Source organism: Lates calcarifer, linkage group LG19, assembly GCF_001640805.2.
Source record: "Lates calcarifer isolate ASB-BC8 linkage group LG19, TLL_Latcal_v3, whole genome shotgun sequence".
Lineage (NCBI taxonomy): Eukaryota > Metazoa > Chordata > Actinopteri > Centropomidae > Lates > Lates calcarifer.
In genome coordinates, this window is record NC_066851.1 from 15,263,846 (window position 1) to 15,408,024 (window position 144,179).

The 144,179-nt window shown below is 43.7% G+C and overlaps 2 protein-coding genes and 1 long non-coding RNA gene across 8 annotated transcripts in view; 1 reads left to right on the top strand and 2 right to left on the bottom strand.

The window, feature by feature from the left end:
• The first annotated feature begins 4,657 nt into the window (after nucleotides 1-4,657).
• Nucleotides 4,658-85,414, top strand: meis2a (Meis homeobox 2a). 6 transcript variants are annotated; one of them, XM_051078015.1, is made up of 13 exons: nucleotides 4,665-5,614; nucleotides 6,146-6,372; nucleotides 7,960-8,101; nucleotides 8,394-8,444; nucleotides 8,925-8,975; nucleotides 9,529-9,678; nucleotides 18,057-18,171; nucleotides 38,799-38,941; nucleotides 60,100-60,176; nucleotides 77,712-77,770; nucleotides 79,503-79,613; nucleotides 80,142-80,240; nucleotides 83,524-83,672. In XM_051078015.1, exons 1-12 carry the CDS (start codon nucleotides 5,603-5,605, stop codon nucleotides 80,198-80,200), a joined length of 1,197 nt encoding a protein of 398 aa, XP_050933972.1. In that variant the 5' UTR covers nucleotides 4,665-5,602; the 3' UTR covers nucleotides 80,201-80,240; nucleotides 83,524-83,672. The 6 variants fall into 6 exon arrangements, with proteins under 6 accessions (XP_018518955.1, XP_018518954.1, XP_018518958.1 ...); XM_018663443.2 differs by having other exon boundaries at nucleotides 4,666-5,614; nucleotides 38,796-38,941; XM_018663445.2 differs by having other exon boundaries at nucleotides 4,667-5,614; nucleotides 38,796-38,941; nucleotides 79,524-79,613.
• A 6,810-nt stretch (nucleotides 85,415-92,224) lies between these two features.
• LOC127143584 (uncharacterized) lies at nucleotides 92,225-98,283 on the bottom strand. The gene is made up of 3 exons (XR_007815145.1): nucleotides 98,167-98,283; nucleotides 97,738-97,810; nucleotides 92,225-96,945 (listed from the first exon to the last, which is right to left on the bottom strand). It is a non-coding gene; the product is annotated as an uncharacterized LOC127143584 (long non-coding RNA).
• A 9-nt stretch (nucleotides 98,284-98,292) lies between these two features.
• cdin1 (CDAN1 interacting nuclease 1) overlaps nucleotides 98,293-144,179 on the bottom strand; it is a 53,703-nt gene continuing 7,816 nt past the window's right edge. The window contains exons 3-12 of the mRNA XM_018663629.2: nucleotides 141,739-141,784; nucleotides 140,668-140,732; nucleotides 139,758-139,818; nucleotides 136,567-136,639; nucleotides 129,126-129,205; nucleotides 128,700-128,749; nucleotides 127,063-127,130; nucleotides 125,506-125,571; nucleotides 125,198-125,303; nucleotides 98,293-99,915 (exon numbers count right to left, since the gene is read on the bottom strand). Coding sequence (XP_018519145.1) covers nucleotides 99,759-99,915; nucleotides 125,198-125,303; nucleotides 125,506-125,571; nucleotides 127,063-127,130; nucleotides 128,700-128,749; nucleotides 129,126-129,205; nucleotides 136,567-136,639; nucleotides 139,758-139,818; nucleotides 140,668-140,732; nucleotides 141,739-141,784 — 772 coding nt within the window. The 3' untranslated portion in view covers nucleotides 98,293-99,758. The remainder of the gene's footprint in view (nucleotides 99,916-125,197; nucleotides 125,304-125,505; nucleotides 125,572-127,062; nucleotides 127,131-128,699; nucleotides 128,750-129,125; nucleotides 129,206-136,566; nucleotides 136,640-139,757; nucleotides 139,819-140,667; nucleotides 140,733-141,738; nucleotides 141,785-144,179) is intronic.

Genomic DNA, 144,179 nt, shown 5'->3' on the forward strand with positions numbered 1-144,179 from the left:
TTCTCTCAATTACATCTGGTAATATGGCTGGATACGGGGCCTTATAGGCTTCGACCTGTTCCCTAACTCTCTTAACTGGAATGAAAAGGGAAGAAATCATACTCACAAGAAAAAAATAAAATAAAAAATCTGCGCAGCGTCTTTTGCGGAAGCAGGTATAGGCTGTCCCTATAAAGCCACGTGTTAAGGGGGGAAACATGGGGATTACAGTCTGTGGCGTTCCTAACACATGCACACCAGGTATTCTGGGACAAACACCCAATGCAAGCTCATTAAATCAGCATTTGGTGTATCCGAGCAGGCGTTAACGACGGGCTCTAATCTCGGCGGTGACCTGCTCGAACTGTGTCACAGCCGAGCAGAGCTGAGGCTCTGCACAGAGGCTGCAGACGGCGGGGATACGGGTCATATTACCAGTGTAAGAGTTTGGGAAGATAATATTTATTTTTTAGACGATAGAAAAACACGCTCAGCTCAGAGATTCGTTTAGGAAAAAAAAAAGATTTAGAATTGAATAAAGAAATTTATCCCATTTAGAAGAAGTTATTTTACCATGGTTAATACTTCATTTATAGAATCATTATTTCGACGCGCTTTTTTTCAAACCCAAAATAAATTAATCAATTTTTATTTTCTTAAAAAAACAAAAAAATAAAACAAAACAGAAAACCCCGCTTCATTTACAGTTTAACTCTTAATGGTTTGATTTTTTTTAAACACGCAATAACTGCAGATTGTAAAAGCCTTTCAGATTATACCAATAATAAAAACTCTTGCCAATCAATAGACATCAGTGAATTGGTTAGATATAAACTTGCAGATTTAACACTTTTAAAATCTTAACCGTTTAAATGAATTCTAGGCTCATCCAAATAAATGTTAAAAAATTCCATACATTCAAAATGAAACTTAATTGTTCGCGTAAATTAAAAACAAACTGCGACTAATAAAGGCCACATTTTTCTAGTTTGTGTGACACGGTGACAGACTTGTAACAACTGTGAAGGGTGTAAACAGTTAAACTGAATTTATGGTCGAAGCATCGCCAGCGAATGAATTCAAAAAACCTGCAAGTCCTTTTACTCTTAATTTTAAAACACGATTTTCTTATCATCGGCGTATATTTTTTTCGTGTAAATTTAGTTTCGGTGGCATTTTGTGGGGCCTTCTCTCATTTGTTGCAGTGCTCTCCGACAGCTCGGCTTCTCCTGCGGCCGCCAGGTGTCGCTAGAGGGCCGCACATTTCCCTGTGAGTGTAAGAAGAGGGGGGGAAAGCCACAGTTACATTTTGTGTTGGCCTCCTCTCTCCCTCTCTCTCTCCCTCCTCCCTTTACTAACCCTCTGACACCAGACTCTGAGAATCGGTGGAGGGGAAAATGAGGCTTTGGAGCTGAAGAATTTACAGTTAGTCGCGAAACTTTTACAAGTATTTGAGTTGCTCACTCCACTTTCTGAAACCCTATAGTCACATTTCACTCTGGGGGTCAACAAGAGTTCAGATGCAGTGGAACTGAGTTAATGCTTTCTGCGAGAGGAAAACACTGAGGCTCCAAATAATTATAAACAAATCATAAATAAAATCATCTGAAAATGTGTAGACGCATGAGGAAGATTAAATGCAGCGCATGGAGATGATTAATAGGATTTAATTAGTTGCCTTCTTCACAGTTGGAAACCATGGGACAACGCGAAACTGCATTACTTTTATTACTGAGCACAGAAATTAAACTCTTGCATTAAAATATGCAGCAGCAGATGCATTTGTTGTCAAACTGGGGTGGGGGTGGGGGGTGGACAGGCTGTAAGGTTTCTTACTTTCCGAGCCTCAGCAGCAGCCAGTCTATGATCCAGTCTTATCTCAGCGCCTCTATACATTAGCTCAGCTAATTTACATAATCTCAAACACTGAAGAGGGCCAAAGAAGAACAAAGTTACAAACAAGATTAGGGCGATTTTATTTGTTCCTGCGGTTGAGCGCCGATTGTTTCTCCAGGAGTGTTTAAGGTCACTAAGAGGATTTGAAGCTCGTTTCATATCAGTGATCTTTTTGAGGGAATTAAATCAACAATGCATTTCTCTCCATATTTAGCAACAGGCTTGTGTGTGTGTATGTGAACAACTGAGCCCTGCAGAGGCAATAGAAGAGAGAAGGGGTGAGAGAGAGCGAGGGGGTGGGGGGGTGTAAGTCTTGCAAAGAGTAAACAGAGGGGAGTGGAAGTTCAGTTGCTGGTGCTCGAGTCGCATGCAGACGCGGGTCCTGGTGCACCTTTAGGATGTGACATGCAAGTGGATCTTTAGCCTGGTGATTGTCCCAGTAGTGTTTTCCTTGAAATGGATCCTCTAAACCCCCACCACCACCACCCACCCACCTCCACACACACACACACACACACACATGCACAAATGAATCCAAACGCAGCTGGCCATGTCCCACACGGACACCGAGCGCTTTAACCCTAAACTGACCTCAATTTGACACCACCAGATGAAATGTTACCGCCTGTTAATGCCATCCACTGATTTCTTCTTTATTTCATACTCTTAAAGGTTCGTGTGTTTGTGTATGTACCTGAAAAGGGCCCCCGTAATCTGAAGAAATATAAAACTACTTTAAGAAGTGTAATCGTCTATGATAGGTGTCCTCCTGGAATCATCTGGCTTGTAAACGCGGTCAGGTTGGAAGCAGGGGAGTTGAAGTTGGCACAGGTCTTGTTTATGGGGGGAAAATTAATTTTAATTAACTATTGAGTGAATGATGATTAAAAAGAAATTAGAAAATTAAACACCGACTCGTGCGACGCCGAATCAAAAGCTCTTTTATAAGCGAAACGGACCTATTCCACAAGCTAAAATACGCTTAATTATGACGTCTCGCGTTTATGGCTTCCCCATTAATTGCTCAAATAAATAGTTGACAAAAAGAAAAGCGTTTAAAATTTCACGTCGCTGGGAGTCGTTGCTGGAAGTTTTATAGGGGAAGGATGTGTTTCTGTGGAGCCGTACATTGGACACGCGTAATTAGCCTCTGCTATTTTCACACGCTCTTCGGGTGTTTACATCACTCTCCTCGGGGGCAAATCACATATTTCCACAATAAATGCGCAAAAAATTGACGGTTAAATCGCAAACCTCTAGAAGAATGAAAAATTCACTCGAGCGTCTGGATTTTTTTAGGATCCACAACTGCACGCTTTAACAGGAGATTAAACATGCATTTGAAAGTCTATTCATTTTTCTTGCCTTTTTTTTTTTTTACAGTCCAGCCTCAAAACTTTCCCCTTTACTGCGCCTTGAAAGGACGCGCGTTCACAACAAAGCGGTAGATACAGTATAAGGTTTCTGCTACTTACCATGCTTGTCCAAAAGGAGGAGGATGTGAGAAAAAAGTCAAGCGTTACTGCACAAATCAGTGTGAACGATAGTATTTAGCTTATTGGAAAAAAAAACAAAACAGTCTTCAATAGCAGAGTCTGCCCGGTGCCCTGGTTGTGTTTACAGAGTGTAAGAGAGACTTGGAGACGGTGAAATGCCTTGGCTCTCTGCGCACCGCGCTCTGCAGCTCCTTCCCGGGGTATTGCACGTTGAAATGTCCACACAGCCGTTTGTCAAACCCTGCAGTGCTACACTTCCCACCCCCCTTTATGCCAACAAACATAACTGTTGTCACGGTTTCATTTATTAACTCTTTTTTCCTTTTTTAAAAGAAGAAAAAAAATCAACAACTGCTATTTCTGTAATCGACCCCGAGCAAAACTCTTGCTTGGTATTTTGTTTGTTGGGGAGAGTTTATTGACCCTCCAACGGTAGCCACAGCCCATCTCCCTGAGCGTGTGTCTACTTTAATCCCTAACCTGTGAATAATTAATTTCCACCATCAAAAAATGTCACGGAGCCATAAATGGAGCTTTATGTGTGAGAACCTATCAATACAGCCATGATGCCATATTAGCAACTGATGGAGCTAAATATTAAAGGGGATAGATGGCCTGCTTCTGTTTTGTGCGTAGAAAGTGCTCAGGGTTCCCCAAAAAAAAAAAAAAAAAAAAAAGCTTCAGTGCAATCGATGTGGCCGGAGCGTTGCTCCTCCTCTAAACTTCAATCTCCTCACATGATTGATGATCTTGGGGAGCTTTGATAATTGACTACTCTGAGGTAAAGGCACGGATTTCTATCAAGAGAGGGGATTGGAGGCAAAGAAACATACAAAATTACTTTCTCCACAAAAGCTTTTTTCTTCTTCTTCTTCTTCTCCCCCTCTTGGAAAAGTTCATTCTGGGCTTAAGAGGGGTGCAGCGTGTCGTTTAATTTGCTAAAAAAGACCAGAGCAATAATTAGCTGTAAGATTAGGAGGTATTACTGAGATATTACGTAGGCACACCGGCTTATAACCACAAAACAGATAACAAGTAAGCGTCATGCGCATATATTAAAGTCAGCATTCATAAGACGTCCTTGTAATTTGAACTGAAGATGCTTTATAATCTTTTGTTTTACTTCTATCACTCACTTTAAGGGTGGAAAACAGTTAAAATATTCATGAATGTTTATGTTTTGTTAATGTTACGGTTTTTGCCGTGCGTAAAAGTTTGGATGCGCCATGCGTTATTCTACTTCAAAATGAACTTTTTTTTTTTTTTTTTAACTCTAAATCATTCTTCATGCAGTTTAGTTCAGTCAGTGTTATGTTAATTTAACTCAGAGCAGTTGGAGCCTAAGACTCCGCGTTGGTTAAAAAAAAACCTTCCTCATTCAGCCCTTCTCTGCTTTTTCTTTAGGACTCTTCTCGGCGAAAAGGAATTGGGTGGGAGTTGGAGCTGCGTTGGTTTGGCTTTTACCCCCAGTGTGGAGTTGAAGCCGTCCCTGCGCCTCGCATATACTCTGCATATCACAAGATTTGGTCTCTCCTCTCTCTTTTCTGGAGCTGCTGTAGGACTGGCTATGGCCACCGCTACTTCCGGGATCCGTCATTTCATTCGCCCACCGCTCAGCGCTGCGAACTGACTCTGTTTCTATAAGCAAGCTAGCAGCCAACCTGCCAACACTCGCTGACACTCACTCATCTCAGTCTCGCCAGATAGACGAAATACCTACGGGGGGAAAAGAAAGGAAAGATCTGAGTCGCAATCTCTTAATTTCTACTGCTTTTTTTCCCTTTTTTACAGTGATAATAAAACAAGATAGCGATCTGGAGGCATTAAAGGAGACGCGGACTTGCGGGATGAAAACGGACTAAAAAGATTCGTCCTTCTCTTGAACATCATCACCGACCGTCATTCATTCATTACCTTGACAACCTCTGGCTTTGATTGACAGCTGGAGTGGCAAAAAGCCATGAGACACGACAGTTTAGTTACATGCAGGTTGTTGATGGGCCGATTGTAACCTTCACTTTGGCGCATTTTTTCTTTTTTTTCCGAGGAAAGAGGGAAAACAAGAAAAATTGCAAAACTCCCTGATGCTACGGTTTCAACTGAACCACACTGGCGAATAGGAGAATTCGCAAAGTTGGTTGAAAAGGGAATCCTGCCACTAAATCACTTTCTAACCGGGACTGGGATATTAAATATACGACAGATTCAGGAGTTTATTGGAGCGCAGCCTGATGGCGCAAAGGGTAGGTTTTAAATCTCCTACACTTACCTGTTCAAATCCACTGTAGGGAGAGGCCCCTCGTATCGCTAACCTCTTGTCTGGTGGTGGCAAATTTACAAAGTATTCATATCAAAGCCGCTATATTTGACATTTTTGCAGCGCCCTTACTCTTCAAGCGAAGTGACAGCCTCTGCCTTTACCGACAGCCTCCACGACAGTCGTGGAGCAGTTTCACAGGAGACTCCAAACTAATTCGCTCTCTCCACTCACCAAACTCTCTTTCGGGGAGCATCTAACTTATTATGTTTTTGGTAATGACAAACCGTTTCGCAGATATAATATATGACACTTTTTCTGCCCCTTGCATGGTTGCAGCGCGTTTTTTCCACAGCAACAGCTTATTAGTTTCCCCTTTGCGTATATTCAGGATGAGACGGCATGCCTTTTCTGTAGTCCTACTTTTCCTCCTAACCCCTTACATTTGTTCTAAAAACAAAACCAGAAAAAGTAACCGCGCAGCCCCGCTGACTTCTGCTCTGATTTTATCCCCCAGTACGATGAGCTGGCCCATTACGGTGGGATGGACGGAGTCCCGGCGTCGATGTACGGGGACCCGCATGCTCCCCGGCCGCTTCCCCAGGTCCACCACCTGAACCACGGACCGCCGCTGCACGCCAGCCAGCACTACGGAGCCCACGCTCCTCATCCGAACGTTATGCCCACCAGCATGGGCTCTGCTGTCAACGACGTTTTAAAGAGGGATAAAGATCAAATTTATGGGTAAGGTTTGCATGAACCAAATACGCCTTCATATTATTTTCCCCTAAGTTTTCACCTTTTCTGTAAGTTGCTTTTGTTAGAGTTTCTCTCCCACCACTAAATTTAAATGGTGTTTTGTGCAGGATTGACCGCAATTTTGGAGCTCTATTGTTGGTCAGGGGAGTTTTGTTGATGTGTAATTTTATACGCATTGTAGAAGGCATCGTCAAGCCTGCAGTAAGTAAGGAGTAAGCCTCGAGCTTTGAAATACAAGCTATAAAATAATGTGGAAGCTCTCTGTGCATAGTTCAAGCTTCAAAGTCACAGGCTGCATGGAAGTATAATTTTAAAAAGTATTTTTAACATCATAACAAATGCTCCATGTTATAAAGTTAGCTTTAATATTACAGAGCACGGTTATTTGTCCAACCTTAAATAGTCTTGACTCGTTTAAACGCTCTCGTTGATACATGCTGAAACTTGTCAGTATTTTTTTCAGATATAGTTTGCAGTAACACACACACACAGCGCGTTACAACGCAGCGTGTGTCTTTATAATTCTATAGATGTGAGATTATTCTCGAATAATGAAGGAAGCCGTATTTACATGTTGTGGCTGGTGACTGCAAAACTTTAAAAATGTTTTCATACACTGCTCACTAACACAGCCACACACAAAGTGTTATAATCCACAGTGTATCATTATAGTATAATCTGGGATGTAGCAGAGTAAATCCACTTCATGTCTCTTACTCACATTGTCATATGTGGAATAGAGTTTACCTCCATTTTTACACTGACACAAATCTAAATGACACAAATTAAACTCCTGCCAGTTTCGTGAAGTTATGTTGCTGTAGAAATGGTGTGTTTTCTTCCTAGGATTATAATTTAGTTTTTTAATTTTATTTTGGTGACTGTTTGTCTCATGTCGTTACTCGACTGGAAGTTATAGTTTACCCATTTTTTATTCACCTCTGCAGCACTGTTAAAGCTATGGGCCTATTAATGGAGAAATATTAAAGTGTTCGGTGCCTCAGTGCGTGTGTAGCGTAACTCTGCAAAATTATTATTTCATTTCAACTGGTTTTGCAGACAGTATAATTTCCCTAAAATCCCTGTGACCACCGTTGTGTGTGTCATTCCTGTTTATTTTTTGCAGAGTTTTGTTGACTTCTCTGCCGTTTTTAGTTTGCACTGCAAGAAATGTCAGTCACTTAATGTCACATTGAGTCTGAAATGCTTCATTTTCTCAAAAATCGAGGTGTTGAAATATTCCAGATGCGTGTTTATCCTCGCTTCCAACTCAAAACAGCCTCTTAAAAGAATTTCCCTCAGTCCAGACGTATTGTTTTAGTTGTCGTCTGTCTCATTTTAACATGCGGTCACTTACATTAAGACAAGTGCGTAAAAACTACACAGCGGGGGGAATAAGTAAAATCATCTCATCCCAAACTGTCTTGATATTTTTTTACTTGCTTTAGGAAAAGTCTGATTTTTAGAGCCAGGGGAGGCGACACATATGCAGGTTGATTGGACATTTTTTGCAGTGGGCTTTGTGGAGCCGGTGTTGCTGCTTTTGCTCAGGCTGTGTTTCCCTTCTTGCAGTCACCCTTTATTCCCACTGCTCGCACTGGTTTTTGAGAAGTGCGAGTTGGCGACGTGTACTCCGAGGGAGCCCGGCGTAGCAGGCGGAGATGTCTGCTCCTCAGACTCCTTCAATGAGGACATTGCAGTCTTTGCCAAACAGGTCAATTTTAAAAATATTAAAAAACATATATATATTTCTGGATGTTGTGGCTGCGTTATGGCACACACAGTTTTCTGCCTGCTTCATATTTTTTTTTGCAACAAAAACTTTCTTTTGATAAGATTGAATAATAGTGTGTGTTCTCAGCAAAAATTCACCCTTAACCCAAACGTTGTGTCATTTCTGAAATTTGAAGTTGCATTATCAGGTTACACTCCAGTTTTGAAAAATAGACGAACATTCCGCACATTTCATCCCAAACTAACTTTGACATTTGGTGTGTTATTTTTAGGTCCGAGCAGAAAAACCTTTATTTTCATCAAATCCAGAGTTGGACAATTTGGTAAGCTCATACTTTGACCTTTCTTGTCTCTCGATGAATAAACCGCTCCGGTGCGGTTGTATATACTTTACCTTGTTTTTGTTTTGTTTTTTTGTTTTTTTTTTTCTTTTTTTTGTGTGTGTGTGTGTGTTTTGAGGGGGTATACTTAGGAGTGTCCGCAGCATCACACAGCAAATAAGTGAACATATGATTTAAACTTCCGCACAGATGTCAGATCAGTTTTGAAGTGGAGCTCTGTGACCACATTTGCCGCTGTCATTGTTGAGTCTTCCCGTTTAAACTGACTCAGCTGACCAGTGACTACACTGCGAGATGCAGCTTTCTTCTATAGTTAAAAATATTTCCCTCTCTGCCTGGTTGTAGTGCACTCCATAGTGTTATGACGGCTGGATTACCATATAATAACCTTAGATATGCGTAAAAATATTAATCTTGTAATTTTTTTGATATGAATTGTGCTTGTTTCCTTTACACTTTCAGATGATACAAGCCATACAAGTATTACGGTTTCACCTCTTGGAATTAGAAAAGGTAAATATTCCACATCTTTTATGTTCTTCTGACCTGTGGCTTTACGCATGACGCCACCTGCACAAACAGCCTGTATTTTAATGTAACTGATATTATTAAAGGCGCTTGAGTATCAGTGCAGTGCTGTGTTTATGATATTAGCAGATATTTGAAAATACAACCGACGTGCACTGGGAGAAAGTTTCAGGTTTTTCCATTTTCATAAAATATGCTATTATATTTAGCCAACTATTTGTGCAGCTGAAGTGAATATTGATAAAATATGCTGGAGCCTCTTTGCTCACCGTTGCACATTGTTATTGATCCGCAGATTTAGTTTCAGCTGCTCATTATTTCGCCAGCTTTACGGCATGCTCTTCATTTATTTATTTATTATTTTTTGTCCTTCAACTTGTTGCTCCAAGTCTCCTGAGAATAATAAGCACTGCAACAATTTCACTATTGTTTCCTCGCCGCCGATAATGCCCCTTAATTGGAGTTATTCTTGGACTGGGCTGAAGCATTTCCCCATCCTGAAAAAAAGGTGTTTTCTTCCTTTTTCCTCCTCCTATAGGTGCACGAGCTCTGCGACAATTTTTGCCACCGGTACATCAGTTGTTTGAAAGGAAAAATGCCAATTGATCTAGTAATTGACGAACGGGATGGCAGCTCGAAATCAGATCACGAAGAACTCTCGGGATCATCGACTAACCTTGCAGATCACGTAAGTAACACAACCTTTGTTATATTCATAATATGTGGTGTGCTGCTTTTTTCCCTCTCGTCCGTGTCTGCATGCTGTTAGAGAATACCTGAGCAGATAGGAATTTTTAAGAGCCAATGCAAGTGAATAATCGACTCTTTTAAAATTAAGCAGATTTGTTTGATGTATCTCATAATGCAAACTTTTTTGGGAGGGAGGGAGGGGGGGCTGCTTATAGCCCCCGCTCGGTGTGTGTATGTGTGTGTGTGTGTGACCCTGCTGTGCCATCAGTAAACAGAGCATGCCCTGTTCTGCAAGGAAAATCTGTCGATCGATGTTCTAAGGTCAAAAGCTAGATGTGATACAATAGACCCGAGTTATTGTTTTAGTCTTTTGATTAGGGGCAGTCATGTGTGCATAATGCGTCCCTACTTGCTTGTGTGCTCGAGGTTTGAGTGGGTGTGTATGCGTGCGTGTGTGTATTAAGAGGGTGCGCGTGCGCGTGTGCAAATCGCTGTCGTGCGTTATGGAGAAATTGCACGCTGAAATGAAAAAAAAAACGTGAGGCAATTATCTGTTACGCAGGTTTAACGTTAAAGCAGGGTATCAGCGGTAAGCTTTAGCTTTAGGCCAATATTTAAAAAGAAAGGGGCTTTATATTTGGGGGCTGTGGGAGCTGGATATGGCCTGTGCGTAAAGCTGTGGATTTTTTTTTTTTTTTTTTTTTTTTTTGCTGCAGAGGTGGAGAAAGTGGTAGCCTATTGAAATAGATCTCAGAGCTGAAGGCTTACCATCAATGTCAAGTTCACAAGGCATATGATGGCTCGTCTGGAGGCCTTCCATTGCTGTTGATGTTAATGTGTTTAATTGTTTAGTATTGATTCGCCGTGTGGTTTGCTCTGCAGTGGCTTTTTTTTTCCCTCCTCTGCTCCCCATTTTATGGCTGAAGGCTCCATAATGCTGAATTCAATTATATGCACCTGAAGTACAGTAGCTTTAAATTTGAAGATCGATGCCTTGGTTTAAATCGTGCATTTTCGGTGTAATAAACACAGGCTCTCCTCGCTGTATGGATTGAACTGACAGTGTATTATTGAGTTGATATCTGTGAATTATTGCGTGTACGTGCACGTGATAAAGCTAATGTTTGGGTGGCAAAAAAATTAAACGAGCAGCTATTGCAACAAAGTGGCTAGTTAATATCTATGCAGCACAAGGCCAAGCCTATTAGGAATTAAAGCAGATTTAAGTGTTATGCAGAGTCACTGCGCTACATCTGTTGGGTCTGGCTGTAGGCCTAATAGCAGTGGATTCCCTTTGAAAGCCCGTCGCGTTTACATGGCCACGCAGCGCACCGCACACGAGGTGAATGAAATACAGAATTCGAACCGAAGACGCCGACGTCGGTTTGAGAAAACGGTCAGAAACGGCAATATTGTGGTCCTCCAGCACAAGTGTAGAAATGAGGCATGCTGTTGTTTATATTGTAGAGATTAGATAAACTAGCCTGTTTAGTTTCATGGCAGATGGTTGATACTCAAGCCAATTTCCACTGGTGTCTCCAGTGCTCAGACACCAGCTTTGTCATCAGTCCACTTGTGAGAAATATTTTGATAATTAGAAAATTAGATATGCCAATAAAGCAAATCAGGAGCAGCAATAAACAAAGAAGGCTGCGTGACAAGCTATTTATCCTGGAGTCATTTGGACTGACCACCTCATTAGGTATTTAAGTTTTGAGGGATTTATTTCACTTTTGTGGCACCAATGAACTTTTTATTATACCTAACTGCTGAGCTGGATCTGACAAAAGCAGAAGAGAGTTTTTTTTTTCTTCCTTGTTTGCTTTTGGAGCTGTGTCTGAGCTGAGAGATGATGTTAGTACTGTGCGGAGTGTTACACATTATAAAAACATACACACTCCAGCTTATAGTTATTTTTTATACATAGAATACAGTGTCTTATTTTTGTACAGTGTGTGTGAGCATGTCATGGTGCTTAAACAGAGATGATATTTGCAGAAAGTGAAAGTACAGAGGTTAAAATATATACAGTGTAGTCATGATCTAAAAGCTTTGTAGTAAATAGTTAACTTCCTCAGCTGTGATTTCCATGTCTAATTAAAAAAGAGTCGAGCTTCTCATGCCCCAAAATGTGTTTTGAATAATGGAAACAATGCACAAAAATGTATTTGGCTACAAAACTGTACCGCTGGGTGGAAAGCAATTTCTGTCCTACTTGTCTTGATTTATTTATTTTATTTATTCATTTGTATTTGGCTCCATTTTATTATTCATTTCTGTCCTTGCTTCTCATTGCGGAGAGGAAGGCGGTTTGATAGTTAGATATGCTAATTTATTTAGTTAGAATCTCTCACGTCCATATTTTCTTTGCTTTGATATGCATTTTTAATATATAGCCCTGGGCTACATCTCATTTGGTGAAAGTTGGTTTTTCTGGAGATGATGAGGCTCTTCACTGTGAAGGAGGTGGCCCATTGAGCTTGTTTTTATGTGTGTGTATGAGTGTGTGTGTGTGTGTGTGTGTCCTTTCTCTACCTCTGTCTGTTTTCCTCCTCTTCCCCTCTTCATACCTGACAGCGGAGCATAATAAGCGCAGTTTTATTTACACTTGAATACAGCATTGTCTTAGAGATGATTGGATTATGGTATAGTGAGAGCGAGATGAGGTCTTGCTGACACTGTTGATTTCCCATCTTCGCTTTCGGTGACTACCTCAACCATGTAGCCCACCCAAGGCTTCTTACTAACTCATTGCCCCTCCTCAGATCAACCCCATCCCATTTAAAAGAAAGAAAAAAAGATGTTGTATTACACATGAAGGGTGATGGGGAGAAAAAAAAACACAGAGCGGCGCAGATTTGTAAACGGTTGGTACTGTCTGTGTGTGTGTGCGAGCTTGTCAATGGTTTGCTCTCTTGTCTTTTAATTAATGAATAAAATTTCTGTCTTTTCTGTGCTACATCCAATTAGGGAGGCAAATAGAATTAACGGTGTCTGAATATTATCTGTTCTAATGAATTAGCCTTTGTGTCTTCTCCTGCTATTGTGCTGCTTCTTCAGTCAAGCTTACATATTAACAGAAGGCTTTTCATTCCCTCTATGCATATGCATTATATGCTTTTGAAACTGTCTTTGGATTTCTGCATAGTTCTGGGTTTGTTATACAGAATTTCTGTAGGTTTTGCAGGACTCTGCGCTTTGTTTTGGAGAGCTTTCCTCAGGGAGTGATAGTAGTTCCCATAGAGGTTATGGTGTCGCTTATCTTGACTCTGCATGGCTGGAAAGGGAAAAAGGGAAGAAAAAAGACCTTTCTGTTTACATTTGACTCTCTGGTACAGGCTCTGGGCGCAGTAGACCATTGGTCAGATATGGCGGTGATGTCACAGGTTTAGTCAAGTAATGCAATAGTTCATCTTGTGCCCATGCTGTGTGGGGATGGGTGCTCAATAATGTCCGGTTTCTGTATGTCACTGTGCATGGTGCAACGCATGCACAGCCCTCCTGCCTCCTCCTCCTCCGCTCCCTGCCTGTGGACAGCGAGCCCTCGGGCCGAGCCGGGCCTGCTAAACTGTGGAATTTCTTAGTTTTGGAGGTGTTCTAATTCAACTAGCTTTGTTCTCCTCAGGGAACCAACTATGTTTGGACCCCCCCCCCACCCCCACCCCCTCGTGAAAACAGTGCATCGTTGACTTGGACCGCTCTGTCTGTTCCACACAATTGTTTTGTGATGGTGGGCTGTCTGGCCTTACATTTCCTATTTGATTAGTGTTCAGAGGCAGGCCCCTGTTGGCAGGCATATCTAATCATCGCTACCGTGGCTGGAGAGAGGCTAGGCTCACTTGTTGCGTGTCTCACGCTCCCCTTCCTTTAACTGCACGAATGCTGTAAATGACTGCAATGAAAAATAGTTGCTCAGCAGTCACTTTAAGATCATGTTATATATGTATGTTGACCTGCATTGAACTACAACATATATATAGTTCATGACAGTACAGACACATATTTACATACTCTTCTGAAAGCCCGTATTTTAGTTATTTGTTATAAGGTATAAATGAAAGCAGAACTATCTGTAATAACTTGTCTGTTTTATATTTATGCCATCGCATATTTTGCATGTGTCATTTTGATTTGTGCCAAACCCATGAATCACAATAGTAGTCACATTTTTTTATTTAATGTCTTCTTTCTGAAGACACATTTGCACATGTAATGTGCTATTCACTACAGTGAAAAGGGTTGTTTTTGCCTCAGAGAAAGTTTTTAAGCATCTGCGCAATCAGTCAATCCCTCATATGTGTTATAACATGCTGCGGTGAATTATTAGCTGCTAAATTAAGGACTCTTTATATTCAGGATAATTGAGGGTGTTGTAAATACTCAGCTGTTCAATAGAGGTGCACCTACACTTTTCTAAAGCGGCTGTATATAATTACGCGCTCAACCCAACAAAAAATGTGTGAGGAGTTTTTTCGCTGTTTATGCCATGTGGCAAGATGTGTCTTGAAATGTCAGCTCGCTTTATGATTTACGGTCTTGTGTGTTTCTGGTGTGTCAGCGTTTCTGTACATGTTCAGCATGGGATCCCTGTAGCTGTTCCTTGCAGTGGCGGTACAACATACACATACATATATACACACACACACACACACAAGGCTAGTCGTTCTCAGCCTACCCACACCAACATATTTCTTCCCTCCCCTCCAGGTTCCAGGGGAATTTGAGGGAAATTCAATGATGCCGCTAAATCAATTTTATTTGAAATTCCTAGGGATGTAGGCAGAGCGCAGTGAGGGAAGTGAGATTGTGCCAGGCAGGTGTTTGTAAATGAGAAACAGGGGACAGGAGCAGAGGAGACGGCAGCATTCTCCTGCTCTCCTGTGGCCTGGCTGCACTACAAGCCTTCCTCCCCATATTGTCTCCTGCTTTTATATTAATTACAACTTGTATTATCAGCCGCCAGTTGCTAACCCCAGCAAACAGAAAAGGCTGCCCCTAGAGACCACGCTTCTTTTGTATCTTATTCTCTATCTAGTCCTATTGTGTTTGTGTGTGTGTATGTGTGTGCGCGCGTGCATTCCCGCCTGCACATGTATGTGTGTGTTTGCTTGCTGGTGTTCTCCTCCTCCTCCTGGTAACACTGCTCTTTAACACAATTAGTGAAGAGCATGGAGTGAACCATGTTTGACTCCTAATTATGCCCAGCTTTAGGGAATAGTCACATGGGCTAGAGGTCTTTTTTTTCCTCTTTTGCTTCTTTTTCTGTGTTTTTTCGAGGACTTCTTGTGTAGGTTGAAGAAGACTGTTAGGGTGACATGATTTTTTTTATTTTACAACTTGTTTGAACTTTATCAGACCCACGGGGGTTGTGACAAAATGGTTGTGTGTGTGTTTGTGTTGCACGGTGCGGTGTCTGATGATGCACCCTCCGTAGCTCAGAGAGGCCCACTAAATTATTCATGGGGAGGAAAGGCTGTTGCTTTTGTCGCCTTGTTGAGCGTGGAAAGTTAACGCTGTTGTTTTGATATTTGTCGTCTTGTTTTGCAGACAGGGCTTATGAATGAGAGATGACTTACAGGTACTAAAAGAGAAGTGTGTGCTTCATTAAAAATATCAGTGGTCCTACTATCTGCTGCATTATTATTATTATTTCATGTAAAGTGCTATGGTCTCCTTTTTGCCTTATAAGAACCAAACTAACAAAGCTTTATCTATATCCCTGCATACAGGCCCATTAAAACCACAGGGTAGCAAATCACAGCAAAATATCATTCCCTTTAACACCATTAGCTGAGGTGTCTTTGAATTTAATTTAGTGCCAGCACCATTAAAAATGACACATTACTCTGCAATGATAGCTAAATTAAGTCCTATCGATTCAGCTGTTGCATTAAAACCATGCTGTGGCCATAGCTGGCAAGTGTTAGAGAGAGAGAGAACAAGAGAGGGAGAGTGTACGAGAGCAGCAAGCATAGTTTTTCAGGTCTGTCTCGCGTCTTGCCGGCAGTGGGTGTCTCATTGTGAGGAAGTAGAACCCAGTCATTTTCTTCTCTTGGAACAACAACAGCCCGCTCGGAGTGCACAGAGCCCAGCTTGGCTTAAATACATTATGCACTCTGGGAGTCTGGGATTTTTACCTCTCTTTCTTTCCTTCCCTCCATGTTCCAAATGACAAAGACAAAATTAGAGTGTGTGAGAGGTTTGATGGCCTTTTCCCACATTATTGATTTTACTCAGACAAGGCTGTGTTGAGAATAACAGAAAATGACTATAACAACAGACCTTATTCCCGTTAAGTATGCCATGAGTTGATCAATGTCCCAGAGAGTGAACACATCACAATCACCCATCCCTCTCAGAACAGGGACACTTTTCCCTCCGCTCACTGTGGAGGGCTAAAACCCACGCACGGCCTATTGTTCACCCTGTCTTCTTACCCCTCTTCTGAGTAATTCTCCAAGCTCTTTATCTGATTGCCATTCGGTGAACAGCTGACGCTGAGAGGGCCTTGAGTGGAGCGGACGGTCTGAAGGGCCTTGTGTGTTTCTGTCTGCTGTTTTCAGCTCCAAGCTGTTTAAGAAAACAGCCCTCCTTCCCCAAAAAACTTAGCAGATAAAAGGGCCTCGCTCACAGGCATAGCAGCAGCCTCGCCTCCGCAGCAGAACAAGCAGCAGCACATCAGGACTGCGCACCCAGGGGAGCTTCAGCAGCCGCTTGTCTTATAGCCTCTGTATCTCTGGAAACCTCCACTAGTCTCCAGGCCCTATCCTGTCTGTCCTCCTCCAGTACAACTCACTCTGACTGGGGCACCAAAGCAGGCAGGCAGGCTCCTCTCTGGCAGGGGCTGAGGGAAAAGAAGTTCATCAGGAACACTACTGAAGTTAGACAAAATGGTAAAAACGGTCTTTTTCTTGGAATATTCTGTGGCGTGTTCATTTTCCTTCTGCTTTCGTATGTATACATGTGTGTTTGTGTGTGTTTGAGGAAAGGAAAAAAAAAACCATAGCGGGAACCGAGAAGTGGGTTGAGGTTTGTGGGGAGCCTTGGTGCAGGCCTGTGTTTGTTTGGCTTGGGCTCCGCTCAAGGGGCTGCTTCTCTCGGGCCCCAGACGACGTTGGGGCTTGTGTTCGCCAACATTTTGTCATCATGCTCAGGTGACATGTTGAATTGGGAAAGACTAGCTAGCCGTGAGGCCATATCAACTGTGTGCGAGGGGCTGTTTTGGAACGCGTGTTTGATTGAGCCTGTGTGTTTGCGGGGCGCGGGCGTAGTAAATGACGTGATCAGTCTGTCCTTCTATTGCCTGAGTGGCAGAGGAAATTCCACCTCCAGCCTGCCTTCATGTGGCACTGATAAAGCCTTTCCTGTACAGTAGAAAATCCTGTTTCCCTGTGTGCACCGACAGGGCAGTGGGAATGACCAGGAAAGAAGGGAGAATGAGAGAAAATGAACCGTAGAAGGAGTGAAAGGAGAAAAGAAAGTTGCCTTAAAAGCTATGAATTTGTTTATGGACATTTCTTTGAAGTTAGCTAGCTGAGATTTAACACTCTTTTCAGCATGTGTTTGTATATATAAAAGTGAGTGTGTGTGCATGTGTGTTTATACTTCTTGCTCTATTATGTCATTAGCATGTGTGCGTAAGTGTATTTCTGCAAGGCTCTGTGGGCGTGTGCGTATGACAGGGTGGGCGTGTACACATTTTTGGCAGATTAGCAGGAGAATCACTGTCATATCTTATTTTCATTTCTGACAGTGGTAATGATTAATGGTGGCTGTGGTGTGTTTGGACTTTTTACCTCTATATTTCTCACTTGACACGGAAGTCTCAATTGGTTATGGTATAAACGAACTCCACTGGGCTCTGCCATATGTGTTTAGACAATCACTCACAAGTGCCCTACTTGCAACGTTCAAAATCAAACGCCACATTAACAGTGCTGCGTTTTGCTCTCATGCATTAATGAAACACTTTGATTACAGCGTTTTGACTTATTGCCAGCTGCTTTAGTGCATTAGTTTCTTTCTGTTCATCTATTATTATAGTAGCATCGTTGATTGTCTGCTAGCTGGAAATAGGCAGCGGGGCTCTTCGCCTTGCCAGGAGAATGTAAGCAGGCCAAGGACCCTCACAGTGCCTGTAGACTCTTACAGATGTCACTCTCACGTTTCCAGCATACTCATATGGTCTCTCTCTCTCTTTCTTTCCCTCTCTCTCCCTCTCTCTCTGTCTCTGTCTCTCCCTCACTACCTTCCCCTCCTCCCCCCTTCCTGCTCTCCCCTCTCTGCTCCTGGTTTGCGGTTTGGACGGGGAATGTGGATGGATGCACGGATGGATGGATGGATCCCACGCTCGCTTTCTCTCTTTTCAAACCTCAGAACCCAGCTTCCTGGAGAGACCACGATGACGCCACCTCCACACACTCAGCCGGCACACCGGGGCCCTCCAGCGGGGGACACGCTTCACAGAGCGGTGACAACAGCAGCGAACAAGGTGAGCCAGCACAGAAACGGGCACGCACGTGCACACACATATACATGCGTGCACTTGTGCGCTCATGCCCAGACACATAAACATACATAGATAAAGGCGCAGATCCATGCAGGACATATTAATCATCATGCATGAGCGGAGTTGCCAACACTTCACTTTAACCCTGTCTAATGTGAGATCTGGTGTGAATGGATGGCACATCTCTCTATACACAAACACCCCAGTCCTTCCTTCTCTGCATTGGATTATCCCATTTTTTGACTGGCGTCCATGTAAACACGTAGTCACACCTAAAAATGAACATGCTTATCCACTCTTACACTCACGTGCAAATACAAGCAACAGCCACTGTAATACACCAACCTAGTAAAGAGCTTTCCAAAACGTTGCTATTTAGAGAGCTTAACAAAAGCCGGTGATTAATAGTATATTTCTGCCAGTTCTTGCTTGCATTTAAACCATATTAACTTTGCTCTTGCACAACAGCCCCTAATTATGTCTCAGTGAGCCTTGTGTTATCTAGTACACGACCTGCCAAACAGTAATAATGCATTTCAAAACAAATGCATTAGAATTTGTTACAGATAGTGTGTGTAAGTCACAGCTATCTGCCTTGTGTTTTTGTCACGGTCTGTATCAATTTTGACATGCACATCATCAAAAGCATATGCTGTTAGTTGAATTTAGAGGTGAGGCCAAACATCAATCCACTATGAGGTTAAAATTGTTTATTAAATGCAATTGCTGCCTGAACTAAGAGAACATATGATGGCCCTTTCCTTTCTTGTTTTGAGATCTCCTTTCACTGGCGGCAGAGTGTGTGTCTGTTTTTGTGGGTTTCTTTCTGTATCTGCGCTTGCCCTCTGGCAGCGTCCAGGGTTTTGCATGAAATTTCATCACACCCTCTACACACACAAACACACTTGAGCACTCTCGATACACGCTCTCTTACAGAGTGGAGGCGCTCGCTGCATCCGTTCAAGGGCTATCGTTTTGCCAATAGGCGATCAAATGTATCGATGGGATGTGTGTCTGTGGTGGGGCTGTTTAAATCATCTTCTCCTCTTCAGACAGAAGCAGCAGTCGCAGCTTCTGCAGGCATTACTGACCACAGAGCGGGGGCCGCAGCAGACCTCTGTGGTCGGCTGTGTCAGGACTGGTTGGATCACAGGCTGTTGTCAGGCTAGTCAGAGAGGGCGAAATGATGATCGCTAAGTCTCGGCAAGGCAACAGGATGTGAGCATAATGAAGGAATGGTTAATAATAATGATGTGAGACTTTATCGATCCTGATAGGGATAATTCTCCTTTTGCTTTCCCTCTTCCGGGTAGAGTGTGACAGATCCAGAACAGTCACTTGCTCAGGGACACTTCAGCAGTGCAGATGACACACAGTCTGTATACAGATATTCTCTTTAAATGCAAGGGATTAATAGCAAATTAGGTCTTGGATTTTTTGGTATGCAAGTAATGATATTAGTTAAAAACACTGTATGATTGCAGGTTAGAAGACAGAGCATAGGTAGAGCATAGGTTTTTGCACTCCTCTTTGCAATTGCAAGTAGCATGGGAGATGCAGACTGCTGGAACAACAGAGAGGAGGGAGGAGGGGGGAGATGAGAGAAAGAAATGCACTGCCTATTGATTATCTTACACACATAAGTACAAGTGACCTGTAATCCACAGAGCACTTATCGACTCCTCTCCCCACCGTATCCAGTAACAGCGGATCAATACGGGCCAAAGACAGTTACGGTACAGCACCGTGCACTGGGCCAAGATAGACTTGGTACTAGATCAGGGCCAAACCAGAGCCTGACCTACACTGAGAAGCGCAAAATGTGAGAGCCACCAGCTTAAAGTAAAAACAAAGTAAGCAGCGTAGAAGAGCATCAGAGATTTGAAAGAAGGCAAAAGAAGAGCCATTGAAGTACAGAGGTGAAAGAGTGGAGAAGGTGAAAAAGTAGGCAGAGCGAGAAAAAGGAGAAAGAGAGAAAAGAGAAAGAGAGAGAGAGAGAGGGCAGCTGATTTAATGGTCTAATGAGGCCGTCCTCCAGCCAGTTGTTTTGTGTGAGGCATGCTCTGACCTTTCGCTCCGCTCGGGAGCCCCGCCGCCTCATTTTTCACATTCTTGCAATTACGTTAACGCTTGAAGCGCTCGCTGACTCCCGACTCTGGCCCTTCCATTCTGACAGAGCCTTCCCTCCCCAACCTCTGTCCACCTTTCCCTCCTCTCCTCCACTCCAGTCTACTTCCACGCATGAACTCGCCTCCTATCTCAATACATTTCCACATAAAATTTGTAGTCCACACTCTCAAGTCCACAGAGAAAATGTGAAATGTGTGCTTCACTTCAGTAATGGGGTCTTTAACAGCTTGGCCCCTGTTAAAAGGGGTGACGATGTGGATCAGTTGAGGACGACAGAATAGATGGGAGAGAGTGAGAGTGGGGCGAGAGAGAGAGAGAGAAAAATGTGCGTGAAACCCAACAGTGCTTTTTGGTTTCAGCTGCCAAGAACAACATCAACTTTCTTCCGCCATTTTCCATCTTGAAAGGTGTGTTGTGTGTGTGCCTGTGGCTTGAAAAACATTTACCTCAAAAATTGATCCAGAAGCATCAATGTGTTGAATATGTGACTCCAGTCCATTTCTCCCAGAAATGGTGAAGCATTTATGACAGTGACCAAGTCAAAGAGTAAAAAGTTTTAACTTGTTTCTTCCTCCTCCTTTGCCTTTGGCTGATGTTAGGGGATGTACAGTAGAATAAAGTTCAATAACACGCACATACCTTTTTTCAAAAAGTACTGTATGTGCAGTCAGAATTCACTTCCCCAATCTCCGGCTTGTATTTCAGCACTGAGCATTGTTCTGAACCTGTGCCAAAAAACAATTTAACAAGTGCGCAAATATGTATTGCCCCTCTTGTGGAATTATTTATTGTCGAGCAGTAAACCAAGGTGAAGCATGCTCATAGCTGTCAGTAAAGATTGCCAGTTAAGGTTCTGACACATACGAAAAAGGTTTCAGTACAATACTCAGATCTGCAACCTCTACCCTCCCGCAGTTCTTTACACTTTTTTTCCTCCCTTTTTCTCAGAATTTCCCTCCAAAAAAGAAAATATTAATTATCACCCTCAGGGCAAATTCTGCACTCTCACTTACTGACTCTTAGAGAGTGACTCCCTATGTTCTGGCTGGATAAACAAATATCAGCCGTTAAAGGGAGATGGTTCAGAAGGTAACACAAGAACTTCATTGGCTCTGCTTGCACATCATTTTGATTAACAGTGCTTTGGAAGTCCTCCAAGCTTATCTAGAAACATCAAAAACATCAGTTGCAGGGAGTTAAACTTGATGAATGTGCGTGCCTTAAGATAGCACTCGTTTCCAAGCAGGTGTCCGTAATATGTTAAACACCCCAAGTGTGATGCAGCAGTGTGTTGAAATACCCTGCACATTTGCTCACACCAAACACAGTAGACTCAAATGCACTCAGTCATGAACTGTAAATCCCCAACACTGATTCAGCACGGTAGGTAACATTTTTCCCCTCTTGCTGTATGTGCACAAGTGTGTGTGAGTGTGTGTGTGTGTGTGTGTGTGTGTGTGTGTGTGTGTGCGTGTGCGTGTGCGTGTGCATGTGCATGCTTCAGCTCCAGTCCACACTTGTAATTATTAGCTATGCATGAAGACCAAATTCACATTGACATCTTGAGTGGGTGAGCAAAGGGGCTTTCTGTGCAATTCCCTGATTCTACTGTAGATGGAAAAGGCTCAACAGAAGAGAGGAGAAAGCATTTTGTACATTTTCTCAGCAATTGAACAATCCCCACGCTCTGCGGATAGACAGACTCCCCAGAGAGACTGAGAGAGGCAGAGATGGAGAGAGAGGGAGGAAGAGAGGGAGAGGTTGAGTGTTCGGCTCCAAGGGAGCATGCTGTGCTTGATGGAGTTGTGGTACATTTGTGCGCGTGTGTGTATGTGTGTGTATGCGTGGGGAGTGTGGTGTGCTCCCTTGGCCCTGGCCGGGGGCCCCACTCAGCAGGGTCTTTGTGGTTGAGCTCACTAGAGGGGGGTCATTCCTGGTGGGGACACGACTCCATGTGTCCGCCCAGAGAGTCCCAAGCGTTTGCATGGCCTGTTGAATCTGGCGTTTGCCACACCTTTGCTTTTTTTTTTTCCTCTTAACAGCTACACTTAGGGCTCGAGAAGACCCATTAATGAAGGAAGAGAAAGAAAGAAAAGGAAAAAAAAACCACATGCGACCACAATAGAGAAAACTCCACAATCTCTGCTAAACGCAAGATGGAAGCCTTGTTGCGTTTTAGTAGCTTATACTGCTCTGCAGTGATCAGCGAGGTGTGTCTGTGTATATAAAATATACGGTGTGTGTGTGTGTTGTGTGAGTGTGTGGGGGCACGCATGTGCGTGTGTTAGCTGGTTCCCTCTAAGTGCCTGTTAGAGTTTAATTTAGTGTAGTAATTAAAGCTGAACACTGGCCCATAAACAACAGATAAACAATAAAGCAGACCCAAGCCCTGCTGTTTCATGGCTCTCACTCCCAGCTGTTGGAGCACTGATAATTTTTACACAGTGCCCCCACCTCACCACAACACAATGCTGAAGCAACAAGGGTGTGTTATGTGTTGTAAATGGGCATGGGTATATTTCAGTGTGCGATGGCAGAGGCTGAACAAAAAAGGGCGAAGAAACACATAAACACACAGGATATGTCCACTTCCCCTCACAAAAAGAAAACACAGAGAACCAGAGTGAAGCAATCAGAAAGTTTAAGAGGAGTAGTCTGCTACTTACAAAACTAGCTCAATGGCAGCAGCGATCACATCAACATTAAACCAAGTGCAGCCGTAATGCGCGTTTAACTTATATCTTGCTAGCAAGTGGAAGCAAGTTGCACTTAAATGGAAAATAAGCTAAAGATATACCTGTTTAATGAGGATAACAATGCTTCAGTGTTTCTGAGAAAAGCTACTGTGTGCAATTTTAGCCTTGTCACTACATGTCAGCCCCATGTTAGTCAGGTGCCTGTTGTGAAAACAGTGCAGTATGTCTGTCTGATGGTTTGTTGGGAAGGGGTAGGGCCATTGTTGAAAGCTGAGAAGAGTTGCTGTGGAGGGGGAGAAAACACGGTACGGAGGGGATACTTTCATGATCCCATTAGCATAAAAGAGGCTAAATTATTCATGTGGAGTGCTTAATCTATGGGGAAAAGTATAGTTAATGCACATAGTTTTAAAATGGATCCCTCCCTGCCTCTGCTCTAACACCAGATTCTTGCTGGATTCAGCATTCGCGGGCATTTACGGGAACGGCTGTCACTCTCCCTTGCATACACTCGCATAGACATCGCATGTGTGGGCATACGTGCACACTTGCTTAAGCGCTGCTGCACTTCAGGCTGTTTCAAGGGGCTCTGCTCTCAGGCTCATCCCCTCTCTCCATAAGTCCCTTTCTCATCCTCTCTCTCCCTCTCTTTCCATTTATTCCTCCATCTCTCCTTCTCCCACCCCCTTCCCCTCTCTCTCTCCGCCGTCTCCCTTCACACTCCTCTCCTCACTCACCCCTCTCTGTCTCGCTCTCAGTACCGCAGACTACCTGGCCCTCATCCAAAATGTGATTAAAGAGAATGATCAGCTCCCTCAGCTCCCTCCTTCCTTCCTCCCCTTCCGCTCTCTCTCTTCCTTTTTTCTGTCTCGGCTGTCTTTCTTCTGACCCTGTGTTACGTTCTTAGAGTCTATAGATCATGAGAGAAAAAAACACATGAAAACAGCGAGAGAAAAGGAACTGTAAAAGGACAAGGACAGCCAGTAGAGTCAGCTCCACTTCCAGTAACAGTCCTATACCCACAACATCACCACCACTCTGCCCCTCCATCCACTCTGCAGCTCATGCTTTCCCACTCCTCCTCTTATCGTTCTCTCTTCCACTCCTCCTTTCTTTCTCCCTCAGCTCTGACTGGGGCCTGGTCCCTCTGGTCCATAATCATGAACAGGCCCCCGGCATGACCCGGCCCAACCCAGCCTGGCCTAGCTTGGCCAGGAACTGGGTCCTACGCAGCAGGAAAGGCGCATTAACTGGGTCAGCCTAATGTGCAAACTAATGTTTGGAGAACATAGGGAAAAAATTACCCAGATTATTCTGACAGCAGCTGAGGAGAATGTCTGTTTTGCGCCATTAAGGGAAAAGCTTGAGGGAAAGGTTTTTTTTTCTTCTTTTCTTTTTTTCTCCTTCTGTCTTTCTCTGAGAAGTAGATGAAGACCAGCTTATCTGGGAGTGACTTGAGCATAATTAAAAAACTGAAAGGAAACCGTTGCAGGGAAGTAATCATGAATGAACTATAGTAAAAGGAGGGGAGTGACTTTTTCTCTCTTCTACCCAAAGGCTCAGGTCAAAAACAAAGACAGAGTGCAGTGCTGTTGTATCAGTACATTATACAGTGGGTTTACACACCCATGTTCCTTTGCTGATTACTCCAGTGTATATAGTGATGATGTGGAGTGCACAGGGGTCTGATGTAATATGGCTAAAAGGGATTTGAGCATGTGCCCCAAAGGGCATTTCCATGTCCATTAATGCTGCCGCCGCTGTATTTTCACAGGGACAACATTGCTCTGTTTCTTTAAAGGGAGAGTGTTTTCCCAGGAAATTTTCTGTCTTGTTTCAGCAGGCTAGCCTGAAGGGGGTCAGCCTAGAAGTCAGCCTTAAGAGGTGATAATCCAATTGTGCTAGTCCTCACCAGATTTGTTTTCCCCCCTGTCTGGCAGTGTGTTTGTGTGTGTGAGTGTTTACAGAGAGTGTAAGCATGCGTGTGCGAATGTAATAGACATAGAATGGGAGGCAGAGGCAGCAAGATGCCACCGGTCTCTTCTGTGTCCAACCCCGGGCCCCAGTCTAGATCAGAGAGAGGTTATGGAGGCCAAGTCTGTCAAAGGCACACCTGCAGGGAAACTCCAAAAACCCTGACTGCCAGCTTACACAGACCCGTTTAAGGTGTGCTTATTTGGAGTTTAACCCTGACTTCAAATGTCCTTTCCCTCTCTCCCCCTTTGTGTTTGACCAATGGGCCTTGTGCTCTTTTACTTTCTTTCCTTTCTTCTGCCTCCCCTGGCTCTTTAATCTCTTCCACCACCCCCACCCTCCCAATTCTCCTCCCCCTAATGTCCGAACCCCACATCACAGCAAAGGTCCCTCCCGTAAAGACAGCACGTGGTTGAGCGGAGTGGCTAAGCAAGGCCAGCTCTAGCTTGTTCACTTGCTGTGTGGTTTTCATTTGTGTGTAAACCAGGGCTTACACACACTGAAGCATATTTGGAGCTGAGCAGAGCAGCAATACCCTACAGGTAGTGCTTTAACCATGCTGCCACCGTCCAAGAGAGTGGGAGGATGATAAAGGAAGTGTGTTACAATCCGAGTTCTTCCTCTCTGCCGCTGATTTTCACGCGCACATCTTTCACGTTTATGCAAAGCTTTTGAGGGCATTATGCAAGATAAGCTCATTTTCTAGTCTGATTCCCACTCTAGTACATGCTTTAATGACTCTTAAAGCCAAGGGCTGCTTTTTTAGGCATAATAGCAGTCCCGCGGTCTCACAGTTTCCACATAGCCAGAGTGCTTTTTCCACACCTGATCACTTTTGTTCACCCATTTTATGGCTATTGGGGAGCAGGCGGAGGTGAGCGATTTGACAGTGGTTAGTGCCATGAGCCCTAATGTTTATTGGTAGCAAGCGTCTAATAATTTTTGATTACCCCAGAGGAGGTATTAGCCATGTTAGTCAGCAAGGATAATTTCTTATTTACATGCCCCAAGCAGTGAACACTCTGAAGGAACACTGGGGCTAAATGCGCAACAAAACGAATCAAACATGCCAAACGAGATGCTGCATCCTGGCTGGCTGCAGGGCTGAAGCAGAGAAAACCTTCATTATGCATTTACCATAATTCATTTAGAGGGTTATCAATTTGCAGAATACAGAGGAGATGTTTGGAGGGGGAAGCGAGAGCACCATATCAAACGAAGGAAGAGAAAAAGGAACAAGGGAAAGCGAGATGAAAAGGAGCGAGATATTCAAGGATAGCTCAGTGCCTGGATTTTTAAAATGTTGTTCCAATTACACACTTTTCCATGTTCTGAGGCAGAACTTGCATGTTAAATGCTGCAATCTCCTCTCTTTTACCAGTGTTACGCTCCGCCCCCTAAGAAAGCAGAAGCTGATTTCCCTTTAATGAAAGCCGTTTGGCTCAGGAATTCTCTCCTCTACAATTTTTGTTGAGATTGAGGCTACACAGAGATGTTCTAGTTCAAATATTGTCTTTCTGTTCATTTAGGGCCGCTCTTTGTTTGGCTTCTGCCCTGCTTACTCAAGGGTTTCTTGTATCTGTCTCTCAGTGTGTATTTCAGGACAGTTACTACATGTTTTCATTTTTCTCTCCTGGCAACACATACTGAGCAGAGAAAAAGACCTTTAAAAGCATCTTTCCCTCCGCCATCAGGCAAGGATGACTAAGGCCCCATTAGAACAATTGGAGGAAACTTAGGGAGACGGGGAGTGTTTAAAAGAATGAAAGCAGGCAAAAAACACCACTATCTTGTGATAACCAGTGCTTGCTTTCATTATCTAAACACAAAACCCTCCACCTTGGAAAAATTGCACTCATTCTATAGCTTCATTGAAAAATAAAACAATGAAAACAGAGAGGTAGAAAAAAAGAGACAAAAAAGAAAAAACATTTAACATTTTCCAAAGTGAGGGGGGAAAAAGCTGCATTGTTTAGTACAAATGCTTACTCCCAGGGATGCAGTCCTTAGACAACTGAGTGTCTGCAGGAGACATCTGTGAAGCCTGACCTTGTGACCCCGGAAAGAATGCTCTTAAGGTGGGGGGAAAACTGCCTTTACCACTGCATCATGGCCTACAGGACAGCCCAGCAGCAGCACAACAAACACAACCACTCCAGAAAATAACAACACAACAGACAAACAGTCGATGGAAAAAACCGAGAATGAGGTGGGGAAAAAAAAACCAAAAAAAAAAAACGTGGAGTTAAGAGTGAGGCAAGCAAAAGAGAGAGAGGAAGAGATACTGCGAATGTAATGAGAGGGAATTAGAAGGAGAGAAAAGAGTGATAAGAAAAAGGAATAGAGACCGAATGGAGGGGGAGAAGGAAATAGGAGGTTGATAATATGTACAGAAAACACAGATGGACTTTGGTGTGAATTGTGCCTCACAGGCCTGGCTGTCTCTTACTCCTTTGGCTCCCCCCATGAGATCATTTTCATCCTTTATGAGTCAAAAGGAAGCCCGGCCGAAAATGAGAGGTTACACAAGCCAGAGCCCGAGCCCTCGGAGTGAGAGAGGAGAAGATCCCTGCTGCAAGGGCCCTGCTGCTATTCAAAGCACCTGCCATTGTGTGGGCGCCCATCCAGGCCTATTGTTGTGCAGAAATTAGTCGTGCTCCCCTTGGCTCCCTTCGGCTTCCTTCAGCTCCAGAGGCATGCGGCAGACCCCCTTGTTGTTTTGGGTTCAGATACATGGTTGGATAGATGCGTGGCCCCGGCTACCATCACCACTGGCTGTGGCCCTTTTGGCCTCCCTCCCACAGCACAGTATCGTTGTGTTTTGTTTCTCATCCACTCTCTGTTGTTCACTTCTCAAGAACACTTTCAGGCCAGCATTCCTATAGTTTTCTCTCTCTTTCTTTTGTACTCCTACTCTCCTCTCTCCTTTGGTGTATATGCTTATTGTTCTTTGGAGCACCCTCATTATACCCATGGTTATATTTTAAGGGCCTCTCTCTTTGATTTTGGTCTCGTGGGGAGAGAGTGGTGGGCTGGTGGGAGCTGTAGGGCTGGCCCAGCTTTCAGGGCTCCCCAGCCAGCGTCTCGGAGAGTGGGCTTGGGGGTATTGTCGGGCTGGGCACTGCCGCAGAAGCACTGGTGCTACTGCTAGTGCAGGGGGTGGATGTGAGGGGAAAATTGAAAAGTCAATAACGAAGGCCGCACAAAAAAAAGAAGAAGAAAAGAGAGGGTGAAACAAAAGGAGATGGAGAGCTTCAAAAAGCTGAGAGCTATAGAGCACTGCTAATTAATAGCATCAGAGGAAGAGCTTTTTTTTTTCTTTCTTCTGGAACTTAAAGGCTGCATATTAACTTGCAAGGCAAGGCGATTAAGAGCTCACATTGTGAGTCAGGTCCATCACACTGCTAGACCAACCAACAGTAACTATGATTATGAGGGAGGATTGAAAATGTCTCATTTAGAAAATTAAAAACAAACAAAAAATGCATGAGGGGCCAAAACAGAAACCACTGTATGTTGTAATTCAACTTTTGGGATATTAATGAATCAACAGTGTGGGAGAGGTGTTAATTCTAGTCTATATTTCTGAAGCTGTAGGTGAGGGGTCTTGACAAGACGTGAGCGGCTGACTCTCTTGTAAAGCTGTATCTGATTTCTTAGTGTTGCTAATTGAGTTGCATTATATTGTAAAGTGTTCCTAATGAACATATGTCAATGAGAAAATATTTGCATCTATGGATGCAATACAGACCAATACAACACCAGCAGCTTCAAAACACCACATAACTGAAATAGAAAAAGTATTCTAGTAGTAAAAAAAAAAAAACAAAAAAGCCTAAGTTTTTCATTGTAGTAGAATTTATTGCAAGGCATTTCATTATATTATAAAGGTGTTCATATTTTTATGCCACTCAGTGTACTATACATTATTGTAAATAGGTATGTGTATGTTCACATGATTTTTTTTCTCTGCATTTCGTCAAATTTGATCCTTATTCCAAAATAGATTGCTGTGTGTTTTTACTCCCCCTTTTCATGCAGCTAATCAAAAGGTAAGGTCCAGGAGTGTGATGAAATACGAATTTTTGGTGGGGCAGCGAGGCAGAGTGGCAGTAATTTGAACCAAGGCTTTGCAATTTGTATTTTTCACAGCGGTAATAGGCTCCTCTCTCACTGATCCTGCCATAGCAATTTTCACTGCCAACAGCTGTCAAGCCCCTAAAATCAAAATTAGTGCCATGGAATTGGGCCTTAATGAAATGACCTGCTGGATTTACCTTAAGGAGCAGGGCGCGCCGTCAATACTAGCCTCGTCAAAACCCCCCCTCTGCATGCTGCAGTCCCATTAACGAAAGGAAATAGTCTCGAGTAAATGTATTAAGCACTACTTCCACCTTCTAATTATATTTTTCCCCTCTACCTTCATAATTCATTCACTCTTTCATTAGTTTTTAATATTGAAAAAGGCTTTTAACTGGCTCTTCTGTCTTCATGGCGTCACCAATTATTTGTCACTATGCATTACAGAAATGTCAGAGGACTCCGTGTTGTGTATTGGGGATAAATGTAGTGATGTAGCGTCCCAAAACGGCTAGGACTGTGGAAATATATTCCCGTATGTGTTAGGAGCTTAGGAGGAGTTAGCAATGCAACATTATTTCCATGATATCATACAGAATAATGTAGCATTAAGCGTTACACCATGGAATCCAAAACTGTGCCCCCGCTCCCCTTCTTCCTCCACCTCTGCTTCCTATAGAAAGAGGTGAATGTGTGCCAAGGCCCAGTGGAGGACACTGGGCCCTGGTTATTGACTTGTAAAGGAGCCAGTAGGTGAGGGGTCTTGACAAGACATGAGCAGCTGACTCTCTTGTAAAGCTGTATCTGATTTCTCTGCTAGTTGGCTCCCCTGGAGAGACCTGCTCTACCCTCTGTTGATCAGACTTCTCACTCACAGCTGTATGGAAAAACGCAGCGATTAAAAAGAATGAAAGAGTAGTTTTGTGAAAGGAGATGCTCTCGTTCTGTTCTGTATGCTATGACTCCCCGTTAGGATGAGGAGGAGAGCAAGGGAGGAGGGAGAAGGAAGCGAAGGAATTGGCAGCTAGGTGAAAGAGCTGTATCCATGAGTACATGTATCATCTCAGTATGCAAGGAAAAAAAAAACTCTACAAATTAATGTTTTGGTGAGTTGTGTAACATTGTCAATAAGGGCATCTGCATTTGCGTAGGTGTGAAGGTATAAAAATAACAGGGAAGTGTTTCAGCAAGAGGGCAGACAAGGCAAGTATCAACTAAGCAAGATCCACACTCCTCACAGATCTGACTAATTTATGAGGGTAAACTGCGACTGACAGAGAGATGCAGGTGGAGGGAGGAAGTTTTCATTGACTCTCCAGAGCAGGCCAAGCCAAAACCCTGGAGGGATCTCTCTCAGTTTGAACTTTATCAGGGGCTACGCTTAATCAATAAACTATCGGAAAAAGAATTAATTACTAAAGCAGAATAAAACAGCTGCATTTTAAACCAAGGATTCATCAATTCTGTAATCTCTTGGTTACAGCTCAGGTGTCAGGAGACTCATTTCAACTCTATGTAATGAGGAACTGTGGGAGTTTACCCGAACCCTGTGCTATCCTCCTCCACCTCTCCATTTCTGAACCCTCCCCCCACCTTTTCCAGCCAACACCCTGCTCCCATCCTATACCTAATCATCAAGATATATATTTTTATTCCTTTTCTTTTTCATCCCATTTCCTACCTTCTCAGGTAGTCATCTACCTACCATATTCTCTCTCCTTTCTTTTTTTTAAAAACTCTTTCCCATCCTTAATAGACCAACTGTATTCCACTCTCCCACCCCCCCATTCTGCTACATTCCCTTCCCACCAAATTCCTGTCTTTGCGGGGATGGGACGAAGGGGTATTAAACTTGAAATCTCTGGTGCGAAAGCTGACTGGAACGGGACATTCCCGCTGCTGCAGCCATCAAGCCGGACATTCCTGCGCTCAGTCTGGGACACCGCTGGTGTTGCGAAAGAGGTTGGAGGGGGCACAAGGGATGGGGGGAGGTTGGTGTTGGGTGTAAAAAAAAAAAAACATGCTCAAATAGTAAAAACAAATATATTTTCTGGTGTATAAATCCAATAATGTGTGACAATCAAAGGAAAAGATTGGTTTGAGGGAAATCAGTGGCATATGGTGAACATGTTTAGATACTTGGGAGGGGGCAGATAAGCCACATAGGAAGTATCCCTTATGTCAAAATAACCTTGGCCGCACTGTTGCCACGGCCACTGCCATCCACCTATCGCAGCCCTTGACCCTAGCCCAAAGCCTGTAAACGGACTGTCCTTGACTCCCAATAATGGGGGATTTCAAGGCAGGTTGAGAAGAGGTTATGGGTGATGAATTGGGTTTTTAGTGAGCTCATTAGGAAGCCAAACAGAGTTTAGACTGGCGGAGCGGGGCAACAGCGCAGTAATCAGTTCTGCTCGCTTTGTTCCCTGCCTCCAGGACATTTGTGTGAAAAAAAAAAAAAAAAAAACGAGAGCGAGGAGAAAAAAAAAACTTCATGGCATTTGGCTGATGAGAGGGCTGCTGAGCAGAGGCTACAATCTGATGGTTGACTTGTTGATTTATAAACCTTTTAATCCATTTACTCTACCAAACCCTTCCTTCCAGCTCTACGTTGAAACCCCCCCTCGTCTCTGTTAAACTCTGCTTTGATGCCACTGTCCATCAGGTGTGGCAAAGATGTCTGTAATAAATCCAGGTCTTCATCCTGTCTCAGTATAAAAACAGTGAGTTTGTTTGTTTGGTTTCAAACTGTAATTGAGGGTAGAGAATCTCTGCTGATGCTGTTATAATACATTGCCTCAAACAGTGTAAGCTGTTCTGAATCACAAAACCACCTGGCAACCTGCATTCAGCTGCTCTTTCTGGTGGTTTAGTTAGAAGGCTTTGATATACAATAGTTCCTAACGGGGATTATAAAGCCATTTCTTCACTAGCAGATGGATCCATATGATGCATCTGCGTGATTCACATCTCTTTGTTTTCTTTGGCTCTCTCTCGTCTTTTATTTCTTGTCTTCACTACATTATCATTCCAAAGTAGAGCAAAGTAGCAATTTTTAGGAAACAAATAGTGTGGAAGAAGCTTGTTTTACTAATGATCCAGCTTGTTTCACTTCACCATAGCCTCAGTTGCTTTTGGGAAATACCTATTCTTTAATATTTAATGCAGCATCAAACCTTAGGATTTAGGTATGCTTCTCTGTGGGCATCCAGCCCTGTTTTTTTTATTAACAATTATAAATTATAGAGGGAGTAGTATCAATATACACAGTTTTAACCACTAAGAATAGCTCAAGTGTACTATATATGGTGATGGGGGAAAGAAGGACGAAGTCTGGGTAGACACTGACACATTGGCAGGTTTGTAAATTTGTTTATTAAGAGACAAAAGGATGAACCAAGATTACCTGCGAGACCAATTAGCCCCATTCGATTTGGAATCTAAGGGAAGAGCAGCGGCACTTTCTTCGGCAGTGTCGGAGTTGCAGGGGGAGCGGGGTGGAGTTATCAGGGAGGCAGAGAGTGTGAAATGTCTGGTGGAGACCCAAAGCCCTTCATTAGCCACTGATCTCTGTCTGCTGAGTGAGGGGCAGTCATGGGCATCACAACTCCCTTTTAGTTCCCCCAAAAAGAGCGGGGTGAGGGGGTGGAGGGTAGCTCCCCCGTCCCCTGCAATTTAGCCCTTTGCCATTCATGCAAATTGGGTCCTGACATCTGCAAGAGCCTGCCTCCTTTCTTTTATACATCTTTATTCCATCTCTTTTCTTTGGATCTTTTTTCCTCCTCAAATAAAGCCCCCTTTAGATGGCAGAGTCTTGTCTCAGCTGACGTACATTCTTTTATACATACATCTGTGTAAAAGTTGCACTTTTCTGTGTGTTCATAACCACATAAAAATGTTCAGAACTGGAGGAAAATATTAGAATCTCTGGAGGCATAAGCAAATCATTGTGTTACTGTCAAAGTCTCAGTTTATGATACACCAAGAAAATCTTGGTTACAGGTAGCAGGTTAATCACAGGAGCAATAAGTTCTGTAGAGCATTTGATAATGTGCACCGAGTGCTACATTTTTAGGTTCTTGGCAGATGATGATCTTATGAAAAGATCAAGAGAGTTCTCGGCAGTGACTCTGGAGAAAAGGCAGTAACCAGGCAGCCTGCCCCCCTTCCTCCCTCTCCTTTCTGGACGAACTACTCTTCTTTGGCTCCAGGGGAGAAGCTGAAAGGGGAGGGTGGCTTTGCTCCAGCCCATATTTTAGGTTAAAAGGTAAAATAGCCTAACTGGCTGTTTAAAAACAAGTTTTACCTCCAACCCAACACCCTCACCCCTCCCCTCTCTTTGTCTCTGCTCCCTCCACTTCAACCTCGCCCTCAATGGTAGGGATGTACGCACTGGGGTCAGCACTGTGCCTGTGAGAGGAGAGAGGCCTTGTATCAGTGGAGAGGCGATAGTTATCTCCAGCATTCCAGGGATGACAGAGAGATATCTGCCTGATGGCAGGGTTAGGGGGCTTAGGGAAGGGGCGGAGAAGGGAGAGAGGAGAAGAGGTACAGGAGTTGTCGAGCAACTACCCCCCCCTCCTCCCTGCCTTTCTTACTGCCTGACTGCCTCGCTTCCCCACACATAGAAAAAACCCATCTAATTAGAAGCTCTTATTCCACTTCATTTAAGGGAACACTTAATGATGTGTTTTTGGGGGGAGACAACTACACATTACTTCTCATGCAAAAGGAACCACTCAGTCGTAGCACCCAGGATTCAGATACAGCTGCGTGTGAGAAGGAGGTTTGTCCTCATTTCTCTGGGGTGTCATGGCTATTGGAGGAGAGAGGGAAAAGTGGTAGTCTTTCCTCCTTCACCTTTAGCCAGTGTCCCAGTGGTAAGAAGGGTGGGGGGGCGGTGGCGAAGAGGAGGCGGGTAGTGACATCTGAGTTTGGCAGGGAGACTTGCTGAAGGAGAGAGTTTGTTGTAATTGCTCTGACAGGTTTTAGGGCTGTTAATGACTCCGGCCTGAGCGCTACCAATTTGTCAGCATGCTTGCTGTTTACTAAGCTGTTGTTTTATGGTCCAGTGCAAGGGGCTGCTGCTTGTTTAAGCACAGATCAGGAAATAATCAGCGTAAAACACTGGCTGCAGTGGTGCACACTAAAACAGTTCCGTTTAAGGCCCTCATCTACTGTATGGATCTGAATGAGCGCAGTAAACCATATGGTGTGTGGTCACACAAAGACACGCTGATGGGTTACTTACTGTTAGAAATTGGACACTCGAGTGTGTGTTTTATCATTAAAGGGATTATGTTCTGCTCGTTAGCACTCGTCTGTGTTGTATGTTATGTGAGTGCGAAGCATACTGCTAGCATGTGGTTATAGCCAGAAGACCTGTAATCCCCAGTCGGCACAGAGCAACAGAGGGTCGGCCATTCCACTAGTGTGAATAGAGCCTCAACGTGTTTGTGTACGGTGTGTATGTGAGAGAGATTGTGTGTGCGTCAAGAGCATGTGCTCCCAGAGCCAGCAAAGACCCCTTCGTAAATCCAGAGTAAATAAAAGGGGTAACCAGACGGACAAAAGAGGAGCCCCCACTGCTTCTCTCATTCGCTGCCATTTAGAAGGGGGGGGGGACTGAATGTGCTAAACGCCGCTTATGTTGGCTGAAAAGTTGAGGAGAAAAAGAGGGGAAAGGGAGGCTCTAAATCCCCCTCTTCTTTTCTCTTCATTCTCTGCGGCCAAGCCTGCAGGGCTAGAGGTGGTGTAATAGGAGGGTGTTGGAGGGAGGGTTGGAGGGCCCGGTCACTATGGTGCGCTAAGGTAGAGAAGGCCAAAGGGAGCCCCCTGCTACAACAAACCTCTTAGCTTCTGTTCACCATCTACTGCTCTTTCCCTCTAACTTGTCCTCACGAGTTTCTCTCTCCTATTGGGCGAGCTTGGATGAACAGTCTGACTAGTTTTGGGTTGACAGGGGGCGTGGGGGGTCTGTTGTAATTAGTCACTTTAACCACTGCTTCCATAAGCCACTGCCTCTACACTCTTGCTTCATTACCCTGAAACAAACGCTGGGGCCTCCCAGTGCAAAATCACTGCACGGCCTTTAGAATAACACACACAACATCTAAAGCTTGTCTTCAGGCTCTTCAGTAGGTGTATTAATAGTATAGGGACCAATAAGTCTGGAGTGTTATTTGATCACTAACCATGACTGGGTTTGAATGTGTATTCCAGCTATTGACAAGTCATTATTCATTCATGCATGGGTATATCGGAATGGTAGGGGAGGGAGCGCATTCTTGGTGTACTGATAGAGCTGCAGTTGCAACCGTGTTATTCACGGTTATATCCATAATGCTTTCAGGGCTGACTAGACCTTAGTGGTTCCCTCAGGGGCAGGGTGCCTCCCAGACATGAAGCATGATCTCTAGAGTCATTAGGACTTCCCCAAAGTCCCCCCAGCAGAGACTGTAGGACACTTTGTGGAAAACCAATTTTTTTTGTGCAAGAAATCCTGACGTGACCCTGAATGTGCCAACATTAGATAAGCAGAGTTGCAGTGTGTTTACAGTCCTTTCCCAACCCGTTAATGAGCTCAGCCCTGAGACCAATTTACTCACAAGGAGATATATCTGAATGCATTTTTAATAACCACCCACTGGTGATGAGAGAGGGAATGTATGTGAGCGTAATGTGCTCCCAGACTCATGCTTGTTTGTTTGCTAGCGTGCTCCTTCGCTCCCTCACCCTCATTGCGTGCGGTCATTGTCTTCCATCTTGCCTGATTACACCTTCTCGGGCTCTGTGAATATGAAAATATGCACAAACTTTCATTGCAAGCACTTTAAGTCAAGATATTGATAGAGTGGGTGAGGGAGAAGGAGAGAGGAAGAAAGTGAGGGGAGACAGAAAGAGAGTGGGGAGAGAGGGAGGCTGTCTTTTTTTTTTTTTTTTTTTCGTCTCCAAGGGCGCTGCTTTTCCAAAAGTGCCTGGGGCTACACTCCAGCACCTCGGCTCCCCTAGGCCTTTCGGCTGCCTCCTAATAGCCAACCCCCATCTGTGTCACATGGCCAGATGATGGGACGCTTCCCCCTGCTCTGCCCTGCACTTTTTTTTTTCCCTTTCCCCATTTTTTTCAGTGCACATCCACACAGGTTAGAATGGCAGAGTTGCCAGGGAACAGTCAGAAGCCATTAGCGTTTGGGACAATTTGCCCTGCAGCGTTCCTTCTCTCGCTCATAAGAAAGGAGTGGGGGTGGATGCAAAGCACCAGCTCTCCTTTAGATGTAATGAGGTTGTGCAAGTTGGGTCTTCTTTTTCTCCTCTTTCTTTTCGTCCTCCTGCTTCTTTTTACTGCTTTCTTTTTTTTGTTTCTTTCTTTTCACCTTCTGTCCACACTTGATTTTTCTTCATCTTCATTTTAGAATACACATATTTCTACACATATGTAGTAAGTCAAAAACAACTATTTACACTATACTCAAAGTTACTGCTTGAATGCCACATGTCTGATCTCTGCACACATGCCAGTATCCATGTACATGTGAGAGAAAGACAGAGGGAGAGAGAGGAGCTTAAAGCCTTGGAGTCTGGTTTCACCCTCGCAGGGCTAGGGCAGGAGGCAGCGAGCATGCTGGGTAATGAAGTGACAGGTCAGTCTGTAAATACGCACGGGTCGCTCTGGCCCTGGCCAGGGGGGAGGCTATCGCATTGCAGTGAAAATGGAAACGTCAATAAAATTAATCTGCCAGCCTTTTGGCCACTGTGTGGTTCCATTGGATGAGCCTGACTGCTCACAGCAGGAGAGGGATTTGGAGAGTAGCTCGAAAATCAACACAAAACCTTGCGGCACACAAACAAACAACCAAACTGTGTATCAACATTATTCAGTGAAGCTCAAAAGCAGAGAAACAAGGGGAGGGTGGTTAAGATTCACAGCTCACTAGTTGTGTTGTTCCTGAAGTTTGGAAGCAAACTAGGGGGAGTTAGACTTGACTTCCGTCTGGGTCGCATTTCTCAGGAAGCCCCTCACAGTCAGGGTAGGCTACGGCCAGACCAAAGTTTATTGTTTTAGGCTTTCCTGAACAAGGATTCGTACTTAGCCTGGGATTTACGGCATTTGCCACTAATGAATGCCCATTCTACAATTACAACACCCCTAGTCTGTGTCCCCATTCCCATATGTCCTTCAGAGGGGCTGTTGCTTCTCTTAACTTCACACAGGGAGCGCAAAGTCGGCACTTCTCTGTTTTCCTCTTTCGTGTGGCTCCGCACTAATGATGTGGAAGGAAAACACTGTGCACAGAGAGAAAAGAAAGAGAGAGGGAGAAGAAAAAAGAGAGGGAAAAACAAGGGGGAGGAAAGAGAAAAAGAGAGTGGGCAAAGTAGTTAGAAGTGAGGGCCCCTGCTGTCCTTGTATTCTTCATTTATTTTGCATTTGATTACGCCACCAGTCGGATCCTTTTTCTTTCCCCCTTTTTAATGTTATTAGTTCAAATATTTATGCAAGATTAAGGCTTGTATAGGTGGTTGTGATTGATGCCTCCCCAAAAACAGGAGGACATGCGAGTCTGAATTTTGAGAACGTCAGGGTCCTTCTCTGCCTTAGTGGAGGAGTTTTTCAGATACATAATTTAGATGCCCTCAAGGAAGGCTTTCAAGGCATTTGTGCCCGGGGGCAAGAAAAAATAACTATGACTTTTAAAAGTAAATCATTTTTGCTAATGCACAATTAATGCCGGGGAAGAAGAAAAAGGCAAGGGACAAAGATGGAAACTTCGATTTAAAGGAGGAATCGTGCCGGGGTATACGCATGTTTTCCTCTTGAAATCAAACACTGACGGACATTAATGCAGGCGAAGCCGCCGCCGGCCTGTCATGCTAATCTTGTGGCGGAATGGGGAGGGGTTGCTGCAAGGGAAGCAAAGTCGGAGAGGAGGACTGAGAGAGTCTGGGTTTTGGATGGGGTGGGGCGTTGGGAGGGGGGGGACAGACGAGTCCATTATGTGCATCGAAGTGCAACAATGAACCTACCCCCAAATCACATCCCTACTTTAATTCTCATGCGTTTGTGTTTGTATGCGAGTGTGAGTCTGCGCACGCAACATGAATTCATCAATGTCTGTGTATTACTGTACATGTCTGCATAACTCCTTCCTGTCCCCTTTGGCTTTCTTCTAAAGATGAAAAAAAATCCTCTACATTATGTCAAGCATGCAAATTTAATTGAATTAATGACATGAGTCCAAGCCTCTACTGTACTTGAAGGCTCCTTGTCCTTTTTTTTTCTTTCTTCCTCCTCCTTCTACTGTAGAACTGGAATGAGGAACCTAGTGTTTCAGTGTCCAACCATAACATTAGAGTCATTAACCCCTATTCCCCTCTCCTGTGCTCTGGGGTATAGAACAACTCTGCAAGGCCTCTGAGTAAACCCCTCACTCTCTGTACAGGCCTTCGTCTAAAGCCATTTAAATCCCCCTACCTCCATATCTCCACTACATAACGCTGGCTTTGCTGCGGCAATTCTCTCGGCCTCAGTGCAGTGTTTTTGAATTCCTTCATAGGTATCTGTGGTATTTGTCCATTTATCCATCTTTCATAAGCCTTAAACTCAGCTTTGGCTGCCTGTACTTCTGTTTCAGCTTTGAGAATTTTTAGATCCAGATTTTTTTTCATTGTATTCTGAGTCAGTAGTGTGGTCTGGGATGTTATTTAACCCTGGGTTTGGTTTCCGTCCAGGAGATGGCTTAGACAACAGCGTTGCATCGCCTGGAACAGGGGATGACGATGATCCGGACAAGGATAAGAAGAGGCAGAAAAAGCGTGGCATATTCCCCAAGGTGGCCACGAACATCATGAGGGCGTGGCTGTTCCAGCATCTCACGGTAAGCACTGCAATTACTTTTTTTTTGGGGGGGGGCGCATACAAGTGTATGAAAACAACTCAGGTAGAAACACACACACACACCCACACTCAAAGAAAGCATGCCCAGACACACACACACACACACAGCTGTCACATAGTCGTTACTGAGGGAGTGAGTGACGGCAGCGTGGTGATGCTCACCTGTCAGCCACCTGTCAGAGAGACACAGTGACCAGGTCAATCTAATCAGTTTGGACTGTTTACTCTGCTCAGCACACTCTTAGTAAGAGGGAGATGGCCCAGCAATCCATGACATTTACTCCAATATGAGATGTGCTGTTTGTTTGGCCTGAGGTTTTTCTGGGGCAGACAGAGAGAGTTAGTAACTGGAGAATGACTGTGCATGTAAAGGTGTGTAAAGATTTAGGTCGACTACACAGATTTTTGAAACTTCTATACCCGATCTACAGCTTTGCCATGTATTTAAACGCTGTTTTATCATTGGAATGAGTGAAGATTCACATTTTCACATTTCTAAATCTGCTTGACTTGGTGACATGCTAGCTCATATTTGAGGCTGAGATGGTGCATGCTAATATATTTCTCCTCTATAGCTGAGAGGAAATTGTTTGTTTGCCAAACAGTTCAGTCAGACAGCTCTTTCACTTCACTGAGCACAGCGATGCAATATGGCTTGGATTAAATATGCAGATGCCACAGTAATTCAAACTTAGCTGGTAAAATAATGAAATACTCTTTGCTTTGCTGTTTTCTGTATGTGTCAGTCTGCTTGTCTGTCTGTCTGTGTGTGTCATGTATAAGGGGGTGGACCACCCCCCCCACCCCCCCACCCCTAATGTCAGGACATTATCAGAACATCAGGCTGTATTGATTTTGCAATGCAGGTCAGATTTCAGGAGGAGGTGGCCACGCCAGGACACATAAGCTGCTCTCTGAACACGTGGCTCCCTGTCCCAGAGATGGAGGGACAATGTGGGGGGAAGGGAGAAGTAAAAGAAGAGAGAGAGAAAGTAGAGGAGACTTAGTTTAGAGCTTCAGCCTTATGGATCATCCCCACATTTAAGAGGGTCAGGTGCCCTCCGTGCACCCTGTGCTCCTCCCCACCCCACACCCAGCTAACAGTGCCCACTCCCTGCCCAAAGCCCCTGTACCCTGATTATCTAACCAAAAGCCCAAGTAATGAGTGGCCAGCAAATACGACCTAATTGAAAGGGCTGTAAATCCATTACATATTGGTCAGGGATAATCAGGAGTGCTTTAATCACTTTTATCTATTCAGGAGCAGTGAAGCTGCAACAGCAAAGCCCTGAGCCTCGCAGGCCTTAGCGGCTCCACCACACCAGTCTGCATGCTTATTATTCTCATCATTATCAAAATGACTTCACAGCTGTTCACAGCTCCATCGCTTTCCCTGACTGGAGACCTCTCACCAAAACGTACACACCAAGCTTTATTCAGAAGCTGAGGGCGGGAGGGAGGCAAAACTTTTTCCTTTTTTTTTTTTTTTTAATTTGAGAGCAATTCTTTTTCTTTTTTTTTCCTGCTTTAGGTCTTTTTCCACCCTCGAGCTTGGAGTAGAATACCTCGTTTGTGTACGAAGGGGACAAACAACAAAGGCAAAATGTTTTATTTAAGCAGAATTTACTGTATGTTCATATCCGCAAGGACATAAACACACCTTATGTGAGTTTAGACTAGAAATTTCCTCATAATTTGGCATCTTTCCTGGTAAAAGCCTCACACAGCTTCAGCGCTCTTCCTCTGCAAAAGATGCGGAAAGAAAGACAGAATGACGCATACAGAGCGTTTGGAAGAGTCGCCAGCAATTTTCTTTAGAATTGTTTTAAAATTGAATTGAAAGAGTGGAAAGGAAAAGAGGAGGGGAGAAGCCCAATGTTGGGCACAGGCGCATTTTTCAGAGAGCTGGTTAATTCAGACAGAGAGGAGCTTTCAAGGCCCTCTTTTTCTCTGACCCTCTCCTTTATCACATCCCTTGCTTGTAGATGTTCTCTCCAATCTTTATTTGTTTCTTTTGTGCAAAACCCTGGCCAGTCTTGTACAAATAATAATCCCTCCCTTTTAACCTGCCTTCATTTCTCTGCTGAGGAAGAGGACTAATTGAATTATCCCCCTTCTCTTCTCACCATCCAATTCTCCCACCCATAAACTCTCTCACTCTCCCTCTCTCTCCCTCACCCACACCCACCCACACACACACACACACACACACACACACTCACACGCCCATTAGCCATTCTCCTTTCTTTTAATTTGTTAAGCAAATGTATTTTCCATTGCTGGATGCGTTTGTGCAAGGGTGAATTCTTGGGGACTTTGGCCCCTGAATGGCCTATAGCGGCATTCTGCCATTCACGCATTCATTAACTGAGAGGTGAGGAGTGAAAGGAGTGGCCTTGTATTTTCTCAAACTGCAGGGCCAGCATGGAGCTCCTCTTCCATGAGCCACAGGGGTCTCTCTACATATGTTCTCAACATCCAGCCATTGTCACATCTTCTGAAAAGCTCAAAAGGATAGGACCCCCCTTCAGACACAGAAAAACAACACAGGCCAATAGTAACAACTGTTGGCTTTTGGATTCAGTATAACAAAATTGCCCTCACCCCTCTCCCCTCCATCCCTCCTTCCTCCTTCCCTCGCCTTACTCTGACCTCACACTCTCCTGAGAGAAATCACAGGATGGTTTTCTCCAGGTCAGTCACATAAAGAAAGTAATTTTAACTCATATTTACCATAAACCCTGCTGTGCCAACATTCCAACTGATGTGGTTTTTGGTGCTATAAACATCTCACAAAACAAGCAAAGGTTCCACAGTTACTGTATTGAGAGTCTGTGATAACCCTGACCTCTTTTATGTTAAGGCCATATGCACATGCACAACAGAGCATGTGATCTGGCAGCCTTAAATGCCCCATATGTAGTTGGCAAACGGCTGCACAGATCAGCTGGTGTTAGCTGGCAGAAGAGGGTCAGACTGTCTCTCCACTCCCTCCTCCTATCCTCCCACCCACTCCTTCTCTCTCTCTAATACCCCCCCTCCCCTCTCCATGAGTTTCTGGATGTATTCCAGCCACATTAGTGGAAGGGAAATCCCAGACTGTTGGTATAAGCTTTTCAATACTACAGGGAGATTATGTTATCAGAAAGGTAAACTTCACTGTTAGGGGTAAAATGTTCTAGTGCACTTCAAAAGCATGGGCTGCAGAATTCAGGAGAGGAAGTGAGAGTTGGATAGGTAGATAGTGGCAATATAAGATAGCAGAAAAGAAATGATGAGAGAAGGGGGAAAATAGAGAGGCAGTGATGGGAGTTCTTTTCTTATTGTTGCAAAAGGTGATGCCCTTTTGTTTGGGAAAAGCAAACTCTAAAATCTACAATTAGCCCCTCAGTGCCCCCAGCCTTCCTTCCCTCTCACCCCCTGCTAGCCCCCCGCTAGCCCTTACTCACCCCTGTAAAGACAAGGGTCGGCCTTGCAATAAAAACAGGAAGCACTCAGATACAAAGATACCACTCTGGGCTCTGGCCTTGTCTTTTGACTAGTGTAAACCCTCAAACACCTATGAAAATAAATAGGGGACCTCAGGAGCAAACGGGGCCAGTTGAGAGTTTGCACACGTGTGTATGTGTGAGCTTAAAAGGAGGGAGGGAGGGATTGAGTGAGAGTGGTCAGTCAGATGAGTAAGTAGGTAGCCCTCTCAAGCATCAAGCGTCTCAGGTTTTGTGCCGGGCCACCCTTTGGCATGGGTGTTTGGGGAAATGCTGTTAAGCTGCTAAGCCAGGTGTATTGGTCCCCTGGGCTCCTTGAAAGGGAAGTGATATATCCCTTGGTCATTTGGAAAGTCCATGGACTGTGAGCAGTAGAACTGTGTGTTCAGATGAGAAATGTTTACGTATGATCGATGGTATTTGAATATAGCTATTAGTAAAACATATCATTGTCTTTTATCCTGCAAAGCTTAACACTAATATATTGATTCATAAACAGTGTTTTTGACTGAACTGATAAAAAGAAAATATTGTGCTTTTTCTTACGCTCAAATCAGAACTCAAAAGATGCCATCATGCCCATATGAACCCTGTTAATACAGGCGTTAACCAGAGTGAGGGCACATCACACTTTGTGAGGAGATGAGTGCATTGTGCTGCAAACATCATTAGATACACTAGTGACAGTGGCTACACCCCCCCTCCACTCCACTCCCAATCCAAGCCCAACATAGCATTAGTCTCCATGACAACTGGGTGTCATCGTCAGGTCGAGCCCTCCTATGGGAGCTGCTCTCTCGACCGCCCTTTATAGACGCACATAAAAGAGCCAGCTAGGGTCATTCACAAGACATGGGCGCAGGCAAGGCCCGAACCCTGACAACGGATGTTTGTACCCATATGATAAACAAGTGTATAAGTCCATCCTTCGAAAAAGAGAGGGCATGTTGTTTGCATAGACTAAACAGTCAGCCCTGTAGTATTCCCAGTTTTGTTTAAGCTCTTCTAGTCCTTCTAATCCTTGTGCGTTGTTCCAGTACAAGCAGTATTTAACTGGTGGAGACACACATCTGCAAACAGTTTGAAATACCAAGCCTGTCCTCCTTTTACATTGAAGTGCTGAAAGCTGTTTATTCCATATTTGTTGCTGCCGACTTTATCTTTCCAGTATACACGGCACAATACTTTAAAAAATGTATTCATAATTAGTTCACTTACTTTTCATCTAGTGTGATTACATTGTTTATTTGTTTGGATTTTACATGTATTTGTGTTTGGAAAGACTGTATAACAAAAAGTCAACTTTTCAAAAGTCAGAAATAACATAAAGAAAGTTACTTTAGTCTGTGTTTCAGTGGTGCACAATCAAAATCTGTTTGCTTTTCACCTCCTTAGGTTGCTGTGTGAGTTTCGATGAAGAGACGGTAGAGACAAAGGAGAGGCTGGGAGGGGGTTTAGGGGTAAGAGCAAGGGTGAGGAGGGGGTAAAGAGGGGGCTCCTAAGGGTCACAGAGGTGGAAGCCTGGAGGAGGCCCACACACTAATCTGTCATGTGCTCGTTTGCCTCGGAGCCCAAAAGTCAGCTCTCCAGTCACCCGTAGCAACCCAAGGCGACAGTTTGGTTCACTGCCACTGCCCAAATGTGTGACTATCAGTGGGAGACTCAGGGAAAAGAGTCATCACATTACTTTTGTGACAATGCCCACTGCTTTGTGCGTGTGTTTGAAAAACACACGTTAGTGACAATATGACAGGATAGTTTGGCGATGTTAAGCACAGGAGTCATTGAAAGTCACTGATAATGACTGTGGAGGAGATCTTCGGGAGGGGGAGAGGGGTTGAGGTTTGGTGCCTAGCTATTGTCTACTCACTATGTTCTAATGTTGGCTGCTCAGCCACCCTGGTAAACAGACACAAGCCACCTCAGTCTGCCATCTGTTCTTCCACAGAGGGGCTACTACAGAGGGGCTATCACAGCATGGACAGACCTCACAGGGAAAGATACTCAGACATTAAAGAGAAATGATACTCAAGAAATAATTTATTTTACACAACTATTTCACCTTCCTTGTCAGTACTCATGAACTAATTTTACCCCCATGTGTCAACAAGATGCTTTTTTTTTTCTAGAAGGAGAGTTCAGAAAACAGAATGAAAGTCTAGAAGGGGGATCCAGTGACTTCCCATTTTCACAGGCTGTATAATTATACGACGGGCCGCATCAACTTCGCCATCTCAGCTTTGCGGTAATTTCCAAGTGTTAGTGTGTCACAGCTCTGTGACTGACTCAAGCCTTGTTTACAGTGTGCTTTGGCATAGTTGGTAGCTGTTGCAGAGGTTTAGTGCTGCATTAGAATGTAATAAGCCCTAATTCGTTTCATGCTCCGACACCAGACCTTTACACTTTGCCCCCTAATCCAGATCTGTCGTAGTTCTACTTCAAAGCCAACTTACCCCACATGGAATCCACTGACATATAAAGCATTGCATCTTAACATTGCATACACTATGAGATGTGTAGTAGGCATGTTTTCAGTTTTTTAAAATTCTTATAAGCTTGATTATCCTGAAAATGAGCGTCATTTTATTGTGCATGTGGAAATACGGTGATACCTGTATAACCCCACCACTTCTCCTCCCTCTGCCTCATGTTTTTTTTTTCTTTTTCCCTCCCCCCAGTTAATTTTCATTCCTGCTGTTTGCATCTTAATGCAGATTGTTTAATGAAGTAGCAGAAATGAGTGCTTTCGCAAAGGGACTGTTTACGACATGTTCCCACTGCATGGAGGTGATTAAGCTGTGCGAAGCTGCACAGTGTTTGCCAAAGAAAAAGAGCAGCCCACAACACATCCTCCAGTAAGACAACAACAAAATCAAAGCAAAGGAGGAGAATGTTTCCCTGAAATTTGATGCAATGCTCGTTTCTTTAAATGAGGGTTTTGCCATGGGGGTGTCCTCATGGAAGACCGGGAGCGCAGTATGAGTTTGACTGGCCCCTGCAGAGGTGACTGCACATGCCTCTGACCGCAGCAGAATACAAACAGAGCTCGGCCTGTGGAGGGCAGTGGGATTTATAAACTCACAGCTCTGAACTGTGAGAGACTCTTCCAAGAACCCACACGCAAGAAGCTGAGGAGGCTTCTTTAAGGCCCTACGCTCCACTGAGAATAGGCCCCGGCCAGGGAACATTTCCCTGCCTTCAGCACAGCAGCGCAATCCACTGCTGTAGTCATAACACTGATCTGTTGGCTAGGACCTGACTCTATGGGAAATAGGGCGGAATGACGTCATGTGTAATAAGGGACTCCGCAAGGTAGTCTGTGATAGCATACATGCCCCTGGTGAAAAACCAGGGTTATTAAGATGGTGGTAGCTGATTCTGTGCCGCTTTCCCTTTTCTACACTTTTGGGGTTATCTTACTCATAACAAAATGTATAAGAGGATTTTGGTTTCACATCTTAGCGCTAGTTTCCTTAAATTACCCCTTACCCTTCCAGGGGTACCGCCCTGCAGGCTAGCCTCATCCCCCCACGGTTGATTGCGGGGTTGTGGCAAGAGCTGCTAGAAACGGTGGCTGCTGCATGCTGGGGACCATGGAGGCCAATGAGATTCTGCTGCAGGCCTTCGAGCTGCCCCAACATTTCTTTGATATTCATATCACACCAAGAGAGGAAAATGCAAAAGGGAAAAAGGGAGGCAGCGCGAGCGGTGAAACGGCAAACCAGGCTAAAGAAGGGAGGGAGGCAAGGAAAGAGAAAAGGTTGAGGGATGGAGGCATTGAGCAGAAATCAAAAACAGACCTTGTGTTTCACTGTTTGGTTTGTCATGGGACCCTGGCTGCACCAAATCCCACTCCTGCCATTTTGTGTGATTTTTCTCCCCTCCCTTCCTACTCTTCTCAAATGCATGCTTTTGTTTTGCCCAGCGCTCAGTCCAGGGGCAGGCAGTGGGATTCCTGCACAGTGGGGTCCTTATAACTGGGAGCCATGTCTCTTGTTCTCACCTCTTCCCCCCACTTCCTCACCTTTTCATTTTTTTCTCCCATTGATATCCTCTCTTTCCCTCTCAGAACACATGGACTGTTTTTTTTTTAAGAGAGAGCCCAGTCCACATCAAAGACTGAGGCTGAGCGGGTCAATTTGTTGCTGCTTTCCCCGACTCTTCCCCCTCCACTAGCCTCGGTGGACCCTCCCTGCACCGCAGCCATTTACCCAGAATGCTCCATTGCTCAAGCAGCTCTGCCTCACATATATATCGAGCCACGTGTTTTCGGAGTCTGTCCTAGAGCAGACCTAGTTCAGTTCAGACCTCTAAATTTCTCTGCAGCCACATCCCCCAAAGATCATGTAAAGCTATACACATGAGCGTGTGTGATAGATAGCAACGCCTGTATCAAAAAATAGCTGTACCATACACTGATAAGAAAAAGCAGATGGATAGAGGAAGAAGAGAATCAAAGAAAAAAATCAAATGAAAATAAAAAAATAAATATATAAATCCAAATCTAAGCAGAGCAGGCCTTGGCTCCAGATGTGAATCTCTCTGAATATTGATCGTGGGGAAAGCCAGTCCCCCATATCCCCAGGGCTGCAGCGGCTGACACACAAAGCACCTCTCTAAAGCCCATAAACCAGCTTGTACAATTATTTAGATAAAGAGGGCGACAACAGCAGTGTATGCCTCCCAACCCAGAACCTCCTCCTTGGCTCTCATCCTCCTACTACTACTCCTGCTCCTCCTTTTCCCTCTTTTTTCTCATCCAGCATGAAGATGAAGAAATGAAGAAAAAGGGGGGCAAATGTGTAATTAGCCACACGTTCCTGAATCCTCCTTAATGTTCATTACTGAAACCAGGGGCAATTACTAGTTCAAAGGGGTTTAGGGCACCCGCAGCCCGCATAATCAGTCGCAAATTAAGCACCGCTCATTTGTCACAGCACAGCACGCATGCTTGTATGTGCACACAGACACACACATGCATGCATGCTGTCAGAGTTGAGTCATAGACAGGCTGACAGGCATCAATTTCCATACAGGCACAAATCTCAGCTACCCCAAGGCACTGGGTTAGGTCGCCCAATCCTCTTATGCTCTGATACTTTGTTTTCACTAACAACACCTTCACCTTAGCTTGCTCGACATTATACTGTATCCTACTTGTATTCATCCTCTTATAGGTGTCCTGTTTGCACTCACAATCCCTGCTACCACCTGTCCCATCCTGTCTGCATTTTGCAGCTTTCTTTTTTAAACCTCTATCTTCCTCTGTGCCTGTCTCTCCCCACCTGGCTGTGTCTCTGCAACACGTGACAGTGTGTGTTTCATGTCTGCCCCCGGAGGTGTATCTCGGTTACCTCTGGGGCCAGGTCACAATGGCTAATCCTGTCTTCAGGTGGCTCTTTAGCACACTGAGAGGAGAGCTCGCAGAACCGGAGGTGAGCTCCTGTTACAGGACTCCCTGACCAGGGGTCACCTCCGACACTGTCAGAATACACACACACACATGCACATACACACAAACACACACATGTCCTGGCAGATAAGCAAAGAATGCTTGCACATGCATGCACACAAATATACATATAATCTGGTACCAAAGTTTTCACACAGACACTCAAACAAACACTGTCACTCAAACACATTGAGCCTGCTTATCTATCCCAGGTGGCTCAGCCTTCATCTCTCTCCTCCCTTGTTCTGCTTTATCTGTCTACTGTACTACTCCTCTTCTAGTCTTTCTCTGTCCTCTCTCGTTCCCAGATCAGTCAGACTCTTGTTCACATTAGGATTCCCTGATATGATCTCCATGAAGCCTTGCTCTAGTGGCCATGCGTTGCCTGTCCTGCTTGGCACCCTCATTGTTTAAGTTCCTCTCACACGGGGGACACAGGCAGGTCTCCAGTGAATTGAATGGAGCCCTATCATGTGTGGCTCTGCCTCAGCGTAGTGGGAGAGAGAACTCATTTTTCACTAGGGGAACGACATCCATCTCAGCAGCCAAACGCTGGCTGTTTCATTAAGTAGCCCATCCAGGCAGACAGATGTGTTCACCACACAGCCATGTTTGCCTATGCAAGAGCGTGTATTAACCCACAATCCTTTGGGGGAGATTAATAGGCTACCAGCCCCTTTCCATTGATTATCTCCATGCCATTTTCCCCTCCTTTCCTTGGCTAGATATTAAAAACTAATGAAGCCTATTGAAAATGGGAACCGCGAGGCTCTTCACGGATCATTTTAGGTTATTTGGACTCAAACAGAGAGGGATCTCTTTAAGGCACAGTTTGAGTCGAATTAAGAAAATAAATGTGGAGAGCAGTGTTGAAGAAACAGAAGGAAAAAAGAGGAGAGAGTGTGACTGTAAAAAAGATGTGTGTTTAAGAAAAGACAACTCTACTCTGACACATGGAGCGGAGACACGGCAGATGTTAGCAATTCCAGAGCATAGCAAAGCATTCCTAGTGTTGGAACCACGTCCTAATTGCCATAATGGAGGTGGTAAGCGCTGACAGTAATGGAGTCGTGGGGATCCATCCCCAGCAACCTGAATTAGGGGCCACTTGGCAGATCCACTTCAAGATGGCCTGTGTTTTTTTTCAGTGTTCTGCAAAGTTTTTTTATCTTGCTTCTTCAGACAGAATTGTTCTGTAGCGTGATCAACTTTCTCACCCCCGCCACGCTCTTAGAAGTTGGGGGCTCTGTAGTGTCGGAGTGTGGCGTGGGGATGAGGGCATATGAGATCGATGAGTCGGAGAGAACTGGGCGGCGAGTGAGCAAAGAGTTAAAAGTGTCCGTGTGATGGGCTCACCTTTGCACCAGGCTTGGTGAAAGGCGGCGGGGTGCTGTCGGGGAAAATGACTTCCTGAGACATTACCATCAATCACCAGACAGGTCAGGCCCCCCAATCCCGCCATGAGGATGGAGGAGAAGAGAGGGGGATGGGGATTGAGGATTAGACTAGAGGGGACGAAAACAGGAGAGGAAGACTGGGTTAAGGCATGTAGGGGAACAGACTATTAACAATCTCTTTCTCTCACTGTCCGACTGTTTTATGTCTTTCTCTTCCTCTGCCTATCTGTCTCCCTCTGTCTTTCTCTCTCTCTATTTTCCGGTCCTCCATAAAACGGCTACCCAGGCATTCAGGAACGGCCCCTGCTGGTCAGAGTCCTCTCCTCGGCTCAATTGCATCATTAATTATTCCGAAGGCAGTGGGCTAGAAGCAAATCTAAAGAGAGAAAGAGAAATAGAGAGGGAGCAAGAGTTAGATGGAGAGATGGGGTACAGCTGTCGAACACCCCCAGTTGGTCTTGCTCTCACTCTCTTTCTCTCTCTGTCTCTTTCTCTTTCTGTAAATGAAGGATGGGAGAGGGGAGGGGCTTGGGTTACCTCAGTGAGCGGTTGTGTTACATTCCTGAGAAGGGAAGGGGTAGGGGGGTGGTTCAACGAGTTGTTGAAAAGAACACAGACGCTTGTCAACAGCTTTCGAGCTGGGGAGCCATCATGCCTTGCTTTAGGCCCGGAGGTCAATGACCTTGCATTGCACCCCAGATAGAGAGAGGTAGAGGGAAACAGCAAGAGAGGGAGGGAGAGTGAGAGAGAGAGAGGGAGAAAACCACGAAAAGCTACGGCAAATCCACCATACGGTGCGTGTCACTGCTTGTCTGTGGCAGAGGTCAGTCAAAAGCCTCAAAAATCTCCAAATCCTTCTCTTTCTCTCTTCACCCATAAAACATTGTACGTGAGCAGCAGCTGGGCGAGCGTAGATTAGCTCTCTCCAAAGCACTAGTGGAGGCGAAGGAAGAGGAGAGGCAGACAGAGAGACACAGAGAAAACGGCAAGCGCTGGCAGTCACGGCAAAATGGCCCATTAGATTTAAGGAGTAAAAGTTCATCAGCTTTATTAATGGGAAGGTATATAAATGAAGTATGAATTACCTGACTTTTATGGAGTGGCGAGAGTGAAACTGGAGTGTCTTATGATATAATGTTTTAGTGAGCTGTTCTGAGCGCTCTGATGAGCAGGCTGCAGAGAGGAGGAGGAGGAGAAAAGAGTGGAGAGAGAGACAGAAAGGGAGAGAGAGAGAGACTGAAGTGTGCTGGGGTCCCCTGAGTCCAGCGGCTGGAAGGTTGCCTGATTGTTGCTAACATGCGTAGCTGATCGGGTTAGCTTGGAGACAGGGACGTTTGTAGCTTCCAGGCTTATTCTTTGCGTGTCATTAACTAGCATAGTAAAAATTGTCGGCACAGAAGGAAAAAAAAAAAAGGTCAGCCACATTTCTGATTTTGTTGCTCTACCACACGTGCAAACACAAGTGTGCAGCTACAGCCAAACAAGCTGCAGTCGCATGCATGTACAAGCACGTTCAGAAACACGCATGTATGCCCACATACAGTATATGCGAGCACAGGGACACACACACATACACACGCCAGTGCGCAGACAGACCCACCCACCCACACACACACACACACATGCTCCCCACCATCCTGTAATAAGCGGTAAGCTGAGCTAGCTGATGGTCATCCTCCCATGGGGCTGCTGGGTGGCTGCCAACTTCCTGCCTGCTTTGTCAGTGGATAAAGCCCCTAACAAACGAGAGGGCTGTAGCTAGGCAGGCCAGCCAGGTCAAAGGTCACCTCGGCCCCCAGGCAGGATTGAGCCTAAGAGCACTACAAGGAGAGAGAGGGAGAGGATGGAAGAATGCACTTAAAGATTGGCTGCTATTAACCAGGCCTAAAAGCTATATCCTTCTCTTCTCTTCTCTTCTCTTCTCTTCTCTTCTCTTCTCTTCTCTTCTCTTCTCTTCTCTTCTTTTCTCTTCTCTTCTCTTCGGCGGCACCTCATAAAGGCATTTTAACTCCCATCACATGTCGACTCCCCTTTGAGGAACATTAAGAAAGTGAAAGATCCTGAGGGCATTTGTCAGTCCACACAGTCCCATGCAGCCAGCCGCCCCTGGGTGTTGAGCAATGACAGGAGATATCTCCTTGACTCATACACCCGTAGATGAAAGGAGAGCTCAGAAGATGTGCATTTCTGAGAGGCAAAAACGGCAGTAAAAGAGAACAGACACAACAGGTAGGGACGGGGTGGTGACTGATCAGGGCTTGGCTGGCTTTGTTCCATGGAAGTACTTGTGATCTCAGATGAATGCACCTATGGTTACCATGAGCTATGCTCCTCTGTCTCACTGACAGGGACATGATCTGAAGTGTCTGTCTGTCATGGGCCTAAGAGCAGAGAAGAAAAAGGGAGACAGCAGAGGAGAGGAGAGAAAATCTTTCTTTCCACCCCAGCTGTCCATTCAGAGGGAGTGAAAATTTGACATGGTCGACTTGAATGCATTTAGCATCATTAGCAAACAGGAAGTGTCCCCTGCAGCTGTTTTTTGGCGGGGGAGGGGGGTGTTCCTGCCCCGCACTGTAATGGACAAATGTTGCCTACCATGTTTGCCTTTGATTTTTGACCTGAAAACAAAAATTGACATTACAAATGTCCTATGATATCTTCCAAATTGGCTTGACATTCCATAGCTGGCCCCAGGGGTTTCTTGTTTGTCCTCTGTAAGTGGTTGTGCTCTTGTTGTTGTGTCCTGAGGCTTGCTATTAGAACGTACTGGCCTTTCTCTCGAGAATGTGGAGTCTTAAAGAGACAGAGGGGGAGACTAGAAAGAGAGAGAGGGAGAGCGCTAAAAGAGGTCCTGGTTGTGTATTTGAATACTTATGCTCATTAAGTTAATGCACAATGAAAGGGAGAACCGTCAAGTGGAAACTCTAAGAAGCTTCTATTTGAAGAGCGAACAAACCCCCCTTTTCTCTCGCTCAGTCTGTCCATCTCTCCACAAATTAATCTGTTACTGTTTCAATTGAAGATCAGCCCCACTTTACTTTAACTTAGGAAGTTAAACAAAGTCTACCGAACACAATAGAGAAAGAGGATAAACTTAAAGAGACCCTGTATGTTAATATTAAGTCCTTTTCCCAACAGACTTTATCAACAGGCTCTAGATTGTAAGGGCTTTACTGTAGTCTCATTGGTCCCCTGTGCTTTCTCAGCATTTCTCTAGAGTGGCTTGTAAGCTTCAGTATATATCAATGGTGTCTAATAACCTAGGCCTCTTTGATGCAGACATTTATAATTATTTCAGTATATATGACACAAAGTCACATTTGTCACAATTTAGCTATGGTAATTTGTTTTAGCCTTTTAATTTTTAATTACAGAAACAGAGATTTTCCTCTTTTGGAAATAATAGTAACTGAAAAAGGTGTAAAACATTTTGAGTGTATGCAACAATTATTTTAAAGAGCCCTTTATATCCCACTCTCAGGCCTTTATATTCACTCTTAGCCAGGTCTGTCAGCACAGAAAACAGTTGTGTTTTACAGTGTGTACATACATCATTAAACCAGTGCTGATGTTTATTCAGAGGCTTAGTTCATTCACTACACTTTAGTCGTAGCTTGTGCTCTCGATGACATTATGACTGGCAACAGTGATAAGTGGTGTGGATATGAGGTTGTCTCATGCAGGCAAAGTGGGTGGGTCCTCTGCTTTGACAAGCCCTCCAGGCCTCTAATGGTCTGCTTATAGGCCCTAAAAGTCCCTTGCAAAGGCAAAACGTCAATTACATCACACTCCCAACAAGCAAAATCATAGAGGATAAAAGAACAGGAGATTCGTTCTCCGGGAATTATGTTTTTAAAAAATCTACCAAGGACTTGAAAATTTAAACTTAATGAAATTTAGAACAAAACTCTTTGTGGGAGGATGATCCTTTGGCTCAGCTGTAGTCATTGCTACAAGATGTTTTAAAGATTTCTTGAGAGCAAGTAGTGAGTGTGGCTGTGTGTTGACATCAGGCGAGCTGGAGAGCAGAGCAGAACAGAGCCGGGTGCCCCTGAGCAGGCAGTTACCACAACAAAGCCGAAAGACTGGTCTGAAAAACCAGGCCAAATTCCTGCCCTCTAGGACCTGGCTTAAAGCTTGAGCGGAAACTTTGAAAGAGGGGGGACGAGAGGAGATGAGAAGAGAGGAGGAGAAGAGAGGAGGTGGAGTGAGGAGGATATGAGACGAGGCCAGGCGGGTTAGCGCGCAGCGAGAAAGGGATAGCTGCTGGGGCCTGTGGAGTATGGCAGGAGAAGGATAGATCGACGGAAACGAGAAAGAGAGAGAGAGAGAGAGAGAGAGAGAGGGAGAGAAGGAGAGACTGAGAGGAGACCAGGCCCCTGTAAGGATGGAGGGATCATATTCCTCTTGAAAGCAGAGGGGTAGCCGTGTGGTGGAAAAAGAAGCCATGAACTCGATCTGACGATTAAATAGGCACATCTCTATGGCTGCAGGCCACAAATGAGACCAGGTCCATAACACGGCATACACACACACATGCACAGTTTATGTATATAACTGTTGCCAAACACTAATAGATCTATGGGTTGAGCTCAGTTGATCCTTGTTGGGGAGTCTTTTGCAGATTTCTATGCAGATAATGAACACAGTTTCTCCAGTTTTATTTTCTTTATTGGGTGAAAATGATATCTTTTCACCATCATTTCATTATGCATGATATCATTTGGAAACGTTCCCCTAAAACAGCGCTCTCTTCTCGTTGGTCGATCCTCTAAGTCCGGAGGTGCATTGGGATTGTGTGGGAGTGATTGCTATTTAGCCTCATGGAGCTTGGTACAATCAGATGCCTATATCTCGCATATCCTCCAGGGCTCCTTCCTCACACCCTCTCCCTCCATTCATTCCTCTCTCCTTCTGACTCCCCTCACCCACTTTACTGTTACTGTAGCTTGGCAGGCGAGCAGGGCAGTTATGCCGTAGAGCTTCTCTACAACCTTGCACCATCTCCAATGAACATAAATTAATGGTGTAGAGCAAACAGGCTGCTGGCTGGAGTCCAGGAGCTGGCTTCAGGAGCCCAGCCAGCAATTGTTGTGGGGGGCCGTGGCAGCAACAGCAGCAGTAGTAGTACTGATGCACTGCCAACCAACCAACCAACCAGCCAGCCAGCCAGTCAGGGAGGCAGACAGACAGACTGGGGGCCCTTTTGCTCTATAATAGATGCTGCAGGCCTCGCCAGTCCGCCTTGTATTTGCAATCATCACTGTTTTACTGTCAGAGGGCAGTCTGCTGAGAGCCCTTATAGTTACTGTGGAAGCTCTGGAGTCTGGAGTGAGAGAGTAGTGGTATGTTCTGAATGCAGATCGTGTGAGGTGTAGATATGGATGTACTTTCATTTGCTGTTATCAGAGGTTGGCATGCAGTGCGTGCGGTTTGTAGGTTGGCATCATGTGAGTTCTGTTTATAAGTTGGCTGTATCTGTGCATGCATGTGTGTGTGTGCAGTAGAGAGAGAGAGAGAGAAAGGCAGAGCAGCAGGGTTGAGTCATTGAGTCATGTGGCATTCTTGCCTGTTTTCAGACTGTTCTCAGGAAGCAGTGGAGTTCCCAGTAAAATAAAACAAACACCCAAAAAACACTCTACTGCCTCCCACCTCCACCCGCCCAAAAACACACAAAGGGAGGGAGTGAGAGTGAGTGATGGAAAGAGAACAGTAGAGATAAAGGTGAGCGTAGAGATGAAAAAAAAAGGAGATTGATATGATAGTAGATTTATAAGATATGGTAATGGAAAAAGAAATTTTTTTAAAAAATCGTATGTTTACACATTTCAACGCAATCAGTTTACTCCTCAGGTCAGGTGTACATATATATAAAAAATAAAAACAACTCATCATTATTGTAATTTGATACAAATAATTCTTTTCAGTTTATAGTGAATGAATTTGAAAAATTGATTCTTTTATTGCCATAGAGAAATGAAGCTTTTCTTTTTTTTAATTGTCAATTGTTAGTCTATTTGATGTTTACAGACAGAAGTAATTAACTGTATCCATTTAAATCGCACAAATCTGTCAGAAAACCGCAGCTAAAAAGTCAGATATTGCTCTGTGCATAGAAAACACTCGTGATGGATTCAAAAACTCCAACTGGATTTATTTGTCATATCTGTTTGATCTCCCGGTAATGCCGATATGCATTCAATCTCATCGTCATTTGTCAAAGAAGCCAATTGTAACGTTAATAACAACGCCAACTTGATATTTAAAATGTGCCAATCTTACCCCAGCTCAATGCTGAATCCATATTAAAATGTCATTCCTATATTTGATTGCATTTATTTCTGACAGTGAATATTATTATCATCCTCCAGTCACTTTGATTAAAAACAAATAAGATTCCAATCAATGTGAGAAAGGCATATATGAAAGGAAATACTGGGATACAATATTGCTGTAAAACTAGACACAAACTCACAATAAAGCCCATCAAATGCTGCCAACACATGAAAACATTACTATGAAAAAATAATTATATAGAATTATGTCTGTTTAGCTACAGACACTTTCATTAAGTGCAGTACTTAAAATGAATAAACAAACACTTTTACTGTATGAAACGTATATCATAGAGAAATCTGAATCCAAGAGACAAAATAGCTGGGACTACATCACACCAATCATCATCAGCAAATCCTTTGTGTTGCCATGGCACTGGGGGTAAACAGCCAATGGCCCGTGATTTCCTGGGAGTCATTAGCATGGAATAGGTTTGCAAGCCGCTGCAACCTTGTGACCTGGCTCTATAACTCATGTCACACACTGATGATGTCATTCATCAATGGGGTCCACCAGCGGCTCAGGCAAGGGGCCGCAGGTTCGGTGGGTGGAGGGGAAGGGACAGAGCAGGAAAAAGCGGTGGGGGTTGAACGGAATGGCCCGGGATAATGATTGGACTGTGGGATTTGACGACGGCAGCAAATAGGTGTCAGGAGAGTATGAAACTGATATATAGCAAGCTGGATGTTGAAGGAGTAGATGGGAGTCAGTGTGTGGTGGGAAAGGTGCGGTGTGTGTGAAGTAAGAGTGGTCCAGCAGTAGATGTGGTTATTGTATATGGTGAAATGCCAAGCTGGGCTCAGGGGGGGTTTAAGGACCGTACACAGCAGATGATGGAGCTACCTCAGCTTGTAATGTTCAGCAACCACAGGGGCCATTACATCCAGCACTATCAGAGAGCACGGAGCACATCTCACCCTGTAATTTAGCCAGCAGTCGGTAACACACACACAGACACACACACACACACACACACACACACACACACACACACACACACACACACACACACACACACACACAGAGCTCAGTTCTCAATGACTGGCAGAATTTGATCCACCTGCGTATGTGCCTGTGTTTGTGTTTATGTGTTTGTGTTGATGTTTGGCTGTGCTTTTCCAGGTTAGAAATCGGACAACATGTGTGCATCAGGATAGTGCACACGTGTGCCATTAACAGGCTTTAGCATAATTAACAGAGCTGTTTCGATTGGTGACCCGTGCTGCCTGAACAACAAATTGAAGCTGCTCATTTCTGGCTCTAATTATTTATAGACTGGCTGTTTTACGTTTTGCGGTCAATCCTCTTTTAAGGATATTGGCCTTGGTGTTTGTAACTGAACATATTGAGCGGATCCAAAGCCAGTGGGGGGATTATCAATACCATCTTTGATCTTGCTCTGTGTTTGTGTTTCATCCATTAAATAACCATGTCGTACTGTCTCCTGAGGGTAGAGAAGGACATCTCCAGGAAGAAAAACATTAGAACAGATTTAAAGCTCTGACTCTGTGTGTTCTGTTTAATAACTATTCACCAGCTCATCTCACTTTAGACTCTTTTCATATCAGATTTTTTTGTGCTTATTAGGTTATTTACTAACTTTTTTTTTCACTGAGGCAATTAACATTAAGAGGTTACTCAGAGGTCTAAATAGCTGTTCTCCAATTTCACGGCTCTGCAGCCTTGTAACCACCAGGCCCACCATGCTGGCTCACTTCTCATGTCCGTATGTGTGTGTGTTTTGCCACTGCCACCACACACCATTTTCTGTAGCTGAGATTTCAGAGTGCAATGCTTTAAGGAAAGCTGCCACAACGTAAAGTGTGGGTGGCCTGCAGTCACAGCCATAAAAAGTATGTGTGTGTGTCAGGGAGGGGGGTCAGCAAGAAAGGCGAGAGACGGAGTTGAGGACAGATGAAGAGAGGATGAGGAAAGGTTATAAAAAAGGAGTACTGTATGTGTGTGTTTGTTAATTTCTTTGTGTGTGTGCTTGGTAGAGCATATGTGCCAATGCGTGTAAGTCTTAGGGTTGGGGGTGGGGTGGGGGGGTGTAGTTTGACACAGAGAGGCAAGGAGTGGTCGGAATGAGGGTTGAGAGGAGTATGAGCAGAACTAAATAGGATTTTTTTTTTCTAGTGTCGTGGTCTATGTGGTCAGAGTAAATCTCCTTACTCAGGGGTTTTGTGTGCGAGAGGGGCTTTAACGTCCCCACTCTCCTTGATGAGACATCTTTCTTGTTTGTTCAAACCATTCATTACGTGGTGGCTGCTGGACGAGCTGTGCTGCTGGCCGGTGTATTTATCACCGGGCTAGAGCGCGCGCTTTGGCTGACAGTAAGCGATTGATGACCGGGTCTGGGCCTGAGAGGCTGAGGAAGCCTTAATACAATGTAAATGACCCACTCCCATTTCCAATCTAGACTGCTCCTCTCCCCACACCTCCATACCACATCATCTTTAGCTATGTGCCAGAGCATGTGTGTGCATGTTTGTGTACATAAAAAAGAGTGGGAGGGAGTTTGTGTACTGTTAAATTTGCAAGCATGTTTTGATTGTGACCGAGGTCATAGCTAATGTGAAAACCCCAAGGCAGCCTGGAGTGTAAGGGGGAGGGAAAAAGAGGTTGAACTCCTATTACATGTTGTTGTCCATAACATACATACACAAGCACACATGCGCATGTGGATATCTCTTCTCTGGAAATAGTGCACATTGTGCATTTTCTTGTGCATGTTTACACACACATTCATACATGCACGCACACAGACACATGCACAATAACTCATAGAAATTGCTCGGTCTCCTCTAGCCAAGGAAATGTCACCACCTGGCAATCAAAAAATGTATTTCTATACAAGCATTATCATCTTTCCTTTGTTAATGATTTTAGCATATTAAAAGGGACTACGTACACAAGTACAAATCAGATTAATCCCTCTCTGCAGCCGGGACTCATTATTTGTCCAATCTCAGCCTTGTTTGTTATTAATTGAGCACATTCCTCAAACCATTTTTTCATCTCTCCTTTAATTAAAATAGACTACATTTAGACGGCAGTACTACCTGAAAGGAGGAATCCTCTCTGCTGATATGGAACCTCACTTACATCAATTATTTCAGCAGTAAATGAGAAAATAGTTCTTGAGCAACGGTTATCATTTTCAGTTAAAACTGAATTCAATTAACACAAGCCAGGCAGACATAACCAGCTCTATAAAGTTTGCTTTCTCAATTAGTATGGAGGAGCAAAGGAAGTGGAGAAAAGAGAGTAAGTCTTGAGGCTAAAGGTATTTTCCTTGAAGGAGAAGAATGTGCATTAAGTGGAGCTTGAAACTACCTGAAAAAGGATTCAAGTGTCGCCTTTTAAAAGGAATTTTTGTGTGTGTGATTTGCAGGTGTCATATGTATGAATATTTGTATGTGTCTGTGTATTTCTGTTTGCACATTCTTGTGTGTATGTGTATGTGTATCTCTGTGTGCACACACGCTCTCTCTGTCTACAGCGGCTGAATGAAACACATAGTGTCTCATTTGTTTTGTTTGCGTGCGCCCTGACTCCTAATCTGGCCCTTAAAGACATCTGTCACCAGCGATCACTGTTGTTTTGTCATGCTTCATAGCAGGCCCAGGGGGAGCAAGGCAGCCCAAGGTCTGCCATTTATGTCAGCCCATGTTCTCTAGATTGGACCTGACACAAATAGTATCATTGCAGCCCTGGTCGCAGAATTACATTTTCAGGTAAAAAATCTTGGCGAGGCTGCGAAGGAGATTTCACAGCATTCTGTTCTTCTAGCATTAGTCTGTATTCAGCTGCTCTCTATGAAAGAGCCACCACCAGGATACATGTCAGACATTCAAGGAAAGATAAATGTATTCACTGCAAATCTGCACCCACTCATTCTGTTGCTTGGCATTATAAAAGGATTCTCAGACACCACAGTATCTGTGTTTGGCCTGCTGGAAAGTGTGCCTGTAAGTGCTTTTTTTCCCCTATGTGAGGTGCATATGTGAAGTGCATATGTTCGGCGTGTACACTATATGTTGTTTGTGTGTGGGCGTGGTGGGGATAGGGAAGGGGGTTATCACAGTTGACAGTTTTGACAAACTTGTTTGGCCAGCTCTGACAGGTTTTGCTCTGAATTGTGTGTGTGTGTGTGTCTGTGGATGTGTGTGGATGTGTGGGTGGACACGTGTAAGATGTGAATGTCTATACTGTGCAAAGGAGGGGCAGGGTTGGGTGGAGGTTACGAGAAGGTGCAGTCTTGGGTTACACAATACAACCAACAGTGGAACATATTGAATACATACAGTAATAGGCTAGATAGTAACAGATAGGAATGTGACTCGGAGCATGTGTTCTCTTTCCAGCGCTTCTCTTTATGAATGCTTACATGCGTGAATATTTATGTTAATCTGTATGTCAGAGGCTCACGTGTGTGTGTTTCTCTCTGTGTTTGCTCCTGCAGCACCCATACCCTTCTGAAGAGCAGAAGAAGCAGCTAGCCCAAGACACAGGCCTCACCATCTTACAAGTAAACAACTGGTGAGTCAAGATTTCCGCTCACCCTATCTCCACCACCAGCATCGCTCTGCCTTTCATTTTCAAAAGCCTTCGCCTCCCTCTCCCCACCAGCCAAGACAGCTAATACTCCTAAAGTGTGAAAACCGTTTATGTTCAACCCTCCCCGTCACTTATAGACACACATAGAAGCACACATGTAGACATACACACAGACAACCTTTGTGACATTATTATATTTAAGCTACCAGGATGTTCCGGTGTTATCGGCAAAGTGTTCTGCGGCTAAGTCAGTGGTCTTTGTGGTTTGATGCACATGTATTCAGTGGGATATATTTAAGGGAGAAAGACAGAGATCATAAGCTACCCCTACAGCCCCCACACCCTCCCCACCCATTCATCCAAAAACCATACCTAGCACCGCCACTGGTGCCCCCACAAAAGGCAAAAACTGCCACCCCCTCCCCGTTTAACACAAGCTATATGGTGGATTAAGGTTTTGGTGGCCTGGCCAGCAGGGCCTTTGTAGATGGCTTAGCACATAACTGGGGGTGGTGGATTAAATAAAATGATCACAGAAGCAAAGAAATGATACAGGAATTACTTATCAAAATACTAGCCCAGGTTTTATCTGCAGCTTAATTTTGTTCAGTACATTCTCAGGGTGATGTTCAGATTAATTGAACTGACAGCTTCCTTTCAAAATTCCGGGAAGGTATTTGCACGGATTTCAGGTCTTACACAAACTTAATTATATGGAACCCCATTTTATCATTCTAATTCCATGTAGCGGGGGTTCTATTTACAAATGACAAGTCTGTGCCTTTTATTCACAGCTTTCCTTAATATATTTATCAAAGCGGGTTCATTTACAAAGTGCTCTATCTGTTGGGTACAGGCAGGCCGACATTAACGAAGCTTTTAGGTTTATCAGACTCACAGCCTGACAAGCCACCCGAGGGTCAATTGATTTTTTGGTTCCGTGATTCATTTTTTTCTCATTTTTCCTGGATCACAATGAGAAACATGCCTGGAGAATTAGCCTGGTTTGTCGGCCTTATCTATCAGCCCCCCCACCCCACCCCTCTTCTTCCCCCCTCCATCAACCATACTCTCTCTCCCTCCCTTCCTCCTTCTTTCTCTCTCTCTCTCACTCTCACTCACCCTTTGCTTTATTCCCTTCTAGCCAAGGGAAGTCAAGCTACTTAAATTGGCCACAGGAACCGCTGTTATCAGACTTTAATGCACCCTACAGTGTGGATAGCATTTCAATTACACCAGTAACCAAAGATTAGCCCCCGCTTGCCTGTTTCATGCCTCGTGCCACCGTTTCGGGACGCCACGCACCTTACCTACAGGAGCAGAAAATTGAGTTGCCTTGCCTGTGTCATGGTGATTAATGCAGAAATAGTCTGCTAACCTAGGAGGAGAGAGAGAGAGAGAAATAGACAGAGACATAGACATAGACAGAGATAGATATACAGTAGGAAGAGTCCCTGCCTTCCCAGAGGCCATGAAATCCAAGCCTGCCACTGAAATGCCTCAGATCCATTTATAAAGAGGTCTGAAAGAATCTCGCACTGGGTAACGTCCTCATGAACCCTGTTTCCATACACGCACATACACATAGGTAGTCACGGAGCTGTGTATTAATGTTACACCAGCTGTGTTAACAAAAACACACCAGGAATCAATTTTCACAAATAAAGTTATTAGAGAAGCTTAGACTCTGCTGGTCTATCTCTGGTACATTCTGGGTGTTGTCACTGTGCCTAGCAAATGCTGCTACCTTATTGGCTATTTTACAGTGAGGTACAGATGAGAAATAAAGAGGATGCTGAAGTTTTCTGTCCCCTTGTAGTTCTTAACCAGGCAGGATAGTGAGTTACAATTAAATGCCTCTGTTTTGCTTCTTTGGTTTCTGGTTACTGTGGGTGCTGAGATGCAGTGCCGAGGATATGACAGAACTCTGCCATATGAAATTCCTGTTTTTTTAAAAAAAAAAAAGAAGAAGAAAAAAAGAAACACTCTTCAAATTCCTGGCTGGCCCCTTGCATTGTTCTGTAGTTCTCTTTGATGCATGGCTGCTGCCACGTTACTGGCCAAAGAGAGGGAGAGAGAGAGAGAGAGAGAGATAGAGACAGAGGGAGGGAGGGAGAGAGAGAGAGACAGAGGCAGAGGATGAGTGGGGGGAAAGGGAGGGGATGGCCGCCGTCTTCGGTTTCCAGAGCTCTCCCTCGGGGAAAGGATGTGCTGAATCAGGGCTTTGTCCGCCAGCACAATCGCAACCCAGCGAGGGCACAAGGGTGCTCTGTGTGATAGTCAATAGACAGTGCATCTCGCTCTCTCCCCTCTTGCCCCATCACAACTCCCCAAAGCATACACCTCCCAGTATGTTTACCTGCAGCTCACCTGTACACAGAGAAAACAAAACCTATAGTAGACCACTTCCAGCTGGTTTGAAACCATTTGTCTCTGTACACAAGGAGACACTCCATCTGGTCATATATCTAGTCTGTATCATTAGCTAGCAGCCTCACCTGTTTGTAGCCCACACCCCATTAGCTGCCTGATGTTAATAAGGAACAAAGGAAAAGGTTAAAGTCCACAATCTCACTGTGCTGGTGTTGAGCAGATGAGGAGAAAGACTTGATTATCCTGTTAATAGTATGCTCTGTGTGCATAAGTGTGTGTGTCTATGTGCACACCATGCACATTATTACTAATGGGACACTATGCTCTTTCAGTATGTACAGAGATGTTATGTGTATACAGTGTGTCTGGACACCATTAGTTGACCATTAGGTAGTATGTGTTTGCTCTGCTTACATTTGAGACAACTGGCGTCATGTTAACAGAATCAGGGAGTGGTCTGACATGTAATTGCATTTGTTTAAGATTGTGAGAAAAGGTGAGGGCCATGTCACACACGGCATTCTGGGATAGTGAAGTAGGTGAAACGGCAGACTCAGGTGTCTATACGCTGGAAAAGCGTTCACAGTTTACAGTATCTAGTGGTATATTTGCCTGCCTCAGCAGCTCCTGGTGTCCTGCTATCAGTCTGGGCTAAATGGGGCCTGACCGAATCATTTCATGTCTCAGCGTCAGGCCCAGCACGGTGTGCCCTCACTCACTGCCATAAACACACACACCAACTATCCTTGCCGTTATTTACCGCTGCAGCAATGCACACACATGCATGCATATAGCCATACGCACGCAGGGTTATTACATGGGCCTGAGAGATGACGCCGATGACAGATGACTGAGAGAAACAGAATCTAAAAAAAGGAAGCAAATCGTCCCCTCATTATTCCCTCATCTCACAGGCAGCCTGTTGGTCATTTCCATGGCAGAGAGAGAGAGGAGAGAGAGAGAGAGGAGAGAGGCAGAGCAAGTCGGAGAGCGAATATGTCAGTTCTTGGCATCTATGATGACTGACTGCTGTGCCACTGGAGCACTAATAACAATAAAGAGGGCACTAAGCCACACTCTATTTTTACTTCTCTGCCTCCTCTCTACAGCCCAGGGGGGAATACATGCACAGACACATACACACACAAGCAGACATACACACACACACACTCTAATTAGCGGCAGAAAGGAATACAATGAGTGAGTTATTAAGACACAGGGGCGGATCGCAGCCAACCTTTGCCCCCTGTCGGATCACAGGTCACATGATAAGGGAAGGATATCCGCCAGACGACGGCGCCAAGCGGCCTGTGCCCACTGAGGAGATGAAAAAGGCTCAATCTCTCCAGCCATGCAGGGCAGGGCACGGTGCACTGATTGTGTTTGTTTTATCTCTCTTTTTGAGAATCCCTCTCAGCAGGAGGACAAACTCCACTAATAATAGACTGTCATCATATTACACCTATATTTTTATGTTTACATTTAGGTTTTAGATGTTTAATCCTATTATTTGGAGACTTAGTAACCAGAACAAGACCACCAAAATACCAGTATATGCATATAATTAAATGGACAGATACTAGAGTTAAAAAAGACATACTTGTCATCAGTCATTACACTCACATGCCTTTACAACTTCTGCCTTTCTATGTAGAATCCAGATTCTCCTTCCAGATTGCACCCTGCTATAGCACAGCATGCAGATAAACTGAGTTTAGCTAACATATACTCTAAACTGACTGCTCTGTAGCTCTCTTCACAGCGTGTTCCCCATTCCCATTCATATCCTCTTTTTTCCTCTCACACGCCCTCCATGGATCCCTCTAGACTTCTCAGAGTTTAAATTGCCCAGCAGAGGTGCATAGAAGCCATACAGCAGGTTCACATGCAAAATGTTCTTCATGGTAAAGCACATTTTGTTTGTAGTGTCTGAGAACAAAAAAGTGAAAAACCAAAGCCAAATTTGTTCCTCCACTTAGCAAAGCATTTTCCACCCCTCTTTCTCAGTCCAATGAGACACTTAGAAACACTGGCTTTTATGATTTTTTATGATTTTTTATGATCCTCTGGTTTGGCGGGCGAGCCCATTATGAAATGCAAAATAATAACTAATATTTTCCAAATGTAACATAAAGCTATGAAACTGGCCCAGCCGCCTCTGTTTTTTCCACATTCTTTATAAGTATTTAAGTCTTATGAATCTCACACAGAGGCTTTTGAGGTCCCTTTTCCCCTCTCCTCACTCTCCTCTCTATCGCTGCCTATTGCTTGCTTCTCTGTCTCTTCCTTTCTGCCACATTGGTGGGCTAGTTGACTGAAGTTGCTGGTTATCTGTCTAACTTTGACCCAGATGGAAATGTCAGGCCTTTTTTTGGCTGCAACCAGGGACTCCCGGCAGTGGCCATCTTATGCCCCTGGCTTTCTAAATATACAGCTGGAGTGTGGAGAGGTTGCGGCTGTGTGTGTGTGTGTGTGTGTATCTCTTTGGTGTGTGTGTGTGTGTGTGTGCAAGCATGAGTGTATATGTGCATCTGACTCAGAGAGAGAGACTATCGGGGCGCTGCCAACACAGGCATCATGATCCCTCTCATTTAGGGACCGCTAATTGGCAGTTAATTAGCAGAATTGACTCTGTTGTCAGATCCCAAGTGCCAGCCCCCCTACCAACACCCCCTGCCCGCTAAGTTCATTTGATCTGGCTTCTTTCTTGATGCTGTAATAATAATCCCATTTTATCTGTTTTGGAGGGAGAAACACATTTGGAAAAACATATTTTCATTATTGGCAGAGTAAAAGACTCCCTGTTGTAGTAGGTTTCATTTTGTTTTTCATTTTGTTCAGCAGTTGTTACGGATCCAAATATCTGTTCGCGGTGCAATCTAGACACATGCTGTACTCACAGGATAAGCCATGGGAGTCTTAAACAGCTGATGCTAATGTGCGCCAATGTGTTTATGTGTGCACTCACAGTATATGTGCTGTGAGTGAGCCCTGTGGAAATGCTCAGTGTGATTAACAGGGCCCACTCCCACTTTATCAGGCACTGGGGCCACATTGGGTCATAGCATGGCACGGACACCCACCGTGGCCATTGAGCAGCCCAGTGCCCACCTCTGTGTGACTCTGGAGTTATGAAAAACAGGTGGTGCTTTAATAAAACTGGCACTGCCGGGCGATCATGCACAAAAATGTATGCTTTTTTTTACTTGTTTTCCCATTACAAGCTCAAGACTCTCCAAGGCTGTGGAATTCTCCCAGCAAAGACGGCATGCAAGGAGAGTGAAGCCAGACGAGGCAAGATAGAGAGGCAAAGAGCTGAAAGAGGCATTACAGAGAAAGCATTAGAGAGAGATGGAGAGAGATGGGAGGAGGGAGGTCTTTGTACTTCTCTGCTCCTTTTGGCTCTTTTATTCCTCAACGGCTTGGTTTTATTGGTGGGTCGTTTAATAACAAGGGCTCTGCGTTTGAAATGAAGTCGAGCTGCGTTTGCGTGGGCGAGCCTACTTTTTTTATTTTAAGATGGTAATTTCTGTACTAGGGGTGAGAACTGGAGAGAGACAGGGAGAGAGAACGAGAAGGAGAATACACTAGAGAGAGAGTGAGAGCGAGAGAGACTCAGGGAGAGCAAGAGGGTGAGAATGTGGGAGAGGGAGAATTCAAGGAGAATAGAAGGGAGGAAAGTAGGTTAATTTATTTCATTTGCAGGAAGAGAAAGAACTTAAAAAGAAAAAAAAAGGTTGGTGATAGTGAGAAAGAAAGTGTAGGATGCTGTTTTCATGAACAAGCAGCTTAATGCATACAGGCAGCCACAGTAAGCCTGCCAGAATCTCCCTGTGCCTGAGGCCATCTGTGAGCAGAATAGCAATTTTATTACTTTGTCATTAAACCAATTTCACAGCAGTATTGTTTGTTAATGAGCAGCCGCAAACGAGCGAAGATGTCACGTCCTAGAATAGCAGCAAGATTTGTGACCCCAGTTCTCCTCTTGTCTCATTCTCCCAACCTGTACCTCATTCTTATTCTTCTGCTCTTTCTGCCATCGTCCTCTTCCTTAACATCCTTACCGTCATCCTTGCTCTCTCCCTGCCATCCTCCCATCTTGCTCATCCCTCCCTTCCTCCCCCTGTTATAGGGGTCTCTGGCCCATAAAAGGGGAAACTGCTGAAAGATAAAATGCAAAGTCTATACAGTCAAGTCTCTGTTTATGAGCTTCCATTTGCCTTTAGAGCTCATTGGGACGAATGGTTTCTCCATGGGCTTTCAGGGCGTGCAGCTGGAAAGCCTGGGATATTGGCCTGCTATTTAGCTCTAAAGCCTAACATGGGTGCCAACGGCAAGTGCCAACAGTAGGACTAGGCGTCTGAATAGGTGCATAAGTCCCTTGGATTGTATGCTAGGTGATGTCATACATTTTTTTGTGATTTTTCCAAGTTGTTTAGAGTACCAGGTTTGATCACTGTTTTTTTAGTGTATTTGATTAGTGTTGTAGTCATGCATATAAATAAAATCTAACCTCAGGTCTGGTAGTTGTTTGGAATTGTGTGTTTTCACTAAGAAAGTCATGGGCTTCAGCTGCTATGGTGCTATATGTGTTTTTATGGCTAGGCGCTCTGTTTATGTTTTTACTCTGGAGGTCAGTTGGCACAGATTCTTGGTCTTTTTGTGGCTTATGACCAAGAGAGGCGGTGAGACAGAGAGAGAGGGGGAGAGAGAGAGAGAGAGATTTAAATTGAGGCCCCAGAGGATCAGACAACCTGACAGAGTAGATTTGGAATAATTAGTTTTATCTGCTGAGGGAGATAGCCAAAGGAGTTGTGTTAACCACAGGGTGCTGCTATGTGTGTCTTGTTGGTGGTGTGTTTTGGATGGCCAAATGTTGCGTGTATTTTCGTGCGCATGGTGTGCGTGGAGGGATGAGCGAGTGGGGGACTAAAAGGGATAAAGGTGACCAGGTGTAACAGAATGGCCTGGGGGTGTGTGTGTGTGTGTGTGTGTGTGTTGGAGCAAGAGAGGACAGGAGCTCCTTCTTTGGCTGAGCTCTTTAAACTCTGTGAACCTCTACAAGGTATTTTCTCTCTGTCCAGGCATGCTCGTTCTCTCACTCTTTCTCTCGCTCTCTTTTCTTTACCTCCCTTTTTCACACTTTGCATTCCCTCTATCCCTGTCTTTGGATATACTGTAACAGCATGTAAATAAAGGTGCTCCTCTGTCTTTGCATTGTTTGTGTGGTGTCACAGTCAACCCCCCCCCCCCCTAAAGACACAATGGAAGTGAGTGTTTCTGGATATAAACACGAGAGAGAGTTGTAATCACATCCTTAACAATGCTCCCATGTATTATTCTTACCTGTTGTGTGTGTGCTTATGTGTATTTTCTGAAGCTGTGATTCATGGCCTGGTGCCCTCTGTGGCTTTGAGGTGCAGGCCAATAAGCCCATCATGGAAGACCCTATAAATCAATATAGCCCTTTGTTTGTTTAAGCCATGCTCTGCCCCAGTTCAGGCCTGTTATGGATGAGATATCAGTAGAGTCGTTGCCAAGCAGAAAAAGGGGAGGGAGAGCGAGAGGGAGGGGAGGGAGGTAGGGAGTCACAGGACCTCTCCACAAAAACAATCCAATCTTAATTGGAACCTTGCCCAAAATCTTGCAGATATCAAACCCGGTAATTTGCAATTTGGGAGAGGTGAGAAATAAACGGTGCAGCTTGCTGCCATACACACACACACGTGCACTTTGATGAAGTTATCAGAGGTAGCTGAAGGAATTAGCCACTATTAGCCAACACTATTACATGCATAACAAGATGCAGAGATACAGAGGAAGAGCTGGAGAAAGGAAAGGGGGGGGGGGGCAATGAGGAGTATATTACCCTAATCTAGGGTTTCTCTCTTCCCAGCCTTATGAATATTTATTCCTCCCATTACTGATGATGATGTTTCAATTGGGAGTCTCTGTGAGCATGTGCGGTAGGGAGGGAAGGCGGTGGGAATGCGTTTTCCCTGGTGGGGGTGGAGGGTGTCTGCCTGTAGCCCCCCTGAAGACATTTTAGCTCTATCTATTTTCTTGTTATACTGTATGGGAGACTTTCTACAGCTTTCTCCAAAGGTATGAGGTGAAAAAAGCAAGTCATTTGATGACAAAATTAGACTTTTTCCAAAATAATCACAGAGGTTACTGTAAAACTCATCACAGGTCAGGAATTTTTTCATCTTAAACAGTTTTGAGAATGGGGTCATCTGTATTTTGGGGTAATTGCTAGACCCTTCGTGGGAAGAATCACTCAAGACACAGACCTTATTGTGCAGTGTAGGCTGAATTGAATTTGGTTTTTGTGAGCCACAGAGATTTTTATTTGTTTCAGACTGTCACATATGAAGGAGGCCAGTCAAAGCTGAAAACAGTCAGTGGTAGAGCTGATCTGAGAGGCAGAGGGCTCGCTCCAGGCCACCAGGCACATCAGAGTCCCTGTGGTCTGCTCCACAGTGTCACTGCTGCTTCTGCCAGCAGTCCCCTGCACAAACAACAGCTATTTATATCACTAGCCTGCTGCTGGGCTTTTTAGCCCTAAACTCTGCTTTTGACCGTGCCTGCACATAGTTGTTTGTTTGCCTGTGTGTTTGCACTTATGTATGTCAAAGCAATTATGTGCAATTGAAACTCAGATTAATTATTCAATAGGGAAGTCAGAGGCAAGCTCACAGCAATTGACCGATGACTCTCGTGGTCACTAATATGCGTTAGATGTGAACACACTCACTCAGACACATCATGGAAACGTGCTTGGTGGAAACACTCACTCACGTGCCAGAGACGCAAAGATGAGAAGATGATGACATCCCAGTGGGACAGAGAATCCCACACACCCACACACAGAGACACACATAAATGGAGTCCGGTACTCTCCACTAGTCTGGCTCTCCAAGACTCCCAAGTGCAGCAGCACCTAAACTCAGGCATCAGAGAATCGTGACAGTCTATCCGCCAGGTTTAGGTGTCACTTTTTAATTGCTCAAGCTGCTGTGCATTTTCACTGCCCTAAATTCGTGGTTAATAGTACAGCAGTGTGAGGAGGGAAAAAAGTAAGTGGCAAGAGCAGAGAGAGCATGTGCATGTGTGTATATATATTTGGGGGCGGGGTGGTAAAATGGGGGCACCTTCCCTGTGCAACCTCCCATTGGCTCTGAGTTTTGACTTCTTCTAATGCATTTGAGACTCAGGAGCGTAAGTTCATGAGTGTGTGTGCATGTACAGCACATGCATACTCAGAAGTGTATGCAAGCATGTATGTGTGTTGCGTAAGGATGTAACTGTTGAGGCCCCTCTTGACAGGCCCCCTCTTCTTCTCTTGGAGCTGAACCCATTATAGTCTTATAAAGGAGGGAGAAGAGAGACGTTTGATATGAAGCAAAGGAAATAGATTGGCCTTATTTCCTGCCTGGCTGCTGCGACGCAGACACTTGTGTTGCCTAGACGATGCAGGCAATTGACACTCAATTTTGTTTGAAATATCACGCCTCTATCATGTCATTATCAGCTTCCCCTGGTAATCCACAAAGCCGCCCTGTTTGATATCTGACAATAAGGGGGAGTCACAGAGTCGCGGAATCTCTCACTCGATTACCAGGCAGAGAGGGAAAAAAGGGTTGCGAATGAAAGGGAGCAGAAGACGATAGAGCGAGAGACAAAGGGAGGGTGAAAGAAATAGAGATGGAAAGATAGTGCGGGGAAAGAGACAGAGAGGGCTAAAAAAGTCACACATTTGTATGATAGCAGTGAGAAGTGAATGGAAACGGAGATTATACCTGCCCTCCCCGCAGAGACACACAAAGGAGCCCGACAGGCCTGGCATTGTGGGAAAAAGGGAAATGTGGGCAATAGGGGTGGCATGCATCACAGCTGAGAAAATGGGGTGATCTTGTGAGCACACCCACTCCTCTCAGGAGGGCTGGTGGGGGTAATGATAGTGCTGGATTCATTCTTTCTTTTATTTTACTCTCTTCTCCCCCTCTCTACTCTTGTGTGTTGTTTGAGTATCTGATGTGTGAATGTGTGTGTGTGTGTGTGTGTGTGCGCGCGCGCCAGCCTGCCAGCATGTCTCTGTTCTATTTCTTGCTGGCCCTGCATGAAAGCAGGAAGCCCTCACCCACCCAAAAGGTGAGAAGCTGGCTTATGAGGAATGAGCGTTACCTTCCAGCGCTGACGACCTCTGTCATGCGCTATGTGGTGGAACCTTTGACGGAGGCTAATATTGACAAGTGCTGGATGTTTTCAGACGCTCTTCAAACAACAGAGAACACAGCTGTTGGTCCCCCAGGTTCTGGGCAGGCAGAGAATACCTTTTGTGCACCTATGCACATTAATAAGGTGTTATCTTAAGGGAGGGGGTCCAAGAGTAAGAGAAGAGGGGCTTCGCTAACAAGGGAGATGTGGATCAACTCCTTCCTTAATCCTCCTGTCTAGTGGTGATATTCAACAATAACAGTGTTAGCTAAAACATTCCAGGGCAGAGGTGCCAGCCTCTGAGGAAAGGGAGGTTAATGAAGGGAAATATTAGGGAACTGTCTGGGAGAAAGAGAAAGAAGACATGATTCTGCCCTCCCTCCTAACACCAGAAAACTGGTAGAGCTAGGGCAGGTTAGCCATGCTGGGTTGCTACAATAAGGTCTCTTTCATACAGGTGTGTTGACGCCTGGGGCAGGCTTGGCCTCGGTCCATTCCATTCACCCTGGCTGATTTGAACAATAACTATCATATCTCTTAAAAGAGAAGGGAGGGTGAAGCGTTAAGGAGGAGATGCCTGAAAGCTGTGTCGGGGCCAAGAAAAACCCCCGCTGCCGTTGTCAGAGCTTGTTGATGTTGTAGGGAGGAAAAAACGGGCAAGTTTTTTTTTTTTTAAACCCCCCACCCCCACCCCCCCAACTCACACTCACACACACATTTTTTTTCCTCTCCTCCTTTCTCCCCTTCCAGTTCTGCACTGGTTTCAGTGTTTTTGTGCCGTAGGACAGAGTGTGGTGAGGAGACAGAGGAACAAAGTGCTGCTGTGTGGAGCAGCAGCTGCTGCTTGCCGGATCAAAGGGGCAACAAGCGTGGTCTTCCTGGCCCAACGCTGCTCTGGAGGTGTTTGACGGACAGTCAGCAGCTGGGGCCGCACAGCCCGCCATGTAGAGGTCAGGCTGCTGGACTGCAAGGCCCAAGGGTGACATGCCCTCACTGGACAGGGGGAAGAGGGGAGAAGGTGTTAGATGGGAGGGTAAATAGAGGAAGAGATGTCTATGTTTGTTTCTTTTGTTGTTTGTTTTGCCATTGTAGTTCAGACCGTTACTTCTGAGATTATTCCTGTATATTCTTATCCCTCAAATTGTATAGGAGTTTAAGGTATTGGAGTTCTCACTTATTCATCATAATGCATGGCCAGTAGTTCAAACCTGATTTTAAGGGTAGAAACATCACTAGAATAGCTTTGCGCTCCACACTGCAGTATTCCACCTCTGTGGTGCTGACAGAAAATCAGATCGGGAGAAGAGAGACAGACAGGGAGCGAGCATGCCGCAGTGCTATTGATTTATTTTAATTAGCTGCTCGTTAAATCGCGTCAGTTTGCAACACAAATATATAATTCTTTGTCTGATTTTCCACTCGGGTCTTAATGACTCGTACTCCCCGGGTTTCAGAGAGGAATGACTTCTGCAGCTAGACTGACAGAGCAATGCAAATGTTACTCATATAGGGCTTGGGGGGGGGGGGGGGTGCCACAAAAGGGCAATGAGTGGAGTAATAAAACGGAAAAGAAAAACAGGTCAGTGAAAGTCCATGGAGGAGAGGTGAAACAGTCCCCCTTTGAGAGGCAGACAAAAGAGTGTGGAGGGGGGTATGGAGGCACTGTGGATGAGAGAAAGAGGGAGAGAGAGACAGAGGTAAAACTATGTAAACACAGTGGCTGCCCTAAACGTGGGCCCTCTCTGACGTTCCTAAAAAACGATCCTGCCTCGCTCCGCTTCACATCTGCACTAAATCAAACACGGGGGTGAGGTAATGTTCGCCCGGCTTATGTCTCTTGACTCCTGTTTTAACTTAAAGAAGGGAAGGAGGGATAGAAAAAGGGAAACTCTGCCTCTGATAGGATGAGCTTGAGGAAGCTTCCTCGTTCCTGCCCTATCTGTTTGTCCTTTATCTCCATCCTGGAAGAGTGGAGCCTGTGAAAAGCTCCTTTGTGATAGTTTATGATAATTCCACAGATACTGTAGGTTCAGTCTGGTGGCAAGCTATGTATAAACTGTTACAGGAGGCCTGTTAGGACCATGTGAGCTGATTCAATCAGTGTTGTTGACACTACAGTAGATCAGTGTTGGAGGTTCAGTAGCCCCAGACTGCCCCACTGTCTGACCGGACCATAATTAGTGTTTGCTTATACTAAACACACCCTCTTCATGGGGTTAATTTGCATGCACTTCCTGGTCAAAGGACATTGAGTGTTTTTACTCCCTCCTGTCTGTCTTTCCTTTTTCGGGGGAGAGGATCAAACTATAGCCTTCCTCCTTTGATACCAGTGAGTTGTGACTCAATCGCTGGGGGTTTGGAATCTTTATTTCTGTCTGAAGCGGAAGTATGGAAGCAATGAGCTTTAATAGGAACCAGAGGACAGTCATGTTTGCAAGCAGTGATCAGGGATTGAGTTCAGCACGTTCTTGTTCAGATTGTGTTGCATCTAATCTTCCTGTAAAGACAGACGGGGGCCCAGGAATTTGACTGACAAACGCAAACCTTCCCCCCTGTCCCTGGCATACGAGCTATCAAAATGGGCATGTGCAGGTCAGCCATGAAGGCAGTAAACTGACAACCATTTCTGTGTCACAATATCAAAGCCGCCTCCGCTCTTTGCATGCTCTACAAGGCTACATTTGGAGCAGATCTGCGCTCATGTCTTGGAGAAGACATGTTTAGTATTTCACTGTTTCTCTGTCCTGTCTCACTCTGGCTTTGGCTCAGTTTCTTTCTTTCATCACAAACTCGTCAAACGAGTGACCCCGCTCCTGATTGGCTGGGTTCCCTCCGATCTCCACAGCAATTGGCCAGCCAAGCAGCGAGACTCTCTTCTCTCTCTCTCTCTCTCTCTCTCTCTCTCTCTCTCTCTCTCTCTCTCCCTCTCTCTCTCTCCCCTCCCTCCCTCTCTCCACCTCTCTCTCTTTCACTCGTTCTCTCTTGGCTGTGCTCCAGGGTAGGGTGGTTTGGCATGACGATTTCTCAGAGAAGGAATGCTGACAACAGGAGCGAGTTACCAGGTGTGGCTGTAAGTCAGTTAACCAGAAACAAGTCCTATATGACAGACTGAGATGAGGAAGCAAGAAAAAAGAATAGAACAAATACAAGCACTGAGTCAGACAGTGTAGCTTGCTATGATTTCATCTTCAAACCTCCAGTAACCTTTCATAGTATTTGTCAACACTTAAGGCCCTTTGTGTCACAGTGATGACGTTATCTGGTTTGTTGCAATGAAAGGAGGTCTCATAACGCTGAAGGACTCTACTTCATGAAACAGGAGCACATGTTATGTTTTAGGATTATGTAAGTTTCCTATTAGACCTAGATCTACTCTTCTGTCTCTAACATCCCCTTACCCCCTGTCCCCCCTCACACTCACATTCACACAGGGTATAGCATAACATTGTATGCTAGCCAGGGTATTTAACACCCAAACAGGCACTCTCTGAAGCCCCCCCCCCCCCCCCCAGTGTGTGAGCAGATATTACTAACCAGGGATGCCGTGTTGATCCAGCCTAGTGGAGACCCTGTGTCAATTGGACTCCTGCTGCCCTGGCTCCATCATTCATATGCCTGTTATTTTGCAGCCAGGGCACAACTAAATGCTCTCATGGAACTGGGTTCTTAGTCTTCTAGCAGAGATGCATATTGTATCTGCGCATTCACGTGTTTGTGCACGTGTCACCACGCTACTGTGGCCGATCGACAGTAGTGTGTGAAGAATGCGCTGACATGTACATACACACATATTGACTGACACATGCATAAATTTTCGCATGCAAACTCCAAAGCATGCTCAGTGCTGCACAGTTTTTGCAGACTTATTGGCTGGAAGAGACCAGTTGCCCACATTAAACAGCAGTGGATCACTGCCCCCACCAGCCCACTTTCTCCTGGGGTAATGCACACAGCATTCTGAGCTGTATCCCAAGGAATGACCTCCACACGACCCCCTAACCTTGCCTTTAATTATTTGTTTGAAGACAGCATGGAGTTCCCATGCTGAGAGGTACTCTGTGTACTGTGTGTGCATGTGTGTGAGTTGGTGTTTCTGTGCAGTAACATTCAGCAGAGGCAGGCCATAATAAGCTAGACCACCAGATGTAGATAATAAAACATAGGCTTCGGGTTAGAGGTTTTTAGCTAGTGTCCCCTGTGAGTCTCCTGTGTTCTGGTTAGCCTACGGACACACTGGCGGTGGTTGCGGTCATGTCCATGGTGTCGATGTGTAGATTTACAACGCGCACGTATGTTTTAGCGAGTGGTTGGGAATTCTGAGTCCCTGTGGTCAACCTCTGCCTCTCTCTCTCAGGGCCTCGGGTCCTCAGATCCATCCATCTATCTGTCCATCCAAGTTGACTGGCCTTCATCTCCGGAGGATTCCTGGTGGTGTTGTTCTAAGCACACACCATTAGCAGCTCACGGGTCGAGGGAAAACAGTGTTATCAGGCCTGGCTCTGATAATCTCAATTGGCTTTACTCAGACTGATAAAAGGTGCTCTAAGGCCACAAGAGGGGCCCTTGGTCACCCCCCACTCCCTTCAGTGCATCACATCGCCTCACGGTTACTGTGGCAACTTGTTTAGTGTTCAAAAACAGAGCCTTTGTGTGTGCATGTGTGTGTTTGTGTAATAAGGTGGTTTTTAGCCAACAGGGAATGTTGACAAGAAGCAGGTCCATCTCGGAAGCAGCTTGTAGGGAAAATATTTAAATATCCATATGTTTGTCTACACTGCTTTCATACTAAAAAATTACCATTTCAATGAGAGCAGACACTCTGATAACTAAACATTTTCCTGTATTCTTTATGTCACGCATGTCCTGTAAGAAAAAGAAGAAGCAGGAAAAGAAGAAGAAGAAAAGAAAAAGCACAAGAGGAAAAACAATTTTTAAAAAGGAACATTAAGAAAAAAATAAATCTGAAAACAGCACTTTGATCATTCAGCATACTCTCAGTACATAGAGTATTTCCTCTGCTGTCACTGGAAACCATAAGGGCAAATTTAGCACCTGGGAAGAACATTCCTAATATTATGTGTTTATGGTTATGTCCCAGAATAGGTAAGAATGCACATGGTTGTGATTTTGAGCCCCTTGGTGTGTCTGGGAAGGGAGAAAGCAGGACATATATTTCGGCAGGCCTTGCACTCTGAGCATAAAGAGGGAGTGTGATACCAGGAATGTCTTTCTGTTTACTTGCTCAGCTGGTTTTGATGCTGGAAGTGTCTTTCTCTCATAAGCACTGCAGGCATTTCTGACAGCATAGCAATCTAAGAATGCTTTGTCCCTTTTGTTCTATCAAAAAATACTTTCACAGTTAATAAAACTTTATCCACGTTCCTTCCCTAAATCACAAATCATGCATTACAATCATATAATTTCCAATCCAGCTCTCTCTTTTGCACACCTCACCTCCCTTCCTCCTCGTTCGCTCTCTCTAATTCTCATATGGATGTGTTTCATCTTTTTCTCTCAGGGGCCCGCGGCACCCCTGCGTAGCTGCACTCTGGATGCCCCCTGGCAAATGAGCGCCACGTCTCTCTTTTCCCAACCGTGCATTTTGTACGTTTAACCATGTCACTTTGAGCCGGGCAGATTACAGGCGTTTAAGTTCATTGGAGAAAGTAAGGGCAGGTATCAGGGCTTCATGGGGGATTAGGAGCCCAAATTGGTTCCAGCTCTCCCTTCCTTCTAATGACCAGTTCTTTAACCGTACTGATGGTGCCGTGGCCCGTACGTTACAAAGGGCGGTGGGGCCTTTTTTTCTCTCTCTCACTCTCTCTCTTCTGCTTTTTTGGACTCCATGCTGGACAGCTCCAATGTGATTTGAAACCCCTCTTTAATATCAACCACATGGTGGTACCTGTAGTGCTAAGCCCGTGTTTAGTACGTGAATGAGAGAAAGACAAAGAGAGAAAAGGGGAGAAAGAGAGAAAGGTGGAGAGCCTGCTTGACCTGAGCGTCCAGCTTGTGTTTGACACAGCCCAGGGCGTCCCATACCAAGTTAAAAAGGTTGCCCCCGGCTGGCAGTCACCTCCAAATGACCTCTGGCTCTACACTGGAAAAGCCACAGGAGCAAGGTCGGCTGGGGAGGCTTTGTGGAGCTGCACTTATTCGCTGCTGTGGTGGTGATAAAACTTCAGACAGCCTAATTGATGGGCTCGCTGACATAACAATACCTTGTGAAAGCACGGAGTGGCCCATGCCTGGTCCTCATTTCTAGACAGCTGGAAGGGGAGCAGAACCTCCTACAATGCAGCCAGAGTGGGGGTCCCACAGAGGGGAATGGTGGAGGTGGGGGTGGAGTGATAGGGAGTAATGAAAGGAACCATTTGTATCCTGCACTTTACTAACTTGAAGCTTGCTTTGAAATTCCAATGGGTGATAACCCTGCAGAAATAACATTGTTTTGGAGATGGAACTGTAGACAGGATACTGTACACTATATATAAAGTTGATGTGTGATGTGTGCAACTGGTTGCAGGAACGACTAAGAAAGACAAGAGGGGGAGAGGGAGAACGGGATGTGCCATGATGAGGGTTCTCCTGTGCCCAAGCTGCACTTAATACTTGAGGAATGTCTCCCTGGTGCCCATAGCAACCAAACGTAATCAAAAGCTTTATTAAAAGAGGGGGGAATAGATCATAAGGAACATTAAAAGTATCCCTCACTGGGTTCCCAAGTCAGTACACAATTGCCCTTTTGTTTGTTGCTGTTTTGTTGTGAGCGCCTCTCTCAAGGACTCGGTGGCTAATGTTGCCATTAAGTCATGCAAAACTGTTTTGTCTTTGTGGTGGGTTGTGATGAATCTTTCTGGATGTGAATGCAGGGTGATTTAACGTTTGTTTTTCTCTTCTCTCTGTTTTTTTTCTGTCTGCCAGGTTCATTAACGCCAGGAGAAGAATAGTACAGCCCATGATTGACCAGTCAAATCGAGCAGGTAAAAAAAAAAAGAGAACAACCCAGCCAACGTACAGTACAGTACTGCTTCTCCCACCTTTCTTTCCTCAGCACAAGGACACCCTTTCCAGCAAATCCTTTACTGGCATGCACATCATGCCTGGAGCCCAGATTTTTGTAAAGGGGTACCCTACATCTACTTCTACTCCCTCCTCTTCCTCTCCCTCCCTTCATCCCCTTTTCCATTTTCTCAATGAGATGTGTTCAGCAGTGGTGCGGGCCATTTACTGATTGACTCTAATTGGAGATTTCCCAGTCTAAGTGGAGAGAGAGGTATATTAGCACTCTCTCTGTGAATTACTAATTGGACACAAGAGGAGTGCCAGAAATGCTAGCAGCAATTTATTAGTTATCTCCTTTTTTTTTTAGCCTGTTTTGTTTTAATTTTTTTCCAGTTCAGGGTTGGGGAGGTGTTCCTGTTGTGTTTTTATTTTATTTCCTCAAGAGAGAATTTTGATCTTAAGTAGTCATTCAGCACACTTCAAATTTCAAGACTGCTACATAGCTAGTCAGTCAAATTTTCAGCTTAACAGTATCAATTAGAGTATTTTCAGTCATGAAACCTGCGCTTCGGAGGGAGAATGCGTTTTATAGGATGCCTTGATTAAATCAGATGTGATGTTTTGATTTGACGCCCATGCAGGGAGAGATTTCCATCTCTTTAAAACAGATTATGGAGAGCTTCATACGGTTAATTGATAACACATTTATCTCCCATATCTATTGTGGTCAGATTATAAAAAAGCACAAAGTGAGTAGTAAACACCCCACTCTGTGATCCTGTGGAATGATTCAGCCACCCTAAGCTTCATTGACTGTGGCATTACCCAAAAGAAGCCGAGTAATTCGTCTCTAGGAGGGAAAAGCTGTTTTTGTTGATTAGCAAGCTCCCACGTCTTAAAAAGGTCCCTACGCACCGGGGTGGAGCCGCGATTAAAAATCAGATGCACTTACAAATGTGGGCGACTCTTCCTGCAGTCACTGCGCTTTTGTATATTTGTATAACATTTGATGGGATGCAACCAACATGTGTCAATCAACAGTCAACAAAAATAGCATGACTAACAGCTCCCCCTAATCTTTGCGAATTACAGATTATCCAAGATAATACTGCTATAGCCCTAGAATAGACAGAATTCTACAGTCTCAAAAGAGCATTAGTTCATCAGGGCTGTTAATAAACAAAACAAGATACACCTGAGCAGATTGACTGCTACTTTATCTTCTATATCATGACACATAATCAGGTAAATCATTCATAAAATTGAATGATTTAGCAGATGTAGGATTATCTGTGTGTAGAATTGTATATTATTCTATGTTTAAGAGTATGTATGACTACTGATTTGAGAAGTAACTGGGTGAATTTCCTGCTGTGGCAGGAATTCTTCTCATCCTGTCAAACTGCATGCTTTCTTCTCTCGGTTAGAGAACAATGTATCTCCTGTGAGTGTGGTTTTGAATGACACCTGCCTGCGCGTGTGTGTGTGCGCACACAAGTATGTGTGTGTGTGTGTCTGCTTGCATGCATGCATGAGGACCTACTGTATGCGTGTTTGCATGCCACACGTCAGTCAATGCGGTCCGCAAACATGAGCACAATGTCTTACAGTATGTTTGGGCTGGAGCTGGGACAATTGCTGATTGTCTGGTGTGTTTTCTCTTCTTCTTCCCCCCTCCCTTTTTCATGTCCACGTTTTGACTACAATCAGGTTTTCTTCTTGATCCTTCAGTGAGCCAAGGAGCAGCGTACAGTCCAGAGGGCCAGCCAATGGGCAGCTTCGTGCTGGACGGCCAGCAACACATGGGGATACGACCAGCTGGTAAGTCTGTCCACCTTTCTTCGCCCCGTCCCACTTCCCTTTTTGTCATGCCTGCTTCACCAGACACCAGTTTCACCCCTCCGTTATCGTAGAGCTAATCTACACTGATCCTCTTGTCTGTAGCATGAGATTTAGTCACCTCAAGCACGGAGCAGGTCCCCATGTCAGCCACATAAACCTAACACTAACAAGTGCTACACAACCGCAATAACACTTCTCTTTAAAAGGTCCCACCACCACCATTCCCTAGACTGTCTCCTGCCTGTCTTGCTTGTTTTTTTTTCCTCTAATCTAACACATCTGGGAAAATCCCTCACAAGTGATCATAAAGACGGGATTTGTGGGATGCAATGCAGAAATAAAAACACGTATGCTGCTTTTTCCCGTCTTGCCGCCCCCCCCCCCCCCTTGTCATTTCCCATCTAACGCTAACCAGCTTCATCCTCTCTATCAGTGGGTCTCCTCTGACCTCTCTCTGTGATTCAAACTCCTGCTGACCCTTTTCTGGCGTTTATCTCTTCTTTCTAGGGCCTATGAGTGGAATGGGGATGAATATGGGCATGGATGGGCAATGGCACTACATGTAACCTCCATCTTGTAAAGCAAAACGCAAAGAAAAAGGGGGAAGTAAGTACTGGGCTCTTTTCCTTGTATTTTACACTTTGGGGATGTGGGTTTCATTTTTTTTTTCATTTTTTCCCACCCACAATTTCACCTCATCAGCTCTACCCCTTCTTACCCTGGCCATAATTTTGCAGCAAGCTTCTAGCCCCTACTTCCTAGCATCAATAGCTATGAGCTAGCATGCGGGGCTGTTTTAGCAACATGCTTTAAGGGGTAGAGGGGGGGTTGGAGCAGTAGCTAAGGATGAATTAAAGACTTGGGAAAAAGGGGGGTTGCCGTCCTGGGACAGAGAGGACCCGACTTGTGGCGCCAGACAACAGGAACGACAACAGAAGAAGGAGGGGAAGAAACAACCTGGCATGGCATGCAGAACTTTATTTATCACAACAGCGCCATCGCTCTCCCCATCCTGGACAGCCAATGCAAATGTTGGACATTTAGGGAAAAAATAACATCTCCTGGGGAAGGGGCTGACGGGGAGAAATTAAGCAGGCTCCAGTGAAGCGATAAAGAAGGAGAAGTGAAACTGTCCTCCGAGTGACATAAATCTGTCCGGGGAAGGATTGATGCCCAAATTATCTTATATGCAAAGACGGGAACACCGCAGTACATTACGGTCTTGAGCGAGATATACGGGCCGTGGGTGACACGGCCGATCCTTCACTGGGGGGTTTGGTTTGAGCTGTGTAAAGGGAGGAATGAGCGTGTGGTGGGAGGGGTGGTTGCTGTGTGTTTTGATTATTTTTTACTGGAGGGAGACGATTTAAGGGGGGGCGGGGGCCAGTGACTAGCCTGACCTGAGACTCGCAGACAAGAGCAAGGGAGACACTGAGATAAATTTATAAGGTTGTAGACACAAGCATGGCGGCGTCTAAAAGGAGGGGAACTCTTTCACACATACAGATACAGTCCCTCTGTGTCACTGTCTTTCTGGCTCTCCCTCTCTCTCTCTCTCACACACACATACACACACACTATCCCTATACAGCTAAATGGCGGCAGTCTGATTAAGCCGGCCATTCCGCCTCCCGCTAGTGCCACAGTGCTGACATTTGAAAAATCAAGACATATCACATCCCAAAGGCGGCAGGGCAGAAGAGATTTTATTTAACACCTAAACTCCCTTGCCCAATGAGGCACAATATAATAACACTTACCTTGATTAAAAGAACCCTTTATATGTAAATGGAGACTGGATTTTCCAAAGGGTCACAGCAGCAATTCTTCCGACAGAGATCATTTCACCCCTCTAGTCCTTGCTTCCTCTCTCTCTCTTCCTCTGTTTCTCTCTGTCTCTCACTCGTTTTCTCTCATCCCCTCCTGTCTTTGCTAATGGCAGCAGGGAAAAAAAAGGAAAATCAGGGAGCAATGTTCCCTAAAACAGCCACACAGAGACAACATTTGCTCAGGTTGGCTAATTCTTAATATAGGGCTATATAATTTTGAGACTATTTAATTACGTAACATACTTTATGCTTCATGACCAATTACATTAATAGCTTAATACAGAGGAATATTATCCTCTCTTGATTTGATTACACAGCCACACAATATGGTATATTTGGTACTTAATTATGGCCAGCCATTGAGCAGGACTGCTGTGCCATAACAGAAGTGCACAGCCAGCCAGGGAGGCAGGCATGCAGAGATGGAGAGAGAGAGAGAGAGAGAGAGAGGCCCAGTCTGTCCTCACTTATTGTCTTCAGATGGTTTTACCACTCTTGTTAATAAAGGAGAGGGGGGGGTCCTCAGATCTACTTAACGGAATGACTGCAGCTTACAAGACTGGAGATTAGCAGCTTACAGTGTCAAAAACATCTGCTGGGCTTTTTAACAGGAGCTGCTCCAGGTTATATGGAGGTGAGGGCACCCATCATACCCCAACACCCTGAATGATTTATTTATTTTATGACCCCAGTAGTGAGGTTTTAAGAGACCTGCTCTGACAAACACGTGCATTTCAAATGAACTGACATGGAAAGGGAGTATTAGAAAATGGCACAGCTTTCAACCAATGAGACTGGTCATTAATCTTGGCCTTTGCTGTCTCTCTTTTCCTCTCTCCTTTCTGCCCTCCTCCTCTTCCTTTTCCCCTCACCGGGGCCCTCCAGTGTAATTTCTTAATTGCAGTGTACTAAGGTGGAGGAATGCAGAGAGTGAGCATGCCTAGTGACCTTGCAGCGACCTCTCCCCTCCTATTACAGCTTCTAATCCCCCAGGGGTTCACATTACAAAGCAGGGTCGGTCCAGACCCAATCCCAGACCCAGGCCCCCCTGGCTCCAGCGGGACCCCCTGCTCTCACTCGTCTCTCCCCAAGGTCCAGGCCTCTAGACCAGCCATGTTCCCATACTCCAGTCCCAGGCTCCGGGAACACACCCCAACCTCCCCCCTTCCACATCTTGCTTTTTTCTTTCTGATTACAACAAACAGCCGTGTGAAAAGCCAAACAGTGGCACTGCTGAGCCAGCTCTGTGTCCTGGGTCCTGTCACAGTATGAGAGATGCCAGCATGCTGAGGTCTCTGCACATATGAAGTGGAGTCCATCTTAAGGGATATCAACATACCCCACCTCCTTTTCCTTTCCTTTCTCTTTCGACTTCCTTTTATCTTTGTTACTCTGCCTTGCTGCTGTTTCCTACCTCTTCTTTTTTTTTTCTACTTTAGCTCCAAAACCCACACTCCATGCATCAAGGGGCAGCACTTTGTTTTGCTTAAAATGCTCTCATTCAGGGGTGGAACCAAGCCTTCAACGCTGGCTGTCTCAGTGATAGAGCTAACTGAGCCCTAAATTATTGAATAACTTCTTTAAGGAATTCCAAATCAAATATGTTCACAGAGGCACGGCCCCATGAGAGAGCGCCTGTTCAGTTTGTCACTAAAGTCGGCTGGGGAATTAACTGTTCCACTTGTAAAAGTATTAGCACTTCTCCACATCAATACGGCTGGTTGGTTTTCCTCACATCCTCCAGGACTCCAGTGTCTGTGGATGACTGAGGATCATTTTCCAACCTGAGACCTGACCACAACGCTATTGGGCATTGTAAACCACTCACCATAGCCTAAAATAGCCCAGTGCAATAATGCCTCTCTTTACTCGCAGAAGCTAAAAGCGCTGCAGTCACAGGCGCAGTGTCGTAAAAACTCCGCTCGGCTCTTTGTTGTCGAAGTTGTGTTTAAATTGAATTAAGGGCCTGTTAATGGAGAAGGAGCGTGTCAAAGCTGCACAGAGAAAATAATTTGATTGCCTGCGTAAATATGTTTCTCTCCCTCTGTCTTCTCTCTCAGGTCTGCCAGGCATGCCAGGGGAGTACGTACCTCAGAGCAGTCCTATGGGCATGAGCATGGCCCCACCCACCTTCGCCAACCCCCACCACCAGATGACCTCTCACCCCTCCCAGCTCCGACACGGACCCCCCCTCCACCACGCGTACCTGCCCGATCACCCCCACCACGCCCACCACCCGCACCACCACCCCCACCACCACCACCACGCCATGCTGATGCACGGAGGACCCTCGTCGCACCCAGGAATGACCATGTCTGCACAGAGACCCCCTTTGCTCACTCCCATTGACCCCAGTACTGGAGGACAAGGCCTGGACATCCATGCCCAATAGTATAAGGGAACTTTGCTACCACGACAACAGCAGCTACTACAAGAAAACCGTAAAAAAAAAAGAAAAAGAGAAAGCAGCAGCTCACAATAAATCCTATTTTGAGACTATTTTTAAGAATAAAAAGTGAACCCTTTTGACCAGAATTTGACACTAAAGAAACAGAATTCCAGATGAGCTGTGATAATTATTTTTTTTTTTTTTTTTTTTTAAACTTGTCAATTTTGTTACTTTCATCCAAACGGAGGACCAAGCTGACAAGAACACTTTGTAAAGTCTTGGGCTTTTGGTTAACATCAACAGAAGGATGTTTCTGACGTTACACGAGCGCAAAGAACGGACAGATGCGCGCTTTTTGAAAAAAAAAAACACACACACACACACTTTTCGCACACTCACCTACACACCATCATAAACATGCTCAGTACACTTTCATGTGATGCGCTCAAACGCTCCTAAAATAAAATCACTCTGGAAGATTTAAAAAAGAAACAACAGAAAGACTCCAAGAGTTATAACTACTGTAGTATAAAAAGTATAGATAAATAAGTTAAAACTTGTGCATTTTTTGTTGATCACATGGTTTATGTTTCCTGAGCTAGTTTTAGAATTAAAGGTTAACCTTTTCTCTCTCACACTGTGTGTGCTCCTTCCTGGAGGAGAAACTGTCTCGCAGCACAGCACTATAAAAGAAAAAAAAAAAGAAAAAACAATAAGAAGATGGAACATCTCAAAAAGGCTCCAAACCACAGAGGGCAATCAGGTCCTGTCCCCCCCATAAGAACAGGGCATGATGGGAAAAGGCTGCTAAATGACACCGGATCTCTCCAGAAGATTCAGTTTGAACATTTGTCATGCCCTTCTCTCTCTCTCTTTCTCTCTCTTTTTTTTTTGGTTCATGAATGAATGTTGCCCTGTAGGTTTTAAAGGAAAAAAAGTTCTTTGTTTGAATTGCCCAAGCACTGGATTGTGTTGGTTTTATACATTTTTATTTTAATATTATTTTATTTTTTGTACCCTGGACTCTCATTGGTCAGAGCCTATTGAAGGAAGCTTAACAGTGGAAAAGCAACATCCTACGGCGCTTCTTTATCTGCGGATCAACATTCTTGCCATAAGGACAATACTGACACAAACGTTGATTCTGTGGCACTGGAGAAGCATTTGATGGTTGATGCACCAAAAAACCTAAAACGAAAAAAAAAGAAAAAAAAGGAAAAAAAACTTAAATTATGAACTCAATGCTTTTGGGGGAAAAAAAGCTGAGAGAATATTGTAACAAACTTCGTACAGAGTTCAGTCTATTAATTGTTTCATGTTAGATATTCTATGTGTTTACCTCAATTGAAAAAGAATGTTTTTGCTAGTTTCAGATCTGCTGTGGCATTGATATTGTATGTCCATGAATTCCTTCCTTTTTCAGCACGTGTTCCTCACTAGATGATAAGATGCCGTCTCCCTTAAGCTTTGTCAAAAATACATTAAATACTTGTATGAGGACTGTGACGTAATGTTTAAAAGGTGTTCAGTCACAAATGCTGTAATAAATATTTCATTTTTGATTTTTGTTAGATTTTTGTGTGATTAACTGTGTTACAAACAGAGTCTTATCCATGTTCTAATTTTAATATTATTACAAGCAATTGGTTCATTATTATTATTATTATTATAAAATGTGTTTTTGGTAAGGTGTTGCCTGTCAACAATGTTGCAATTTTTAATTTCATTTTTGCAAACAGTTGTCAAAATATACCAATTAACTTCCCTATTTTTTCCAGCACTCTATTAGCAATGGCTTATTTTAGCCAGGCTGCCCATTTGGTTATTGAACAACTCCTTAAAATGACAATGACAAATTATGGCTGAAATGCCATGGCCATTTATTTGTAGGCGCACGGCTATGTCCTCAAAACGATGAACAATTGTCAAATGTAAATGAAGGGTGCAGATCACACAGCAAATTTACCACCAACCCATCTCAGAAACTTATCAGCACTGAGGTGGAGGTAAAGAAAAGGAGGTCAACTGTGGCCTTCAGGTCTTAGATATGACGGACAAAAATGGCAGAATGAAAATAAAACATAAATTACATTTTCTGAATAACATTTATTTTATATTTAATTTTATTTTTTAATGCCCCAGTTTGCTATTTACAGAAATACATTTGAATGAAAAAAATTTAGAGTAATTAATAGTTAAGATTTCTGCCTTTAAAAAACTCTTAATTTGAAAATAAAGTGAGTTAACTTAGTTTAGATGGATTCACCCTTCACTCTCTCTGTCGTTCAAACAATAGAGCCAGGACTTGTCCCCAGTGTAATTGCTCCTGTAGTGAGAACCACTCTCTCCCTCTCTCTCTCTCTCTCTCTCTCCTCTCCCTCCCTCCCTCCTCCTCTTTCTCTCTCTCTCTGTGAGTGCTCTGCTCGTTTCCGCCGTTTTGCAGCGCCGCCTGTCGGCCTCATCAGGCACTGCGGGTCCGGGAGTACACAGATGGGCTTTGATAGGCTATCTCCTCTGTCTTTTCTCCATCTCTTTGCCTGTGTTTGCCCGCGGCCATCCAAGTCATAGCCTTAAACCAGAAATGACAACATCACTTCGGCTGAAATATTTTCTGCCCTTCTCACAGAAGTTTTAACTTCAGCTTTGTTGGATTCACGACTTTGAATTTATTTTTCTTCACTTTTTTAGTTGTAGTTTTATTTTGCTTTTAATTTTTTTATTAGGAACGCTGTATATCACTGATTTAATCCTGTGTTAATCCACAAATATAATAAGTAGGCTAGCACAAAATGTAATAATAATAATTATTATTATCATTGTTATTATAGAATGCAAGTGGATTTTATTTGTCTATGGCCTATTTGTATTTAGTTCACTTAAACAAACTGGCCTGGTGGAATTTTCTTTGATAATTTAAATTGTGTTATTCTTATTATTATTCTCATGGAAGTTTTCTTTTTTTCAGCAATTGATTTTTATTTTTTATTCTAAGGGTGGCCTAGATATGATCTGGTCCTTTATTTTCTATTTTTTAATTTTGCAATTATTCAGTACTATTAATATTAATTTCGTATAATTATGTTTTCTGCAAACACAGATTTGTTTGTACAGTAGATTTATTTATTTAACGTTTGGCTTTTGTATGTTTTTTTTTTTTTTTTTTTTTTTTTAAGCAGAAAGTGATGTAAATCACAGACTGATTTAAATCACTTTTACACACCAAATATTTCTGGTACAATTCCCCGCATAGGAAACTTTTTTTAATTTTTAAAACTAATGTAAACAGTTTATTTCATGTTCAAACACGGACAGTTTTATCCCTCTGATGGTCAGCCCACAGCAGCATTTCTCTCTTGGTTATTTTGGCTTTTGGTTTCAACGTTATTCAGGTTGTTTTTGTTGAAATTCGGGACACAATAACCTGCACAGATCATCTTTGTGTAACATTTTATTCCTTATACACAGGAGGCTGATACGGGCCTTAACCAGGTAGGAGGAGGGGGGGGGTGTCTATTTTTATTGGTTTTTCACCAGAGTCTAGTTAATGATGCGTCGTCTTCTCTTAACTAATTTCAAAGCTAAAAGTCCTTTTTTGTTTTTCTGCTGCTCCATTATTCTGCGGATAAAACGGAAGGAAGAAGCCCCTCCGTTTTGTGCGGAGATTATCAGATGAAAAAGAGAGAAAAACGTGAGGATTACTGTGGATGGAGAGGATTTTAATATTAATAGTTTTTTTTCCTTTTTCTCCCCCCCCCCTAACTCTCCTTCCCTCCCCCTCTCCTCCTCCCCCCCTTCCTCCCTCCCCCGATGAGACAGAAGGTAGATTGCCTCTGCTGCTTTCCTTTTGCCGATTTGGTGTGACAGGGATGATGGATGATCCAGCCGAGCTAAACAACTCCTCCCCTTCATCTCCTCCCTGTCAAAGCCAGTCCGGGCTGCTGCTGCAGGAATAAAATAAGGAATATATTCCCCCTGCACTGCCGCACAATGCAGCCCGGTCCTCTGGAAGACACTCGCTCCCGCACCGTGCAACAATATTAAATGTCCACACACACACACACACACACACACGAACACGCACACAGTTTACCCTGCTAGAAACACTACACGTGCGTGTGTGTGTGTGTTTGCGCGCGCGCGTTACAGAGGCAACATGTTAATAATGCTTATGTTATTGGCTCTTTTTTCTTCTCTCTCTCCCCCCACCCCCCCTCAGCAGAGCATCTGCTAAAGTAGGGTGCATGATCTGAGAGAGAGCACTGCAAATATGTATTTTTAGATACACGGGTGCATCTGCTGGCAACCAGGGAGAACACATTTTAAGAAAAGGGGGGAAAAAAGTTTTGTTTCCTCTTTGTTTTTCTTTCAAATTGCTGATTTGGATAGTGGTCATAAAAATGGACGCGCGCGCACGCGGAAGGGGCTGAGTGTCCTTCGCTTCGCAGCTGGCTCTCCCCAAAAATGGCTTGCTCTGGGGGGCAGTTTTTAGGTTTTGTGTTTTTAGGCCTGTGTGTTTGTGTGTGTGTGGGAGAGAGAGTGCTGCCCTCCTTTTTTTTTTTTAAACATTTCAGCACTTTTTCTCTCCTCTTGCCATAAGGTGTTTCTATGACTACGTTATGTAGGCCTGTGTAGAGCGGGTCAGAGGCGGGGGTCCCTGGGAGAAAAGGGCCGCATTTGGCTGATCATTTATCAATGTCAACCGCATAATGATTCTCCCTGCAGTCCCCCTATTGATGAGGATAATTACATTAGCTCAGAGTGACTGATCAATAAAGCCCAGGGAAAATGGTTTATTATAGCAGCACCGAAAAGGCTTTCTGGCTGACTTCCCCCCCACTTCTTCTTCTTTTTAAATAAAAGGCAGGGTAGGTTCTGCGCAAACTCCTGCAAAGACAATCGAGAGAGAGGCAAAACTTTATCTTGTCGCAGATTTCATGTTGTAATTTTGACTCTTTTTTCCCAGATTTGTGGTGGATTCTCCTTCATTCTTTTTTTCTTTTTTTCTCTTTTGTAGCTTGAAGTGAAACATACAAACCTAGTTTCTTTTTTACTCCAATCCCAAAATACACTATTTACATCCGTCTTTATCACACGAGGAAATACTTCAGCCTCTTGGGCTAGATAGCTCTCTACGAACGGATGCATGAAGCCACATGCATTCTTGTCTTGAGTGATCTTTTCCATAATAAATAAAGTTAAACAGGAAGTCACACAAGATCTAAAGGCTGTCAACCACCTCGTGGCTACTTAAAGTGTGATTTCAGCTACAAATGTTCTTTTTCTATCTGAGTTTTCCTGCATCTTTGTGGCAAAAACGACGCTCAAATGGCAGCAACACCTGATGCTTTGCCCCCCACCCAAAAAAAACAAAACAAAACAAAAAAAAAAACAGAATCTGGCCTTGAAGAGAAAAGCCCTAAAATTAAGAGTCAACACAAAAACCCTCCTCTTGTTTTCTTGGTCAAGTAGCAAAACTACTACACCTGAAATAAACAAAATAGTCCACAAAGACCTCCCTTTCCCTTTTCTCTCCCTCTGCCTCCCCAGTCTCTTTCTCACTCTCTCCCTCCGTATGTGTGTGTGTGTGTATGTGTGTGTTCTTTAATTGTCAACAACTTATCCCCTGCAGGAATGTTGCAAACTCTTTCGCCTTAATTCTCCGTGGTGCTCCGCGCCAGCTCCCATTTACCGCTGATGAACGTGTCTGCAGGAGACAGCTCCATTATCTATTTATCATTTATGATAGTATTTCCTCAGACAATGGAGGGAAAGAAGCGCGCCCAGCAGATCAGTCCCCACACTGATGGAGCTCCACGCTGCCCTTTTTACTAAACGCACACTCGCTTTATTTATTCGATGGCATTTTGATAAACAGAAATTAGGATTTTATCTTAAGAATAAAGCTTTGACACATTGGAATATTACATGAATGTGCATAATTGGGCTTTCAATTAAACCCGATTACAATTTACTTTACTCTTTATGTTTTGTTTTTTTTTATTATTTTGAAAAGAAAAGGGATCAAATGGCCTATAGAGAAAATGTGCATTATTAGTCCACATTTCAGAGAGGCTGGAGGAAATGAATGAGAGCGCGCTTTCTTTCGGGGGGGGGGGATATTAAAAATAAATTTCTTAACTAGCTGGCTGATGTTCAGGACTTTCTGCTCCGCGTGACCGCGTGACCGCGGCTCCCTACTCGAATTAGAGGCGATTTTTTTTCACACTTCAGCGATGCTTGTCTTCTTAAAAATGAGTGACAGCCCCCCCCCCCTTCCTCAATCCTTCCCTCTCCTCTCCTCCACACTCACACACACACCCCACGAAAATAAATCTTAATGATGTAAAAATTATAATTAGTGAAATAACATAGCTACAGGGGCTTGGAATTAGCAGAAAGTGGAAATTGCAGTGGCCAGTCGTGAGGCTGCGTGGAGAGAGAGAAGGGGGGCGAGGGGGGGGAGGCATGTGAGTGCAGAATAAATAAAGCGCAATAAAAAGGGAAATAGCCGGAGCTTAGTCAAGCCTTGAGGTACTGAAACCTTTATTTCAATCAGTTAAGATTTAATTAGGCAAGCCTAAGGCCCACTCCGGCGCTGTGTTACAATGCCCCCCACCCTCCATGTTGTCAACATTTGACCGGTTTTTCCAGTGAAATAATCACGGTTTATGGCTTGAGAAGCTGTAAGATTCACAAATAAATCTGGCCTTTATTCCATTATGAGGCGGAAGTCCTAACAGTGAGCGGCGAAAACATCGATTGCCTTTGATTTATTGGTCGCTGTCCTAAGTCGAATATATATATATATTTATTTGATTTATTTCAGAATTATTTTATTCTTAATTTCCTTCGGTTATTTTGAGATCTTAAAAAAAGAGGGTTAGAAATATCTTGCGGGTAGCCGAGGGCAGCAAAGTGAGACATTTCACAAGAACTGTAAATAACAGAGGAGGACTGAGAGAGAGCGAGAGAGAGAGAAATAGAGAGAGGATGTTTTCTAAAATATAAAATTTCTCCAGGTTATTGAGTAATGTGCGCGTTTCTATGGACGCAGCGCACGTTTCAACTCAATTAATAACTCCAATATAATATAGATGTTCGATGACTTTAGGGGATAGATAGAGAGACAGAGAGAGAGAGCTGGAGCCCCCTCCCCACCACACCCTTGGGCGCACTGTTATTACAGGATGGCGACCCCTTCTGGAGGCCAAAGTAAGTGTGTTTCTAGAGAGAAGAAGAAGAGGCCTGTCTGTCTCTGTTGTAACACCACCAAATATTGAGAAAACTGCTCAGCTCTGAACTCACATCCTCCACTCTTTGTTTTTAATACTCTAAAAATTCAGGCAAAAGGGGGGCTTCTGTCATTTTTTCCACCTCTGTCTCATCCACTAAGATGAGAAGACCCTGACCTGCACCAGTAAATGTGACCTCCAAAGACTCTCATCTCATATTTACTCACAGGTAGAAAGCTCCTTATGCATGAATTAGACGGCCACGTTGATAGTAAAATCAATAAAGATGGATTGTAGGGTCAATATTATGCTTTGCACCTGGGGACTTGTTGCCTCCCCCTCCCCTTCCTGAGAGAGGGTGTATGTGTGACAGAGAGAGAGAGAAATGAGCAATTCATAATATGCAACCGCAACATCTCTGCAAGAGCTTTGCACGACCGAGTGTGTGTTTTAAAGGAGTGAGAGAGAGTGAGAGAGAGAGTTTGAGGAGCAGGGCAGCAGGGCTGAAGTCATCCAGCCAGGGGCCTGAAGGACCCCGGCGAACACTGACATCATTAATCACGACCCACTTGAAGATTATGACTGAAAGTATAGAATCGGTAACCATTATCGTCTCGGATGGCAGTTAAAACCTCTCCTTATTTTTCAAAACAATGTAATGGCATAGAGGTCTATACCAAAGGAAAGAGAGGAAAAAAAAACAGGGGAGGGAGGACGAGGAGGAGAGGGAGACTGGTGTCACTAGGATGGAGTTACAGACTAACGTTTCCTCTGGAGGAAATAACGAGGAGACACAGAGGTGGTCCACTTCATTATGTAGCTTAGACTGCTTTAAGAAAGATTAGAATAACAAGTGACAAATAATTCAATAAAACAAACAAAAACAAACGGGATTATCAATAATAATAATAATAATAATAATAATAATAATAATAATAACAATAATAATAATATGTATGTACCACTATTATTTATTAGTCTCTATTAATTGTTATTATCTACAATATGTCGTCCATATTTTATGTCTAAATTGTTAATTGTCTATAACAGTTAAAAAAACCAACGACAATAATTTCTTGTAATATATATATATATATAAATATACACACACACACATACATAATTCAAAGCGTTTTTTTAATTTGCCTTTCAAGTACAAACGAAAAGGCTGACGACATGTTTAAATCGAAAAAAAGGAAAGAACGAGAGAAGCCAAGAATATTTGTCTAAAAGTGAAAACGGCTGTCAATATTTTCGACAATTTTAACTCCGACTGACAAATTGTGATAATCTCCATGACACAAAGCAACTTCGGGGAATTATCGGTTTTAAGTTATTGACCCGAAAGGAGAAAGCAGCTATTAAAAAAACAAACAAACAAAACAAAAGAAAAAGCAGTGATGATCGATAATTATTTTTTGATCCATTTTATCTTATTTTTTGGGGGTGGCAGAGACCAATATCGCGTCCTTTTGTAGACGTGACGCAGTAATATCAAATGGGTAAAATAAATTTCGATGAAACGTTGAGTATGCGCAACGACTGAAAGCTGTGGACGTGACTTTCTGTGCGGATTACATGATAAAACACGTAAACGCATCCACGGTGTTATTTCAAAAGAAACGTTTCCACACATGAACGTGACTGATTTTCTTTTTGGTTCAATTTATAATTGCATTTTTAAAATTTTTTTATGCCTAATAACTCCACAGTTGATAATGTTGGGAATCACAGAGACATTTCATCCCTTACATCTCATGTGTGTGATGTGTGTGTGTTGCTATTTTACATGCGAGTATTTCCACCAGCACGCAGCCTATGAGAGAGTAAGGAAAATGCTAGCATGGCCTCCTGTTAGCAGAGGGAAGCTGCAGTGATGAAAAGCAATAGCTGGTGTCAAGAACTTTTTTAGTACATCACTACAGCTGGTGGGAATAAATAGTAGCCAACTGAAGAGGAGCAGGAGCAGGAGGAGGAGGAGGGGGAGGTGGGGGAGGGAGGTTGGAGAGGGGGAGGCAAGCTGTGACATAAGGCTATTTGGGTGTGTGACCACAGGGAGCCTGGGTTTTCATATCTCCTCTAAACAATAGAAGCCCTGTGTGCGACCGTCTCACAAGTCCAACTTTGTTTCTCAACAAGGAGTGTAAACTGTTGTCAATATTCAGATAGCCTTCATCTGCCAATAATGACAGGCAGCCGGCTTCCTATCTTATCTGCGGGCCAGGTAGCGCCGTACCTGGGGGGAATGACTGCTGCGATAAAGAGTGTCTGGGCCAATAGAAAGGCTCTTGTCTGTCTGTGAGGAGTTAATGGAGAACGCCACTGGAGACAGGAAGTCCTCAGAAAGTGAAAAGCACTTTATTGCGCACCTGAATGGCCTGGCGTAGGGTTTCTCTCAAACCCAATGGGAAAACCACATTACAGGTCCTTACACAGGGTCATTACAACAGGGCAATGGAGTTCAAGTGATCCATTGCATTTGAATGACAACATCACATCGCTCCATTCATTCTTCTCTCTTGTGTGACCCGATGATGATCCCTGTGGGACTGGGGATGTTGTCAGTGGACTGACATGCTGAAGTTACAGTAGAGAAGTGAGCAAGATTCGGTTCATTCAAGTCCCTCTCAAAGTGTATGTAAAAATTCACGGCGGCGCACGTGCTGCCTCATCTACTTGTCACCAACTTTGGGATGCAGAGACAGCTGCGGTGGCTGTTGCTTTCTGTTGCAGCAACAGGTTCACGGACTCATAACCCAGGGTACACTGCAACATGACATCATCAGGCCTCTAAAAATGAACTGCAGCATCGATCCCTTGCAGGCTGACCTCCCATAAGTCAAATATAGACGATGCGGGACATGTGATTGGATGGAAGTGTATATTTACCTGTCACCGGGAACTCAAGGACATGGCAGCAGCGAGGTTGTATCCAGCCCCAGAGTGGAGTGTTTTGGGGGTGAAAATGAGTTGTAAAAGTGATAAATGACCCACATTGCTCTAGCTGAGGAGCACTGGAGCTGGCACCATGCTTTCAGCCAAACAGTTAATTGCTCAGCACAGCGAAGGCCCAACAAAATACTCGTAAAGCATCACAAAAAAAAAAGGAAAAAAGTTAAGTAGTTAAGTCCAGTCAACCTCTTCCTCTCTTCTCCCTCTCTGCTTCTTCCTTTTCTCTTCTTCTCGGGCTTAAACGGCTGCTTCCATCCCTGCCCTTTACAATTTCCCAGCACAAAAATATTATGTTGCCAGTAGCAACAATTCAATAAAATAAACCAATCACATCTGCTCTTTCAAAGAATTTCCAAAATTAAGCTGAGTCTGTACATAATGGAGGAGTCGTCTCAACTGCGCGTTAGGATTTCAAGCCAGGATTTATTGTGGTGTGATAAATGATCATAAGGCTTGTTTTGACAAATGCAAGGGTACTTCTGAATGAGTGCAGGGCCGTCGCTGTGCACAGTGCCAGACCCGCTGTTATCAACTGGATTAGCTGCTCTGATTATGCCCTGGATTCGAGCTCTGCTCTCAGCACCAATCAAAGCCTGTGGTCCGTGCATCCCATAATAGCTACACTCGTCTCCATGGCCACCGCCACCCGTGTACAGTAGCCCCACCCCCTCCTAAGTGCGCTTATTTCATAATAACAAGCTTGCGACAGCTCTCATCAGGCCATCGTGCTCGCAAATAGAGGACAAGGGAAAGGGTGAGCCAGGGTTTGTTTTGACTGAATCAAATTTTGTCTCCAGCCTCTTGCAACTAACCTTTTTCCCCCGGACTACCTCCACAGCTGTATTTTTCGAATCTTTTAGAATGTCACCGGTGCTCATACATCCACCGCTGCCTCTCCACTGTCTCTTCCTCCTCTACCTCTCCTGCACCCCTGCTGTTCTCCCCACCCCACCCCCATCTTCCACGCTGGCCCTGTACCTGTACCTGTGGATGTTACCGGGGCCTCCTCTGGACGCCTCGCTGCGAACAGGAGATGACACAGTTTCTGGGTCACTTCTGTCACAGTCCAAATGCCACTCAGGGGGGCTGACCTTTTCCATTGGCCGATGCTAGAGCCGGCAGCCTCCATGCGGGCTGTCACCCCTGTGGTTCCAACCACGAACGCATGCTCCCTCCGTTTCTGACAGACCTTTTTATCCCCCACCAAACTCCCCACGCTCCTCTGTGGTATTCCCCACCTCCTTTCTATCCGTGACAATACATGTTAAAAGAATGGGGGACGTATTGAATCTGACAAGAGAAATAACCACTGAAAAGTATGGCTGATGTATGTCATCTTGGCTAAACTGAGGACCCAACGATGGCCACAGACACATGGTGTATCAGGTCTCCCTGGAAGGAACTCCAAATATGCTTCCTGGATTTATTTGGAGGTGTGGGTTACACAGCGAGCGACACTTGTTTTTACAAATGAGAGCTTGGCTCTAAATGGAATACCTCAATTAGCAAGAAGCCCAGTCAACACCTTTCTCTTTCGCAGTATACCATCATCCATAAAAAATACCATCTAAGATGTGTAGGATTCTACTTCCAAGCTGTTCCTTTAACGGAAAGTGACTCGTCGGGTTGCTCATTTCAGGATGTCAAAAATGTAATATTTCAATGACCAGGCCCTGGGTGCGTGTGATCTGATGTCACATCAGTGTCAGGAGTGACTTTTTTTGCAGGGTGTTCTCGAGCTGTGAATTTGTTTTGTTTTTTGAAGCTCACGGCCGTGTCTCTGCTTGTCCTTGCACTACCGATGACTCATACGGCACTAAACCAAACTAGCCCCCCCAACTCCAACGCATCTGAGTAGATTATTGTGTCATAGTTTCCCTCAAACATACCATCTGCCCTCTATCCTGTCAATCAAACATCCACTGCCATTTAAAATCCTCCAGACCATTTTTCTCACGATCCATTGTTGTTTTTAAATAACAGCCTCTGATTAGCAGACATAGCCTCCTAAAAATAAAAATGAAATCTCTTCATATCTGCTTCGGCTGAGTGCGGAGAGGCCGCTTTTTCCCCCCCCAGTGCTGTTATTCAAGCCCACTAAAAAATCCTTTTTTAATTTCAAAACTGGCTGCTCCGATTCTACCAGGAGAACTTTTATTTATTTCCATCCTGTGATGTCTTGCTGGCTGAGGGAGGCTGAGAGGATCCCTACTAAAAGCACCGTGCTGCCTGGGGCAGAAACAGGCCAGAGCTCTCTCCACATAAATAACACAGGAGCGTGGAGGAAGTCCGTTTGGTGGTCTGCTGGAGGGATAGAACCTACCCTTCAGTCTCTCTCTGGTTCTGTCCTTCTTTCTCATTCTCTGCATCTCAGTGGTCTATCTAGCAGCTTGGCTGAAGAGACATAAAACAGCAGGATCTGGAAGAGATTGGGCCAAGATGTACATCTGAGTGGATAGTGGACTTCCAATAGCCTGCGGGTCTAGGCCAGACAGAGTGGATGCTGTGAACTGCATCAAACAAATCTGACACATGGGAGTCACAGATTTAAGAATTGTAACCAATATTACAATACAGGATAAAATGTGTAACTAAATCGTTTTGCATGCGGTTTCTCAACAATTTTGTCGAAAGGAAAAACATGATTAATTATATGCCTTCAGTTTTTTCTCCTTTACACTAAACCGATTATCAGTAATCCTCACAGATTATCATAAGTCAAAAAAAAAAAAAAAAAAAAATCTTCTCTGAAAAATGCAGCATGTTTAGTCTCATTCTTCGTGGATGCCTCTCGAGGATCAAATTTCTCCAGAACCCTGTTGTTCCTGGCCCCAGGAAGCAACCTCTCTGAACTGGCCTTATTTGGAGAGCACTCGAGTCCCCCCATTGTTGTGACAAGAACAATGAATCTAAAAAGAGGTGGGAGACAAGGGCAAGGAAAACACAAAATAAAGACATCTGGCTCCTAAAATTCATCAGATAGAAGCCTTTTTTTTCTATATTTGCACTGACATCATGGAAATCTTGTCAGCTGACGGCGATGTCGCCCCTCGCCTTTGAAGTAGGTTTAAAAAAAGCTGTATTTAGTTTGCATTGTGTGCAGAACCTAATTTATAGGAGTTGACCCTGGCTCCTCTTTTGTGCGACAGCCATCTTAGAAAACAATGGCAGGAAGGCTTGAAACTTGAGAGGAACTGAATCTGCTGTTTTCCATTTTTTTCTGTTCTTATTCAACAGAGAATTTTCCCTCCCCGAGTAAAATAGCTCTGTTTTTGTGTCCAACAGGAGCCATAAACTGATGTCTAAGCATTCCACGGCCAGGCAATAGGGCTGAGTTTAACTGGACACATGGGGACAGTTGTTTTGTACCACATGGAACAAGGTAGGAGGAGGGGGGGCTGACAGAGGAAGCCATGGCCGCCTGGCGACCCTGCTGTGACCCACTGGCCTCCTCGTGGAGGGATCAAGGCCTAGATGGGAGCCGGCTGAGGGTTAGAGGTTTAAGGGTAACAAATCAAGCAACACTTTAGTGGTATTTAACCCCCACATACCATATCTCTCTAACTGTGTGAGCGGCCCATGACTGTGCAGAACAAACATAGTAACGCTTATTTTTATTCTTTATGGGGGAGTTTCTCTTTCTCTTCAGCAACAGAAGAGGAGCGGGTCAGCTTTGGGACACTACTTTATCCATATCTTACTGTATTTTTCTCCTGCTTTGATTCATCCCTCTGCAGGACAGTAGACGAGGGCTGATGGTCAGCTACGAAGCCTCTGTAAGATCAGGTAACAAAAACAAAATCTCTGCTTTACTCAGTTTCAATACTGCAACAGTTACAGGACACAACACATGTAAAATGATTATTACAAAACTCATTCTTTTCTTCAGGTGGTGGCAGGTTCTTCGCCCTTTCACTTTCTTTCCTCTTATCGTTTTCGTGTGCAATAAAGAAGAGGACAGGACAGGGACCCCCTATAGGCAGTGCATATCTGCCTCTAAAAGCATCACTCAACTTTATGTTCACTTCTGGTTCCCCTAGACCGGCTGTGTTTCTTCCATTAGTATCTGCTCATAAAAGGTACTGTGGTTGTAAAGATGTGCAACAGACAACTGCTGGATGGTCACTCACCTTAACATGGAAATCAGGTGTTTCTACGTACCTGCAGGCACTCACATACCTTAAGGTAAAGAAATATGTATTAAGTATGCAAAGTTAGTGCTCTTAATTCAGAACAGCAATACAGTATATTCCAAACAATGTATCAAAACTTATTTATTAACAATAAACACAGATACAAAATTGTACTGTACAACAGAAATGTTCTCAGAATGTAAAATGTGGGATAGAGCACAACAAGGACCTAATTTTTTTGCAATCCTACAGTGCACCCATGGAGGTGAAGCAGAGCTAATTAATTTGTATTTTATTTGACTGTGACCTTAGCTCTCTCTCTCTCTCTTTCTCCTTTCTCTCTCAACAGATGCTTTAATCTCTTGTGTGGAGAGCACTGTAACTTCAGGCTCCTTCGCTTGCCAGTTGAGATTAGCAAATGTTAGCTAACGCAGCACAGGACACATTCATTACAGACTAGGTTTATAAATAACTCTGTGAGCTGTGATCAGTGCTGAAACAATTAGTCGCTTATATATAACGATTTACTTATTGTCTTTGATTTATCAGCAGTAGCCCCAGTGCAAACTGAATATCTTTGGCTTTTTGAATCTTTGGTTGGGAAACTGTGACAGTCATTTTTGTGATTTTCTGATGTTTTGTTGACTAATGATTAACTACATCATTAACCACTGTGCAGACTAAGTGTGATTTGGAATATCTGACATATGACTCAACCTTTCCTGTAATCAACACCACGGAAAGAAGCCCAGGAGAATCCTTGGCACATGAGATTAGTGAGAACTGTGTGAGAATTTCAATGTCAATTAATTTATGGTTACTTAATTATAGGTCATTAGGATAATTCACATGACACAAGTGGATACAATGTGTTGATAATAATTTTGATATGAAATTTAGTTGGCGGTGTGAACCCTTGCTCCAACCCTCAATAGATTTTATGATGTGAAGTGAAAAAGGTCACAGTGAGGCCAGCTTTAATCAGAAATGATCCTGTTTACCCCCCTGGAGAGGGAGTGAGAGGGCACTGAGTGACGCAGGTGAGAGACAGGCGTCCACCCGGACCGCACCTCGCTTATCTGCCTATGGAACGGAGGAGGAAAGAGTGACAAAGGCCAGGGCTTTGGGTGTGATAAGGAAGGGCCTTATGTCCTGCTTTGGCCCCCCGGCTCTTACCCTGGCTGTCCGTTGTGAGAGGCCATCCATGGGCCAGGGGCTGACCACGACCAGGAAAGCCTCCAAGACTGTGTTTTTACACACAGGTATGAATCTGACCCTGTGCTGTCAGATATACAGAGCGCTGGTGTGTATTTACATGCGGTAGCTTTGGGGCATTGAAAGAGAGGAAGAAAGGGAGAGACAGACAGAGACAGAGGGTCAGGTGGAGTTCAGGGCAGATTTTTTGCCAATAGTCTCGCACTGCAGGAAAACCAAATTGCTTCCGGATATAAGTATCCACCCCTGTATAGTTCAGTGTTCCTACCCTTCCCGCCTCCTTGTCTTCCTCTTTCTTTCCTTCCATTCATCCTCCCATCTTTACTTTTTTTTTTTTTTTTGCTCCACTTCTCATCTTTTCTCACTCTTTGTCCTTATTCTGGCTCTTGTGGCAGTTGGTCCTGCTGGGCGGCGTGGCACAGGGTGACAATGTCTGTAGGGAAGCAGTCTTTGAGCAGGATACCTCTGTCTCTCTGGCAGTCCAGTTCTTCTATAAAACCATACCAGTAGATCACGAGGCCTGGCCCAAACCTGCGGCGCAAGACAAAAGAAACAAAGCCGGTCTTTTGTTAGTACATCACTGCTGTCATGAGTTCTGAAGTAGCTACCAATGAGTAACGCTTTTGCTTTCAAATTCAGATCTGCAAAATACTCACGGCTGTTGACTTTGGATTTGGAAGGTGTACCAGAAAAGGAATAAGTTAGTAAAGAGATAGAAAGATGGGACACCAGTAAGAATGATCCATGAGAGATAAGGTCGCTTAGGTATTTTCCTTTGATCACCATCCAGGAAACTTGTGCTGAATCAAAAAAAAAAAAAAAAAGCCGCCAGGAAGATAAAGATCTTTCTGACAGGGTGATACACACTCGATCACATTACAATGGCAGCGAAATAACAATAATCTGTGAAATAACAAAGCTCGACACCAAGGCCTCCGGATCCTGTCATCGGAAGCCCTTGGCATGGAGCAGAGCACGCAGAGTTCAACACCAAGTCTGAGACTTAAACACACTGCATCTGGTGGTTAATGTTAGCCAGTCCAACAGTGTCCAGCTGTTTCATTCACACTCACTTTTGAAAGCCAAAGCAACTTTGCCTTAGTTGGCAAGCATTGCAGTTCCTAAGAGCTATAAATAATGACTTGCCAGGCAAAGTTGAAATAGACTGAAGTCAAGTTCAGTCTATTTCAATGCAGGGTATTTTTATTCTTTCAGTTTTCTATCTTTTGGTCTCTTCTTCTTCTTCTTCATCATTTCGCTGCTATAGACGCTGTTGCTACCGTACACCTGAAGGTCTGCTGAAAGGTGCAGAAACAATTATAACAGGGGAGTTCTTCACTGGGAATGTTCGACGTTATTTTCACTACTTCTCCTTACAAAGACAATAAATCATCTTTCAAGCTATTTATTATGCCCCAAAGAGCCACCGGTGGCCCCTCTCTGCCTCATATAGATCATACCTATTCTTTGAACATTAGCTGCCATGCATAAAGACATGTCACAGTTGAACTCTGAATGGAGAGTACCTCAGTTCCCACGTGCAAGACCAGATTCAGGGGGCTGACAGTGCTCTGGTCTCAGACACTCTATCCTCAGACAGTTAACAATGTTGTGGGGGCCTCTGGAGACCTAGACAGGAAGCTAGCCAAAGGGCCACAGAGAGCAGCAGGAGTTCAGCTCCAAGGTAAAGTGCATAAAACCTTGAACCTATGATCAATCATTTTGTATTAAAATACTGACTCAAACACCCAATGGTGTTATTTTAATAATAATTATGGGAATCTTTAGTCTTTTGTGTGTTTAGAATTTATGAGATTATTATAAATACCTAGATGGTTGACCTTACAACTTCGACAAGGTATTTTAACCACATAAATTATAAATGCAAGTGCAAGAATCAGCTGTCGTGACATTGCCAGCTACAGTATATGTACATATGTACTGTACTGTGTTAAAGGGGCCTTGAGGCAGTGCATGCTCTACATACAGTACAGTATGGAGGCCGACACATGCACGAAAAAAAATGTGACTATACACACACGCGCACACACACTCACACCCCTCCCTCCAAGAGGCCCTTGCAGCAGTACATGCTTGTGCACCCCATCCCTGCATTCTGCGTTTTACAGTGTGTGATTTACGGTGCTGTATCTATGAGCAAACAGGCCAAAGCTAACAGCCCTGGAGAAAGCCCACAGATGCACACTTGCAAGTTCACCACAATGTCACACACATAGCTCAGCCTCTCAGCACCGCACAAAGCTCAAGCCCCCCGAACTCTCATCGTTTCCACGGTCAGCCGCCACACATGGCCGCCAACTCTTAATATGGAAATGTTATGGAAACAAAACCTAAACATTTACATTAGATGACTTTAGAAAAGGGGTTATGCTCCTCTTTTTTATTCAGCTGCCGCGCTGTATGTATTTCCTGTGCTCTGGATTGGGGAGGTGAGGCAGAAAAAGTGGAGGGAGGAGAGAGACTGGTTTGCTCAGAGTGAAGAGAAGCAACCTTCTGAAAAGGTTAAAACTGTACATCAACAGATAAGGCAGCGGTGTACGATACATCATGTTCCGGGACTGTCAGGGGAGGCCGAGCACAAATTGAAACAAGCAAAATTATAAACACAGGGGAGCCATGTCACCAAGGCCTTTCCATACCCTAAAGAAAATAAATGGACTTTGAATCCTACTCAGAATTAATACAAGTCAATACTACAGGGACCTTGGGGTAAAAATCTGAGACTGGAAAGAGAAACAATAACACTGAGGGGGGAAGGGAACAGTCAGGGGGCCATGACTGAGCCTGATGGCTACAGGATGATATTCTTAAGAAAAAGTTCCACGCAGCATCCAGACACTATAGAAAGCAATTATAAATATACAGTAAACAGCACGATGTCTTATATACTTCTATATAGTCCCTCTGAAGATTGTGTGTTGTGAAGCCTTGGGAAGAGAAGGGAAGTTCAGTTTGAATGTGTAGGCAAATTATGGTTTATTATGTGGGCTGGCTCATCTTAACCTTGCGTGTGCTTATTACACACACCACCTCTAAGTCAGAGTCAGCCATCTTCCAATAAACACCTAACTATGTAACGAGTTGGTGAAATTGTTTGTGAAATGTAGCTAATTTTGGCGAGGGGCGAGGGGGGGCACTTGACGAGCCTGGGCGTGGATAGCGGCTGCCAGCCATGCTTTCGTTAGTGTTAATGAGCGGGTGGTGGTTGCATTTAAAGCAGGTGCCAAGCAGCTTACTACTGCAGCTTAATGAGAGCAAGGCACTCAGGAACAAAAACCCTTGAATGGAGAAGAGGGAGTGTTATTAGTTTCTGCCTGCACGCATGCACGCACACACACACACACACACACACACACACACACACAGCAAGGCAAGCCTCACATAGAGCTGAGAGGAGAATGAAATCCCTGCATCATACATGCAGAGAGCACTAGAAAAATATGATCTGCTAAAACTAATAAAAAAAAAACAATAGAGTGCAAACTGTAACCTGCGAAGAATGTGCAAAGTTGCTTTCTTGATTTTATTACTGCCCTTCTCGTTTTCAGAGAAGTCTAAGGTTGCTGGAGGTCAGACAGCACGCCCCCTCCGCCCCCACACACACACAAAAAAACCTCAGAGTTGAACCTTTCTACCGAACACACAGATCAAGGTTAATTTGATCTGCCACGTTCGGTGAGAAAAAGCTTTACTGAAACTGGGGGCCGAGCACTTCTGCCAAAACACATTACGCGACATGATGAATTATCAATAAAATCAAGATGAATTTACGCTCGACTTTAAAACACCCTCACTTCATTTTACATACCGCGTGGAGCCGTTTTAAACAAACGCCCCAGCAGTGATTTAGACAGCGTAAGCCTCTACCTGAGGGTGAACTCTGTGTCTCTGAGGTCTCCCCACAAAGACCTCTTTGTTTTCGGCATCCATACATCAGGTCGCGAGGTAGGGCAGCTAAAGCACTGCCAAACATTAGCTTTAGTCGGCTGTTTCTCTGCTCCCTGAAATGCAGGTATGGAACCTGCTCAGCTTCTTTTAAAGACAGAGAGCGCTGAGACTGATCGGGGTGAGAAGTATAGAGGAATAAAAGTCTCTGTGTTGGCGACAGAGGAGCTGTGTACATAGTAAAAGAGAGAAAATGTGTGCACTAGTGACAAATGGCCTGTTCTTTTGAGGTCAGCCTCTGCTATAGGCAGCTGTCTATAGGAGTTTATTTACAGGGCCGGATAATGGTTGTGTGATGTGTTTGTATGTGTGGAGTTTTAGAAAGGGGGAGGGGGCTGAACCAGGGTCTGCATGCCAGGTGATATGGCCCCGCAGCTGATAACTGTACATCCAGCTTGTGTATTTTAACAGCCCGTGTAGTGGCTGTTTGTAGCAAGTCATGATGATGAAGACGGTCCTGATAACACCAGCCTCCATGCACACAAATAAGATATTTAAAGGCTGACTCTGCCTGGAGGGGGTGTCCTCGAACAAGGGAGGTAAATAATCCCTTGCTACAAACTATACATCCCACTGTCCATAAATAACAGAAGACGAATGTAAGAGTTAACCTCCCACAGACAAGTTATTAACACGAGTAGGGCTAAGAATAGAACACCTTGTTTTCTTTCCACCTCCCCGTTTGTCTTTACGGGGAAGGAAAAGTTCAACTCTGCTCAGGTATGTAAAACACAAATACAAGACACCAAAGGCACATAGCTGCACGTCGCCCAATCCTACGCAAGCATCATAATTAAGGTGGAACAGAGGGTAATAAAAAATAAAATCATCTTCCGCCAGGTGTAATTCTCTCAGACGTTTTTATGTTTTCTGTCGATGGGGCACGGAAATGGAACGTGACGCGGACGTGGTTCGTCTTTGTCACCCCTGCAGGTAGAGTGTTTTATGTGTATGTATATTTGTACAGTGTAGTGTGAGGTTTAACATAGATATGTGGAGGTGTAATGTGTGAGTCTGAGGGGTGTGGGAGGTCAGGTCCAGTCAGTGTGTCGTGAGCATAGACTCGTGAGTTCTACGTTAGCAAGAGGCTAATTTACGCTTCACTGATGCAGGACCCCACAACAGAGATCAGAGGATTCCAGTGTTTTATCCATAACAGCCACAGTGACCTCTGTGGCGGGGACATGCCCTCAGCTCTCTGATCCACTGCAAAATTAGTCAATACGTTTGATCCACCTTTAGCTCAGGATTCTTTAACAAAAGTCTTTCAAATAGGGATGTGCAATACTGACATAATCAAATATAATGACCTTTCTTTCTGTAAACAATCTTCTAGAAAATCAGCTGGGTAGATTTGATGACAAAATGAGTATTTGATATCAGTATCACCTGTTATGCCCATATGCTGCTCAGCTCTATTTTAAACTGATTACACTACTTATTTGACTTTTTCCTGAATAACAAAATGTACAAATAAGTTATTTATTTTCATTATTTTATAGTTATCCTAACACCCTCCCCCAACCTCACTGTACTATGGGATCTGCAGTCTTTATCTCCCAATAACGAATTATCACTCTCTCTCACCTATCACCACAGCCACCCTCTCACATTAACCTAAATCTTATCACTTTACATACACACAATCGGAAAGACCCTATATCAATCAACTGATTGATAGCTTGGCTGACGCATGATAATGTGAGTGAGCTCAACCCTGTCTCTATTTTGATGGTGCAATGGTAAGACACGGAAAGCTCTACTTCACAGCACCATTTGGTCCTGGTTAGGATCTGTTTGTACAATATCATGCTTCCCAAAACATCCTCCAGCCAAAAGGGAGGAGCCTTAATCAGTGTTTGGAACTCGTTAAGTCCCTTAACTGAGCATGTCGCCTACCACATTAGCAACACATATCTGAGGGACAAGTGTGCGTTGTGTGTGTAATGTGCGCTGGTGCCCTCCTCAGATCTGCCGTGTCACGGTCCAACGCACTTTGACACACTCCGGTCTGCTTTGGATGTGGAGCGAAACCAAACAAGGTGTGGTCTGGCTCTGGCTTTGTCTGTTTAGTGTTCAGAAGTTGGTCCAAACAGCATGGAAGACACTGCGTACGACATAACAACCCTGCGACGACAGCTCTGTGATGACACCAGAACAATTCGTATTAAAGTTAGGTTGGAGCTATGGAACAGCTTGTACTTCAGACAAAAACTTTCTGTGCATCATTCCTCTTTCACTAACAGTATCACATTTATAATATGACTGTAATGATAAAAATGCTCTGCCTGTGCTAGACTCTGGCTGTGTAGGGGTTAACATTCAAACAGTGAGAGCTCACCTGATCTTTTCTCAGATATCGACTCCCCATCCTCTATAATGACCCTCTATATCATGAAAATGGCCTGATCTCTTCAGTTACGACACACTGAGTGGGTATTCATTAACACTTGATGCTGATATTATTAAATTCTATTATGGCAATAGCTGCAAATGGTGTCTCCTCTGCAAGTACTGTACTGAAATTATGAGTAGGCAATAATCATGTCTTTGAGTCTGGATGACTGTAAATACATTTTAAATGCATGCACTGCTTAGAATTAAGATGACCTTTATTATATCTAATATGGGGAGAAAAAATAACGGGATAAAACGTCTCTGAGGCTTTCACTGTTTTCAGATGAGGCTTATTAGTCTCCAAAGCCAAACATTGGCCATGGTGCTAATTTGGAGATCTGTCCAGAGAGTCCCTCTGGCCTTTGATGAGTCTCCATGTCTTTAAGTTCTGCTTGGAGACAGGAAGCTCCCCCGCGGTGGCCTGGGCGAACAGGCTGGGGGCTGGGAGGCTGTGCAGACAGAGAGGACCACAGCGTCAGGGGGATACATGCTCCTTTAACCTGTTATTGTGAACTCCCAGCAGCCCTGGCCGATAATTGCCACCTGTCTCTGGGGGAAACACAGTCAAAAGCAAGCAGAGGGACGGCCATTTTGTGTCTGCCGCTTGCTCCTCGCCCCGCACAGAGCCCCCGGTCCTAATCCTGCCCTTAACCCTGGCGGCTAATGTGTTTTCAATTTAGGATGATCCCCCACTACAGGCACGGCCCTAATCAACAACAGTTTGTACTGTAACCCTATCTGCCCTCGCTAGGGCAGCGTCAGCCTGACTGGGCGCCTGCAAACCTGATGTGTCCAGCAGAGGAACAGTGTTACGTGTGTATATGTATGGATGATATCATGTTTATACATGAGGTCACAGGATGTGCGCCTGATACGTGGCTGTTTGTCTTCCACATATGCAATTGAAATAAACACATAAACACCAACACACGCAACGCAACAGCACCTAGGAACACTCTCCCACAAGCAAGTTGCACATGATGCTGCAAGTCACTTTAAAACCTAAACACATGCATTTAATGACTAAAGTATATAAAGACAATAAAGGTCAGCGCTCTAATTAAAACATACACCAAACATTACTGAAGGCAGAAAACATGTTAAACTTGTTACAGTTATGTTTAATTCTAAGTGACATTTTTACAAAGTGATGAATGCACTTTGTATATTCTTCTTGTCACACTTATTTATTGTGAATAAATTACATTCTGAATAAGCCACAACGCCCATTGGCTCCTTCTCAGAAATCAGTCCAATATCTTTAATTCTGCTGCCATTTCAGTGAGGTCTGAATCAGAAGTTTATGGCATGGAAAGGCAGGTGTGAATGTTTGTTGTGTAGGGCCTCCTGGCCTCTGCATCCATGAGCAGAACCCTAGCCCCAAAATTAGAGCGTGGCCTCTAATGTCTCCCTGGGAGAAAAAGAGGCCTGGCTTTCGTCCAAGTCAGCACCTTTGGAAGTGCAGTCGTGTTACCACCACTAAATCAACATGTCAGCACCCGGCCCAGTGAACTTCTTCACCCAGACTCCACCGCTTACAGCTACCTCACACACCTAATGAATTGGTGTGAATGCCCATCTGTCTGCTAAAATGAAAAGGGGAAACGAGATACGAGGAGAAAAAGAAGATATTTCTTTTTCAGCTGTTGCGTCGGAGCATTTGCAGGCCACCAACGCGATTATCGTCACCAGGCACAAGAAACACTGCTGTTACTTGGACAAAGAACTCGCTATGACAAAGCCAGCCAATGCCAGGTTAAGGTATCCTTGCGATCAACCTTGGCCTCTGAGTCCAAAATGGAACTGTCCCTGTTTGGGCGGGGTGGGGGGGCAAATTTGGAGATGGACGCAGGCAAAGGGCCACAGAAAGCCGTGTGCTTACTCTGCAGTCTGTTTACATTCCTGAGGGTAATTTTAGCCCCCCGGGTGGAGGGGAGGGGGGAGCAGGGGGAGCCGACATGTCGTTGGGGCTTGTCAGTGGTCGGCGCATTGGCGGCACCTGGACATGTGGGTGGTACATAAAAACACACACATATACGCACACACACACACACACACACACACAGACCTCCAGCAGACAAACTGCTGGAACTGCTCTATGTGTTTCAACCGCTAAATTATTCATTAAGTTCGCTAGTAGGACATTTTTAAAGAACCAGCTTGCATCTTCTATCTAACATCAACAGCTACTTTGTAACGGGGCTTTACAGCTAAACAGAGACAGAACCTGACGAAGAGGCCTCGTGGAAAACCACAGGAGTGAAGGCATGGTGCTGCTAACAGGCCCACCACAGAGCGACCGTTAGCCTTGGACAACACAGGATATACCCAGTGTTTTCGCTGATGATCTGTGGTGCAAATCTAATTTCATTGTAGTTTTAAAAAATTTGCTATGCAAACAAAACAATAATCCCAGCTCAGGAATCGCTGAGGGCTTCTGTGTGCGTGTTGGGATTTGTCTTTTTATTACTCCCAGCCCAGAGTGTCCCTTCAAAGGGCAAGAAAGCAAGACGTCCATGTGTGCGGTGTGAGTGCACGTGTAAGCGAGAAGGAGAGAGAAAGAGAGAGGGAGGGAGAGAGGGAGAGACTCTGAGCTTATCGAAACTAATTAGGCGAGGGATCAGGATGGAAGTTAAATACTGGGCTACATGTAATGAAAGAAGCAGAGTGGGGGACATCTGGGGGTCAGGCCCACACCAAACAGTGGTCCTCGGGCAATCTGGTATTGATTTTCACTCGTTTGGGGATGAAGGTGGACGGGGGGGAGGGAGGAGGGAGCCATGGCGTGAGAGAGAGAGAGAGAGAGAGAGACGGGGGAGAGGCAGTAGGGCAGAGTCTAAGGGTCTCATGAGTTGTCAACTTGACAGTTTAACCCCTTTTGGAGGAGAACAAACAAACAGAGGGATCTCCTGGGCTGACAGCGTTGATCTGTCATAGCGATGACACTGCAAAGCCCCACACAATGCCCACACAGGAGAGGAGAGTGGGGAGAAAAGGGAGGGTGGCTTGATACAGATATGCAGAGGCACATTCCGTAAGTCTAAGGAGATAGGATTGTGCTCTGCTGAAGATCTGGCAACCCTGATAACGGAAAAAAAAAAAAAATCAGTGACAAGACTACATTTCCAATGAAACTGTTAAAGTTAAAAACAAATATAGACTAAATATTTACACATTTATAAAGTATGTGCATTATATCTCTCAGTAATGGTGTTCTGTGACTGTAGTAAATGTTAAAATACACAGACATGCAAAACAGGGTTAACCAGTCCCATCAGTTGCATTTTGGTCCCCAAATCAAAAAGTTGTGTCTCTCTGATAAAGCAGTACTGGTCACCATCCACAACCACACACACACACACAGATGTCAGCGCTCCTCTCTTGTCACTCAAACTTTGAGGGCCGTCACCCCGAGCACCTTCCCTCTCATGTCCTTAAACACTTGAAGACCCCTTTCACTTCTCCCCTCAGACTGCCTCATCGCTTTGTCACATTGCCAAAGGGGACTCCATTAGCCTGGCTATGCACAGAGCACCCCCAGCTCTCGCTTACACTTAACACACACAACACAACCAAACACACGCACACACATACACAGAGGGAGGCTGATACGCGCAGCTAAGGCTGTCCACATCAAATTAGAGTGGCCCCTATTGTCCCTATTACGGCCTGGGAATGCTCCATCATGACGGATGCTACGGGGTCCCTCACTTGTCAGGAGTTGTCAGACAGATAGGGAGTATGGATACACACAGTTGACAGGTAATCTTAATGTCTTCAATTAGCCCAATTAGGCCTGTCATAAACAATTCGAAAAGTGCTCGACCAACACAAACAGATAAACACACGCACAGGCGCACACCGGCGCACACACTTGCACGACAAGGTCTGCGGGGTATTAATGAGAAGGGTAATGGGTATATCAGCGGACGGTTGACTTGTCTTTTGTTTCAAGGAGGGGTGTGTCCCCCATCCCTTGCTCTCAGCTGTGCACTGCTGGCTGCTACCTGGTCAGTTCAAATTGTACTATCTCCTTTCATTAGTGCATCGCTGGCTGAGAATCTGAAAGGCCGTGACAAAATTCATTTGAGACGAGTGGGAGCAGATTGCCTGAAGCAGGTGCTATAAGGGAGATAAAACAAAAGCAGCACCTTTGTGAAGCTCACTCTGTGTGTGTGTGTGTGGATGTGTGTGTTTTCTATCTCTCTGTGTGTGTGTGTGTGTGTGTGTGTGTGAGAGAGAGAGAGAGAGAGAGAGAAGGGTTTTTCCTGGTCTTCACATTCTGTTCTTTTCCTTGCTATAGTAAATGGGTAATGACACAAAAGTGCCTCTGAAAAAAGAAGGCAAAAAAAAGAAAGAGAAAGAACAGGGACCAGAGAGGAATCGGCCCAGCGCACACTTGGAGCGTTTACAAAGCTGTGGTGAAATCTAAATATTGTTTCTAGCGTGACTAAATAGGCCAACACCTTTCTGTGCTGAGGATGTGCGATAACTAACATTGTTTGATTTGGTCTCTCCTTTATAATATCTTATCGTCGAGCAACGGTGACACCCACGCTACATCATCAGCTTTTGTCCTCTAACCGTTTCTTCAAATTCATCTATTTGCATTCACTATCAATTTCTTTTTCTCCAGTGGGGGGGGGGGCACGTTTCAGGAACCGTGAAGCACAAGCTAATGTTTAAAACAGAGATTCCGCAGTTTGCAAACACGAGAGCCCGAGCAAAGTTAGCATCAATATTTGAACAAGAACTTCACATCAACACTGCCTTGATCTTATGTACAGAGTCCCTGAAATGCCCCACATCAAGCAACAACGCTGACACTTTTAATGCAGTGCTCACACACTAGTCTCTGGGCATTCAGGGCAATGTTGTACAAAGGCAAAAAAAAAAAAAAAAAGAAAAGAAAAGCAAAAAGAACAAAATACAATAGACACTGAAGAGTTCAGTTAAAACTGAGGCAAAATGCTGAATGGTGAAATCCCAAGGCACATTTTCATTCAAGGAGTCAAACTGGGACGAGAAGACAATCCACCTGCTATCAGCAAGATCTGTGATGGACCTCTAACTCTACTTCTGATCTTTACCTCAAGTGACGGCTGGAATGCCATCTAAAGAAAAAAAAAAAAAAAAAGGAGGAAAGAAAGAAAGAGAGAAAAGCCGTCACCGGGAAGTTGTAATAGGAAATTGCTCTTGGCAACTATTTGTTCAAGCACCAGATTTTTTTTCGTCTTTATGCCAACCCAGCGAGCCCCCATTGGAAAACAGGGCAGGTCCCCCTAATGAGTAATCTATTTCAAAGCAGTCGTGTCTGGGCATGACAGTTTACTGAGAGGCTTGAAGAACTGGTAATTACCAGTGTTACGGGGCAATTAATGCATATTACACTGCGGCACTCATGGCGGTGACTGTCAGCTCCCCAATAAAAATGAGCACTCTTCAGCTAAAGGGTGACATTAATTGGGCCCTTAATGACTATGCAGAGGAACCAAGCCAAATAGGAACAAAACAGGGGACTCGCTCTGACTCCAGCAGAGGGCTGGAAATTGGACTAAAAATGAGATTAATTGCTGTTTAGAAAAAAAAAGAAGGGAAAAAATGTGGCGAGGGGAAGGGGGAGAAAGAGGTTGGAATTATAGGGTGCAGAGAGCAAGGGCTGCTCATACAGATGACAATTCAATTAATTATTTTATACTGTATTTTCTATACCTTAAGGAGTGCAGACGGGCCTCAGGTCCGTTTCGAGGGCTTTGTCTTGATACCGCGCTCACTGCATAAACAGCCACACGTACATTTCCTCAGAGCACCCCCACACAGTGTCATTGTGCATATGCTCAATATAATGAATACATCTAAAATCTTCATTTATGTGAAGAGATGCTTTCCCACGTAACATGAAGAAGAATATATATAGCTGTGATGAATGTAAAGGAGATCAGGCAGTTCAGTCTTCCATAATGAGCAATAGAAAAAAAATCATCTTCAGAAGCATGTATTGAGAGTTTCTGGGTTACACACTTTCCTATGAAGCCTAGGGCCTTACGTATGTCTTTCCACTTAAAACAGTCAATAAAACATTAAGCAAAGCTTTAATTAAAAGTAAATCTGCCAAATTGCAGGCCTTCCACCCCCAGAAATGTTTGTTTAGACGGAGATCAAGGATGTGGTGAAGCCATGGAGTAATTCTGATTAATGTTGCTAAAGCTAGGCACGTACTGAGCACCACCTGAATATGCAAGCCCCAAATCATAAAAATATCAGCATGCAAAACATGCCATCATTTGCATACATTTTTGATTTTGGATTTCCTTGCTATTTAAATATGCAGTTAGAAATAGTCCAGCACTGCCTCTTGCGCTGTCACGCTGCACACTCACACTGTCATTGGTCCTGATAGAACTCTTCCGCTTCAAAGGGAGCTTTGCAATGGAGAAGAGAATGAGCAAATATTTGAATTGCAAAAACACATCATCTTCCAAGGGGAGAAAATTCAAGACAACTTTTTAGAGTTAAAGACACCCCCCAACCCCCAGCAAGCTAACCCCTCTGCACACAACACAAAAAAGTCAACATATTCATAGCGTAAGCACTCTCCCCACTAATTTACCATATCCAAATTTGCGTAATGGGATATGACACATTTTCGAGGGGATTGCGGGAAAAAACTTTAATTTGAGGAGAGAACCATAAAATGTTTAAGCTGCCCCTGTATTTAACTGAAATCCACCACACAAATCCAGGTTCTCAGACAACCTGACATGGGTTTGATTACAGACTGAAGTGTAATTAGCTGCTTAAGTTATCCTCTGCGAGGTTGGAGTGAGCAGCACCGCCATCCTCTGCTAGCTCCTTTCAGCATAACTAAAGAGACCTTTAGATTCTACAGGAGTCCCATTCCCCCTCAGGATTCAAGCAACAGCCAGTTTACAGCCGTTTACATGCAGCCACTCCAGGAATCTCTGACAGCTTCCAACTTCTGCAGAAGTTAGCAAAAAAAAAGGCGCAATAAATAATCTTCATGACAAATCAATAATATGACTCATAGCATATTTGAAAGTATGAGCTCCTCAGTTTGATGCCAGGATAAATAGAACATTTAAGCCAAAACTTACAAGTCTAGCCATGAAGGCCATGAACAACATTAACAGCAATAAATACCCATCTTCAGACATCTGAAAAAACACCCCTGCAAAGGGGGAAAACACCCATCTCCTGTGTTTATGATTGTAAATTTATTTACCACAGGCTCGGTACTACCTTGAATTTTAAATCGGGGGAAAATGTGAGCGTCTGAAATACATACTCAGAAAATGTCTAGGACACATGGAGAATTCAGTAAGTGGCAAAATAAACTGTGGAAAGACAGGCAATCAGCTACTGGTGGAAAAAAATTCAAGGGTACTTTTTTTTTTTTTTTTTAGCTTTTAACGTAAGACAAATATTTTGTGGATTCCATACAATAATTATGGGATCAAATTAAGTTTACAGTGTTACCTATATTCTAAATGATATCCAAACATCACCCTTAAATATGAGTCAACCTGCAATCAAAGCCTTTAAACGCTTAATTCTTGTCATCCCTGAACACACTGTTAGAGTTACCCAGAGCGCCTCAATCCACCGTCCACATCTCACCTCCCACCAGTTCAACCTCTACTCCTCGACAGCCGCCTACCTACATGTAGACAACTTGGAGACAGGTCTGAGCAGAAATCAAACCTGAATGATGGATAGCTTTACTGCACAATGACCTCTGTCACTGGGTTCTTGCCCTAAATCAATGCTGGCGATAAGGGCCCTGCGCCAACGCTCACCTTGGTATGTTCACCAGCAGACCTTATCTATGGCAGGAGGAAGTATGAGTAATAACCAAAGACAAGCCACGACAAAACCACTAACCCCACCTTGTCAAACATAATTTACAATGTATATCCCGCTACCCACCTCCCCTCTGTGCTGCTGCTGCTGTTAAAATAGTAAATATGAGAACCAGAGAGATTTGAGATTGTGTGTTTGGAAGATTAACCTGGTATAGGTTGGTCAGGAATGCTTTGCACATATCTTTTGTCCAAGTGGCCTTCATATTTAAACAAGGAGACTGAGGACTGACATACCCTACTCTTGATACTCTGATGAGCACACACACACACACACACACATACACAACAAAAAAAAAATAAAAAAAAAAAATATATATATATATATATATATATGAATAGGATCCTTAAATTCCAGCAGTGTCAGGTCTGTGTGGAGTGGCCAAACTCTCAGTGATACATACAGGGAGAGGTTGGAGGTTGAAGTTGAGAGGAGGGCTGACAGGAAGTAGAAGCAGAGACTTTATGAAGATTACAGCATTGAGAACTCAGAGACCTCTCAGTAGATTTTCAGTTGACAGTGCGTGTGATAAAGTGCGTGCGTGTGACATGAGGAGAGATACAGAGAGAGCCTGGTGCAAGAGAGAGAGAGGGAGGGAGGAGGGGAGAGGAGAGAGAGAGAGAGCGAGCGTTGTTTCCAGGCAGTCACTTCAAAATGGAGAGAGAGACCAAACATGACATCAAACGTTGCAATTAGCTGACCCCTTTCTCCTAGAGTCACAGTTTGGAAAGCCCTGCCTTTAAAACCCTGATTAAAATACGTTTGCTTTCTCATTCAAAATGACATTTGACAAGGTTAGTAATATTTCAACTAACTGCAAAAACATTCTTGTGGCCGTAATCCCTCTTTTTCCATCGCTTTGCAGGGGCGCAGGTAACCTCGGAGCGAGTTTCCCATGAACTCGGCGCTACAATTTGAAAACAAAACGGCCGGGGGAGAAAAAAAAAAAAGAAAAGAAAAAAGGAAGAGTAGTTCAAAGTTTTCACTCGAGAGTGTTTTGTTTCACCCGGGTAGTTGAAGCTAAATGTTTTGCGATCATTATTCAGAGAATTTATCCCCTTTCTAATTCAAACCACGACGAATATTTAAAACAGAGCCAGTAGTCTTTTCTCTAACCGCGAGCTCCATCCTTAGCAGGGACTCGGGGGTGTGGGGGGCTGAGGACTGTCAGCAGCTCAGGGGATAGAGTTCCTCAAACTGTTAAACCCCCTCATCACCAAATTAGGAGAGGTGTAGTTCAGCAGTCTGTCCAAAGGAAAAGTAATCTAGAAAGTAAAGTAAGATGCAATTTAATGGTGCATGACAGTAAAGATATATAACAGTGTTTCTTCCAAGGTTATATTGCAGTCACAAAGTTGTTTTGGGTTCAATGGTGAGCCCAAGTTTTAAAGAAAGGGCTACAAAGAATCAGCAAACTAAAATAAACAAAATGTAAATGGTGTCTGAGACAGTCTTTGTCAGTGTGCAGTCCTGACAAAACAAGCTGAAGATAAGCAATGAATAAGGGGAAGGGATCAGAAATGGTCAGGCCAAAACTCTGTGTAAAGTTAATAGTTTTCACATCCATTCCAGACGCAGGAGAAGAGAATGTGAAGTGTCGGGCCGGACAGTGAGCCAGCCCAAGCTTAGCTGCAGCTGTGCTCAAATTGAAGTGGCACTTTCTATCAGAGGCCTTTCGCCAGACAGCTCTATTCTGCCCTTTCACTCGTAACCCCCGTGACACACAGACACCCATTACAAAAAATAAGAGTGGTCATTTAAAACACACAGCCGTCATTGAAGAGACAGATTCTGGGTTTAACATGGGGTGGGGTGGGGGGTGGGGTGAAAGAGAGAGAGAGAGAAAAAGAGAGATTCATGGTGCGAACGTGCCAGCTGATAGAGATATCACTCAAAATGAGGAATACATTTCTCCGACATCTCCGTGGCGGCTGTTCAAAGGGGGCCGGCTCAAAGCCCCAAACTCTGCGTGGAGTTTATATTTCACTTGTTCAGAAATGTATGCCTCTGTTATCTCACATCAGTCCAAAGGAAAAGGATTGGGTATCGTATGTTTCAACTTCCCGCCTATGATGAAACGTTACATCGACAGCGGACAGAGTCGGAATTTGGATCATATGATTACCCTGTTAACTCCTTAAGCCCTTGTCACAAGGCTTTGGTTTATGGCGCTTATTTAAAATACATAATAGAGGAAAAAAAACATATTAGCATAAATAACACAAGGGAGGGGAAATAATATATTAGCAGTCATACTGAGGCGCACATTTATTTAAGTTTTAATAGGGTGCAGTTGCCAAAAACATTTTTTTCTGATCATTTATAGACCTGACAGAGTTTGTGTTGACCTGATAGATCGTGTACATTAACTCCCAGAATTGATGAGCAAAATCAGAAGGTCAGCACTTGGACACAGGCTCCTCATGTGTCTTTGATTACACACCCCCACCGAGGGATAGGCAGGCAGAGATGTTTAAGCTATCAGGCAATCAGACCGCCGAGAGACGTGAAACTCAAACCAGAGACAGAGAGAGAGGGAAAGGAGGTCTGCCTGGGAACAATGATGGGGGAAGAGGGTCCTGATGAAGCTCTTTAACAAATGCCAGGCCGGTGAGGGAAGACTCGGATGTGCTTGTATCTCTTTCAGTGTTTCTGGCAACAACAACACCAAGGTGAATTAATACTGAAATATAAAGCGAAGCTCACAAAAACAAATACTTCTTCATCTGGTGTTTAAATTCAGTTACTTACGGTGCATCAATCAAAATGACTGCCATGAGGTACAATCAGATATAGGCCTTACATACCGAAACAAACAATTCAAACCATATATCAACATTATTTTGGGAGATGGATGAGGTCATGGGGCGAATGAAAAATGTTAAAAATATTGTCCTAACTGAAATTTTGAATGATGGGGGCACAAAATCAAAACCACATAGCTACTTTTGACATCATTTATTGTGGAACGGATGCAGAGATTGATTTTTGCTTTGGTGATGCACATTTCAACAGGTTTCATTAGAATAATTTTATTATCCTGAAAAATCCTATCTTTTATTTTATCTTATCTTTCCAATTGCTTCTGAATTTCTAAAGCTTTATTCAATGACCAGAAGCTTTTTATCAGGCTTTTCCTGCAGTCAATAGGCACAGAGGTCAAACTGAACCAGGATATCACTCAGAACTGAAAACTACAAGTACTACAAATCCTGTGCATGCACATGTACTGTGTGTGTGTGTGTGTGTCTATCTTTTGTATGGGGTTACATTTCTGCTGGTTTGTATTTTTCCAGATTACTTGACAGAGAAGGACAAGCTGTAAATGTACGGAAAGAAGTCTGAAAGCTACACAAGAAGCTGGAACCAGTGGAAAAAAGGAAAATAAGCATGGGTGGTATTACAAAAAAAAAAGAACAACAAAAAAAAAACAAGGTTATATGAGGGACAGTGAGCCTATAAAAAGAAGCCTACTGTCTAGGTTATCTATAAGGAACCACTTATCACAAGCGACCAGCTCCACACAGTGACTGATGGGCCTCCACAGACCACGAGTACCAGCACATTATCTGGTACACACAGAGCTGCTCTTTAAACACAAAGGCAGAAATATGAAGCATTGTTTTCTTGGCTGTCATTCTGTAAAAATATTCTATTTATTTTTGGTCTCAGTAGAAAGAGTGTTTACCATTTTTGTGCCAAGAAATACACAAGACATTGCTGACCAACATATAAATTAAAGCTAAGATAAACTATTCATTTGTAGACCACTGATTTAAACCAAAGCAGCTCTTAAAAGGTTCAACTAAACCTGGTATACTATTAAAAACTATCACCATTAGACTACTGTATACCATACATGGAGCAATGCTTGCAGTGAGACAGGTCAACCTTAAAAAATCAATAAAAGAGAGAGAGAGAAAAACATCAAAGAAATAGTAATCCCCCATAAAAAGCTGTTAAACACTTGCCATGTCATGAAGCTGCACACCCAGAACTAAAATATGCATTCCTCTTCTATCCATGAAATAAAAGCCCTCTATCTCTATACCTAATGCCATTCCTTAAAACACAATGTCAGACCATATTGAATGATAGAAAAACAAAAGACCAAATTGTTCCCATTCAATTTCCTTTTTACAATGAATACCTTTTCTCTGTCTAATTCATTTCCTGTGACAGGGCACGGGACTCATGGTCCATTGCTCTCCTTAGGCCTTGGGAGGACACCGGAGGATGCATCTGATGACTCCTGGCCTCCTTCATCCCCTTCTACAGAGAGGTTAAGATGCAATTAAGCCCTTAAGTTGGGCAGCATTAAGATGCTTTTGAAGCAGTTGTGGAGGTGCATGAAATTAAATACTTAAAAAGCCTCATGAACCAAAGCTCCTAGAAAGCATTAAATGTTTGTGTTGTAGCTTTATGTCTACTGAGCTTAAATGTGTGTGTGGGGGGAGAATATGTTTAGGAAAATCCTCTTAAATTACCTTTAGCCTTTATGATAGATAAAAAATATTCAGGAAAATACAAGAGTTTTATATAGAAACTTTGTATGACAACAAAACATCCCTAAAATTATCTTCCTATTTCCTGATATGTCTCTGTAACCTTCTACAGATGTGAAGTTATGCAGGAGGAATAAGTGTGCACACAGGCCTTTGTGAGACATAGTAAGCATCATGTACTATGAGTACAATCTATTTGTCTGGGCTGCCTCTGTGTCAAGAAAATATTTCTCCAGGTTTACACACTGAGTGAAACGTAGACCTGAATGACTTTTGGGGGTCAGGCAGCTATCGAAATCCTCCTGTTAGATTGAGTTTTACAAAAAGCCTTTCTAATCCTTGCGCAGTACTCTCTGTGTATTTGACAAATGCTCTTGACTTCTTCCTGGAATGAAACCCAGAAGGTCACTGTAGAGGAAAAAAGAAGGAGAACGGGGGAAAAAGGCAGGGGACTGAGAAAATGAGGTGGGGAGGGAGAAGAAAAAGTGTGTCTCTGTAATTCTGATGACATATATCGTGAAAGCTGACAAAAAAATGTACATTCGTCTTATAAAAAGTTCCATAGCAAAACAGGAATTCATGGAGTAGACATGCTCGCACCCCATTTGACTTGAGGCTTTCTTCTCCATCTCACAGTGTCACAGGCGAGCAGAAAGACAGGAGGAGGGATATATATCGCTGGGGTGCCGCTTTCTGTCCCGCTCCTCGTTTATACACACAGCAGCCGTGTCAAAGCTGCTCTCACACTCAATGGTAAATGACAAATTTGGATAATGCACACATACAACCCTACTAAAATAAATAGGAGACATGGAGGCTTAACCAGAGCTAAATCCTGAGGCTGCTGGAGACCTGAGAGTGCGGATTACACCCCAGACGCCTTAAACAATGCACCCAAATGTGCATCCTTAAAAGCATGAAATCCTTGAAGCATCAGAGCCGGCTTGTCATTTGCCATTAATATTCCAAGTTGCTTGTGCTTTGGGGGCCTGAATTGCACTTCTGTGTGCTGATGTGCCCTAAAACAAACACTTGCAAAGCCCTAAAGGAACCACCATTGTGGATAGCTATTTTTCTAGCTGTGGAATATTCTAAGAGAGGATGTCATAACAAAGGAAACAATAAAAGAGGCCACGTTCCTGCACCACATGGGGTATCCATAACTATAAATAGGAAGAAGGCAATGTCAGGGGTGCTTACGCTTTACCAGGAAAACTGATATTTGTGCTTCCAAAAAAAACAGAGGAAATTAAGCTCCAACTAAAATTTTAAGTACATAAAAACTCCACAACCGTAAAACCTTGTAACCCCGAAAAGCCACCACCTCATTATCACAACAGAAAAGCCTGTACGCAGTAAAAATTTCATCACTATAATTATATTAAATACATTTATTCATTTCATTTTATAGGCTACTATTGCAATGTCTCCCCCCCGTGTGCACATCTCTGACAGGAAGGTGAGGTAAAGTATGGCAGGACACAGGTCTTGGAGGTGTCACATTGTCAGCCCCAGAAGCGCCAGTACCTGTCCTCGGGGACGGCCCTGTAATGTCCAGCCTTATTGGAATCAGCAGCAGCCACGGCCTGTGGGCGCCCTCTCTCAGGTGACATCCCCTATCTACTCAGGCTCTATGATGGCCACGCTGCTGCTGCTGCTGCTGCTGCTGCTGAGGTTTACATTACTCTTATGCTACAAATCTATTTAACCAAACACATACAAGCAAACTATCTAAAGATCTAGGCATAAACCCTTTTTAAAGAGGAAGGCATAATCGGATTAATTCAATAAAGGTTGTCGACAACACATCGTGTCATTACACTCCACTAATCAAGTATTCCTGTTGTCACTTCTTTGGAAAGTTCAACAAAAAATGATGGACATGTCCATTAAAAAAGGGTGGAAATGTACAATATCTCGAATCAAAAAATTAATTTGATGTCGCAAATGGATTGACGGTTCTGAGGCTATAACAGAATTACCGTGCAATTTCAGCTGTAAAATCTACAGCATACAGTCCCAGATATAATTGGAAAAAGTTCACAAAGAACTCAAGATGTCTAATTGCAGCTGTGTCAACTAACATAAAACATCACATAAATCAGATTTCTATCTATTCATTAGCCAGTGTGTCAGCGAGCAGATTAGTGATGTTGTAGGAACAGTCTGGCGAGTCTTCAGAATTATGACTTCCTCATTAATTGTAGTTTTGCCTCCATTATGTGCGTCAAAAAAGTGCTGCAAAGAAAGGACAAGCACTAATCTCATTTGCGCAAAACAGACTTGAATGGAGATCGATAAGCGCTTTTGGAGCATGAGAATCTTCTGCTGGTAATTATGGGAGGACATATATTAAGTGCACTACAACAAGGCATGACTTTCACATTTACTAAAACAAAAGAGCCAGATGAAACATAATGCCTGTGCCTGCATTCAAGTCTCAACAAATTTCCAAGTGGTCAAGCCAGATGATGTATAATGGCAAACCCAAAAGTCTTAACCCCCATTTCAAATGAGGGAGAAATGAGGCATACTGTCCCATTATATTGCTATAAATCATTTTTTGTGGGTGGCTGACAGCTTTTTATCAGATCTAACCTTTTCAAGCCGCCATTAAGAGTGCTAACATTTTCAACTCTGACACATTTGCAGTTTACGAATCTCACAGCTGATTTACTTTGGGAGGGGTGGATGTTGGCATTCGTGCTCGTTTCCACTGAGGTTGTCCATTGTGCTGGGCTGAGTGGGGTGGGGGAGGGAAAATGGGGAACAGTGAAGAGACCAGACTCTGTATCTACTTATTTGACTCTACATTTACCCTTTTAATTTGCTTTGTTGCAGTGCAAACTGGCTATGTGGTAAACAGTATATTCTGATCTACTCTATTGATTCTTTCATGATACACAACTGCTACATGGACGGCAATTAAGGGGCCACACAGATCCCTCGTAATCTGACAAATTAATAATGAGTGGACTTTGTCAGAGAAGAGATGCTGTCAGACTATAAAAAAGCACAGACGTGACGAACAGGATACAAAAGACAAGCCTTTATATCAGTTTAAGAGGAACCTCTGTAGCCATTTCTGTCCACGTTTTGCTGTGAAAGACTGTAGTGTTAATGTTTTGACTGATTTTTAGCTGTGATACACTGTCTCCTGACAGTTAGGACCAATCATGGATCTACAGATCCATCTATTTATCCATCCATCAAGTATTAAAACTTCTCTGTCTTTTGTCCTCCATTTCAGATACACTGCCTTTGCAAGGGACTCCACAACAACTCTGACAACAGCATATTAAGTAACTGAACCTGACAGGGCCCACTACAGCAGCGTGGTCCAAATTTGCTATAAACAGTGACAAAAACCCAAATCTCTGCTTCTACAGAAGCTTCTGCATCACAACAATTGAAATGTGCAAATATTAAGGGAGTCAGCATATAACTGTCACCATCTGGATAGCTTCTTGTAAGTGTGTGATAAGCTAAACTAATCAAACAAATACTCAGCAGAACTTCAGCTGCCGCTAGGAGAGTTATGGGGGGAACTTTGCCAACCATAATTGATTTAAGTACACCATAATCAAGATGGGGCAGTTAAGGTGGTACCACACAAGGGTCCATATTTCATTACATGCTGTGTTTAACCTTACCCACTTCTCCTAAAACACACAAGAGGCTCATTATGTGTTTAATATTCACCAGCAGGTGAATAATTTTTATGTAACTCTGATAGTTGGGTGAGATGGATAACTCAATTATCTGAACATCCGTCAGAGCAGAGGGCTCGCTGGCTCTGGAACGCCACCAGCTAAGATTGATGGCTGGAAGACACCAATAGCTGCTGCTTTGCCATCTCATCCAGGCACTGGGCCTGAACATGCCGTTTGATTCTGCAGAAGACCGTTTTTCTCTCCTTTTTTTTCCCTTTTCTCTTTTTTCTTGGGAGCATTGTAGGTGAAGCGTCATTACCCCTCACTCCTCTGAAGAGGGGTTCATTATGGGGTTAGTGTGTTGGCAAGACTATTGTTTGGATGATGAATGCTGTTGGTGAGAGCTTTGGAGAGAAAATTAGTTATGTTTTTTTTTTCCTCTTGTCTACAAAAACATGTCCCCATAGCTCACTCTGCAATGCTTGAGGGCAAAGCAAGAGCAATTAACACAAGCAATGGGTGAAGCAGTTCAGTTAAAGCAAAGAGGGAATTCATGAAAAATAAGCAAATCACTGGAAATGTCAATCAGGGGCAATGAAGTAATTACAAACACCGCTGTGCAATTCCAAGGGCAGTCAAAAAGAAAACTGAAAGGTTTAGAGTCAAGCACTGAAATCTGAGTTTGAGGAATGGACAAACACGCTAAACATCAGCCTTTCAGGGCCCGTCTCATGAACTGCAACCAGCTAATGAGAAGTGAAAGCAGGATGATGTCACCTCATCACTCTCTTGTCCCCTGTTTCTCTACTGGTTTATGTTTTTGTGACCACAAAGCGCTGACCCCGAATTCACTGCCTTCACTTTGAAAACACACACGAATACACATACGCGCGCACACACTTGCACGTCAGACGATAATGCATTAGGTCTAACAATAAGAGAAAAATGAAGCACATTTGGAAATGTCAGCAGTAAATGTCAATTAAAAATTACAAGGGTGCTGGAAAAGGTAGGGTCTGAAGGGACTGACATTTTTTTTCTTTTTTGACATGACAATGTTTATCTGACCGGGCTGCTGGCTGACATGATGGGATCTACTTTGTCAGTTCCTTAATACACTCAGACAAGGCCGCCCCCAGTGAATATCAATGAAAGACGCCCGTGAGCAAATATGTAAGGCTCAGAGTAACCCTAACCGTCCAATCAAGCTGTTAGCATTCTGATATTTTGACCTACTGTAAACTAATGCCACGAGTAACAAAGAGGAAGCCCAAAGACAGATTAATGCCATTTTCTTAAACCAAGAAAGCACATTGACTTATACAGTGAAATATTCAAGGAGACATCTGATCTTCATGTCATGCAGCAATCACTTAAGTACTTTTTCATTAGCCGTGGTCTAGGACTATTTTGGAGCTTAAACAAAGCCTTTTTTCATTCATCAACTTTCTTTGGGGCATTTAATGAGGCCTAGAGGATGGTAACCATCAGACTGGCCCTTTTTAAATTCACACCTCAGTGACTTTTAGTTCCTGACGTCAATAATAGTTAAAAAAAAATGACAGAGCTTTTCCTTCTGGAAGCAGGCCATTTGCAAATAAAACTATGTTACTATGAGAAAATAAAACACACCATTGATTATGACCTTGACCTCATCTCTCGCATTTTAACTACTCAATGATATTGGATGAGTCATTTTCCCTGAAAGTCAAATAATGGTTCTGCTGGCAGCTTCTGAGTCAAATCTGTAGGTCAGTCATCTATAGCCAGGGATAACATTTTCTATCTTTTAATCAACTAATACTAATAAATCTTACCATATTTTGAAAACTGCACTGGAGGGTATCGCTAGATAAAATTTTACAGTATTTGTCTCAGTATGTTTCTAACTTCTAACTCACTACACTTATCAACACACTGCAGTCATTGCTGCCCAACCTGACTTACATTTTATGTTTTTGAGCTTAAAAACATGATGAATTAGATTAGACATAAACCTTTATTTATGTTACTCCCATTGTTTTTACTGTGATAACATTAGGCTAAAATTATGACAGAACAAACACAACAACCTATTTTTAACAAAAACGAAAACAGGTGATCTATCTTGGGAAAAATCTGGTGTAGATAAATCTTTCACTGTCTTATCAGTGATAGGCAGACAATAGAGGGACTATTATTGCTTAGGGAACAATGCATACAAAGCCACGCATGAAAATTCATTCATGGTAAACAACTTCTCCTTCTGTGTTGTGGTCTTGATAGATCGAGAAATCTGATCCTGATCTGGTGCCGTACACGCACCAAGAAAACAAAAACAAAGAGACAGAGAAAGAGAGAGAGTCTGGCTGTGCCTGGGATCTAGAACCTCCTGGCGCTCCAGCACCATGTCACAACATGTCAGCTGGCCGTCATGGCTGACGGGGGCTGGGGCCGCGGCGAGGCGAACGGAGGCAATGGGGGCGACTTTTCGGCTTGGTGACTAGAACCTTGTGCCAAGGGAGGCAGGAATGTGGAGACCATGTGTGACTGGCCTCTGCTCTTCTCACTGTGTGTGCCCCAACACAAAAGTCACACTACCTGATTACTTCAGTTTGAAATGAAGCCTATATAACACAGAGTACTAAGCTAAATGATTTGGACACTTCATATGACAGGTGCTCATAGCCAGTACTTTTGTTGATGCTAAACAGTGAAAGGCTAGGACACAAACATTTGCAGCCTTTAAGCTATGAACTAGCACATTACCATATGAAAACGGGTATAACCTTATAACCTCCATGTAAGCCTTACGTTTTCACAGTGTGATAAGAAAAAAGTTTTTAAAAAGCTAGTGTTTTTTGACTGTGTGAAGATAATCTAGATTTAAAAAATATGTTTTCTCAAGAAACAATGAAATAAGTCTGTATATTATGAATCTCATTGATTTCTAGCACTGAGACACTCACATTCACATGCATACACATACACACACCTCTGTTCCCCCCAGGGTCAGACCAAGAGGGCCTGTTCCTGTCCCGAGGTTCTCATGACAACATGATGCAATGGATTAATCACCCATTTCCCAGCTTTCCTTTCGAAAACAATATATGTACTCTGGAAAACAATCAAGCCATTGGGCACATTCACAAAGTGCTCCAAGGGTGGATGTGGAAGTAGTGTGATGTGCACCACATGGAAGTCTGGGGTTAGAGCGCCCTACGCCAGGGAGGAAGTGGTTAGTGTTGTAAAATGGAGATATGAGTTGCATTTATAATACTGAGATAAGCTGATTGTGGTTCGCGGTCAAAAAGGAGAAGTTATAAACAATACGCAGACAGGGAAAACAGTGGTTAAAACACTACATGGTTAATTCAGATAAAGCAAATGAAACAGAGCACAAAGAGGTGAGAATGCAAAAAGATGACTCACCTGTTCCAGTAGCTCCAGAACTGCTCATTGAGATAGGTTCGATGACTGTGGTCGTCTCCGAATGAGGCTTTGCTCTCGATCCAGTGTACAATGCGTCCCTCCACAGCTTTTCATAATGACAAACACACAGCAACACTCAGAAAACTGGTGACAAAAAAGGCCGATGACATTTCGTTTTTTCCTACTGTCACTCACAAAAATCAAAGAAGATCTGGCATTGATATGATAACATTTTGACAACTGCTTTTTGAGGGAAAACTAGCAGTTATTTCAGATAAAATAATGACATTTATAATGTAAATACTAACCAATTGGAACCTCCAGGATGATATCAGGTGTTTTGTCATAGCCCATAGCTCTCAGTTGGTTTTCATCTACAGGAGATAAAATGCAGATCGTTAACATTTGGAAATAGTTCTGTTAGGTAATCAGCCTACTGTATGATCATCGATCACAGGCTACTGACCTAACCACATTCACATTCAAGGTGCTGGTAACAAAACCCCTTAGTATTAGCAAAGCAGACAAAATAACAGTAGAGGACAGCAAGCACAGTAAAACCATTAACTACATCTGCCACATATTTGCTTTCGTTGCACAAAAAATCATAAAGCCCAGTTACAGAGCTGCTCTCCAGTTTGCAGTCTGGCAGCGCTTTATAAAATATACAGCAAGAGGACAAGGTTGGCATTATAGCCTCTGTAAGCCTGACCCCTGCCTGCAAACGCTGCAGCCATTGTCCTTGACTTCTGGCGCGCTTCGGCCATTATCCCTACAACACCTGATTTCTCCATTAAATCTCAGGCTGACCAGGTCATTCAGTTCCAAAGGCCTGCCTCTTTGTCTCCAGCCAAGCTCAACTAATGGGGCATGGAAGGGAATTGAGGAGAGATGGAGGGTGGCGGTGTCAGTGGTGGTGAGGAGGTAGCATCAGCCAAGGATGGAGAAAGAGAAGCGAGAGAGGTCAGGGAGGCTGCCAGAGGCCTGCAGAGGGGCATCCTGGGTGGGGTAATGTGGGTGTGCGCGTGGTAGGATGGGGGGCCTCTATTCACTCATACACTCGGCTGTTGACATTGTCATGTGGCTCTGATTGCCTTTTTACATCACCTTTGATTAAAATTAATGGGCCATCCCTGCTGTTGGGTAGCTTATTTCCAATCCATTTATCAGATGGGGTGAGGCTGCCTCAGTGGCCCTCGTGCCCCTCGAACTCTGACAGTTTTAGAACGGTCCTCTGTACAGCCCTGAAGAAAGGTCAGCAGTCCAGGTCCAAATAAATGATATGGTCTTAATGACAGAGGGAATGACTTTTATCCTTCATCAGTCATCTGACCTAGGGGATGGTGGTGGGATGGGGATGATGGGACAAATAGGGTTCACTCCCTGACACCAGAACAAGACAGTGTTGTTAGGAACTCATATTTAAAAATAACTACAAAATCGCGATTGGTTAAAACATTAGAGATCATAATCCTGTTTGAGTTTACAACTAAACACTGAATCCCTAAAAATATCTATTGCAGTCAGGACTCCCCTTAATGGCATTTGTAAATAGAAACAAACCTATTTCATCCATTTTTGGAAAATAAGAAAGTACTCAACAGCAACCTGAGACGACCAAACATTCAAACTGATGAAACATTAAGAGCTGCCTCTGAAGCTTTTATTCTTTAAATATTCATTGTAGGTTGGTGCATAAACATCCAAGGATATTTGATAACAGCTCCCGGGTTCAAATCAATAGGAGATAAAATCTACTGCATCAGTCATGTCCAGGTTTCCCTTTACTAAGCTTACACAAAGGCAACACCGCCACGACTAAGGTGACTTTAAAAATGTGATGAGAAGGTCAGGAAATGGCTTACCCAGAAAGGAAAGGTTCCTCTCCTTTAGCTTGTCACGGAGCAGCACCTCATGCTCTTGGCCAATAGCGCTGAGAATAGAGAGTCAAGGAATCCAACGAGCAGTATAGTAACAGCAGTATTTTCTAGTGCCGAAAGAAGTACTCAGATCTTTTACCAATGTATCAATATCAAATCCATGACTTGTATGGATCTTAATCTGCAAAATATGCAACATAACCAGTATAGCTCTCAGGTAAATGTATGAGGTGCCAATATAAATGCACAGATATGAGGTCATGCAAGCATGCGTAGGCTGACATCAGATAAAGTCAAGAATCAGCTTTTCCCCAGTATTGGCTTACTATGCAAAGTGAAAGCCACTTCTCTTCATGCCGATGTATAGCAAGAGCACAATCAGAGTTTTCAGGTCAAGCTTAATCCGCTTTCACAACAAATCTCCAAAGTGCATTACGTAAATGAGGAGGACGAAACAAATGCCAATTTGGCAAAATGCATAGGGCGCCTGGACTAGCTGCTCCACTCATTCCTCTGAAATCTTTGAAGAAAAATGCTTTTAGAATAAACGCCATTTTGCATCAAGATGCATGACGCATGATGCCACAGAAAGGCTGGGTATCATATGCATAACCTGCTGACTCCAGGAGACAGAGAGAAAAGTTCTCAGGGTATTGGACTACCCTCACCAAACACTCAAAATGGCTTCTAATTAATACATGCATTTTCTGATTGACACGCATGCATTAAGAGCTATCCCTCTCATGTGTGGATGGAGCTCCTTGAAAGCATATAGTTGTAGGGCAGTTACCATGAACTGTCTGTGAAGGGGTAAGTGACTCTAAGTTGACACTGATGAGGACTGCTAAAGAAAAGCAAAAAGGGGGATGTAGAAGGAGGGCAGGGTGGGACAGGGTTCACTGCCTATGAACAGAACAACCCAGCCCCACCACACACCAAAGCCTGGACAGACACAGGACCATGCAGACATACACATGTACACTCATTGAAATAAGTCTCCTCCCCCAGGAAATAGTTGGTCTGCAACCCAGCTGCTTGCCCCTAAATAGCGCATGGACTCCAATTCTGCCCCTTTAGTCAAGGCTGAGGAGGGGGTATTTGTGGCTGGGCAAAGAACGGGAAGAGGAAACACTGGGAACATTAGGAGCACAACTGAATTATGAATAAATAAAATAAAACCAATGTGCAATCAATATTAATAGTTCAAGTTGGACTGATATGCCCAGAACTCTCCGTGGTGCTGAACAGCATGAGGATTATTAGAACTAAATACAGTTTTGAACATAAAATATCAAATCATCTGGGTTAAATAAAATTCCAAACAAAAGAACACATCAACCACCATGAGGCTTATGAATGCTAATTTTTTTTCTTGTATCATAGAACATTGGGTCTGATCCACTGCATGCACATGGAGATGCATTTAGATCAGTCTATCCTCTCCTTCTCCTCTTTCCTCCATCACCTTCCAGCCCCCTGTATCGGTGATAGTGGGATGGCAGGCAGGATGAAACACTTCCTCTGTGAAGCAGAACTTTTATGTCAGGTGAAGCCAGACACATCTCATCCCCTTCAATAGCTCCTCGTCAATTTCAGGCTTAAAATTTTATGGGATAGGATACTGTTTGATGCAGTCTACCAGCGGTCCATAACAGCAGTCATTTATTGTGCACTGAAAAGAGGGGGAAGAAATATTATGGCGTGCGAAAAAAGGGTGGGCGGGTGGATAGAGGAGGTGAGGGAGGGGAGCCCATGTGACGGTGCTGGGGAAAAAAGGAGAAAACACAGGAGGATGCTGGCAGATTGGCAGGCATGACCGCCGGCTCTCACGTGACCTCATCAGCAAACATGAGCGGCTGATGCTGTCTGTCAGCCAGGTGCTACATTTAAAAACTCACTGTACATAAGCAGTAGATTTTGTTACATGGAAAAGTGTAGGGCCACAAACTTGACAAAATTACATGCATTTTTAATTGAAGTAAATAAAATTCACTGACATGAAACAATTAAAAATATATCAACTTAAATTGAAAACTTAAAACACTTACTTGGTAGATGTTATTGGCCAAAATTTGGTCTGGAATTAATGATGGCTCCTTAAGCATGCTGTTGAGGACTGTTTTAGAGGCTGAGGACAAAAGAGAAAGGCAAGAAACATAACGAAACAAATACAAAAATCACATAAATATTATTACATTATGACACTGAACAGCAGAGCTTATCTAATGTCTTACAAATGTAAAGAAAAAAATCTAATTGCTGCAAAAGCAAACAATTAAAATATAGAGGCAAAAGCCAGGCTTGACACACTGTAATTCACCATGCCACTGTTAGTGCAGTATTTTCACACTAGTCCATTAGATGGCTGCTTGCTGTCTATACAGATTTTCTATAGATAAATGTTTCAGTCCAGAGCACAGGAGCCCCATGTAGTTTATCTATGTTACGAACGCTGACTATTCTGCATCTCTCATCCCCATTCTTGCTCTACTAACATTATAAATCAGAAAGGGAAAGCCTGCTGGATTGATTCCCTGGTACTGCAACAGCAAAAAATTCCTTAAATCACTTCTTAAAAAGATCTGGATTAAATGGATTGTATCATTGTGTGACGAAATGGTTGAGGCACGCCATTTTAGTGATATATATACACATGGTGCTGACAGACTTGCGGCAATACAGACAATACAAGGGATGTTTCTATTCATGTCTCAGGCATGGATGGTGCCTGTACCAACACTGCACACAGATTCCCAAGCTCATCTAGAAAACTGTGAACAGTACATAAGTGTTAAACACAAGACAGTTCATTTAAATATTTATAAAAATTGATGAAAAAAAGTGAGCTTAAACCCCAAAATGAAAAAGGATCAATTTAAAACGACCTGGGTGTACATTTTTAAACGCTGACTGGATCATTAGGCGTCTGTTAAATGAATTTTAATAATAGAAAGGCATTTAGAAGAGACATTTAAAAACCCTTAAGACCCTTCTCTACTGTCCTGTCTCCTTTGCATCTTTGTCATAGGCATTACTCCCTGAGAAAACTATCACAGAGAGGACAAGCAGTGCTGTGATCCCTCATCTACCTTATGATGAAATAAAGAAGGAGGAGGGTGGAAGAAGAACAAAGCACATTCAGCGCTCCCTCCTCTCTTTCTGTTTCTTCTTCTTTGTCTCCATCTTTCTCTGCTACCTCTTTTTTTTTCTCCCCCTGCTACCTCCTCTCTGTTTCAGCCTCTCCCAGCTACGGTACTCCCCCAGCCCACCCCATAACCCTGCACTCCTTCTTAGAGCTGCAAGGCACAGGGCTGTGCTTTATTTCTTTGCTCATTTTTCTCAGAGATTGGTACCTTCACACGCAGATCCATACCATGCTCCTGTGCAGTGCAGGCGGCGGTGAAGAAAGAGGGTTATATTTTCCCCTTGAGTTAGGACACCTCATGACAAATGATAATGGATAATCAATAAAGCGGGAAATATGAGGCAGCAAACTTTATGAAGCCAGGAGACATATTACTCCCCAACAACACTGGTTTCCCTTAACAAAGTCACTACTCGACTGTGCCTAATAATCTGAAGGAAAATCAAAGGACCCGCAACCACATCAGCAATATTGGCAACTTATTCCACTTTAATGGCATTTTGATTGATTTTTTCCCTCTTCCTAATGGTCGTTTTATAGATTTGACGCTGCTTCTGCAAAACAGTAGTGTGTAATAAACCTCCCCGAAGGCAAACGGCAGCCATTAAAGCTCTTGTCTTACTAGTGCTCATAATTGGAGGTTGACCACCAACACATTTTGGTCTCTCACATAACACACACAAACACACACTTCCAGGACCAGACTTCTCTCTCTCTCTCTCTCTCTCCTTGTCTCTGCAGCCCTTTGATATTTTTGGTAGATGGCCATAATAAGTGACAGGATCCCTTTCTCCTGCTCTTTTTCAGCAATGGGGTTAAAAATAGCCATAAAAAGGTGACCTTGGCGCTGACATTGTGGAATTTCAGCCAAGCATTGACCTGATGAAAATGGAAGGCCAGGCTGCTAATAAATCAGGATGCTTTTAAAATGAGTTTACCCTAATGCTCATTCATCACGGGCTGTAATGCCATTTGCAGGCCCAGGATTCGCTGCTGTGCACAAACACAGCAGTAAATAACAACAGGGCCCTAGCATCCCTTGCATCGTTGCAGCCTCCAACATCAGCATACATTTATTAAAGACGCCCCCGCCTTGCACGGCAAGACTCCTCTATGACACCCTGAGCTCCTCTCTGCCACACACACACACATACACACACACGCCATGCTCTTTAAATACACACCCTGAAAGGCACACACAGATGCACACATAAAACACGCGAAGGAAAATAAAAAGCATAATCTGAAGAACACCAGACACAGGGAACAAAGCCCTGCAGCGCGACTTTGCACCTTGTAAACATTCACCAAATTTACTGTAATTGTCCCATGTTGGTATAAATTCTGACTAAGGTACCGTATCACAACGTCAACATCTGAACAGAAAGAACAGAGAAGAGGAGAATAATAGATGTGAATCGCTACGCCTCCATTGGGATTTGCTAAAGAAAACAACCAGTGTAAACAAATCACAAGCCTGTTTTCATATGCAATTCCAAAACAAGATAAACTATATAAAGCAAGGTAACAGCAACATAACCTTGGCTTGATTTCTCATTGCTTACTTGTGTCATTTGTAACTGCTCTTCCTTTCTCCACTAGGGTGAAAAAGTCATTATCTCAAACACAAAAAAATGTCGAGAAACCTCATTAGATGGCAACATTTGTTGAGGGAGGACTGTAATAAACAATAACGGATGACGATTGTTATTGCCCCTGACACTGATGAGCTCCTCTGCAAGTTTGTTTATTAATTAAAAAACCCACTTTTTTCCACGGGTGGGGGTGTGGGGAGGACCTACCCATTTCCTGTATATGCCCCCCCACCCCAAACCCTCCACCCACACTCCCCATGCACAAGCCATTGAGCTGTGGAGGGGCACTCGTTCATCAAACTTCATGGAGCAAGGGAGAGACAGGTCCTGATAATGTGCGCCGCTAAAGCTGATTTTCCATGATGAATCTCGGAGCATATAAATTGGCTAATATCTGAAAACATTTACAGATACTAGAGGAATTGACTACTTGTGGGACATGATGGATGAGGCTCTCCGACGCTGGCCGACAGCTCTGCAAATCTCTGTGGCTGCCTAAAGCCCTCATTTGATTTTCCAATTTACTCCTTTTAAATTTATCCTCCCGTATTGAAAAAAACAGAAGATGGGAAAGAGAGAGGGTGGGAGACAAGAGGAAGGGGGGTGGGAATGTGTGTGTGTGAGGTGGTGTGTGTGTGTGTATGTGTATGTGTGTGTGTGTGTGTGTGTTTTTTTTTTTAAGATATCTGTGGTGGTGTGTATGTGCTAGTTGATGATATGAGGTGGTATCTCCTGTGCAGGAGGAGCCCAGTCCCTGAAGAGGTTACTGGGGCAGAACTGATCTGCTTCCACCTGATTCTCCCTGATAGCGGTGAGATGAGACTCTACATTTCTGTGTGTGTGTGCGCACGTGCCTGTGTGTGTGTGTGTGTGTGTGCGCAGCAGTAGTAATAGTAGATCTGGGGAGGTGCTGCTATGAAGAGAGGCTTCCTAGGTCAGGCCATTAGACTGTGGCAGAGGCTGACTGGAGCTTCTCTGCTGAAAAGGAGTAATTAGTATACTTGTCAAGTGAAGTGCCACGCTGCTGCTTACCTCCCTTGCACCCACCCCTTGCATGCATACACATACACATACACATACACGCACAGAAACACTCATGCTGCCTTTGCCTCCTTACTCCCTCCTTTCTTGCTAATGAAGTGCCCTTGCTCTCATTATTTGAAAAAAAAAAAAAAAAAAAGGCTGCAAATACACACCAGCTCTGCCACAGTGGAGAGGTGAGGTGGAGAGGAGAGGAGCACTTGAAGACAAGAGCGGAGGAACCATTACAATCACAGTGGATACTAAGTTGAGATTTTACTGGATAGAACATAATACAATATCAGTTATCAACACGTCTGATCTGCAAAACACTGAAGCTATTATGAATTCTGTCAAGGAACCAAAGGATCATAGTAGACGCTAACATTCTCACAGTGTTAACATCAAACACAGGACATTTATAACCTTGCGTACAAGGCTTCTGTAAAGGAATGTGACAATAAATCTTAAAGGCGGTCGAATCACATAGTTACAAAACATGGAGCAGCAATCTAATCTGGAGTTGGGCCTTGGGAAAATGGAAAAGGTCAAATAGCTAGCAAAATTGCCTCCTCAAAAAAGTATGTCTAAATCTAGAGGCACATCAACTCCTGTCAAAGGAGGAATAGAGAGAAAGATGAAGAGATAGCAGGAAGGGGAAAAAAGAAAGAGCAGGAGCTCCCCCAATGTGCCTGCTAGTGGCTTCTGAGAGGTAGCCTAGTGGTGCTGGAATGACAATATAGCTATTTACAATGTAAGTCTATCATTTACAGAACTCATCAGTAGGCTGAGACATGTAGTGTGCAAACATGGTGTAGGTCTATTCCAGTTTATATCTGTCCATATCGAACATAATTTAGGTTAATTTTAAAACAATTCTAAAATATACTTTTTTTGCAGTACATTAATTATGACATTATTTTGATTAACAACTTGATTTTCCACCATCACTTTCAAGTAATTTGCTTTTGGTCATTGTATCATTTTAATTCAAATCACTTTTTTTTGGACTGAAAGAAAAAAAATCTGAATCACACAAAATTACATAAATGAATTAAAGAATCATAATGTACTGACATTTTCAGAGGCAATATGGACTAGTAACTTATTATAGTAACTAGTAACTTATTTTGTACAAAATATCAGTGCAAAAAAGTGCCCATTTTGCTTTAAATGTCCTTATAAACTGAAATGTCACATTCACATCACCTATTTAGGACATGAATGTGGGTTTGGACTTTAGTCCACAAAAAAACAAATAAACGTAATGAAATATATGTAATGAAATGTAATGAAATATACACTGACACTGTAGTAGTGCAAATTGCAGTTTATCACCTAAAAATCATACATTGTACACAGCTTCCGGTGACCTGCAAATGGCGGAAATAAACAGTGGAAAGTGCACATGTGACCTTTCCTGCCCTACTGCCCAGTCTGTTTTCATGAGACAAGGAGCATTATGGATGTTGATATCATATTCAATACGTGATAAAACTGCTTTGAATGTATTGATTTATTTACAAGCGCCACCAGATAGTCTTTCATTCTGCTTGACTGATGCTCTCTCCAATACTTTTGCTGCAAAAGGGGGGAGGGGGGATAGGCAGCTTGTTGGTGATGTCGTCATGTTGAGGTGTGGTGGTGGTGGTGGTGTGTGTAGCTGGTGGGAAGGAGGGAGGGGGAGTGGAGGGGAGGTGGGAGTGAGTGGTGGGGTGGGGGGGCACAACAACAAGCGAGCAAAACAAAACAAGGAAGGGACAGAAAACAATTTAAAACTCTGTATTGATCCAGCACTAGTGATTGTACATATATTCCACAGTCCCAAAGGCCCCATTCCTGTGTCTCTTAAATGCAAAGGGAGAGAGAAGGGGAATAAAAAAACGATGGTGCTAGGCAAAGGCGAGCCACTCACCCAGTTGGGGGTAATGTCCCTTATATAGAAGTCTATTGATCTTTGCAGTGCGCCTGCCTGCCCTCCCTCTGGAGTCTGACAAAAACACACAAATACGCACACATGCACACCGGAGCGCACTCTGGGGCTGGTGGGGGTGGTGGAGGGGGGGTGCATGACGGATATCCCTGCCAATAGCACTGAACCAACCTGTTAGCTAATTGCCAGCAAAGACAATTATCCTTGCATTGTTTCATAATGGAAACACATTAATGGAGTCTAATATACACACAGGGAGATTGGACGATTTGACCGTGCAGCCCGTGTGGGCAGCAATTCATTTGCAAAGGCCAAACAGGTCATGTGGACATTGCGGAGAAGCTCTGTCAAAACAGAAGTCACCCTCACGGCCACTGACTTTACAGCTGGCCACAGTGGAAAGGTACAGTGTAATGACATCTTCATTTGAAAATATTACATACTCATATAGCAGGTAGCAGTCAAACTCTTTTCCCAGATAAAATTTTAAGTGACTTTTAATCTGATCTAAATCATAGTGTTTTTGTCACAGCATGTGTCCTTAGTTAGGCCGATATGAATCTATGATCATCCTGTAAAAGCCATCTAGACTCTGTGAAATCACTTTCTACAAGAAGAACCACGACCATGACATTACTCACTAGCCTGCAAATGCTGAGATGCTGCATGGTTACAGCACTGTTTTGAAATTAAACAATGATCATCCAGGAAGTTTCATCTGCTACAAATCTATTCTCAGCAATAATAAAGCATGTTTTCACTGTATGGAGATGGTGGGATGCGGTGTGCTATTATCTGAGACAGAGTGCCTCTCCTGGATGAATGCCCTGTTCTACAAGCTGCTCAGACTAGTATTTTGACAGGCAGTGGATAACGGTGGGTCCAAAGCAATCACATCTTTGACTTTGACAAATGGCTGTGCTGTGGCGAAGTTGAAAATAACACACATCCACTTTAATCTCTTTCTTGATTAAATTGGAAGCACGTCTTTTTGACATCATGCGATTCACTCTCAAAGCACTGACTACTGCTCAGACACGCACACAAACCCAATCCTCAGGATGTGCCTACTGGAATGATATGGAATCACGTGTTGATGTGATATTGGGAATCCCATGGTGAGGAAAAAAAAAAGAAAGAGAAAGGGAATTACAAAGTATCACTTGCAAAGGGGCGTTACAGCAAATTATGCTAGCATCTGTGCCAATAAAAATTTGCAGAAGATTTAACAAATTTCTAACCAGGACAGAAAAGACCAGAATGTACACAACTTCTGGACAATGTCTGTGACACATTCAACAAAAATATTTGCGTCTGGAATTTTGTTCTCCCACAGCTTGTCCATCAGCACTACCTAGGAATGGTTTGCTTTTTCTGCCATACTTTTCCTCAACTCAATTTCCTCAATGGACCCCAGTAGGGACGGAGAAAGAGAGGGGAATGAAGGAGGAAGAGAAGGTAGGGGGTAGATGGATGCACTGGGGGTTGAAGGAGGGTGAGGGAAGAAATCAGGGGTGTTATAAATAACACTGATGAGGTGAGCTAGCATTGATCCACACTGCAGTTGAGAGGTGGGTGGTCCACCCACTGCTTAATTGCCAGTCATGTGCCCTGGGATGCAGCTATTACCAAATGTGGTCTGTCTCTCATTAGGGCTCGGACAGGCTGGAAATACAGCGGCTAGGGCTGGAATTGGGACTCAAACAGAAAGAGATTCAAAAGACAAAGTGCTACAATTAAGACTGATGGGGGGATGATAGAATGGACAGAGTGGGAAATGGAAAAGTGTTACTCACGCATTCCACCCTCCAGGTCCTGAAGGAACCTGTCCAGGATGATACGAGCCATCAGTGCAGGAGACAGATCCACCTTTACATAGATTGAAGACCAAAAAAAGAGGAGAATTGGCCTTAATTAAAGAAAAAAAACAAAAAAACAGGCTATAGCGTCAATGGGGACTTAATGCAGATTCAAAACATCAGTATAGTGAAATTGTTATTCCTCTCTGGAGAACTGCTCCATTTACAAACCTTTAGACTAAGTCTCGCATATTTTGCTGGAAGTACAGACATATTTCAAAGAGCCTAAGAATATGGCACTGAAATTACTCACCTAGTCTAACTTAGGCTGACGTCACATAGATAATATTAACTGTAATGTCTCTAAATGATATTATTACAGTTTCAAACCTTGACCCAACTTTCGACAATCCCTGTGCAAATTGGTCTTTGAAAGCCTTGCTTTGCAATAACCTTTCCCACAGGAACAAGAGATCGCCTATTACGCAGCCAGGCTACCCAGCTGAATTGCCTTCGCCTCTGTCAAACGGACAACTGTAGCCTCTCATCTTGTGTGAAAAAAGCAGCGCACGCTATGCCCAGGCTAGAGACAAATGGAGGGCTTTAATCATAGGATGATCACCAAGGCAAAACTGCAGGAAGCAACAGGACATACTGGAGGGACTGTGGGAATGCAGTCCTTAATAAGAAGGATAGAACCTATGGCTGCAGTACTCTTTGAACACTAAGACACCTTGAGAGGTGTGCAGTGTTTTCGGTTTGAGTGCAGACAGAAGCCCTGACAGGTAAGGGAGCACTAATAACTGAAGGTGTCTACCTGACCACATTCCTATCACAATGTCTTCCCACTCATTATAAACACTAATATAATTAAAGTGGAAATATCATAATTGTTTGAAAAACTGAAAAAACAATGTGACAATTATTTTTTTTAATTAGCAGGAATCATACATGTGTGGATGCACGTACAAGCTTTACAGGTAAAGTAGGCATATACAGAAAAAATATTTTTTCAAGCAGTGCATTTGACCTTTGTTTAAACAAATTTACATGCTGCAAATAAGCAGGCGCATTAAGCTGTTGACTACTAAATTTCACTGCCTCTTCAGTATGGAAGGAATTAAAACATTGCTTGAAGACTTCAGCCATTCCTAGCCCGCTTGTTATGAAACACAATGTACTTGCAGCCAAAAGATAATTTTTTCTCTTGTTAGCATAATTGGGGACCAAAAGTGAATTTGCCCTCAGCCTGTAGTGAGAATGGTGTGTTTCATCTTTTCTCTGATGCTTCCTGGTAACACTGGGAGCAGAGGGGCTTCTGTCTAAACAATGTCTTTTTACCCGCAGTAGTATCTGTTAACATTTCCATAATATTGCACTAAGAAGGCAGCTTGCAAAAAAGGCCAAACACGTCTATAATAATTAAGGCGTGGGCACAAAGTTTATATCTTCATTAAGACATAGCATTTCAGACTTAGCGTTTTTTAGCCTGCAGCTGGTTCTCCTTCCTCTCCCTAACCCTCCTCATTTTCTCTTCTCTCTCCTTCTCTCCTCTCAATCCTTTCCTCTTTGTGCTCACTCTCCATTCACACCTTTGGATAACGAGAGAGCATCAGATTCCTGGTAACCTGCATCAGGGCTGACACATGAAAAATGGCAACATTACCAACGCTGGCCCAGGCTGAATAAGGACCACCTGATTAGTTCAGGTACTTGCGTCTCCCTAATTTTCATATTAATCATGAGTCCATCTCCATCCTCAAGTCAGACTGCAGCACTTCATGAGTTTAACATGTGACTAAGATTCACAGAGGCTTGAATTCCTGGTGAAAATAATTATTGTTCAGTTTTATTAGCCCCCCAAAGCTAATGGGTGCCACATACAATGCAGTATAACTGCACCTGTTTTAAAGCCTGTATATATGTTAGTAACCTGTATAATGCATGAAAAAAACCAGCAATGTTGAATTTAGAACCCTCAGTCATAGATTTCTTCTAGGGGCAAAAAAAGAAATCCATGCACAATTTTCATCATTGTTAATCATTTCCCTCTGTTGGAGATATATTGTCTCATAAAGGGATGAAACTACATCAATTAGCGATCTGGGAGACCATGAGTGCTTGGTTTAAATGTTAAGTAGCATATTAAAATGACAGTTAAATGGTTCATAGACAGTTATCTCTGAGCTGAATTTAATCCGTTAGAGAAAAAAAAAAAATCATGTGTCAATTAAATGGAGAATGAATAATGGCAGTTAGCTTTGAGGTGCCACTGATGCATATGAACTACTCTTATTTTAGATGAAGAAACCCTCAAATCTCTTTGCCTGGCATAAGCACCAATAAAAATTTAAATGTGCATTCAAATGTTTTAAAAAGGTTACGCAGCCCATTCTAACAATGAAAATAAGAGGAAAGTGCAAAGCTAACAGTGTATTCAAATGAAAAAATAAAAAATGCCAGAATTTCAGTATCATGTAAAATCATGTAATAATCTAAAACGTACCTTATCAGTTCTATAGTAATTCAGCTAATTCAGCTTCACTGAGTAGGAACTGCTGATTGATTCTTTGGCACTATTACAAATAATAATTTACTGACTAGGTCCAAAATATAAGAAACACTAGTGGCCGCTGAGTTGATTACTTTTTACTAATGTGAATAATTTAAGTGCTTAAAGAAGTAGGGCATTTTATAACAAGCACACAAACACCCAGTACTTAGAATCTAAATTCTGTACCACTGAATATCTTGGATTTAAGTTCACATATAATCATATGTATGTCTACAAATGTTACTACATCAACCAGAGAGCAAATCCTACACTGACCTCCTAAAGTAAACAACTGATGAGGTGATGAAGAGAGGATTTAACCACTGACCCTGTCCTCACCTGTCCGCAGTTTGCGGCAACTCTGACTGAACTGCAATTTGGAAAATTACATAATAAAACACAAAAAGTATTTTCACATCTGCTTAATGGAGGTGAGAGCTAATTACATCAAATAATTGATAATGGAGCAGACCATTTTACCAATTTTGATAATGACTAACAGACGGGGGAGGGGAATCAAAACCTGCAGCCAACTTCTATCTATCCATTTATAAAAAAAAGTGAGCATCAATTGAGGAGATTGTTTTTTCAAAGGTTAAAAAAAGAGAAAAAAAACTAAAGGTTATGCCATTACCTCATTGGCCAACTCCAGCAGGACGGGAGCAGTGGGATGTGCCTTGCCTTCACTTAGATACCTTCATTATAACAAAGAACAACAGCAGTGAAAAAAAAAAACATGGCACACAAAGGCAGACAGAAGGGTAGAGGGGACTAGACCAGGCTAGCCAAGACATGCTAATGTCCCTGATGACTTTGCCCTAGGTGGCATATGGCAGGCTCAGTGCGGTTAAAACAGCACTGCTTGAAGGGCTTCAAATTTCCTTGAAGCCAGACAAGCATATGATAGTTAGTTAACCCCTGCCGCCCAAAAAGCCTTTTTTCCCTCGCCAGCTAAAACTACAGCTCCCCTCAGATCTTACCCAGATCATCTCTGAGGTTTGTTGTTGTAAGTGGATTAGAAGTGCATTATCCAGCCTTGTTTTCCCCAGAACAATGGCCTAATAAGCTAGATAAAGGCTAATTGCAATATGCAAAGCGCCCCCCCCCACCCCCCACACACACAGCCAGTTTTTTCTTTTTTTAATTTATCCGTATTCATTGAATTACAGATAATCATCCCATCATAAGCCTGTGTAAGGCAAATGTCCAATGGCTGGTTTATTTATTTATTTTTCTGCTTTCAATTTGACATGGAGAACAGAGCTTTAGCTTAGCAGGTGCAAGTGGAGGTCTGGAATGAATCCTGAGGGTGGTGATTTGTTTGGAGGAGATTATATCTGTCATGGTGGCCCACCTACTCTCATGTGACTTTGGCAAGTCCCTTCCACACTCAGACAACGGGGAAGACAAAGAGAACACACAAGAGTGGGAGACAGATAAAAAGAAAAGGAAAACAGTGATAGAGATGAGAGGAAGATAAACACAGGGTACTAGACAGAAGAGAGAAAAGCAATAAAGTAATACAGTACAAAGTAATATAGCACCTTTGGTAGTGGCTTTCAATAACATCTGGGGCATGGTGTCTTGAGATTGTTCTTTTGGTTCGTTTCTGTCACAAAGAGATCACACATGTAATAAGAATAATACTTATTATTGTTGTTATTATTATTATTACATAACATTGATGATTTCCACACAATACTATTCATTAAGAGGCAAACTTTTTAAATCTTTCTAGTCCCAAATGCACTTGTTCAGCCTTGGCTCCTTTTTCATACTCTATTGTATATGAACAAGTGCAAGAGATCTTGGGTCACAGTAATTTAATTTCAATGAGTTTGCTGGGGGTCAAAGTGTGCCAAGGCAACCTTGTTCAAACCCCCCCACCCCCACCCCCGCTTCCACTCAAATCTTGTATTCATTTCCCCTTTTTCGATCAAACAATGACCCTATTCCACATTCCACACCCTGACATTTCCATGCAATTCAATTGCCGTCTTCTCTGAGAAGGAGGAGGACAGGGGATAAAAGAGGAAGAGCATTGGTTAAAAAACAACTTATTTAAAAACTACTACACACAAGGAAAAAAAAAAACGTAATTCCACGGAGACAGGCAGTGTGACTGACACCTGTCAGGGGGATGATAAATGACTCCATTTTCTGCCTGTGCTGCCTTCTGCCACTGGCGGCAGTGGCCATTTATCATCATCCGCTGTCAGCCGTGGAAAGCAGCAGTGACAGTGCGAGTCAGCAAACATTTAGCACACGCAGCCGCACTACACGGGGAAATTATTATTGTCAGAATAATAATGGTTTAGCATAATTTATTACAGGTCCACCAAATAAGCAGGGGCTAGATGTTATTAGACAGATGGATGGGAAGGCTTGGCAGACATCCACTGAGGCTCAGGCAGGCAAGGGCCCTCAACGTGAACGTGAGGAGGAGGAGGCGGGATGGAGGTGGAGGGGGGTGAAATAAAAGGGGGCTATGGTGAGAGGGGGGGGCATCCTCCAAACCAATCAGAGAGCTGGCAGTTCAATTACAAAGAAATAAAGGGACATTCATCATTCAATTAGGCACCTGTCAGGGCTCACAAAGGAAGAAAACTTCTAACCTGGTACTCCAGGGAGAAGATGCTCAGAAGAGTGGACTGCGAGTGACTGGAACAAATAAAAGAAGGACAAAGTTAATTACCAGAGTGCATTGCACAGAGACAAAGGGAGAGGGGGAGCTTCAAAGCTGGGGCCAGCTGCCCTGTAATCTAAAAGAACATGAAAACAAGTGTGGCAAAGTTGTTCCAGATGAACACCTCTGACAAAGGATTCCTGCCACGATGGCGTGGGGGTATGAGAAAGGGGGAAGTTGTGTGTGTGGTATGAGAGATGAGAAAAATATAGCCTCTTTTTTTTTCCTCCTTTCACTCATTCATACATACCATCTTCTTCTAACCCCTATCTCGTCTGTAAGAGCGCTGGAAGCTAAATAGTTCTTAGTTGGAAGTGCAGTTTCTGCTGCTGCAAAGGCAAGAATGCATAGGCAAACTAAACCTGTAAAAATTGGAGGGAAATGAATGACATTCATGGAAATAATTGATAGGGTTCAAGTCCATTCGCTGAGGGGAAACACTGCTTTCACTGGCAATTACACTCCCTGCGTCGGTGGATGTTTCTTTGCAACGGATATGACCGCTGTGAGTGTCTGTATTTGTTTGTGTGAGCGCTGTAGCAATACACAGATAGGAGAAAGTTTTCCTGCTTCACTGTCAGTGCTGGCATATGGGCCGTTCGGGAGCCCTCCCACTGCAACTGATGGGCTTTGAAAATGGAAACTTTCACTGCAGGAAGCTGGGACTCCCAGGAGTCGGTCAATTCCATGGGTTGCCATAAGCTACATTCATCTCCAGCTCCAGTCAATGTCAAACACCTGGCAGAGAGGCAAACCTCGAAAACAGGCAGCTCCGACAGGGAATCACAGCCCCCTCGATACCCCTCCACCCCCCAACCCCCACAGCATCCTTTGAGTTGAAGATATTTAAAGTGGTGACAGATATTACTCTAATTGGATGGTACACACCTCCACCCTGCATATCAAAAAAAAAAAAAAAAAAAAAAAAACCCAACATATGAATGCAGTAAAAGCATGCACACACACACACACATATACAAACTGCTCTGTGATGGTCTCCAGTGGTTCTGTGTCTCCGTGTACTGCTCTCAGTACACTTGATTGTTAAATTTAATGGACTTTTCGTTACAAGTCACCTGAGAATGGTATGTAAATACTGATGAGAAGCCGATGCCTCCAATCTGCATTGAAATATTGAGTCCACGTAGGCCTTCAACATCAATCACTATAAACCATGAAATAACCATGTGACATGTAAACAAAGCCAAAGGAATCTCAAACACTGATTTCCGTCTGGAGTCTCAGCCTGTGACCATATCTTCATAAAAGCATTTCAACCACTGGAATAGTTTAGCACTTTATAATGACTTACGCCACCAAAGACGTCATCTTGGGTTCTCCAGATGCTAGATTTAAAACAGTTTTACTGCTCTGGCTGGAGAACAGCTAATTCTCAAATATTCAAACTCTCAGGGGCTCTCAACCCATCACACAGATGAGTCTCGTCAACTACAAAGTTACAGTCACAAAAGAGGAGGACCAAATGTTTGAAGTGAAGGAAAAGAGAGGGGGAAACACTCAGAAAAAAAAAAAAAAAAAAAAAAACATTGCCACCTCAGCATTAATTTACAATGATGCTTGGGGACGAAGGGGCCACTGCAATTAAGTGGGCCATTAAACGGTCAACTGTCAACATGTGGACACTTAAGAGAGGAGAAAAAAATTTCTTCCACACTTCAACCTTGCACCTGAGCATTTCAACAACATTATAGCCTTATTGTTGGCATGGGACCATTGCGATCCCCCCGTTGGAACAGACATCTGTTAGGCTTTAAATGGATTACTCTCTATAATGAGCATGATTACTGCCTAATTGCTAAATCTATACCCTGTTAACTTTAAAGGGACATAAACTGCTCTTAATATCTGGGAAAACATATCTGTTACAAAAACACTAAAAACTTTGGGGACTTTTGTTTTTCTTTCCATTGTCAATCAGTTTTTTTGAGATAAAAACTGCAACTCAACGGCTGGAAAATAAGTGATCCACCAAAACAAGTATTTGGAGATTTTAAGAAAATAAAAAATGAGGGCAATGTAAAGAGATGGGTGCAGATACCTGGATCCGAACCAAGAGTTGTCTGCATTTTATAGAGTCTGTCAAGTTTTACACTTGGCTCATATTGTATAATGCCCCTTTTTCCATTTGACAGACATTAATAGTAAGTTATTGCAGGCTTTACATTAATGTATATCCAACCTGTGCTCTCCTGGGCACAGTATGCTCACTTCATGCTAAAATATGGAGCCAAGTGCAGTGTTACAACGGGGATCTGATCTGCCTGCTGAACAGTAGCATTACATTTTCACTGTAATATATCCACCTCCTTAACTCATAATGCCAGCATTTGAGGGATTCAATCCTAGCTC

Coding starts and splice junctions, on each gene's coding strand:
- meis2a (XM_018663438.2), top strand. Junction 38,942..60,099: donor GGCTGTTCCAGCATCTCACG/GTAAGCACTGCA, acceptor TTGCTCCTGCAG/CACCCATACCCTTCTGAAGA. Junction 60,177..77,711: donor ATCTTACAAGTAAACAACTG/GTGAGTCAAGAT, acceptor TCTGTCTGCCAG/GTTCATTAACGCCAGGAGAA.